This window comes from Neofelis nebulosa, chromosome 4 (assembly GCF_028018385.1).
Source record: "Neofelis nebulosa isolate mNeoNeb1 chromosome 4, mNeoNeb1.pri, whole genome shotgun sequence".
NCBI classification, from domain to species: domain Eukaryota; kingdom Metazoa; phylum Chordata; class Mammalia; order Carnivora; family Felidae; genus Neofelis; species Neofelis nebulosa.
Window position 1 is genome coordinate 88,550,227 of NC_080785.1, and position 144,179 is coordinate 88,694,405.

General features: G+C 40.4%; 4 protein-coding genes across 8 annotated transcripts; 2 read left to right on the top strand and 2 right to left on the bottom strand.

The window, feature by feature from the left end:
• The first annotated feature begins 16,435 nt into the window (after positions 1-16,435).
• On the top strand, positions 16,436-31,318 carry PMPCB (peptidase, mitochondrial processing subunit beta). The gene is made up of 13 exons (XM_058725340.1): positions 16,436-16,566; positions 17,523-17,663; positions 18,564-18,650; positions 18,984-19,113; positions 23,301-23,499; positions 23,872-23,951; positions 26,543-26,655; positions 27,886-28,029; positions 28,836-28,996; positions 30,410-30,495; positions 30,577-30,665; positions 30,826-30,901; positions 30,996-31,318. The coding sequence occupies exons 1-13, from the start codon at positions 16,468-16,470 to the stop codon at positions 31,058-31,060; spliced, it is 1,470 nt and encodes a 489-aa protein (XP_058581323.1). The 5' UTR covers positions 16,436-16,467; the 3' UTR covers positions 31,061-31,318.
• DNAJC2 (DnaJ heat shock protein family (Hsp40) member C2) lies at positions 31,271-69,081 on the bottom strand. Of its 4 annotated transcripts, none has more exons than XM_058725337.1 (17): positions 68,794-69,079; positions 66,338-66,528; positions 61,981-62,056; positions 45,282-45,380; positions 43,912-44,053; positions 41,598-41,678; positions 40,667-40,732; positions 40,135-40,226; positions 39,728-39,849; positions 39,159-39,308; positions 36,571-36,659; positions 36,428-36,497; positions 34,795-34,979; positions 33,922-34,022; positions 33,700-33,807; positions 31,652-31,806; positions 31,271-31,398 (listed from the first exon to the last, which is right to left on the bottom strand). In XM_058725337.1, exons 1-17 carry the CDS (start codon positions 68,855-68,857, stop codon positions 31,324-31,326), a joined length of 1,866 nt encoding a protein of 621 aa, XP_058581320.1. In that variant the 5' UTR covers positions 68,858-69,079; the 3' UTR covers positions 31,271-31,323. The 4 variants fall into 4 exon arrangements, 3 of the variants coding, with proteins under 3 accessions (XP_058581320.1, XP_058581321.1, XP_058581322.1); XM_058725338.1 differs by having other exon boundaries at positions 66,338-66,439; positions 68,794-69,077; XR_009260547.1 differs by lacking the exon at positions 31,271-31,398 and adding an exon at positions 32,476-32,568 and having other exon boundaries at positions 31,685-31,806; positions 68,794-69,081.
• A 2,264-nt stretch (positions 69,082-71,345) lies between these two features.
• PSMC2 (proteasome 26S subunit, ATPase 2) lies at positions 71,346-84,495 on the top strand. Its single transcript, XM_058725341.1, has 12 exons — positions 71,346-71,505; positions 73,525-73,562; positions 74,132-74,213; positions 74,934-75,033; positions 78,715-78,846; positions 79,250-79,322; positions 79,710-79,805; positions 80,382-80,546; positions 82,071-82,158; positions 83,755-83,957; positions 84,047-84,143; positions 84,232-84,495. Exons 1-12 carry the CDS (start codon positions 71,436-71,438, stop codon positions 84,387-84,389), a joined length of 1,302 nt encoding a protein of 433 aa, XP_058581324.1. The 5' UTR covers positions 71,346-71,435; the 3' UTR covers positions 84,390-84,495.
• A 2,144-nt stretch (positions 84,496-86,639) lies between these two features.
• SLC26A5 (solute carrier family 26 member 5) lies at positions 86,640-118,608 on the bottom strand. Of its 2 annotated transcripts, XM_058725334.1 has the most exons (19): positions 118,393-118,608; positions 116,010-116,149; positions 109,607-109,717; positions 108,359-108,525; positions 107,632-107,796; positions 105,522-105,674; positions 104,201-104,283; positions 99,420-99,567; positions 98,276-98,389; positions 96,903-96,980; positions 96,116-96,211; positions 95,801-95,907; positions 94,654-94,723; positions 94,042-94,134; positions 93,254-93,361; positions 92,392-92,592; positions 91,736-91,790; positions 89,666-90,417; positions 86,640-89,423 (listed from the first exon to the last, which is right to left on the bottom strand). In XM_058725334.1, the coding sequence occupies exons 1-18, from the start codon at positions 118,542-118,544 to the stop codon at positions 90,233-90,235; spliced, it is 2,226 nt and encodes a 741-aa protein (XP_058581317.1). In that variant the 5' UTR covers positions 118,545-118,608; the 3' UTR covers positions 86,640-89,423; positions 89,666-90,232. The 2 variants fall into 2 exon arrangements, with proteins under 2 accessions (XP_058581317.1, XP_058581319.1); XM_058725336.1 differs by lacking the exons at positions 86,640-89,423; positions 91,736-91,790 and having other exon boundaries at positions 90,298-90,417.
• Positions 118,609-144,179: the final 25,571 nt, after the last annotated feature.

Below are 144,179 nucleotides of genomic sequence, written 5' to 3' on the forward strand. Positions count from 1 at the left end.
GAGGGAAAGGAAATAAGTAGGAGGAAAGAAACACAGGTGTTAGAGCCTTCGATTCAGTTCATAATTAAGACTTTCACTTGTTTTGTGCCCTGAGCGAGTGGCTCTTGCCCCAAACCTCAGTGTCTCAATACTCCAAGGTGAATAAAGAAACACCACCCCCCACTTGACCAAACTATTTTCTCCTTTTTTTCCTCCTCCTACTCATTCTTCACATGAGGAAGAATTTAAGTTAATGGAGATTGGTTTTCCAAACGCTTCCACTTAACAACATGTAAAGGAGCCCCACACAACTTGCAAGTCACGGTCCAAGACACAATGTAAGCATTACATCCACTGCCAGCTGTGCTGATCTTGAGAGAAGGACGCCAAAGTCACACATTCGTCCATCCATTCAACAACTTACTAGCACCACCCCCCCCCCCCCCCAACCATGGTACAGAGCAAAGTACTACTGCTGGGGATACAGGGTGGATGAAACAGGCATGGTCCCCACCCTCACAGAGCTCATGGCTAATAGGGAAACAAAATAAATAAACCCACAAATATAAAATTGCTATCGTGCAATGAAGGCAAAGAGGGTCTATGTGCAGCAGTAATGGGGAAGGTCATTTCTATTGTGGGCGTCCTGGTGCAGGTTCTCTGGAAGCAGAGCCTACTGAAAGGATGCTTGCACAAATCCTTCATTGAGGGAGTGCGCTCAGGACAAACCTGTAAGGGACTGAAACAGGGAGAGGGGGAAATCTGGGAAGTTTGGGGTTTCAGGAGAACTCTAGCCGTAGTCTGGTCTCGCCGAGAGCTCTGGAGCATTAACTGCAGGGCCAAATTTGTCCCACTCACAGGCAAGGGGGCTGAATGGTCTTACCCCACATCAGCTGATGGTTAGTGAAGGTTGCTCTCTGGGGACAGAATAACCGCCCAGGCATCTTTCAGCAGGGCAGTGTTCATGGGCTGAATGCAGTGCTCTGGAACGGGGGCAGGTGTGAGCAGTTAGCAGCAGCCACACCTGCAGAGGCTAAGGGATGGGTGCACTACTTGGGTGCAGGTGATGTAAACAGAGCATCAATAGCCTTTGCTACAGAGTGTCTGGGGAGGCTTCTCTGAAGTCCCTTCTAAGCTAAGAATTAATAGAGGCGTACGAGTTAGCCAAATAAGGGATTCCAGGTTCCACCGACCATGTGTGCATGAAGGAAAAGAAGATCAACAGGGCTAAGAGAATTGTGAGGAAAAGTCGATCAATATTACTTGGGGGAGAGTCTAGATCCTTTTGGATTTTGTCCTAAAGACAACAGGAAACTACTAAAGCGTTTTAAGAAACGAAGGGACACAATCCTCGCCCATATTTTATTATCACTTGGGCCTGGCAGAGAGTGTGTAGAAGAAGGAAAGGGAAGATGCTGGAACCCACATGGAGGCCAGATGGTAGCTGTCTGGGCTGCAGTGATGGTGGCGTAGAGGAGGGTGGAATGGGGACTGAAAGAAAAAGATGGGCTCCGGATAGATTTTGGAGGTAGAATCAACAGAATTTGGTAATGAATGGCCTGTGATGGGCAAAGTTTTACATCTTTTGTTTTTAATGTGTTTTAATGTTTATCTTTGAGAGAGAAAGAGACGGAGTGCAAACGAGGGAGGTCAGAGAAAGAGGAAGACAGAATCTGAAGTAGGCTCTAGGCTCTGAGTTGTCAGCACAGACCCCAATGCAGGGATCGAACCCACAAACTGTGAGATCATGACCGGAGCTGAAGTTGGATGCTTAATCCACCCAGGTGTCCCTAAAGTTTTATATCTTGACTGGAGATAGAGGTAAGAATTTTTAGTTATGCTATTTCCCCTCTTTTTGTTTGTAATGTGCAAAATATAGACTTAGGGCCTGGTGTTAAGGGTACTTTTTTTTTTCCTATTTGTGTTAGTTGGCAAGTCATACCGAAAAAAAACTGACAGTGATGGAAGAGAACAAAACAGCCACTCTGAGCAGCCAGCCCAACCTCTGGAGATTAAATGGCATGTTCATTTAATACTGCTGCAAAACACACAAGCTCAGTGCTTACATCATGCATATGTTATCTCGGCTTCCGTGGGTGAGGAACCTGAGCTGGCTTACCTGAGCTCTCTACTCCAGGGTCTCACAAGGCTGTCTCCACAGTCAAGGCTGGGGTTTCATCGTGAGGTTCAGGGGCTTCTTCCAAGACCCCACAGTTGTTGGAAGACTTCATTTCCTCGAGACTATAGACCTTCTGGCGGCTTGCTGCTTCAGAGCCTGCCAGAGAATCTCTTACTTCTAGACCCTTTTAAAGGGCTCACCTGACTAAGTAAAGTCCTCTCAGGACTATTTGATGAACTTAAGCTCAACTGACCAGGTACTTAATTCCACATGAAAGATCCCTTCACTGAGGCCATTTGAGAAAACCTAATCACAGGAATGAGATTCCATGGGGAAGGGATTATACCGGGGCCCGGGTCGTTAGGGGGTCATCTTAGAATTCCACCTACCACAAACTGAAACTAAAAAGAGATCTATTACAGAAGATCAGTTAAGTTTAACTGCAGTTTATGGATTTGTAGGAATTTTTAAAACTACCTTTATCATTAAATTTCTACTTCAGTATCTCTACCCAAATTTGGGGAAATCAGCCAGGGGTAAGAAGGGAGGGGTGCATACAGGAGATTCAGGTAGATAGGTCATCAAACTGACATGACTATATTCTCTTCCTGGAAATCTAAGTTAACTGGGAAATCATCATCCCTAAACTTCTGAATCTGTGCTTTTCTCAGATACCAGAAAACCGAGTAAATGTAAATAGGGTCAGTCTACTTTTGTAAGAATCTTATACCAATATCTGAAGAAGAGCATCTTGGGACCAAGGTGATTTTGATATTTGGTATTCTTGCAAATTTGTTTTGAGATCATTATTGAATCTCTTCCCACATTAAATTCGAATCTAGACTCTATCTTTCTCTTCCCCTCTTTACCAAACCCCTTGGACTCTTCTCTTAAAGATTTAATGAGTGTAAGTCTATCCTAAGGGTACCACTGGAGACATCTAGAGAAAACATTTGTCTAGAAGTTACCATTGGTCTCCACTAAGGGGAACACAGAGTCTTCAGGAAGGTTTGTGGAATGAATAGAAACCAGGGGCAGAAATGTTCAGTATACATCAATCTGGTATGAATCAAGGAGCACAGGAGGGGGGACAAAGAGAAGAACAAAATGCAGAGGCAAATTAATGATTTTAAGGATCCTAGAAATACCCATGGGTGTGGAAAAATCCTCACAATTTGAGGTCCTCTAGGTCAAGAGGAAATTAAGGAGAAGAAGACAGAAAATCAGATCTTGCTAGTGTCAAAACTGCTGGACTTGGAGATATGGTGGGCTGCATGGGAGTAAGTGGGAGTTCAGATTTTTCAGAAACTACTTTTCTTCTCCTTTACTTGATTATCATTGATTCCTAGCTAATAAGCACTAACCAGAAGTTTGAAGGATGTAAAGTTGCTTGTGTACAGTGCCCTACATTTTCTTCTGCTTCTGCCCTCAAGGACAAATCAGCTAACCTATAAGCATTACATGCACAGGCACACATACACATGCTCACTCAAACTCAGAAACATTCAGAACATAGAAAAGGACTTTGACAATAGACATGTGGGGGCTATGAGCTACATTCCCAGGGACTGATTGTGGCCTCAATTCCCATGGCAATTATATATTCAACTCAGGGCCTACTTCTCACTCACTATAGCCTCATTAAGAGGCAAGAGACAAAAAGAAATAAAACTGAAACACTTCAATGAGTCCAGACTGGGCACAAAGGCTGCCAGCCCCACAGCCAGATGCAGGGAGCCACTCAAATTGTCACATTACACATCTCATAGCACACTAATCGCTCCCTCATCACCAGGGGGCCATTGTAGAAAAGGCCAGATCAGGAAAGCTTCGTGAAACATGCCAAGATTTTTTTTTTTGCTCCAATTCATTTGCAGTTCCTTTTATTACTTTATTAGTTATGGCCAAATGAACAATTCTGAATTTCTCTTCCCATTTCAATTTGTATAAGAATCTGTGACCGGTGTGTGTGCATGTGTGTGCGCACACGTGTGTGTGACTGTGATACATGATGGTCAATAAACAGAAAGCAGTACTCTTCCCACTCATAATAAAAAAAAATTCTTTTGGAAATATAATTTCACTTTTTTTTTTTAATTCACACTTTTATTTTGAGATGATTGTAGATTCACATTTAGTTGTAAGAAATCAGGAGCGTCTGGGTGGTTCAGTCATTTGAGCGTCTGACTCTTGATTTTGGCTCAGGTCATGATCTCATGGTTTGTGAGATTGAACCCTGAGTCTGCCCTCAGCACTGAGCCTGATTTAGATACTCTCTCCGCCGACTGAGAGTCTCTCTTCTCTCTCTCTCTGCCCCTCCCCCATCTCACGCTTGCTGTCTCTCAAAATAAATAAGCATTAAAAAAAAAGAACGTATATAAATGGAATAAAATAGTATGGAACTTTTAAGACTGGCATAATTCTTTTGACGTCTGTGCATGTCATTACATTTATTAAGAGTTCATTTCTTTTTAGTACTGAGTAATATTCCATAGTATGGATGTACTTCCGTTTAACCATTTAATTGTTTAACCATTTATCTGTTGAAGGAAATCTAGGTTGTTTCCAGTTTGGGGCTATCACGAATAAAGCTGCTATTAATAACCATGTGGTTGTTTTCATCTCCCTGGGATAAATGCCCAAGATTGCAATTGCTGGGTTGTAGGGTAAGCATATATTTAATTTTATTTGAAAAAAAACAACCTGCCGAGCTATTTTCCATAGTGACTGTACCACTCTTGAATTTTACATTTCCATCCACAATGTATAAGAAATCTTGTTTCTCTGCATCCTCACCAACATATAGTGTTATGCTAGTTTTTACTTCAGCCTTTCTGCTACATGTGTAGTGATATGTCATGATTTTAATTTACGTTTCTCCCATGGCTAATGATGTTGATCTTTTCATGTGCTTTTTTGCCATTTGTATTTCATCTTCATTGAAGTCTCTTGCCCATTTTTGTTTTTGTTTGTTTTTACTATTTTGAGAGTCATTTATATATTGTAGACACCAGTTATTTGTTGCATGTATAGCTTGTAAATGTTTGCTCTAAATCTTGTCTTTCCATCCTCTAGCAGTGTCTTTTGCAGAGCAAAAGTTTTTATTTTGATGAAGTTCAGTTTATGCCTTTTTTCTTGTATGGATTATGCTTCTGGTGTCAAGGCTATAATCTCTTTCTCTAGCCTTCCATCCCAAAGATTTTATCCTATGCGTTTTTCTAAAAAATATATAGTTTTACATTTAAGTCTATGACTCATTTTGAATTAATTTTTACAGAGGGTGTGAGGCGTAGGCCTAGGAATATCCAGTTGCTCCAGAACCATTTGTGGAGAAGGCTATCTTTTGACCATTGAATTCCTTATGTGTCTATGCAAAAAATTAGTTGGGCAGATGGATGTGGGTGTTTCTGGTGTGAGATAATCACAAAAGATAAAGAAAAAATGACAAAGCTTCAGGAAATTAGAGAGATGCCAACAAATATGGAAGACGGTTGAAGTAATTCAGCATAGGGATAACTTCTACCCCTGAATAAAGAACCCACTGAATGGAATGCCAGGTATATTGAAAGAGAATTTTCCTAAAATGAGGGAAGAACTAAATCCACAGATTGAAAGAACATATTGTGTTTCTTGAAATTTTGATAAAAATCACTCAACACAAAAATTACTCAACATTAAGACATACTCTAGTTCAGTTGTTAAGCTTCAAGAATAAAATGATTTTTTAGGTATTAAAACAGAAAAAGCAAGCCATATTTAAGGGTGGTAAAAAATCTGGTTAGCCTCAGACTTCTCCGAGGCAATATTCAACTCAAGAAAATAATGGAGCTATGTATATAAATTCTGAGAAAATGAAAATGTTACCCAAGAATATTAGGCCCAGATAAATTATTCAAGTGTAAAGGCAAAAGTGGACATTTTCACACATAAAAGAATGAAAGGAACAGGACATCCACAATGCAAGTTTCAAAACAACCAAAATAGCAACAACTGGGGCACCTGGGTGGCTCATGTGGTTAAGCCTCCGACTCTTGATTTCAGCTCAGATCATGATCCCAGAGTCACGAGATTGAGCCCTGCAATGGACCGTGGGCTGTCAGTGAAGAGATTGCTGCTTGGGCTTGAGATTCTCTCTTCTTCTCTCTCTGTCCCTTCCCTGTTCATGCGTATGCATGGGCACATACTCTCTCAAAAATAAAATTAAATACTGACAATAATACTATGAAATCATCTGCCATCCTAATACAATGTAATAAATACCAATTGTCTGCTCATTTATCCTAATACTGATTAACACACATTTAAAACTTGCTATCAGTCTACTTTCTGACTTATTCAAATGGGGTGATTTGAAGAGAGTTTAATAAGGGGTCTATTTACAAATGTAGGGGCAGGGTATAGAGAAATCAACAAGGGGAAATGCAGCATTCCAGAACTAGCAACTGCAGACATCTGTCCCCACTTAGCCTCGAAGGTAGAAGAGGAAGGAGAGGCCACTAGAACCCAGAGGATAGCTGTATAAGGGGCCATGCCCTTGGCAGAGAGATGCATCAAGTCCCAGGGAAGAAGCTGAGAGATGAAGGCACCTCCCTCGCTTCTCTAGGCTTGTGTATCCTGCTGTGACTCTCATTGGCTAAACCCAGCTAAAAACCGGAGGAATCAAGCTATCTGCAGGGCAGCTCCCTAAAGCACAGAATAGAGTGGGAAAGGATGGGGAGTGGGGACAAAGGGAAGATATCCAGACACTGTTAATAAATATAGCATTTGTTGTATTATCCCATTCTCTTAAAGATTAAGTATTCGGTCACCGTAGCTATGTGCTGATCCATTCTTCCATCTATCCATCCATCCTACCTTTCTAGGTACATATACACATTAAAAAGGTATCTGAAATGTTATCCTAATGTTAATGGTGATAATTTTTGGATAGTGGGATTTGGGGTATTTAAAAAAATTGAGATCTAATTTATATACAATAGAATTTATCTTTTTAAAATGTAACATTAAATGGATTTTAGTATACTGTCATACAACCATCGCCACTGTTTCCAGAAAATGTTTATCACCCCTAATGAAACCCGTAACTATTAGCAGTCATTCCCTATTCCTCCCTGCCCTCAGCCCCTAGTAAACACTAATCTACTTTCTGTTTCTTTGGATTTCCTGTTCTGGATGTTTCATATAAATGGAACATATAATATGTGGCCTTTTGTGGCTAGCTTCTCTCATAGCGTAAAGTTTTCTTTTTTTTTTTTCTTTTTTTTTTTCTAGAAGGAATGTTTTTTTTTTCAACTTTTTTTTTTTTTTTAATTTATTTTTGAGACAGAGAGAGACAGAGCATGAACGGGGGAGGGGCAGAGAGAGAGGGAGACACAGAATCGGAAGCAGGCTCCAGGCTCCGAGCCATCAGCCCAGAGCCTGACGCGGGGCTCGAACTCACGGACCGCGAGATCGTGACCTGGCTGAAGTCGGACGCTTAACCGACTGCGCCACCCAGGCGCCCCTAGCATAAAGTTTTCAAACATCCCCATTGTAACATGTATCAGCACTTCATTTTTTTTTAAATTTTTTTTTAACGTTTATTTATTTTTGAGACAGAGAGAGACACAGCATGAACGGGGGAGGGGCAGAGAGAGAGGGAGACACAGAATCGGAAGCAAGCTCCAGGCTCTGAGCCATCAGCCCAGAGCCCGACGCGGGGCTCGAACTTGCGGACCGCAAGATCGTGACCTGAGCTGAAGTCGGAGGCTCAACCGACTGAGCCACCCAGGCGCCCCTGCACTTCATTTTTTTAAAGTAAGCTCTGTGCTCAACATGGGGCTTGAACTCACAGCCCTGAGATAAAGAGTCACATGCTCTACTGACTGACCCAGCCAGGCACCCCAATACTTAATTCCTTTTTGTCACTGAACAATATTCCATTGTACAGGGATGCCACATTTTGTTGATCCATTCATCAGTTAGTGGACATTTGGATCATTTTCACTTTTAGGCTACTATGAATAATGCCATTATGAACATTTCTGTATAATTTTTTGTGTGGACCTATTCTTTCATTTCTGGGGTATATATAGCTAATATATACCTAGTAGTGGAATTGCTGGGTCAAGTGGTAATTCTATGTTTTACCTTTTGAAGAACTGATCAACTGTTTTCCTCAATGGTTGTACCATTTTACATTCCCATCAGCAATGTTGAGGGGTGCAATTTTTCCATAACTTCATCAACACTTGTTACTGTCTTTTTCATTGTAGCCATTTTGGCATGTGTGAAATAGTACCTTATTATAGCTTTGACTTACATTTTCCTGATGGCTCATAATATTGAGCATCTTCATGTGCTTATTGGCTGTTTGTATATCTGCTTTTGGGAAAAATATCTGTTCAAATCCGTTGTCCAACTTTTGGTAATGGATTTATTGAGATAGAATTTCACATGCCATAGAATTCATCCACTTAAAGTATACAGTTGAATGGTTTTCAGTATATTCATAAAGTTGTGCCACAGTCACCACTAGTCCCAGAATATTTTAATCACCTCAAAAAATAAACCCCCTACCCATTAGTTGCCAACCTCCAATCCTCCCATTAACCCCAAGCCTAGACAGCCACTAATGTACTTTGTTTCTCTATAGGCATTTCATGTAAATGGAATGGCTGCTTTCACTTAACATAGTGTTTTCAAGGTTCATCCATGTGGTAGCCTGGATCAGTCCTTCATTCATTTTACTGCTGAATAATATTCTGTTGTATGGATATACCAAGTTTTATTTAATATTTCATTAATGGAAGAACATGTGGGTTGTTTCCACTGTTTGGCTATGATGACTCATTCTGCTATGGGTATTAGTATACAAGTGGACATGCTTTCATTTCTCTTGGGTATATATCTTGGAGTAGAATCGCTGGGTTAAATGGTAGCTCTATGTTTAACTTTTTGAGGAACTACCAGACTGCATCCTAGTGGAGGTAAAGTGGTCCTTAGGGTTTTGACTTTGACTTTGATTTTTGAGGGAGAATAGGGGTAGTAAAGAAAATACATGCAGCAGAAGTGGCCATTGGAGAGCTTAAGAGTATTGCAAACACCAAGCTCCCAGTGGTGGCAGGTGCCCTTGACATCCTGGTCCTTCTTTGGATCCTGCTCACTTTCAGAGCTTGAATCTCCACTCACTCCATTGATTCTGTGAAGCACAAAAGTTTTTAACTTGATGAAGTCCAATTTATGTTTATTCCTTGGTTGCTTATACTGTAGGTGTCATATCTAAAAAATTCAATGCCGGGGCACCCGGGTGGCTCAGTCGGTCGAGTGCCCAACTTCGGCTCAGGTCATGATCTCATGACTCGTGGGTTTGAGCCCCCCATCAGGCTCTGTACTGACCAACTGCTCAGAGCCTGGAGGCTGCTTCAGATTCTGTGTCTCTTTCTCTCTCTGGCCCTCCCCTGCTTGTGCTCTGTCTCTCAAAAATAAATAAATGTAAAAAAAAATTAAAAATTAAAAAAATTAAAAAAATTAAATGCCAAATCTAAGGTCATGAAGATTTATACCTGTGTTTTCTTCTAAGAGTTTTATAGTTTTGTCTTTTTGACTTACATCTTTGATCCATTTTGAGTTAATTTTTATATATGGTATGAGATAGGAGGTCCAACTTCATTCTGCATGTGGGTGTCTAATTGACTCATCACTATTTGTTGAAAGGACTATTGTTTTTCTTTTGAGTTGTTTGGGCACCCTTGTCAAAAATAAATTGCCCGTAAACATGAGGGTTTATTTCTAGATTCCTAATTCTATTCCACTGTCTGTTCTTATGCTAATACCACACTACTTGATTATTGTTGCTTTGTAGTATGTTTTAAAACTTGGATGTGTGTGAATCCTTTAACTTCATTCCTCTTTTTTCAAGGTTGTTTTGGCTATCCAGGGTCCTTTGAATTTTCATATGAATTTGAGGACCAGCTTGTAAAGTTACACAGAGAATCTAGCTGAGATTCTGATTTGGATCTCACTGAATCTATAGATCCACTTGGGGGAATACTGCCATCTTCACAATATTAAGTCTTCTGATACATGAACATAAGATGTCTTTTCATTTATGTAGATTCTCTTTAGTTTCTTTCAATAATGTTCTATAGTTTTCAGAGTATAAGTTTATATTCCTTTGCTAACTTTTCCCTTAAGTATTATATTCCTTGTTTTGCTTAAAAAATGGAATTATTGGGGCACTTGGGTAGCTCATTTGGACTATCTGACTCTTGATTTCAGCTCAGATCATGGTTGCAGGGTCGTGGGATCAAATGGAGTCCTGTATTGGACTCTATTCTGGGCATGGACCCTGCTTGGGATTCTCTCTCTCTCCTCCTGCCCCTCTCCCCAGCTTTTGTGTGGTCACTCTCTCTCTCTCTCTTAAATAAATAATTATTTTCTTAATTTCATTTTCACATTACTTTCCTTTATTTTTGAAAGATCATTTCACTGGATATAGAATTCTTGGCCCAATCTTTTCCTTTCAGCACTTTGAGTATGTTATATCACTGTCTTCTGGCCTCTGTGGTTTCTGATGGGAAATCAGCTACTAATCTTACTGAAGATCAAGTGTATGTGATAAATTGCTTTTCTTTTGCTGCTTTTGAGGTTTCCTTTGTCTTTCTAGGTATGGGTCTCTTTGAGCTTATCTTACTTGGATTTTGTTGAGCTCTTTGGACACATAGATCACTGTTTTTCATCAAACAGTATCAAACCTTTGATTTCTTCAAAGGTTCTTTCTGCCCCTTTCTCTCTGTCCTCTGTCTCTGGGACTCGCAGAAATGTGTACATTGGTATGGTTGAGGGTATCCACAGGATTTTGAGGCTGTGTTCATTTTACTTTATTCTTTTTTAATTCTTCAGACTGATCATCTCAGGTGACCTATCCTCAGTCCTCTGATTCTTTCTTCCTACCAGTTCGTGTCTGCTTTTGAACCCCTCTAGTGAATTTTTTCATTTCAGTTATTGCATTTTTCAATTCCAGATTTGTGATTTTTTAAAAAAAATAATGATTTCTGTCTTTTTATTGATATTCTATATTTGGTGGGTGAAGGGCAGAGAGAGAAGGAGACACAGAATCTGAAGCAACCTCCAGCTTCTGAGCTGTCAGCACAGAGACTGATAGGGGCTTGAACCCATGAACCATGAGATCATGACCTGATGCTCAACCAATGGAGCCACCCAGGTCCCCCACTGCCCCCCGCTGTGGGGACACTGTCTATTGATTTTTTCCCTCTGAGTATGACCATATTTTCTTATCTTATAATTTTTGGTTGATAACTCAACTTTTTTTTTGTATTAAAAAATTTTTTTTTAACATTTATTTATTGTTGAGAGACAGAGTGAGACAGAGCATGAGCATGGGAGGGTCAGAGAGAGGAGGAGACACAGAATTTAAAGCAGGCTCCAGGCTCTGAGCTGTCAGCACAGAGCCTGATGCAGGCTCGAACCCACCAACTGGGAGATCATGACCTGAGCTGAATTTGGACGCCCAACCAACTGAGCCACCCAGGCACCCCTGATAACTGGACTTTTAAAATAATACAGTGTCAATTGTGAATCTCTGATTCTACTCCCGTCCCAGGCTTTGTTGTTGCTGTTTGCTTTTGTTTGTTTTCTGAATGAATTACTTAAAGTCATGTGTGACGGCTGAAGTCTGCCTGGTTAGCTTAAAGGTCAGGTAATGACTAGACAGATACTTCATTAAAAGCCTAGAAACAATGACTTTCCCAGTTTTTGTGTTTGTTTGTTTATATTTTTATTTATTTGTAAAGGTTACTTATTTTAGTAATCTCTGCATCCAACCTGGGCTCAAACTCACGAGCCAGGCATCCCCTCTGACTTTGTTGAGGAGCTCTGTGTGGGGTTGACATCTATGCCTTAGTCTTCACTTCCTGCTCATACAGAGCCTCAAGGTCAGAGAGGAGGGTTTAAGTCCTTTTCAGGTCTTTCCTGGGCAGGTGTACATCTCCAGGTATGTACACAGTTGTACACATGTGTATGGCCTTGGAAAGGTCCCGGGGATATGTCTGAGCTTTTCAAAGCGTCTATAGACATCTCAGGCCTTAGCTTTTCCTTTTAAGCTTTTTGTTTTAGCTATTGTTTGCCCCTGTTGTTATCTACCACCTCCAGGCAGCCACAAAGTGAAACAACCACCTCTAGATATTTTTGACAATACCCCCAGAAAAAGACCTTTTGCTCTGAGTCAAGTCAAACAAAGACAAACTTGCAAGTGAGATCTTCCAAGGAACCACAGGATAGGTCAAATAATTCCAATTCTCTGGGTTCGGGGCCTGGAAGGAGCTTGAATCCAATTCTGCCATGCCAGGCTGCTGATTTTCATCGTGGTTGTGGGATGTGGCTTTCCAAGATTACCGTGAAGATATGGGGAAGCGGTTCGGGATAAAACAAGTTAAAATACTATAAAGCTCACTCTCCTTGAAGTTTAGCTGTTTTCATGAAATAAAAGCTCCCCAGATTACGTCAAGCCTTTGTTTACTTTCTAGAGTTCTGAAAATGTTGTTTCCGACAATTTTTTAAATGACTTTTCTCATTTCTTTTATAAGAAAAAGAGGAAAACTTTGGAGGCCTTTATTCTGTCATTTTCCCTGACATTCCAAATTAATTTTAAGTTAAAATGTGCTAACATTTCCCAGGTGTTTCCTGTGATTATACCTAAATATTTTTGTATATATACATGCATGTTTGTATTTCTTTATTAACGTTACCACATGTTTGTTTTGGAAATATGAAGAAATAACCTTGGTTGTCCTTATTATGTAATAGAGCCTGTAGGTTGAAGCTGTGAATCCTAGCAGAGAGGATAGATGGCAGAAATGAGTCTAGAAAGGTAAGTGGGAGTCAGATCCTGAAGGGTCCTATCTGCCATGCTAAGGAGCCTTCACTTTATCCTGACCATGGAGTTACTGGAGGATTTTTCATAATGGGATAGTCATGCTAACAGTTGCATTTTAAGAAGATCCATTGGACAACAATGTGAAAAACTGTGACAATGGGGCTAGAACAAATTCAAGACGCAGGATCGGAGTATATCAGTTGGATATAGAGGGTGGAAAAAAGAGAGGACCTGATGATGAAATTCAGGTTTCTGGTTTGGATGTCTAGGTGATTGGCTGTTTTGCTTTGGATATACAGGAAAAGACTTAGGGCAAGACAGTGAATTGTATTTTGGACAAGTTGATATTGAAATGTCAATAGAATATTCAATTATAGTTTTCTAGTCATTGAATGGTTAAGAGGGCCTGGAGCTCAAGAGAAAGTCGCGGGGTGGTTAGACAGGAAAGTCCTTATGAAGAAGTAAAACCATTAGGGAGAGTGTGCAGAAGAGGTCCACGTCCACAACCATGGGGAATACCAACTTTTCGGACAAAATATTGTGGTATTTAAGAACACCAGCTTTGCGGGGGTGGGGGGCACTTGGGTGGCTCAGTTGGTTAAGTATCTGACTTCAGCTCAGGTCATGATCTCCTGGTTCATGGGTTTGAGCACCATGTCAGGCTCTGTACTGACAGCAGCCTGGAGCCTGCTTTGGATTCTCTCTCTCTCTCTCTCTCTCTCTCTCTCTCTCTCTCTCTCTCTGTGTGTGTGTGTGTGTGTGTGTGTGTGTGTACACCCACCCCTGCCACCACCGCTCATGCTCTGTCTTTATGTCTCTCTCTGGAATAAATAAACACTAAAACTTTTTTCTAAAGAACACAGGCTTTGGAGCCAGACAGCCTCTTGTTAGCATGGTGACCTCAGGCAAGTTATTTTACCACAATTTCTACATTTTACAGATGTAAAATGAGCATAAGAATAGCACAGTTAGAACAGTGCTTATTACCTTTAGTCTCATTAAGAGATCTGTGAATAAAGAGTTGTCCAAGAAAGTAAAGAGGAAACTAGCAGGAAAAGGAGGAAGGCCTCTAAGATACAATAAGAAAATTTCAAAGAGATCTACCATGTCAAATTCTGCAAGATTCTGTAAGATAAGGTCTGAGACGCACCTGTCTTTAAGCAATTAGTGGCTTCACCAAGAACAATCTTTATGGAATGAAATGAACCAGACAGTGAAGTGTTTAAGAACAATGAAGTGACAGAAAGAAAAATCAAGGAATCGATCCCATTTACAGTTGCATCAAAACCCATAAAATACCTAGTAATAAATCTGACCAAAGAGATGAAAAATCTATACACTGAAAACTATAGAAAGCTTATGAAAGAAATCGAAGAAGACACAAAAAAATGGAAAAAGATTCCATGCTCCTGGATAGGAAGAACAAATATTGTTAAAATGTTGATACTACCCAAAGCAATCTACATATTCAATGCAATCCCTATCAAAGTAACACCAGCATTCTTCACAGAGCTAGAACAAATAATCCTAAAATTTGTATGGAACTAGAAAAGACCCCGAATAGCCAAAGCAATCTTGAAAAAGAAAGCCAAAGCAGGAAGCATCACAATCCCAGACTTCAAGCTATACCACAAAGCTGAAATCATCAAGACAGTATGGTACTGGCACAAGAACAGACACTCAGATCAATGGAACAGAATAGAGGACCCAGAAATGGACCCACAATGTATGGCCAACTAATCTTTGACAAAGCAGGAAAGAATATCCAATGGAATAAAGACAGTCTTTCAGCAAGTGGTGCTGGGAAAACTGGACAGCAACATGCAGAAGAATGAACCTGGACCACTTTCTTACACCAGACACAAAAATAAACTCAAAATGGATGAAAGACCTAAATGTAAGACAGGAAGCCATCAAAATCCTCGAGGAGAAAGCAGGCAAAAACCTCTGTGATCTTGGCCACAGCAACTTCTTACTCAACATGTCTCCAGAGGCAAGGGAAACAAAAGCAAAAATGAACTACTGGTACCGCATCAAAAATAAAAAGCTTCTGCACAGAGAAGGAAACAATTAGCAAAACTAAAAGGCAACCGACAGAATGGGAGAAGATATTTGCAAATGACATATCAGATAAAGGGTTAGTATCCAAAATCTATAAAGAACTTATCAAACTCAACACCCAAAAAACAAACAATCCAGTGAAGAAATGGGGAAAAGACATGAATAGACACTTCTCCAAAAAAGACATCCAGATGGCCAACCGACACATGAAAAAATGCTCAACATCACTCATCATCAGGGAAATACAAATCAAAACCACAATGAGATACCACCTTACACCTGTCAGAATGGCTATCATTAACAACTCAGGCAACAACAGATGTTGACAAGGATGAGGAGAAAGAGCATCTCTTTTGCATTGTTGGTGGGAATGCAAGCTGGTGCAGCCACTCTGGAAAACAGTATGGAGGTTCCTCAAAAAACTAAAAATAGAACTACCCTATGACCCAGCAATTGCACTACTAGGCATTTATCCATGGGATACAGGTGTGCTGTTTTGAAGGGACACATGCACCCCCATGTTTATAGCAGCACTATCAACAATAGCCAAAGTATGGAAAGAGACCAAATGTCCCTCGATGGATGAATGGACAAAGAAGATGTGGTATATATATGCAATGGAGTATTACTCGGCCATGAAAAAGAATGAAATCTTGCCATTTGCAGCTATGTGGATGGAACTGGAGGGTATTATGCTAAGTGAAATGAGTCAGTCAGAGAAAGACAAAAATCATATGACTTCACTCATATGAGGACTTTAAGAGGCAAAACAGATGAACATAAGGGAAGGGAAACAAAAACAATATAAAAACAGGGAGGGGGACAAAACAGAAGAGACTCATAAATATGGAGAACAAACAGAGGGTTACTGGAGGGGTTGTGGGAGGAGGGATGGGCTAAATGGGCAAGGGCACTAAGGAATCTACTCCTGAAATCAGTATTGCACTATATGCTAAGTAATTTAGATGTAAGTAAAAAAAATAAAAAATAAAATTTAAAAAAAAGCATAGACAGAGAGAAAAAAAAAAGAGGGACTAAGGGTCAACAATGGCATATCCTTCCCTCCTCTCAGTACGCTGGTCTCTCCCAATAGATGCTTCCTTAAGGACAGTGAGTTCTGGATCCTATTCCACTTTATCCAATCAACTGCAGCCATCAATGGGATAATAGGTCTCACCAGGTTACCTTTAACGCCTCCACATTTGTGTCTCGCACTCCGTAGGCGATCTAAGTAACTGATAATACAGGAAACTCATACAGACTCCCTAATTCGTGTTATTAGGGGCTTACAGCTCAGCACAAAGCCCAGCTCTGTTTCTTCCTTGACCGCTTCGAAGAGTGTCATTTCCATCTTGGCCACAAGGTGGAGCCCACCTACTTTGGGACATCAGGTCACGACCCCGGAAGCATATCCTCCCCGTCCCCAACCGAGATGGCGGCAGCGGCGGCCAGGTGGGTGCTGTTGCCTGCGGCCCAGCGGCGGCTTTGGGGTTTCACGGAGAGGCTTCTGGTTGGAGGCGCTGCCAGGAGGGTGAGCTTCTTTCCACTTGTCTGGGTGTCGCTTGAGACACGGCCTTTGCCGCCGGACCCCGCGCGGCGGAGCTGAGTCACGGGCCCCCGGCCCAGCGGCGGAGTCGGCGCCCCACACCCCCACGGCGCGTGGGGAACCAGGGGGCAGGGGATGCTGAATGCCCGCTGGGGATGAGCTGGCCTTGGTCACCCGCCGCGCGTGATCTGCTAGTGAAGCGTGGGATGACACCGGTTGCTGGCGCCTTTCCCGGCAGTTGCCCAGGAGTCGTAAAGAGTGCGTGTTGGTTACTAAAAGCACAGTGGTTGCAAATGGGGAGAAATTAAAAAGTGAGACGAGAGTTCTTTTTGTCTAAGGCCGAGTTTCATCCTCAGCTGTGCTTCCTGCGAACCCCGGAGTAGCCAAAGGAAAGTTTTGTCTGTGTATATATTTTTCTCATGATAACCTCTAGCTTTCTCCAGGGTATGTGGGAGGGACTTTAACTGTGTTTAAAGGAAAAGAAAAATTGCCGACAGGCGAATGGTCCGTAGTCAACAAATCTTTCAACCACGGTAGATCTGGAGCATCTGCCCTTCTTCCTATCTTGTTTTTCTACCTTTTCCAAAACTTATTGCTTTTCTTGAACAGTGAAAACCTAAATCTCATTTCTTTATAGTGTATACATATTTTTACAGTTTTCTCTCCCTTCATTGTCTCCCCCGTCCCGTTTCCTCTACAATGAATATTAAGCTTTTCTAGGAGAGGTACTGAAGTAAAAACAGTTTCTCTCTGTGTAATGATAATAACTGCTTGTTTTCCCTAAGGTGAAGGCATGTTTGCAGGCTTGTTGCTGGCTTTAGGAGAGTGGTTAAGGAAAGTTCCTAAGCCAAGCAAAGGGGTGGGTCTCATTGGAACAAAAGTTAAAATCAGAATAGTGATGTGTTTTGCTTCCTCTCTCCCACTCCTTCACCCCCAACCAGTCATTATATTTTGGAGGGAACAGATGGAGAAATACACAGGCTGCTACACAGGTTGTTCTGAATGTTCCTGAAACGCGAGTAACACGTTTGGACAACGGACTCAGAGTGGCCTCTGAAGACTCTGGGCTCTCAACATGCACAGTAAGTGATTCCAGCAACCACTGTTTAATTGTTAGGCACTTAGGAAAGGGCAGATGTTTATTTTAATCTAAGCTTTTTGTTGGATGGTGGTTGAAAAATAGGGGCAGTTCTTTGGCCTTGACAGGTGACTCTCATTTGTGAATTTTTCTTCCAGTGATACTTCCATACTGGATGCATATGTACTTTGTTTAAGGGTCTGCATCTGGTTCCTGCAGCCAGTTGTGTTGTTTGTTGTTAGTAGTGTTGATAATGAAAGAAGTACCTTCTCTAGGCTACTCTGTGCCAACTGTTTTTGCATATATTGTCTTATGTGATCTTTAATTTTTAAACTTTTTTTTTTTAAAGTAATTGCTACATCCAACGTGGGGCTCAAACTTACAACCCCAAGATCAGTAGTCAGATGCTCCACTGACTGAGCCAGCCAGGTGTCCTCTATTTGATTTTTAAAACAGTTCTTTGTAGTAGGCACCAACACACCCTTTTTACAATTAAGGGTCAAGTTCAGAGAAGTTAAATGGTTTTGTTCAAGTTACACAGCTAATACATGACAGAGCCAGGATTTGAACGTAGATTTTTCTGACAGTCTCTGATGTTCTTCTATATATTATAATTGTTAATTGGCTGTAGTAACAAGGGGCTAAAAATCTGGGTCCTCCATGAAACTGGCAAGTAGTATTTTAGCACTCACCGGTAGACTGATCATCAACATTTTTAAATCTCCTAGTTCTTAGGAATGTGTTGTCAATCCACTCAAGTCAAGAAAACTTTAGTGCTAAGACTGGAAAGCATTTGTTTAAAAAAAAAAAAAAAAAAAGGGAAGGAGACTGCTCCCTCTATACCTCTGTCCCCCCAGAAGAAAGAAAGTGATGTTTTACTTAATTTTTTCTTGATTGTATTCAGGTTGGGCTCTGGATTGATGCCGGAAGTCGGTATGAAAATGAGAAGAATAATGGCACAGCTCACTTTTTGGAGCATATGGCTTTCAAGGTAAGTTGTAAGACTTTATAAAAAAGCATTTTCTTTAAGAGCCATTAAGCACAATATCTCATTCTAAGGGAAGGAGAACTACTTCAGTAGTATAGTATAATTTATTTATTTTAATCTTTTCTTCTTTCCAGAATAATTACCTGAAATACTGACCGTTGTTCTGTAGAGTTGATGTCAGGGTCATCTGAAAGTATACACCACTGATGCACTTTAGGAATCAGATTTGGTCCTTGCATGAAACTGACATGGCTTATGTCCTCATATTCATTGCCTGAAGTCCTTAGAATAGATGAGAGATAAAGGAAGGTATCATAATTTTCTTTTCTGTTTCAGGGCACCAAAAAGAGATCCCAGTTAGATCTGGAACTTGAGATTGAAAACATGGGTGCTCATCTCAACGCCTATACCTCCAGAGAGCAGACTGTATATTATGCCAAAGCATTCTCTAAAGATTTGCCAAGAGGTATTGTTATTATGTACACTGCAGATAGGTAATTTTCACAAGAGTTCAAAAATAACCTAGTACTGGTTTTATTATGTCTGTTGTGAAACCCCCAGAAATGTGAAAAAATGAATCAAACTCTATGTGGGGGAGGGGGGTACCTATTTTTTCCTCCAAATATGACAAATGATATCAAACAGTTGTAGGCTGCAAGACTTGTGCCAACCTGGCTTAGTCAGTTGAGTGTCTGACTTTTGCTTTTGGCTCAGGTCATGATCTCAGGGTTATGGGATTGAATCTCATATTGGGCTTCATGCTTGGTATGGAGCCCGCTTAGGATATTCATTCCCTCCCTCCCTCCCCTCCCCCTCCCTCTCTCTCCCCCCCTCCCTCTCTCTCCCCCCCTCCCTCTCTCTCCCCCCTCCCTCTCTCTCCCCCCTCCCTCTCTCTCCCCCCCTCCCTCTCTCTCCCCCCCCTCCTTCCCCCTCCTCCTTCCCCCTCCTCCTTCCTCCCCCCCTCCTCCCTCCCTCCCTCTAACAGTCTCTGATGTTCTGTATATTATAGTTGTTAATTGGCTGTAGTAACAAGGGGCTAAAAGTCCCTCTCCCTTTACCTCACTCTATATCTTTCCCTCTTTTTTCCCCACTCCCCCTCTGTCCTTTCTTCTTGTGCTTTTTCTCTCAAAAAAAAAAAAAAAAAGTTTTTCTCCAGAGCCATTCCTGTGTGGGGAAATATTTTTAGTTGTATCCAGTTTACTGCCTACTTTTTTCCCCTCTCACTTTATCACTGTGGACTACTGGGCCTTTTAAAATTTTTATTTATTTTTTTAAATGTTTATTTTTGAAGGGGAGAGAGAGTGAGAGTGGGGGAGGGGTAGAGGGAGAGGGAGACACAGAATCTGAAGCAGGCTCCAGGCTCTGAGCTGTCAGCACAGAGTCCAACATGGGGCTTGAACTCCTGAACCCTGAGATCATGACCTGAGCCAAGGCTGGACGCTTAACCGACTGAGCCTCCCAGGCGTTCCTACTGGGCCTTTTTTTTTTTTTTTTTTTTTTTTTTTTAAACAAAACTCTCTTATCTTTACTGCGTTTGCACATTTTAGTTCTTCATCTTGGAGTACACTTCTTTGTTATTTTCCTTTCTATTAATTTTTTAAAAATTCAACTTAGAATTACAAAACGCCTAAGAAAACAGTTCGCACATTTCTCCTGGTTGCATCTGGCACCCACTGATGTGTTCTCTGTATCTGAACTTGTTCTGTTTTGTTTGGATTCCACATGCAGAAGATTTGTCTTTTTTTCTGAGGTATTTGTCTTTTTCTGTCTCACTTCATTTTGCATGATGCCCTGTAAGTCCATCCTTGTAGCAGCTGACAAGATTTCATTCTTTTTTTGTGGTTGAATAATAGTCCATTATAGAATATTCCATTCCACAGTTTCTTTATCCATTCTTCCACTGATGGACACAGAGGTTGTTTCCATTCTTGGCTATTATAAATAATATGCTGCAGTAAACATGGGGGTGCAGATATCTTTCTGAGTTAGTGTTTTCATTTTCTTTGGATAAATACCTAGAAGTGGAATTGCTGGGTCTTCTAGTATCTTTTATTTTTAGTTTTTTTTTAAGGAACCTCCATACTTCTACAAAGTAATTGCACCAATTTACAGTCCCACCAACAGTACACAAAGGTTTCCCTTTATTCATATCCTTGTCAGTACTTGTTACTTTGTCTTTTTTGTTAATAGTGATTCTGATAGGTGTCAGGTGTTATCTCATTGTGGTTTTGATTGGCGTTTCCCTGATGATGAATGATGTTGAGCATCTTTTCTTGTGCTTTTTGGCCATCTGTCATCTTTGGAAAAATGTTTATTGATACCTTCTCATTTTGTTTTAAGTGTTTTTTTTTTTTTTCCTTAAGTTTATTTTGAGAGCAAGAATGTGTGATTATGAGTAGGGGAGGTCTGGGCAGAGAGAGAGAATCCCAAGCTCAGGGCTCCAACTCATGAACCGTGGGATCATGACCTGAGCCGAAATCAAGAGTTGGACATTTAACCAACTGAACTACCCAGGTGCCCCTTGATTATACATCAATATAGGTGTATTACAGATTTTTTTTAAGTTTATTTATTTTGAGAGAGAGAATTGGAGCATGGCTAGGGGAGGGGGAGGGAGGGAAAGAGGGAGAGAGAGAGAGAGAGAGAGAGAGAGAGAGAGAGAATGAGAATGAGAATCCCAAGCAGTCTCTGTACCAGCAGCATGGAGCCTGACTCAGAGTTTGAACTCATGAACCATGAAATCATAACCTGGGCCAAAACCAAGAGTCAGGTGATTTACGAACTGAGCCATCCAGGTGTCCCACTGTATTACAAATTGAGTACATGTATTGCAATACTAATACACATAATATATTAACAAAATTTTTTTTTAAATGTCTATTTTTGAGAGAGAGTGCGAATGAGTGTGAGTGGGGGAGGGGCAGAGAGAGAGAGAGGGAGACACAGAATCTGAAGCAGCTCCAGGCTCTGAGCTGTCAGCACAGACGCTAATGCAGGTCTTGAACTAATGAACCGGGAGATTATGACCTGAGCCGAAGTCGGATGCTTAACTGACTGAGCCACCCAGGCGCCCGTTAATACACATAATATTAAATATACATTAAAAAGAAAGATTCTAATTAAACATAAACTCCAGGAAATACGAACTTCCACTTGAGCAAATACTGTCTAGACTACCAATCCCGTATTACAAGAGAGTCTTCACACGGGATTCCTTATCCTTCTATCTGTCTTTGGCCTTTTCATCACCCGTCATGGCTTTTGGTTCTTATGTGGACAGAGTTTTTTATTTGGTTTTATATTTTTTCCCTTTGGTCATGATCTCTGCAACCGGCTTGCTTTGGTCTAGCAATTTGTTTCAGCATGTTGGGCAGTCTACTGGTACTTCATTATAGGAGGTCATTGATACTCGAACATAATTGCTTTGGAGACAAGGCCCCTTAAAGCGAATCTAAACAAGGAACAAAAGTTTGCAGTAGAGTAAAAAAAAGAAACTAAAGATTATTCATGTTTTATATTTGTTAAAATTTAGATTGTGATTGCAACTATGTACTAGTTCTTTTTTTTTTTTTTTTTTTTTAAGTTTATTTGATATTGAGAGCACGTGAGAAGGGGAGGGTCGGAGACAGGGAAAGAGAGATTCCCAAGTAGGCTCCCCACTGATACCACTGAACCAGATGTGGGGCTTGAACCTATAAACTTTGAGATCATGACCTGAGCTGAAACCAAGAATTGGACACTTGACCAACTGAACCACCCAGGTGCCCCTGTATGAATTCTTTTTTTTTTTTTAATTATTGCTATTTTTTTTAATGTTTATTTTTGAAAGAGAGCGTGAGCAGGGGAGGGGCAGAAAGAAAGGGAGACAAGAATATGAGGCAGGCTCCAGGTTGTGAGCTGTCAGCACAGAACCCGACAAGGGGCTCGAACTTATGAACCGCGAGATCATGACCTGAGCCGAAGTCGGACACTTAACCGACTGAGCCACCCAGGCACCCTGCCCCTGTACAAATAGGTTAGGTTTTTCCTTTTTGGAGAAGTGTGTAATTTTATAGCATCATATAGCATCCTTGAGTTCACTTTGGGCTTTTTGCAAATTAGGGTCATTCTTATATAAATAATTTGAGGGCTTAATCACTTTTTCCCAAGGGTCACTTTTAATCCTTTGATAGCAATAGGTATCTTTTTTGGGATACCTATCCTTTTCTTCACATGTTAACTTTCCATCTCTGTTAGATTATGGCATGTACTGGCTTGTTTGTATAGCAGCATCATTGCTGTGGGGACTGGAGTAGCAAATATTTGGGTGCTGTGGATCCTCTGTACCTACCTAGATGTTTTTATACAGAAAATTTTCTACTTTTTAATATTTTCATACAGAACACTATACACTTGGGTCATGTTTGAAGTGGTAGTCATTACAAGTGTTGTGGAGACCTCGGATAAATTTAGGAATTTTCCCCAAGTTCTTTACCACAGGGGTTTATATTTTATATTTTTAATTTTAATGGGAGTAAATTTGTTTCTTCCTGGCTTAATCATTTAGTCAAAATTGAATGACGGTCAGTATCATGGTTTCTGATGCTAGTTTAATAGATCTTAATATTGAAAATTAAGACTCTTCGTGTTTCTTCTTGTTTTATTTTTAATTAGCTGTAGAAATTCTTGCTGATATAATACAAAACAGTACATTGGGAGAAGCAGAGATTGAACGTGAACGTGGAGTCATCCTTAGGGAGATGCAGGAAGTTGAAACCAATTTACAGGAAGTTGTTTTTGATTATCTTCATGCCACAGCTTATCAAAATACTGCACTTGGACGGACTATTTTGGGTCCAACTGAAAACATCAAGTAGGTATAATTCTCAAGATTTTTTTGGAGAAAAAATGATGAGTTTTGAAAATTCAGAAATATTTCAAAACGTAATGTTTCCTCCCTGATAATCTGAATGAACTTGTAGTTAGCTACATTTTGGCCCCATCTAACTCCCAGGTGTCTGGGCTCTTGGATAGTACTGAAATAACAAGTGACGGTATCGGCTCTTTGTTCTTGATACAGGAAAGTTGAAATTCTTCATCTTTTGTTGATACTTGTTGTCTGTATTCTATTTCTGACTGCATTTAACTTAGAGTATTTTTAAGGTCCAACTTAATTTCAGGTATATTATATAAAGATCTGTGCTTTTTAGTTTCCTTTTATATTGCTTTTCTTTCTCCATTACAGATCTATAAATCGTAAGGACTTGGTGGATTACATAACCACACATTATAAGGGGCCAAGAATAGTACTTGCTGCTGCTGGAGGTTAGTCGATTTACATTTCTGTAACTGAATGATGAATCACAAAATTCTACTCCTGAAACCAATACTACACTATATATATATATATATGTGTGTATATATATATATATACACACACACACATACACACACACATATGTTAACTAACTTGAATCTAAATAAAAAATAAGTAAATAAATTTCTGTAACTGCTTTAAACACAGTCATAGATTGATGCACTTACTAGTTTGATCCTGTTGGGAGAGCTCCTGGGGTTTTTTATTTAAAGAGCAAATTGTTGAGTATGCTATTTAAAGGGAATGTGGAGCACTGGAAATAGACTTTCTTCTCTTCAGTAGAAGAGGAGGTTAAAAAAACCTATTAAAAAAACAGAAAAACTTACAGATATGAGTGTACACACATAACTTGCAAGGAAAGGGCACATGAGCGAACTGGGAGATAATGACATTTGAAAGATAGTGTACTAGAATATGGAAATCTCTTGAGATTTTAAATTATTTCTTGAGAACCAACTTCATCCTCGGTCAGGCATGAATTGGATATGTTATGTTGTTCATTCTTTGATTTGTTCATTCAGTAGCTCTACTAATTACTGAGAAGGGGAACTGTGCAGGGAGCTGAGAGTGTTTAAAGGGAATCCAACTATGTGAGTGGCTTCAGGGCAAGGCTTCCTTGGGGATGTTTGAAGCCAGTGAATGAAAGAAAATTTACGTTAGATTCTGCTGGATTTCGTGGCAGTCTGAATTTAGGCAAACAGTACATTTTATTGGTTTCCAGTTTTGTTTTCACTTTGTCTTTTTAGGGCAAAACAAAGATAGATGGAGTTTTCTTTTGTGTAAATTTAATTTTTGTCTTGAGAAATGACAATAAATTAAAATTCTAGTTGCCCTAGTTAGACTTGTGAACTAATTACTTGGGAATGATGGAGAAAATGAAAATGAGGGTTAAATACCTTTAACAGTTTATTCATTAGGCTCTGAAGCTAAATCGTATTACCTTTGTAATAGCCGTCAGTGCACTCTGAAATTCTCTTGTGTAACTGTTTCTAAAATGGATGGTGCCGACTGGGGGTCCACATTTGAAACTGCCTCGGAACAGGAAGACTTAGGCCTCAATGACCACACTGGGAGGTCTCTGCCATGGTTGTTGGCACATGGACACAACGGGGTTTTTTGGGGGTTTTTTTGTAATTCATAGGCTCATTTCAACCTTGCTGAAGTAGAGTTAATGGCTTGTCCTGTATTAATTAGTATTTTGTCTTTTTAGTACATAAGTTATGATGAGCGTTACAAACAATGGCATCTTAAAATCAATGAAAAAGACCAGACCTAGCTTCATTAAAAAATTTACTGGCTCCCCTGCCTTCTGTATGAGGAGAAGTAAAGGTGTGGGAGCAGGAGCTATCTGGAATGTCTAATCAGGAGGGCAGTAGGTGAAGTTAATAAAGCAGTGGAAGTTGGTGTTACCAGGTGCTGAGAACTGTGTGCGTGTTCATGGTTTTTCACTCTCTGGTTGTCATTCTTGGACCACCAGGGTTTCCCGTTGTTTTGTTACTGTCTGGATTGGTATCCGAGGTGGCTCTCCTAGACAGTGCTTCTGAAAACACATGGTCTTGTTTTATACCACAGATTTGTTTGGAAAATAATGGGTGCAAGTTGTGCTTTTACATTCTAAAGGAATGTTTCATATAAATAACATGACAGTATTTGTAAAAGCACTTGCACATGTCTAAGTTTGTTTCCTAAGTTTATCCTTGTGTTTAAGAATCCTTCATTGACTGAATCTGTTTGGGTCATGAGTTTGGATTAGTAACGTGTTTTTTTTGTTTTTTTTGTTTTTTTTTTTTTTTTGAGCGAGGTAGAGGATCCAGGTGAGTGAGGGGCGGAGAGAGAAGAGGGAAAGAGAGAATCCCATGATGGGGAGGGGGGACAGAGAGAGAGAGAGAAGCAGCGTTCATCTGAGGTGGGGCTCAAACCCACCACCTCTGAGATTATGATCTGAGCCGAAGTCAGATGCTTAACCAACTGAGCCACCCAGGTGCCCCTAGAATCTAAGTAATCCTTAAGTTTTGGATGGCCAGCAGTGAATATTTGGATAGCTCTGGATTTATTCAGAAATTTAGATGAAATTCTTTTGAATTTTGACTGCTGTATTCTGATAGCAGAGCTCAGAGAACAAAGCATATTTATGTACCCAGCCTTCTTTAAATTAGAGCTCATATTTATATTCTTTTCTACTTTACAAAAATTATTGAAAAGGGACTTTTTGCTAGTTTGCATTTTAGGACCTTGAGTAACTTAATGTAACAGGATTTTATATAGAATGTATTTTCTAGCTGTTTTCTTATCCTCAGCTGTGAATTTGTTGGTATGTTAATTGTTCTACAGACTGAGAAAGCTGTGCAACCCCAAGCCTGTAACAGCAGGGCGAGTGTGCTGTCAGCTCACTCTGAAGTGGCTTTCAGTGAGTGCGAGTAGATCTTGTGTAACTTTGATCACATGATACCACCTTGAGCTTATTGTAAAGTTTGGCAGTTATTGGTCTGCTGTAGATTGTACTGCTACTAGATCTATGAAATATTTTCCTTCAATTTAGGAGTTTCCCATGATGAACTGCTTGAGTTAGCCAAGTTTCATTTTGGTGACTCTTTGTCCACACACAAAGGAGAAATACCAGCTCTGCCTCCCTGCAAATTCACAGGAAGTGAGGTAGGGCAAGCCTCCTTAGCTAGTATTTAGCCCTTTGGGTTTCTTGGGTTGTATTTATGAATGAGTGTACAAAATGTGCTTATTTTTAACAGGAGTAAAATGGAAGAAACCAGAGGCTTAATTTGAAACATAGAAAAAGGGAAAGGGATGGATTCATTTGCTTATATTCCATATTATTTAACCACTTACTTTCCTAATAAGGAAACAAGGTTTTGAGGGGAATGTGATAATTTGGTCTTTTTGTGCTTTTTCTTTGACACTGTGCCCAGTTATGTATTGTGAGCTATAAAAGTGTTTCTATTTTTAAAACTCCCCAAATTTTGATTTTCACATCAGGTTTATTCTTCATTAAGTTCTGCCCACAGTACACTTCTGGGAGTAGCTGTTAGAGCCAGAACTTGCAGAGAATCAGCTACTTGTCAGCTGTAGCCATAAATCTCGTTCGGAGGCCTAGTTTGCCACATTAGGGATGGTGCTCGAAGGAAATCTATCAAAAGTGGTCTGATGTTGGCAAATGCATAGAACTATAGCATTGGTAGGACAAAAATAAGCTTTGTGTCCCTGTTAGAAAATAGACTGTTGTGTCATGATTAGAAATTAGAATGTTCCTGATTTCTGCCAGTGAAATAATGCAGTCCTTTTTGACCAGGTAACCATCTGGTGGCTATGTATGTGGGGTTTTTTTGTTTGTTTTGTTTTTAAGTGTTTGAGAGCAAACATGCACATGTGGGGTGGGGGGTGGGCAGAGAGGAGAGAGAGAATGCAGAATGCACAAACTGAGATCATCACCTGAGTCAAAGTCAAGAGTCAGACACTCAACTGACTAAGCCACCCAGGTGCCCCTGTAGTATTTCAATTGCAGATCTTTTGGTGAAGTTTTCTTTCCAGAACTCAAGAAATTTTTCTGGATTAGACTGTTCAATGTAATGAGGCATGTTGTGTTTCTTTCCTGTTAAGCCTGTTACACAGTGGCAGTCTTTTTTTTTCCCCCCAAGTTTATTTTGAGAAAGAGAGGGTGTAATTATAATTAGGGCAGGGGCAGAGAGGGGGAGGGAATCCCAAGCAGGCTCTGCACTGTCAGCACAGAGCCTGACGTGGGGCTCAATCTCCCAAACTGAGATCATGACCTGGGCTGAAACCAAGAGTCGAACGCTTAAATGACTGAGGCATCCAGGCGCCCCTATACACAGGCAGTCTTCACTAGAGTTGTGCTTTCTTTGTTTTAACTAGATTCGAGTGAGGGATGACAAGATGCCTTTGGCACATCTTGCAATAGCTGTTGAGGCTGTTGGTTGGGCACATCCAGATACAATATGTCTCATGGTTGCAAACACACTGATTGGCAACTGGGATCGCTCTTTTGGAGGAGGAATGGTAAGTGATTTTATGAATAATTTTCCATAATAAATGTCAAGGCAGAACTCTGTCTTGTGAATGGACTTTTAAAATACAGACTGATCCTGGAGTGCATCCTGGGCTGGGAAAGATTTTTGTGTGTGCCCTAAGTATGTAAGTTGGATAATTAGCAAAAATTTGAAGGAGGATAGAATTCACTAATAGTACCATTATTAGTGCTAATATTCTAGTTTTAATAATTGTTTTGATGTTAATCTCCTTGGGTTTTAGAAGTGTACACAAAACATCACATCTCTCAAACAGTTGAAAAAATATGTTGAAGAGAAGGATAAAGCAAACATGGTAAAATAACAGTTGTTAGAGAATTTGGATAAAGGAATTCCTCATACTGTTTTTGTACCTTTTCTGTCTGAAATTACTTCAAAATATAAAGTATGTTTGTACTCAAAGATTTCAACAAAATATACTTCATATAAACATCGTAGGCTTCACATGCAATAGAATTTGAAATCTTTAAGCATACACAGCGAGGAGCCCTACAAATTGGGTTGGTAACGGGAATGAATTATTTTAGAATTGGTGCAGCTGCTATGTTAATTACAAGGATTCATTGCTTTTACATTGTGAATTTCTCTGGGGGTACACTGGGCTGGTGAGAGAAGTATTGTTCTTAGTCTCATTGAATTTTAACTTCATATTGAGATGCCGCTAGATAAAACGGAGACACAGCCTCTCAGGGCATTCACTATTTGCCACAGAACTCATTTTGCTTTCTGGTAATTTGGGCACGTGTACGTTCTCTTGGACAATTTTTTTCGTTACAGAATCTATCTAGTAAGCTGGCCCAGCTCACCTGTCACGGCAACCTCTGTCACAGCTTCCAGTCTTTCAACACGTCATACACAGATACAGGATTATGGGGCATCTATATGGTTTGTGAACCGGCCACCATTGCAGATATGCTACATGTTGTTCAGAAAGAATGGTGAGAAAATAAATCTTGTTTAGAATTCACACTGTTTTTAAGTTTACGTATTTATTTTGAGAGAGTGAGAGCGAGCAGGGGAGAGGCAGAAAGAGGGAAAGAATCAAAGCAGGCTCCGCATCAGTATCAGCACAGAGCCCAACACAGGGCTGTCTCACAAACCATGAGATCATGACCTGTGCTGAAACCAAGAGTTGGACACGTGACCAACTAGGGCACCCAGGCATCCCTAGAATTCATGTTTTTACACTGTTGACTAGTTTTGATGGTGATACTAGCATTTAGTCAAGACTAAATAGGGGCGCCTGGGTGGCTCAGTTGGTTAAGCGTCCGACTCTGTGAGTTCGAGCCCCGCGTTGGGCTCTGCGCTGATGGCTCAGAGCCTGGAGCCTGCTTCGGATTCTGTGTCTCCCTCCCTCTCTCTCTGACCCTCCCCCATTCATGCTCTGCCTCTCTCTGTCTCAAAGATAAGTAAACATTAAAAAAAAAAAAATTTAAAAAAGACTAAATAGCTGGTTGCCATGTTTTTAAAGATCACAGATGTTTAAGTCTCATGTGAAGTTGACTTATAGAAAATTCTTAATCTTTAAGAAGGTTACTTCAGAAAGAAGTTCCTAAAGTTTTGCAAGTTACCTGGTTTGAATGGTGGTGTTATGCAAATCTGAAGTTGCCATTGCTAAAGAAAAATGTATTGTTTTACTCAGAACCACTGCCTTGAAGCAAAGGCAGAAAGGCTCATGCTTCGTGGAAAACTTGTACTTCGCTCTGGTTCCTCTCCTCCACCATTCTTAAATGGCTTGTATGTCTCTAAAGCTCCTCAGTAGGGTGTAATTGTTAATCAGTAGGTATAAGTCAGCTGGATAGTGGTCCACTAACCTCTCTTCTAGCAGATCAGATCCTAGTATGAGGATTAGTGAAGTCTCAAACTGATGGTAGCATGTCTCAAAATGTGGTCAGCCTACCTTCGTGTTGTATCGAACCTCTATCTGCAATCATACTATGGTTAAGAAAAATTAATACCAGGATAATCAGTATTATTTCAGGGGTGCTGGGTGGCTCAGTCAGTTAAGCCTCCAATTTCGACTCTGGTCATGATCTCGCAGTTCGTGAGTTCAAGCCCCACGTGGGGCTCTGTGCTGAAAGCTCAGAGCCTGGAGCCTGCTTCGGATTCTGTGTCTCCCTCTCTCTACCCATCCCCTGCTCATGCGGTCTCAAAAATAAACATTAAAAAAAAAAAAGTTAAAAAAAAGCATCAGTATTATTTTAGGTTTTGTGTAGCTATTGGGATCATTAATAACTTTTCACTAAGTTGAAATCCTAATTATGTGTATGTTGTGGAATAATACATATAGTGTCTTTAAGTCATTAACTCAAGTCATTTTCAAACTACTTGACATTTTGATTTGGTTTTAGGATGCGACTCTGCACAAGTGTAACAGAAAGCGAAGTTGCACGAGCCAAAAATCTTCTGAAAACAAACATGTTGTTGCAACTTGATGGTAAGAATAAAGACCTAAGTTCTATTTTCATATGGTTGATCAATATTCCAGTACCTAAGTGTTTCCTCCTCTTGTAAACAGGTTCCACTCCAATCTGTGAAGATATTGGCAGGCAAATGTTATGCTATAACAGAAGAATTCCCATCCCTGAGCTTGAAGCAAGAATTGATGTAAGTAGTGTTTAGACACTGTGAGGCTTGTAGAAAAGTTCCTTGTGACAAAGCTGAAAATAGGTGTCCTAAATTCCTGCTTTAGTTCTAAAAAGTTCCAGGTACAGAATGTGTCTTTACTATGAAAAGCTCCGAATGCTAGTTATCTTCTCTATTTCAGGCTGTAAATGCAGAGATAATCCAAGAAGTATGCACCAAATATATTTATGATAAGAGTCCAGCTCTTGCTGCTGTTGGTAAGCCTGGCTCCTTTTCTTTGAAGTACAGGGTGCCTAATGGCTAAGTACTTGTCTTTTACTCAGTTTTAACTGTTTGTCTTCTAATCCTTAGGTCCCATTGAGCAACTGCCAGAGTTTAACCAGATTTGCAGTAACATGTGCTGGCTTCATGATTAAAATGCTCCTAATCAACATATTTCGACCATATATATTTATAAAGCTAAAAGATCTGCAAGTTTTGAGCTACCAGTCCCTCGAGAAAAAAAATATACTTGAAAATTTGAATGAAATACTGCATCAGACTTTGAAAGGCTGTAAGACCACCACAGCGAATGGCAGATAGCACACTTTGAAACTATCACTTGAAATAGAATTTTAAGAATGAAAATTTGTACAATATTTTCAGTTTTATTATAAAAATGCACACACAACAAAGATTGTCATTTCTTGGCTCTACTTGCATTCAGCACTTGCTCTTGGGCAGCTTTCTTTGCTTTTACCATCTCGACGAGTTCCTAGGAAGGGAGAAAGGTGTTAGAAATTGTCAGAATTTGCATACTTTTCTGGTGTTTAGTTTGGCAGAAGTATGTAAAACATTGAAATTGGGTAAATCTGTATATTATGATTACCACTGAAAAGGCTGATTTTACCAACCGCCAGAGGTGGAAAGCTTTCTTGTAATACTGACCCTCACAACTACTGTGGTGGTGACATCACACACACACAAATAAATGGTAACGGAATTTATAAACTCTAAATATCTACTACCTTATATCGCTTCATGCAGTCCTTCTTTGTCCTGCCAGGCACTGCTTCTGCTATTTTCTCCCATCTTTCAGGTGTATTTACTGGGTATGTTTTCAAAGCCTGCTCCAGAAGTTTCTGTTCTTCTGTTGTCCAAGGGGTAAAATCTGTGCATGGACCTGTTTAAGAAAAATTTTTATTTGATAAATCTCATCCTGATAGAAAATTCTGTTGCAACACCTTTTCAGATAAATCTTTTGGTGCACAGGTATCTTGGTAAGTGGCCATTCAGATCTGTGGTAATTTTGAACAGATTTTTAGAGATGACACACATAAAAGCCTCTCAAGTATTAAATAAGAGAAAAAAACTTGGAGATATAGCTCACATCCCCAAAAATCTCTCAAGAGGCTTTTTTTTTTTTTTTTTTTTAAGTAAATCAGAAATACCTATTATAATGCTGATCTCTTCCAACCTAATAATCTTACCAGACTGGTTCAAAAACACAAGTGTAAATGATAAATCATAAGGAAGCTGCCTGACAGTTAAACTTTTAGGCCGATGAGACCCTGAAAAACATTTTCAGTTTACACTGGAAGAAAGAGCCTAGGAAAATTAAGCCAAGTGCCCAAAGTTTCAGTGTAGAGGCAAGGTGACATTAGATTCTGTGTTCCAGTGTGGCATTTTCAACACATTTCTTGCAGAACCAATGCTAATAAGAACCTCTACTAAACTAACCCCTTTATGCTGGACAAGACCTCTCAACATGTATCAGAAACAAATATAGGTCTATCTAAGATTGTAAGTATTACACATCCCATTTGTAGGAAAATGTTAAATAGTTAAAAACCTGGATGTAGTCCGCTTTCAAATTCCAGGGAAGCCCTCAGTGGAATTTCCTTTCATTGGTCTGAAGCCCACATTTAACACCATGGATTTCTCTCTTGGAAAAAAGATGGAGGGCATAAAAGGAGGAGAATAAACCCCTTTAGAAGTGCCTTCCAAGTGTTTTGTAACTTGTTTTTGTTACTTAAAAGAGCCTAAATAATGCCCGGCCTAGACCCCCCCCCCCCAAAAAAAATCACCTCTGATTTTTATAACACAGTGTGATAAGCCTCTTCTAGTATTTTCAAACTGAAATTTTGGGATAATATACCAGATTAGTAAAAGCGGGACTCTAAGAGGACAGAGGTAGGTTATCACATTGAGTTATTAGTTAATCCCAAAACATGCATTTGGAACTGATCCGGAAAGCATATTCAAGATTAGTGGCTCAAAAATGCACGAAGTGAAATAGAACTTTTTCCAACTTTGTCAGCCACTCACCGTAAGAAAACAAGTCACATCCCAAATGTATATACATGAACAAAAGTTTCACAACTTTGTTTACACTTATGTAAGAGGTGTAATGCTCTCTGATATATTTTCTATTCATGACCCACTTAGGGGGTCACAATTTGGAGTCTGAAACACTGGTCCAGGTTAATCAAATTAGGTAGAACACCTAAGACAATGTCAGCACCCTAATATGTTTTAATACTTTGAAATAATTTCAGAAGAACAAAGAATCCCTGTATATGCCACCCAGATTCCCCAAAGGTAAACATTTTTACCATGCCTGCATTTTCTCTGTATATCTCAGACATAATTTATTCTGAACCACGTAAGTTGCAGACATGATGCCCCTTTACTTCTTAGCTTTTTCCTTACAAACAAGGACATTTTCTGTCATAATTACAGTGTATTTTCCCAAATCAGGAAATTAACCTTGATAAAATACTATTACCTAGTCCATAGAGCGTATTCAAATTTCAGCTGTCCCCACATCCTTTAATACTGCTTTGTAAAATCTGGTAAACAAAAGAAACCCAGCTCCTTCCCTAATGGCCTCTGAAATGGAAGAACTGTAATTTTCAGTTATATGAATGTCCTGAAAATGCTTGCTGTCCATCTTCTAGTCTGCTAAACATTTTATTTTCTAATTATTCTGAACACAGACCCCTACATTTTGTCTGTCTTCACATAGTGTGGGTACAGGGCTAGCAGTTTCTACTTAAAGAAAAACAAAATTTACCTTCAAACCGTTCCGAAGGTGTTGCGTTGTCTGCTTGAGGCACCACTCCATGTTCTTTTCTAAATTTATCAAATGCCTTTTTGTTTATGTCATCTTTTTGATGAGGGTCTGAGAAATGAAAAAAACTTATTGCAGGTCATCTCATTCAGTCATTAAATTGCACAGATTTTTGAAAAATGCATTTGAGGTAGCAAACGTATTGATTTTGCAAAACTAACTCACCAAGTTTCTGAAGACTCTTTGCTTTGCCAATAACATCTTTGGCGGTTCTCTTGACTCCAGAAGAAGAATGGATGTTCATGTAATTAGCAATAACCTCCCATCTAGAGACACCAATGTAATAAATTTAAGAGGGAAAAACCCCCAAATAAAAGCCAGAATGATCCCTATGTTTGTAATGTATACAAGTTAGCTATAATATCTACAGAATTCACTCTAAATTGGTAGTCTCCTTACTATTACCTGGATTACACCTTTTGCTTTTTGTATGTTTAAGCCAACTGTATATAATCTTGGCTTCAGGTCTGTATAAAACCTTACAGATTCTGTGTATAAACCAAGAGAAAATCACACATTTGTGTATACTGCCATTTGGACGCGTAAAGAGAGAAATCATTCTCTGCCAACAGCTTTAGTTTCCTCAACTATAGAAAGGAGGCTGGATCTATAAGTCTTCTTGTGAGTTCTAAACTCAGACTCTGCAGTAAGTTCTGGTTTGAGGTGGGAAGCCAGAAAGAAGGATTAAGGCTGTAAGAGAAAACTTCAGAATGCAAAAACCTAGTCCCTAGTACTAGCCACAATGGAATAAGCCAACATGAGCGTCACGGTTTATGTCTCACGATCTTTAAGTTCTTGAAAAATTGGTGAAGCGTCCACTGTATGGCATCCATACATGTATGTGAGTTGGTGTGAACTGAAAAAAAAACGGCAGGTTCAAAATACACCCTGCTTTTCACACTTTCTACTGTGGCACAAAATTTAGACTCCAGCATTCCCTGGAAGTTTCTGCTCTAACCAGTGCTCTCTGGGTGCTTGTCTGCATTCTCCCCAGGCCCTAGTATACATGCTCAAGACAAGTTTCATTAAAACCAGTACCTTGAATTTGTTCCAGCAGGGAAGAGGTTCACAGCTTTAATTAGTAATTGCAGATCATCTTCTGACCAGTTTTTACTGCCATTTCCACTCCCACCAGTTGATTTCTCTGCATTCTTAGACGCTTGTCGCATTCGAGCCTCAGCTTCCTCTTTCTCTTTTCTGATTTGCTCATTTATTTCTTCTATCTACACAAATATCATAGGTAAGTCAAAGACTTAAAGCATCTAGCTACTCTCCCTGCCAATTCTCACATCTCACTATCCTGACAATGACCGACAACACCTCCCGAGCCAACCCCAAAACCAGCCATCAGCTTTTCATTCTGGCTTTGCCTCACTCCGGCTTCTGGGCTGCAGAGCTCTGCTTGAGGAGTCAAGAACCAAGCACAGCCTGCCCTGCCCTGTATTTATACTGTGTGACTTCTGTTTGCTTTGGACACTACTTGTCGAGTCTATGGACACTGGGTTATTTCACCCACAAGCCATTTCACACCTCTCTTCAAGCTCATCCCCACTCTTTTCAGAAGAGAATATCCTTTATTTTCTACAAGAAGGTAAAGGCATAGAAAGTGGCCTGTGTTATCTTCAAGTTCCACCCTTAACAACGTTCCTTCCAGTCTACCTTTAGACATGCACAGACAAAAAAGAAAACCTTTACGTGGCCTTCTTGCTCTGTTAACAGCTCTCTTGGGGTCGGTCATCTGTAACTCATTTCCCTCCTTCCACCCCTTAGAACCATTCACCCCAGTGCCAGCGATTCCAGTGACTCCCATCATCCCTCACAGTCCCAAGTCCTTCTGGCACCAGTCCTGTAACTAGTCACACTTACGTGGCACATCCTGCCTACAAACGCCAGACTAATAGTATGTTAACTCTTTGCTACTCAGACCTCTGCAGTAATGGAAATCAGGCATCATGGTATTACAAACCTGCTTAATTTGGCTCTACTTTTTCTAACCATCTCCCATGTCTCCCCCATGTGATATGGTTTTTCATGCATTCCTCTGACCTTCATCTTCACCCTGTCCATCTTCCAAGGCTGGCTCAAACCCTTCACTGAACCTTCCCTGACCACTCTGCCCTATACTGGGCACTTCCTATTTAACCTACAGCACCTACTGCAGATCCTTTGGATCTTTTGGTCCTCAGGCCTTTTTTCCTCAGTGTAGTTTCCTGAACTCCTTTGTGGCAGCAACAGCATTAAGCATTTCTCCAAACTACTTAGGCATAATGCTGTATATTGTAGGTACTAATACTTACTGCATTAAATTGGATTTCTGGGCCTGTTTCCTCATCTGTACCATAAAAGGTATACACTAGACAGAACAAACATCTCTTTTGGTTCTAAATGTTAATGTCCTACAAAAATGCTCAAGGAATAGTCAAACAATTATTAACGTGCTAGATACACAACTCAGGCACTATACATGGTAACAACTATACAGACAAAGTCCAATTGAAAATAACAAAAGCGCTTACTAGAAGTAACACATACTGAGGGACACAAAGAGAAATGAGATTCTTTGCCTTTATTAGTAACTTCTATGTAAGGTGGGGAAATCCTGAGGTGAAAGCAATATTGTAAGCAGAACTAAACGCTAAATACAAGTAGAAGGGACGCGTTCTTCTATTACCTGTTTTTCCAGAGCAGCCTTTCCTACTTCTTTTGTAGATGATGTGAGTGTTTCATTCAAGCACTGTAAGCTAAAGGAAAAAAAGGGATGAAACTTTATCCAAAGCCCAAGAAAAGACTGCAACAGCCCTCCTATGGTTATACCTTGCTAGTTCAAGCCGATCACAAAGTTTTTCCACTTCTTCCATCATTTTAACCCGCTCTGCCTCATTGTCAGAGAAGTGATTCCAGGTCTAGAAGCACAAACACAAACATTTTCATCTTTTATCTACTGACACTGAACGATATGTCCATAAACACAATAAGCAGAGCATTAAGTTCTCAAGAGATACCTCAAGTGAACGTATGGCCTTCTGAACATTAACAACCACACTCCCAGGGCTCTCCCCTGACCAGCTAGCAGTAAAAATGCTTTTACCAAGACGATGGAGAAGCAAAACAGAAAAAAGGTGATGGTGTGGAAGATCTCTGGATGTTATAAAAGAAGGATTCCTCAGAACCACCTACGAATCAAATTCTGTATGAGTACTCAATGTTCTCTTTGTTAGGCTGCCTATTCTATCTTCTGTGTGCTTAGCTGTAACGTTTGCTAGAAATTTTAAATGTGAAATTAAAAAGATAATGTAATGTGTTAAGGAACAGGAGATATTAGAAAAATTATGATTAAGGATTATGCCCAATGTCTCCCATTCCTTACTTCTCCTTGCTTCCTTAATGCACGCAGTCTGGCTCTCACTAAGGTCCCAATGCTTTTACTGCTGACCCTTCCCTAGCATCCAAAAAGCACTACTGATTTTCTTCCTACCTGTCTGCATCACTCCTCGGGCTCTTCTTCCTCTTTCAGTACCTAAATTTGGGTGTTTGCATCCCCCACCCTCCTCCCTCTCAGCCCTCTCTCTGGGTGATCTACTCACACAGCTCCTAGTGCCACTGAGATAGAGAAGACCGTGATCCCAGAACTCCAGACTTGTACACCCAACCACCCACTCAGAATTTCCATTTGAGCATCTCAGTGCGCTCAACATGCCCTAAACTGAAGTCAACTGGCAGAGGTGGAAAGGGCTATAAACTGAACTCTTCATTTCCTTTCAGCTTTTCCTCCTTTATTTTCTGTTTCATTGAATTATACCAGCATCCACCCAGGGTTCCATGCAAGACACCGGAACACATGTAAATACTCCTGTACTAACACTACCTCCCTCCAGCACACAATCAGTATCACCTAGGCAGCAGCCTGTCCTGCCTCCCAAATACCGGCTCGTTTCATTCACCTTATTCTATTCCCACCCTCTCTGAAAGGCACAATATTCTCACCTGGATTATAGCAAAAGACTCCCAACTGTTTCTGCCTCAAGCCTTCCCTCAGCATCCTGACCGAAACCAACTCAGGAGCAGATACGAACTAGCAAGACAGAACATCCTTCAAGACCTGGCTCCTTACCTCTTCGGTGGCCTTTGCTTCATTAAACCGCACTTCATGGATCTCTGCTTTCTGTCAATGCTCCCTGACCTCTCTCATCTCTGACCCCATACACATACTACTTCACCTGGATGAATCCTACTAGATCCAGAAAACCTCCCTTGACTACCTGTTTTTTGGTCCTTCCTCATCCTAGTAAGATAAAGTGTTTGAAATGCCTGTTCCCTTGTCATTCTCCACCATTAACCAGATTTCTGGAAGGCGAGGACTGTATGATCATTAGATCTACATCAATTATGACTGCTTACACATAGTAAGCACTCACCAGATATATGATGAATGAATACATGAACTCCTGCAAAGGAGCAATAAAAACAAAGTCATGTAACGCCAGAACTTTTACCCTCGTTTATGCATCATCTCAAAGAACTATTCAAGCTTTCTATTTTCTAATTGGCCTCTTTAAATTTTTTACTGATTTCTCATTATATGCCAAATATGCTACATACTGCATGGGAATGTTCTCATTTAAACATCATAACACTATTACTAGGTACCAATTCAGCTAATGTGTAGGTGAGGAAACTAAGGCACAAAGGGGCTGACGTAACCTCCTGAGGGCCCATAGATAGTAAGTGTTAAGTGAAGAATGACTTCAAAGCTAGGCAGCTTGCTCTCAGCCCATACCCTTTACTACCATGATACACTGCATCTTTCTCAAAACATTTTTCTTGGTGAAATCCGAGGAAAACATTTCATTTTTTTCTATTTAGACTTTCCTGTCACCAACCAGAAGCCTGAAAAGACCACCTGTGTTTGTATTCTGGTTAAACCTCTTTCACAGCCTGCTGACAGGGCAGAGTAATTTCAATTATGTTATCAACTGAAGATTCAGAATGGCATATATTAAAATATATGGGGACCTGTTACAGACACAATAGGAGACATACACTAAAGCCTTTGAAATGGTCTTATTTGGATCCTAATTTGAATAAACCAACTATACAAAGACATTTTTGGGATAATCAAAAAGATATGAATATGGACTATTAGAATATCAAACAAGTCTTTTGGGGGTTTGAAAATAGCATGATGGCTATGTTAAAAAAAAAAGCCTTGATCACAGTTGCACGTGAAATTAAAAAACATGAATTTAAAAGCATTTTAAGGATTTAAGAGATGTTTAAATGAGATAAAATGTGTACACCAGTTTAATTATATTTACAGAATATAAAAAAGAAATATTCTTAAGTTTAATTAGCAATTGGATTTACTTGTTACCTAGTGTTGGTTCAATCACAGTCTGACGCACCTTGCATGAGTTTCGAAGTTTTTGCCTTTCCTTCTTAATGGCTTTTTTCTGGATATCTTTTTCCTTCTTTGCCAATAATGCTTGTTGTCTAACTTCTTCCTCTTCTTTCTCTTTAGCTAACCGAGCAGCTTCCAATTCAGCTTGTCTTTGCTTTAATGGAAAATAAAATTATTTTAATAAGAAAATTAGGATTTCTAAATGTCTGTAACCTTGTTTTACAAATTCAATCTTTTAATAAATTAGGAAAAAATGTGACATGTCAACTTATTGAAGATGGAAGATTAAACTGAGAAAAGCAGCTGGTAAAGTTCTTTCTACATTTATTAAAAATATAAAATAGAAACATTAGAAATAAGCATAGTATTAAAGGAATGTATACGACATGTTTTTGCTTAGTAAGAATTTGCTGGTAAAGAATATCCCTGTAATTATCAATGGTACCAACTTACCAAGATTTATGCACAGTCGCACCTAATTCTCTACGTCAAGATTATAGTTTTTAAAAGAGATCTGAAGATTAAAGATTTTATGAACAATTTGAAATCTAGCTTCATCAAATGTCACCTTACTTTTTCTTTAGCTTCTTGCTCCTTCCGTTTTGCTTCTGCTTTTGCTTTCTTTTCTGCTTCTTTCTTGGCTTTTTCTTCTTCCTTAAATTTTTTTATCCTTGGATCACAGCTATATGCATTGTCTACCAGAAAAAAAAGTTAATTTTTTCAATTTCTAATTCAATTTCTAACATTTAACTAAAGATCCTTTTAAATTAACTGACTGATTTTGGGACAGTGCACACCTATGAGCAGGGAACAGGGTCAGAGGGAAAGAGAGACTCTTAAGCAGGCTTCTTGCTCAGCACGGAGTGTGACACAGGACTTGATCCACGACCCTGGATCATGACCTGACCCAGAATCAACTGACTGAACCACCCAGGCAGGCACCCCCAAAGAACCTTTTTAAAAATACTAATTATACTTACCAACTAATGTTCTTATCCTATTCATTTCTTCTTTTTTTCTTTGTGCTCTTGTTGCTCTGTTCTGCTTTTCAATCCATCTCCTCTCATCACGACTTAAAATATTGGAAACAAAGTATTGGTTATAGATGGTATGACTGGAAAATGTAGTATTTTATAAATTTATGTGTAAATAATGTCTGATATTAACATTAAAGGGTGATTCTACTTAGTATTAATTTTTGTTGGCTTTTTTAGAATATTCATGTCGAAGGTATTTCCCTACACACACAAAGAAAACTAAAATTAAACCAGTTATGCAAACAGAAGAAAAATAATTTGCTGAACTGAGCTTTTGTGACAATTATATCTGTTGGTCATTTGTTAACATACCCTAACCATGTGGCCCCATCTAGTTTAACTTGTGAGATGGGATCTCAAAACACTCAACTCAAAAAATGATACACAAAGAGAAATTTATACAAAAAAAATATGTAGTATATTTTTACGTCATCACAAATAACCATCTTCCTTTATTAGTGACTTACATACATACCATTCTGCTTTTTCTTTTTCTTCTTCATCTAAATAAGAAAATTCTCTCCAAGAATCAAAATTATACCTAAAATAGAAATTAAAAAAAAAAAAATCAAGCTAACAAATAAAAATCTTCCTTGTAAGATTAAGTTAGGTGAATATAGTGCTAAGAAACATTAAAGGCAAGGTTGTCTTGCAGACAGCGCCCCTCACATGGTGGACCTAACACTATGCTCAAGTCGTCTTCTTCCTCTTTGTTAAATGACACTGATTTGGTATGAAAATCTAAAAGTATACTCCTCACCCCTAAACTAAAATCACGCCTCCCTGCCATCTCTCCATTAGCTTTTTCTCTTGCCTGGAACTTGTTTAAGTTCTCCCTACTTTCTCCTTTCCTAGTCTGTCACGCCTTAAGGCAGCTCTCATAGTGGCTATTGTATCTCTGATTTGTATCCTCTGAAGGGAAAAGCAACTACAACTGGTAGAGCTAAATTTGGTTATTTTTGTTTCACAATAATTTCATGTTTTCATTTACCAGATACTTAATCAGAAAATATAGCAAATGTAATACAAATTGGCCATGAGTATTTATTGTGTTCATTAAACATTAGTGAATCAGAGACAAAAAAGCACTGCCTTCCTTGTGTATTCAAGTATTTTTAATAGCAAGACAAATGAAAATATTTTCATTTTTACTGAAATCAAATGGCTCCTTAATAGTATGCTTGATATCTAGAAATGTGATGATTAGAAAACAGATTTTAAAAATCATAGAAGCCTAAATATCACGTAGATTACAGCAGTATGTGAAAACTATTATGATTACTTCTGAATAGAGTGCTTTTGTTCTGTGATTCTATTTTTCAATAAATTTATGAAAAATCAAGTATTTATTGCATACTTATCCTTTTAAAAAATGACAGCGTCATAGCAACAGTGTATTCACTTACCAGAAAGAATAAAATGCATCTACATCTTCAAATGATGAATTCATATCACCAAGTTTAGGAACATTTTTTTTATTTGACCATCTGAAATAATAAAAGACAAAAATTCAATTCAAAATCTGTACAAAGGTCAACAGAAAACTAATTTATTAAAAAACATTTTTTTATAAATCCTCTACATCCCCTGTGACTAAGAAATGGGGCTGGAAGATCAGCAGTGAGGTGTCGAACAATACAGGAGCAGGGAGAGAGGACAAGGGTAGATGGGGTTGGGGAAAACAATGGAACGATGTTCTCACCATCAGGTTGTCTTCAGTTCTACAAATTACAGGCTTGTGGCAGCTGCCATACTAGCTAGGAAAAACAGGCAGTGCCCCCTTTCCCAAGCTCACGTACTCCTGCCTCTAAACAGGCAGCACAGAAGCAACCTGCAGGCTCACATTTTTTTTTCTTAGAGAGTAAGAGTGTGAGCGGGGGAGAGGGGCAGAGGGAGAGAGAATCTTAAGCAGGCTCCACACTCAATAGGGAGCCCAACTCAGGACTGTGGCATCATGACCTGAGCCAAAATCAAGAGTCAAGCACTCAACCAAACGAGCCACCTGTGCGCCCCCCAGATTTTTAAAAATGTTAATATAGAGGGAAGATTCCCACCCTCTCATTGCCATGACCATCCCCACTAAGAGTCAGGACTTCTAAAGCAGCTCATCCATCATCTCGGAAAGGATTCTGTGGGCTGTTACTGACCCATGTTTTCTACTCTATGAAACCATTCCACAACAAAATGTATTACACCATTTTGTTTTTACCACCTTCAACACTATTATAAAAAAATGAGGAGCGGGGCGCCTGGGTGGCTTAGTCGGTTAAGCGCCCAACTTCAGCTCAGGTCGTGATCTCACGGTCCGTGAGTTCGAGCCCCGCGTCAGGCTCTGTGCTGACAGCTCAGAACCTGGAGCCTGCTTCTGATTCTGTGTCTCCCTCTCTCTCTGACCCTCCCCCCATTCACGCTCTGTCTCTCTCTGCCTCAAAAATAAATAAACGTTAAAAAAAAAAGTTTAAAAAAAAAAAATGAGGAGAGGGGATGGAGAAAATATTTAAGTTGCACTAAGCCAATGAAGTGGGTCTTAAGCCTGGCTGCACATTAGAATCACTGGGGAGTATTTAAATACCCTACAGGCATTCCAAACTAATTAAACTGAAATCACAATTAAATTAAAATTTCTCCAAGTGGAACACAGCCATCAGGAGTTTTTTAGCCTCTCCAGGTGATTCCAACATGCAGCCACACTGTGCTCTAAGGAAACCCTCCGGTGCAGATGAAACCAAAAAACACAGAATATTGATATACACCATTTAAAAACGGACTTCGATGAAATAAATTACATATACAGTAACATTAAAGATATCTCATCTTTGGGGCACCTGGGTGGCTCAGTGTCTGACTTCAGCTCAGGTCATGACCTCACAGCTTGTGAGTTCGAGCCCTGCATTGGGCTCTGTGCTGACAGCTCAGAGCCTGGAGCCTGTTTCGGATTCTGTGTCTCCCTCTCTCTCTGCCCCTCCCCTGCTTGTGCTCTGTCTCTCTCTCAAAAATAAATAAACATTAAAAAAAAAAAAAAATCACCAAAAGAGAGAAAAAAAAAAGATATCTCATCCTTTGTCAGAGAACTTTATGATAATGAAATGCTCCAAGAAAACAGTTCCAAAAGAACAAAAGCTTTATCAGATGATAAGGGGCCAGAAAGAGTATGTACCCATTAGTAAAAGGGAAGCAAAAGAATGGGAAATTACTATCACTTAAGTAAAATATCACACTACATAAAGTCAGCTACTGTTCTTTCCCACAAAGGAAATCAAAAAGAAAAATATCCTATGAGGTGTAAAGGAATTTCACCATCAAAAGGCAGAACTTCTGGGGTGCCTGGGTGGCTCAGTTGGTTGAGTGTCTGACTTTAGCCCAGGTCATGATCTCACAGCTTGTGAGTTTGAGGCCCACATCAGGCTCTGTACTAAATGCTCAGAACCTGGAGCCTGCTTCTAACTCTGTGTCTCCCTCTCTCTCTGCCCCTCCTCCCCCGCTCATGCTCTGTCACTCCTGTCTCAAAAATAAATAAACATTAAAAAAAAAAAAAAAAAGGCAGAACTTCTGTTCAGAGAGCAAAATAAATGAGAGCAGTACATTCACCAGAGGGGCTCAATACTGTAGAGAAGGACAAAGAGAACAAAACTTTTATCAGGGGAAAAATGCAGAAACCTGGAAGATTACATGAAGCGGGCCAATATAGCATTCTGATCACAAGGGGATCCCTTAACTCACCTAGAATTCCGTTCAAACACTGGGGAAAACACTTCGAAGAAATTGTCCTTTGCTTCACTTTTAGAAGGAACTGAGTTATCAAAAGTAGGATCTACACTGTTGAATGCCCGCCTTTTCACTGGATCAGATAACATTTCATAAGCTGAGGAAAAAATGGTAAGGTCACATTACTATGATGCTACATTTTTTCTCTGTGAGAAAAAAATCCCCTTCCTTTAAAAAAAAAGTTATTTTTCGGGGTGCCTGGGTGGCTCAGTCGGTTAGCTGACCAACTTTGGCTCAGGTCACGATCTCACAGTTCGTGAGTTCGAGCCCCTCGGGCTCTGTGCTGACCGCTCAGAGCCTGGAGCCTGCTTTGGATTCTGTGTCTCCCCCTCTCTCTACCCCTCCCCTGCTCACACTCTGTGTCTCTCTGTCTCTCAATAATAAACATTTTTTTAAAAAGGTTATTTTTCATATTTAAAAATTTTGTGTGTTTGTGGGAAGGAAAAGATTGAATGTAGGTAATGATACCACTAGTGCTACTGGATAGAATCTGACTTCATAACTTCTTTCAGTACCTCTTCTGGAAGGCAAGTGACAAAACAGTGGTTAAATACTCATCCCTTAAGAATGCATGACTCCAAGGAAATAGAAATAGCTAGAAAATTAACTGTTAGAGTCCAAGGTTGTAAAAAAAAAAAAAAAAAAAAACAACCAAAAAAAACACAAAGAACCTTTAGCATCTAGCATCTTGAGCACTACGTAAGAGTAGGCCCAAAAGAGTAAGTCTGAAAGGGGTGTACACGATTTTAAAAAGTTATCATCAAAATGTAAAATCACACCTAACAACACACACTTAGATATGGTAACAATCTATATTAATTTGCTTAACGAACATATGGCTATGTAAAGAGCAATGAACGTCATCTTGAGTCCCACAGCAGGATACAATCAACTTTTGGATTTAAATTAGCAAAACATCTGAGGACAATTTAGTCCTACAAAGTATCGGAAACGGAGAAATAACTTAGCATTCTTGTTAGAGAACACTTAGGATGAAATGACTGCAGGAGGAGTTTCTCATATAAGAATCCCCAGAAGATCTCGTTAATACACGGACTGTCAGCGGACCTGGGGTGGGGACCTGGTTTCTGCATTCCTGATAAGCTGCCAGGTGCTGCTGATGCTGCTGATGCTGCTGGTTGAGAGAACCTCGCTTTGGGAGTAAGGCTCTGGGGTGGGTTATCAGAAACAACCAGATATAACCGAAAGTGTTTTTAAATGTCATGGTTTACTTAAATTAACTACAGTATATACACTAGAAATCCAATCTTAGCACTTAATGATCACCACCATTACAAATTCCTGACTCTAAGGTATTTTCTTACCTTTAGTTATGCAAGTGAAGTAGTCATTATCTCCTTCTTTGATTGGTTCACCAGCTGCTTTCCGTTTGTCTGGGTGATGTTTTAAAACCATTGCTTTATCTACAAAACAAGCCAGATTTAGACAGTTTGTCACTTTATGCATAAAAACTAAAAATAAAGATGAGGAGCTTGGGAAGATGGCGGCGTAGGAGGATCCTGAGCTCATCTTCTCCCACGATCCCATCAAGGCTGCAACTGCACACAGTGGAACTCACTCTGAAAAGGACCTGAAGACTAACAGAACAGCTTTTCCATAGCTAAAGACGTAAAGAGAAAGCCATGTTGATAAGGGGGGGAAGAGGTGCGGCTGGGAACCAAATCCCTGGGGTGGCAACCCTTAAGCAGGAAGGAATTCACAGGTGCAGAGGTCCTCCCTGGGGAGTAAAGGGATCTAGTCCCCACTGGGCACCCTTGCCCTGAGGTTCTCTACACAGGGAAGAGAAGCCCCCATTAACATCTGGCTTTGAAAGTCAGCAGGGCTTACTTCACTCCAGGAGCTGGAAGGCTATCCTGAGACTCTGCTTTTAAAGGGCAAACACGCCATATCACTTGCTCTAAGACCCAGCACAGAGGCAGCAGTTTGAAAGTGCCTGGGTTATTTATATGTGACAGAGATTTACTAATTATACAGTATGTGCCAGAGGAGCAGAAAATTCCGTAGGAATTTTCTCCAGAACGAAAAGTGCTGGCAGGTGCCATTTCCCTTCCCTCCTTCAGCCTAGCGGTCCCGATGCTGGTGGGAGCCAGTTGTGACACTCTCCATCAGCCTTGCTAACACACTCTTGTCCCACCTCATGTTCCCTGCAGAAACACCCCACCCAAAGGCGCCCATCCAATGTGGCGGCCATCCCACCATACTTGGTGGGCAGCCCTGGTTAGAACTAGTGCCTCTCAAAAGCAACTATGGACAGAAGAGGGGGGCAGCCCTATTCATCAACACACCTGCCACAGTTTGTAGCCTGACCCTTAAGCCAGCTATGTTGGAGGAAGCCTTGCCTGTCAATGCACCACACCCACAGTAGTGCTGGACCAGTCACAACGGGAGAGTGCACACAACCCCCACAGAAATCATTCCTGGAGGGACTGGTTCTGGTGACCAGGTGGGAATCGCACTACTGGGCACCACAGGACACCTTTTATATAAAGCCACTACTCTCAAGAGCAGGAGAAGGAGCTGACCTAACACACAGACACAAACACAGAGTCAGACAAAATGAGGAGACAGGAATACGATCCAAATGAAAGATCAAGACAAAATCCAAGAAAAAGAGCTAAACAAAATGGAAATGAGCATTCAACCTGATTAAAGGCTCCAAGTAATAGCCATAAAGATTGGAGGGAAGAGTGAATGATACTGTGAGTACTTCAACAAAGAGACAGAAAATATGAAAAACAAGCTCGAGGGAATCAATGCCTGATTAGAGGATGCAGAACAGATCAGTGATCGAGAAGACAGGGTAATGGAAAGCAACCAAGCTCAACAGCAAAAAGAAAGAAAGAACTTAAAAAATGAGGATATGTTAAGGGACTTCTGCAACAACATCAAGTATAAGAACATCTATATTATAGGGGTCACAGGAAAGGGGAGATGGGGCAGAAAACTTATTTGAAGAAATAATGGCTGCAAACTTCCCCAACCTGTAAGGAAATAGAGACCAGCTCCAGGACATAAAGGGAGCCCCAAACAAGATGAAACCCAGGAGGTCCATCCCAACACACAGTAATTAAAATGGTAAAAATTAAAGATGAACAGAGAATCTTAAAAGCAGTAAGAGAAGAAGCAAACAGCTACATACAAGGGGAACCCTATAAGGCTGACTTTTCAGCAGAAATTTTGCAGACCAGAAGCTAGTGGTGACACATTGCTGTGGGGGAAAACAACAACAACAAAACCTATAACCAAGAGAACTGTACCCAGCAAGGTTATCATTCAGAATGGAAGGAGAGAGAAAGAGTTTGCAAGACAAACAAAAGTTGAAGGACTTGATGACCACTCAAGCAGCTGTACAAGAAATGTTAAAGGGAATTCTTTAAGTGAAAAGAATAAGAGAAGAACATGGTGAGAGGAACACTTCACTGGTAAAAGCAAACATACAGTGAAGATAGTAGTTCAATCACTTATAATGCTAGTAAGGAGGTAAAAAGACAAAAGTAGGAAAATCAACTATCTACAAAAATCAGTCAACAGATACACAAAACAAAAAAAATGTAAAAAGTACTTGAACTTAAGCAACTATCAACTTAATATAGACTGATGTTATATATGAACTTCATGGTAACCACACACCATAATACTTTAATAGGCACAAAAAAAAATAAAGGAATCCAAGCATAGCTCTAAAGAAAGTCATCACATCATGAGGGTAGAGAGCATGAGAAGAATAAAAAAAAGACAAGAGCTACAAAAAACCCCCCAAACAAAACAAAACCCAGCAAGCAATTGGCAAAATGGCAATAAGTACATACCTATTAATAATTGCTTAAAATGGGGGTGCCTCAGTCAGTTAAGCATCTGACTCCTGATTTTGGCTCAGGTCATGATCTCACTTTTCGTGGGATCGAGCCCTGCATCAGGTTCCATGCTAATAGCACAGAGCCTGCTTGGGGTTCTCTCTCTCGCTCTCTCTGCCCTGACCCACCCATGCACTCTCTCTCTCTCTCTCTCTCTCTCTCAAAATAAATAAATAAACATTAAAAAAAAATAATTGCTTAAAATGTAAATGGTCTAAATATGCCAAAAAAGACAGAGTGGCTGAATGGATAAAACAAGACCCCTCTATGTAAGAACATGATGTCTACAAGAGACTCACTTCAGACATAAAGACATATACAGACTAAAAGTGAAGTGATGGAAAAAGATAGTCCATGCAAATGGAAGCAGGAAAAAAAAGTTGGACTAGCAATACTCTACCAGATGAAACAGACTTTAAAATAGGCTGTAACTAGAAACAAAACAAAGCATTACTTAATGATAAAGAGATCAATCCATGAGAGGCTATACGAATTGTAATTATCTATACACCTAACAGAGAAGCACCTAAATATATAGAAAAATTAATGGTTATAAAAAAAGAAATGGACCGTAATACACAATAATCAGAGTAGCCTTTAACACCCCACTTACATCAAAGGATAGAATATCCAATAGAAAATTAGTAAGGAAACAGTGGCTTTGACAACACACTAGACCAGATGTACTTAACAGATACAAACAGAACACTGCATCCAACAGCAGAATACACATTCTTCTCAAGTGCACATGAAACATTCTCTAGGATAGATTTCATGTTAGGCCATAAAACAAGTCTCAATAAATTTAAGAACATAGTAATCATACAAGCATCTATTACAACCACAACATTATGAAACTAGAATCACAGGGGAAAAAAACAGGAAAAAGCAAACATATGGAAGCTAAACAACATGCTACTGAATCAGCGGGTCAAAACATTACCTTGAGACAAATAAAAATGAAAATGCAATGGTCTAAAAACTCTGGGACATGGCAAAAGCAGTTCTAAGAGGGAAGTTTACAGCAATACAGGCGTACCTCAAGAAAGAAAAAAAAAAAAAAAACAAAACAACTCAAACAATCTAACCTTATACCTGAAAGAAAAAGCACTAGCAAAAGAACAAACAAAACCTGAAGTTACTAGAAGGAAGGAAATAATAAAGATCATAGTGAAAATACTGAAATAGCGAGACTGAAAAAAAAAAAAAGAAAAAAAAAATCAATGAAACTAGGAGATGGTTCTTTGATAAAACTGATGAACCTTTACTACAGTCATTAAGACAAAGAATATTCCAATGAATAAAACTTGAAATGAAAACGGATAAGGGGCGCCTGGGTGGCGCAGTCGGTTAAGCGTCCGACTTCAGCCAGGTCACGATCTCGCGGTCCGTGAGTTCGAGCCCCGCGTCAGGCTCTGGGCTGATGGCTCGGAGCCTGGAGCCTGTTTCCGATTCTGTGTCTCCCTCTCTCTCTGCCCCTCCCCTGTTCATGCTCTGTCTCTCTCTGTCCCAAAAATAAATAAATAAAAAAACGTTGAAAAAAAAAAAAAAAAAAAAAAAAAAAAGAAAACGGATAAGCTACAACTGACATCACAAAAATACAAAGGAATGAAAAATTATACACCAACAAACTGGATAACCTGGAAGAAATGGATAAATCCCTAGAAACATACAATCTTCCAAGACTCAATCAGAAAAAAGAAAAAAGTCTGAACAGACTGATTACTAGTAATGAAATTGAATCAGTAACCAAAAAACCCCTAACAAACAAAAGTTGAGGATCAGATGGCTTCATAGGAGAATTCTATCAAACACTTGAAAAAGAGTTAATACCTATCTTTGTCAAAAACAGAAGAGGAAGGAATGGTTCCAAATTCATCCTATGAGGCCAGCATTACCCCAATACCAAAACCAAAGACACTACAAAAAAACCAAAATTACAAACCAATATTCCTAATGAATACAGACGCCAAAAATCTTCGATAAATATTAAGAAACCAAATTCAACAATATATTCAAAGGATCATACACCATGATCAAGTGAGATTTAGTCAAGGAATGTAACAACTGTTCAATAACTGCAAATCAATCAACATGATACACCATATTAACAATGAAGGATAAAAATCATATGATCACCTCAATACATGTGGAAAAAACAATTGACAAAATTCAACATCTATTAATGATAAGAACTCTCAATAAAGTAGGTACAGAAAGAACATACCTCAACTTAATAAAGGCCATATATGACAAACCCACACCTAACATCATACTCAATGGTGAAAAGCTAAAAGCGTTTTCTCTAAGATCAGGACAAGGTGAGGATGCCTATTTCTTGCCTCTTTTACTCTCAACATTGTACTAGAAGTCCTAGTCACAGCAATTGGGCAAGAAAAAGAAAAGCCATTCAAATTAGAAAGTAGTAAAACTGTCACTATTTGCAGATGACACGATATTATACATAGAAAACCCTAAAGACACCACCCCCAAGAAATTAGAATGAATGAATTCAGTGAAGTTGCAGGATACAAAAATCAATACACAGAAATCGACTGCATGTCTATATAATAACTAGCAGAAAGAAAAATTAATAAAACAATCTCATTTACAACTGTAGGTGAAACACCTAGGAACAAATTTAACCAAGGAGTTGCAAGACCTGTACTCTTAAAAATGTAAGACACTGACGAAAGAAACTTAAGATGACACAAATAAATGTAAAAATATAGCATACTCAAAGATTGGGAGAACAATTGTTAAAAATGTGCATAACTACCCAAAGAAATCTGCAGATTCAATGCAATCCCTATCAATCCCTATCATCCCTATCAATAGTGTTTTTCACAGAACTAGAATAATCCTAAAATTTGTATGCAACCAAAAAAGATTCTGAAGAACCAAAGCAAATCTTTGGTTCTTTTGATACCTGGAGGTATCACAATCCCAGATTTCAAACTATACTACAAAGCTATAGTACTGAAAACAGTATGGTACTGGCACATAAACAGACACATAGATCAATGGAACAGACAGCCCAGAGATAAATCCACATATATATGGTCAATTAACATATAACAAAGGAGGCAAGCATACACAATAGGAAAAGACAGCCTCTTCAATAAATGGTGTTACAAGTGAACAGCTACATGTTAAAGAATACTCCATACACAAAAATAAATTCAAAATGGATTAAAAACTGAAGTATGAGATGTGAAACCATAAAATACCTAAGAGTAATGTCTTGGACTTTGGCCTTAGCAATATTTTTCTGGATGTGCCTCCCTAGGCAAGGATAATAAAAGCAAAAATAAACACTTGTAACCTACACCAAAATAAAATCCTTCTGCTCAGTGAAGGAAACAACCAAGAAAACAAACAGGCAACCTGCTGAACAGAAGACATTTGCAAATGACATGTCTGATAAGGGGTTAATATTCAAAACACAAAGCACTCATACAACTCAATAGCAAAAAATCCAAATAATTTGATTAAAAAATGGGCAGAGGACCTGAATAGACATCTTTCTAAAAAGGATATACAGATGGCCAACAGACACTTGAAATGATGCTCAGCATCACTAATCATCAGGGAAATGCAAATCAAAACCACAATGAGACACCAGCTCACACCAGTCAGAATGGCTACTATCAAAAAGACAAGAACTAAGCTTTGGCGAGAATACGGAGAAAAGGGAATCTTCATGCACTGTTGGTAGGGTTATAAATTGGGCTTATAAATATAATAGGGTATTGGGGTTATAAATATAATAGGGTATTAGCAACTACAAAAAATAGTATGGAGGTTCTTAAAAAAATTAAAACAGAAATATCACATGACCCAGCAATTCCATTTCTGGATATTTATTTGAAAAAACAAACCAAAACAACCCAAACCAAAACAAACACATTCATTCAAAAAGATATATGTGCCCCTATGTTTACTGCAGCATTATTTATAATAGCAAGATATGGAAGCAACCTAAGTGTCCATCTATAGATGATTGAATAAAGAAGATGTGGAGCATATATATAATGGAATATCACTCAGCCATAACAAAGAATGAGATCTTGCCATTTGCAACAACATAGACAGACCTCCAGGTATCATGCTAAGTGACACTAAGCGAGACAAAAATAAATACTATGTGGTTTCACTTATATGTGGACTCTAAAAAAGAAAACAGAGGGACAAACAAACCTTCCCCCACCCAAAGACTCATAAATATAGTGAACTGGTGATTGTTAAAAGGGAGGGTCAGAGGGTTGGGTAATTGGTGAAATAGGTAAAGAGAATTAAGAGGTACAAATTTCCAGTTATAAAATAAATAAGTCATTGAGATGAAATGTACAGCACAGGGGACAGAGTCAAAATATTGCATTAAGTTTGTATGGTAACAGAGTGTAAGTACACTTATGGCAAGCATTTTGTAATGTATATAAATGCTGAACCACTCAGGTGTATGCTGTACACCTGAAACTAATATAATGCTGTACGTCAACTATACTTCAATAAAAAAATAAAAAAACATGGGGCGCCTGGGTGGCGCAGTCGGTTGAGCGTCCGACTTCAGCCAGGTCACGATCTCGCGGTCCATGAGTTCGAGCCCCGCGTCAGGCTCTGGGCTGATGGCTCGGAGCCTGGAGCCTGTTTCCGATTCTGTGTCTCCCTCTCTCTCTGCCCCTCCCCCGTTCATGCTCTGTCTCTCTCTGTCCCAAAAATAAATAAAAAACGTTGAAAAAAAAAATTAAAAAAAAAAATAAAAATAAAAAAAAATAAAAAAACATGAGCTACACAGAGCCATTTGTAAAATCATAATATCAATTTTAAAATATTTTATGCTATGGTAAAATATAAACTTGTTACATGTGGAAATCATAGAAAAAGAAGGAATTATTTTAAGGACTGGCCAAAATGCCAACACCCAAAGACAATTACTGCTAACATTTTTGACATATTTTCACGCAGATCTTTTTCCTTAAACATGTTTAAAAAAAACTAGGTATAATTGTAACATATATATACCAATTTACAGTCTGATTTTTTCAAGCTAACATTACACATTTGCATTTTCTGTTGTTACAAACTTCAAAAAAACAATTTTTTTTTTTTTTAAACTTTTTAACGTTTATTTATTTTTTGAGAGACAGAGAGAGACAGAGCATGAGCAGGGGAGGGGCAGAGAGAGAAAGGGAGTCACAGAATCTGAAGCAGGCTCCAGGCTCCGAGCTGTCAGCACAGAACCCGATGCGGAGCTCGAACCCGTGAACTGTGAGATCATGACCTGAGCTGAAGTTGGATACCTAACCGACTGAGCCACCCAGGCGCCCCAATTTTCGTTTTTTAAAGTGGGCTCCATGTCCAACATGGGGCTTGACCTCACGACCCTGAGATCAAGAGTCAGATGTTCTACCAACTTAGCCAGCCAGGTGCCCCTTTGAAAAATTTTTAATGATTGCTCAGTAAAGTCTTTCAAATAGATTTATCATAATTTATTTCTCTATTGCTGGATATTTAAATTGCTTCCAATTTTTCACTATTATCAGTAATGCCAATTTTAATCATTTTGTAGAGATGTATTTGTACATATTCAGGATTCTTTCTTCTGAGGATGTATTTACAGAGATGACATTAGTGAGTGAAAATGTAGGAACAAGTTCCTTTCTAAATGTTAGGCCACTTCATACTCTTATGTGAACATGTATTTCACCACAGCCTCACCAGCAATGGGTATTAATTATTTAAACCTACAATTATTGCTGGGCTCAACAATATTTTTGGTTCTATCTTTCATCCTTCATCTATAGAGGAAGGAGAGGTTGTTCTGGTTTCTCTTCTTTGTTTGATTCACTTTACTAGGTTATGGCTAGCTGTTAACATCTGTTGAACACTTAACATATACTAGCACTATTCATCAGTTAATCTTCCTAATAACCCAATGAAGAAAGTGCTATTATTTTCTCCATTTTATGGAAGAGGAAATTGAGGCAAAGAGAGGTTAAGTAACCATGACTCTTTCAACCCATCCAAAAGTCCCCAGCAAATCAGGCTTCTGTCCAATGCTTGATGCAAATGCTTTTCCAACTGCTGTTATTACACTTGTTTTTTTACTTTTTATTTTTTTAATGTTTCTTTATTTCTGAGAGACAGCAAGCAAGCGAGCATGAGCAGGGGCGGAGCAGAGGGAGACACAGAATCCGAAGCAGGCTCCAGGCTCTGAGCTGTCAGCACAGAGCCCAACGCGGGGCTCAAACTCACAAACCGTGAGATCAAGTACCTGAGCCGAAGTCGGACGCTTAACCAACTGAGCCACCCAAGTGCCCCTACACTTATGTTTTAAAAAGTCTTTTTGGGGGGGAAAGTTTCCTCTCTGTACATCCCCCATGAGCATCACAAGCTACCTATTACTTAGTGTTACATCAGATAAAGGTTTAAAAAAATATAGGATTTGAAACAAAAGAGTGTTTTAAAACAAGTTTTCATTTCCCTTAAACTCATAACTTCTGTTTATAATGGAAAGTGCTCAGTTATTAATAGAGAAGAATGCTTTAAGAGTGATCAATAAAATTCTTTAAAAATAATTTTGTCTTAAGTGTTTTCTACATTTTAAATTTTACAATGAAAACCTGAGACCCCGCCCCGCCCAAATTCCCTCCTGTTCTATTCCTGTTCAGCAAAGCTCAATTTTCTTAATGTAATACCTCAGCTTTAAATTCAAAAGTGATTGCCTACTATATTTGCTTCTAAAATGCTTTTCTATAAATACTGTTGTCATTGTGTCTGTGATATACATTTTTTATATTCCATTTATATTTATTTTTTAATATAACTTGTTTCTGTGATATATATAATACATATAAATCACACCTATGTATACATGTGTATGTTTATGACACACACACACACACACACACACACACGATTTATGTATATGTACAACTTCTACTTGAGATGGAAGACTTTCACTGCCAACTAACCTAACGAGAACCTATGGGGGGGGGGTGGAATCCTCAAAATAGAAGTTTTACATAAATAAAAAGAACATGTATACATGTTATATATATGTATACTTACATATAATTTATATATGTACAATATACAGATCAGTCATTTTCATTTATATTTACTGATCATTTCTTTTATAATTTTTTCTGAGTACTTATAAACTTAGAAGGCACTTCATTCTCAACAATTTTAATGTATTTTCTAGTTTCATTAATATTTTCTACAGTTAGAACATTTTTAAATTCTTTTTTTAATTATAATTTTAACATATTCAAGTTAATATCTAAACCATTCATGTTTTTGAAGTCCTAATTACACTGAATAATCCTTCCCTTCTCCCGTGATGTATGCTATCTCCTTTACCATGGTAAATTTTACCAGGGTTTGTTTCTGGTTACCTATTCTTGCCCTGGGATCATCTTTAAAATGACTATACCCTTCTATATATTTGATGGTAACGTCCAAAAAATTATATTATTTCTGCGTATTTCTCCTACATCTAGCCACCTGACGCAACCCTCTTTTGGTTTTCTAGGTAGATCCTGTATTATCTATAATTATTTCTTTTCTTCTAATAGCCCTCTTATTTAATCTTAACTCATTAACCATACTCCTAATAGCATAAAAAAATAATAGGCAGGTTAGCTTCTCCCAGGGATTTTACTGGTAATATCACCAAAACCACATGGTTAAGTTTGTTAGCTGTGGGTGTGAAATATTTACCAAAATAGAAAATTAGCTGTATTTCTTTGCAAAGTTCTATTTATCAAAAAGGAATGGTTATTGTGTTTTATACATTTTCCCTAGAGGAAATCACATATTATCTAAACCATAAATAGATTTAACTATATTAATATATTTCCTAAGTTGGATTCCTAAGGGAAATCCTACCTCTACCTGGGTATTATTCTTTTAATGCGCTGTTGAGTTCAATTAGCTATTATTTTAACTGGCATTTTTTGGTTTTAATTTTTTTTTTTTTTAATTTTTTTATTTTTGGGACAGAGAGAGGCAGAGCATGAACGGGAGAGGGGCAGAGAGAGAGGGAGACACAGAATCGGAAACAGGCTCCAGGCTCCGAGCCATCAGCCCAGAGCCTGACGCGGGGCTCGAACTCACGGACCGCGAGATCGTGACCTGGCTGAAGTCGGACGCTTAACCGACTGCGCCACCCAGGCGCCCCATTTTTTGGTTTTATATTACATTCATGGATGAGGTCTGTCTGTAGTTTTATTAAGTCTCTCCTTGTCAGGTATTAACATTTTATTTATTATTTTTAAGGCAATTTTTTAGAGCAGTTTTAGCTTTACAGTACAAGTGAGAGAATGGCACAGAGACTTCTTACATGCCCTGTCTCTCTACATGCATAGCCTCCCCCTCCTCTGTTGCCACCATCAGGCATCAGAGGTGACGAACTGTTACAACTGATGAACCTACAATGATACATCATAATCACCCAAAGTTCATAGTTTACATTGCTGTTCACTCTTGGTGGTGTACATTCTATGGGTTTGGACAAATGTATCATAACATGTATCCATCACTGCAATATTTTATAGAATTTCCACTGCCCTAAAAATCCTGTGCTTGCCCTATTCATCCCTCCCTACTCTCCCAACCCCAGGCAACCACGATTTTTTTTACTGTCTACATAATTGTCTTTTTATGCCAGGTTTTCATACCAGGATTACGTTAACTTCACAAAATAACTGTTCCAAAACAGTTTTTATTTATTTATTTTTCAATATATGAAATTTATTGTCAAATTGGTTTCCATACAACACCCAGTGCTCATCCCAAAAGGTGCCCTCCTCAATACCCATCACCCACCCTCCCCTCCCTCCCACCCCCCATCAACCCTCAGTTTGTTCTGTTTTTTGTTTTTTTTTTTTAATTTTTTTTTCAACGTTTTTTATTTATTTTTGGGACAGAGAGAGACAGAGCATGAATGGGGGAGGGGCAGAGAGAGAGAGGGAGACACAGAATCGGAAACAGGCTCCAGGCTCCGAGCCATCAGCCCAGAGCCTGACGCAGGGCTCGAACTCACGGACCGCGAGATCGTGACCTGGCTGAAGTCGGACGCTTAACCGACTGCGCCATCCAGGCGCCCCTGTTCTCAGTTTTTAGGAGTCTCTTATGCTTTGGCTCTCTCCCACTCTAACCTCTTTTTTTTTTTTTTTTCCCTTCCCCTCCCCCATGGGTTTCCCAAAACAGTTTTTAATTCATCGTGACAGTTTTTAATTCCTTAAACATTTGGAATAATTCATCTGAAAAATTACCTGCGTCTAAAAACGTGTTTTTATTTTTTCAGTAATCTCTACAACATAATATGGGGCCTCAAACTCAAGGCCCTGAGATCGAGTTGTATGCTCTTCTAACTGAGCCAGCCAGATACTCCTAAAAACATTTTTTAGGCGTCTCCCTTCCTTCCTCTTTTTTTTTTTTTTAGAGAGAGAAAGAGCAAGCAGGGGATAAGGGCAGAAGGAGAGAGAGAATCTTAAGCAGACTCCACACTCAGCACGGAGCCTGACGCAGGGCTTGATCCCACGACTCTGCGATCATCACCTAAGCCTAAATCAAGAAAGAGTTGGAGGCTCAACTGACTGAGCCACCCTAGTGTCCAAGAGGTATTTCTTTCATACTTTTTAAAATTTTTTTCCTCAATTTCAGAAAAGTTCATTTTATCAAAATTTTTGAATCTATTTAATAGTGGTCTCAATTAAAAATATCTTCTGTAATGGTTTTATTTTTCTTTTTTCTTCTTATAAATCCATTTTTTCCTCCATGTTCCTTAGTGCTAGTCTTTTAAACCCTTGAATTGAATGCCTATTTTATTTTTCCCTCTTTAGGCCCCAAAGAGTATATCTGATTTCCCAAGTGACTGACCTTGTTTTGTTAAATCACATCTTTTATGGAATTAAAATAAAATTTACATAGAATAAAATGCTCAGATTTTAAGTATTCAATGAGTTTTGACAATTGTATCTACCTTGTAACTACCACCAAAGAAAATACAGACCATTTCTATCACCCAGAGTTCCCTTTACCCTTTTCCAGCCAACTCTCATGCCCTGCTACCTAATTTCCTTCACCATAGACTACTTTTGCATGCTCTTGAACTTCATGTAAGTGGAATCACAGAGTAGATCTTTGTATCTGACTTCTGCTCAACCAATGTTTTGAGATTCATCACCATTCTTGCATATCTTAGTAATCTGTTCTTTTTTTTTTTAACTACTAAGTACTAATTTACTGTATGAATATACAGCAGTTTGCTTATCCGCGATCCTGCTTGGTGAACATTTGAGTGGTTTCCAGTTTTTGGATATTGTGAGCAAGGTTGCTATAAACACTTTAATACAAATCTTTCTTTGGGCACAATAAACTTAGTGATTTCTACGTATACAGCAGGGCTTCAAAAACTGACAAATACATTTTTGTTTTTTTGAACTCCAACTTTTTTTTTATAGTCAAGTATATTATCAATTTCTCCACTAAATACTCCAGAAGAGGCATTTTTGTCTTCTAGCCGGTTTAAGCAGAAAAGGAATTTATTAAAAGTTATTAGACAGCTCACAAAATCTGTTAAGAGTCAGACTCGGGCTTGGAAGTTATGTAGCTAGGAATTATGATCAAATCATAACGGACAGTTCAGAGGTGTGATGATCCACAACTGTGGGGCACTAGGGAAACAGCACAGGCTACTTCCACAGCCAGGGTGTAGGGCAAAAGCCACAAGCTTTGCAGTGCTCTTCCACGTTTGCTGGCAAAATGGATTCTGTGCAGGACAGCCTAACTCATACTTGAATTTCAAAGGAAATGTGCTGAACAGTGAAACCTAAGTCACATGCCTGCAAACACTCTCAACCCCAAGATGTATCTTTTTATAAAAAGGGTAAGTTTCCTTCTTTATTTGCAATTACGGTTTCTGTTACATTTATTCTGACTTTAGAAATCAGGCATCTCTTTATTCTTCCCCTCTGAATTTGGGAACATTCCTCAAGGTTGTCCTTTGCTTTACTGTTTGTCTAATTGTATGTCAGTCTTTCTAATTCTGAATTCTGCTTTCATGTTTTCAGTTTCCAGGCAATTCTGCTTATCTTCCCCTAGTCTCTTTCTTCAATGCCTACACCCCACCCCCCCACACAAAAGCAGTGTCTTCATATCTTACTGACAACATGTAGTAGACACTTGTTTCCTTTTGAATCTTATGATACAGTCTAAGAGAGGTGATATCTCAATTTTCTGTTGGACAGTCTCCTCTTATGTTGCGCTAGTTTTTTTCTTCATGGAGCTTTCTGCCTAATCCATGTGCAGTAGGGAGTCCCAAGATTGTCCTATACTGTCTTGTGGAGGGAGCAAAAGATGTTACTCAATTTTAAAACTAGGAGGCCAAATAACATGGTCTAAAATACAAACAAGGGTAATTTGGAAGCAGCAGTTGTTTACTGAAATTTCAAAGATACACCCCCCCCCCTTCTCCCACTGAAGAAGACAGTTTCTAGGATGTTTTGAGGGTACACTGCAAAAAGGTTTTTCATTATACACTCATACTGCTATCACTATAAATGTCTCCGAATAGGATTTTTAATCTTTAAGAAGCATAACCTAGAACAGCTTCAGTTTAAAATATCAGAAATATTTTGAACCAGAAGTATTAGAGTTGGAAAATTCAAATCACCAAAGACCATTTCCATGCAAAGAATATCAAACCTACAGGCCAGTATGGCAATTTTACTTCAAAATGATGCAAGCAATTGAAACACCACTTTTAGTATTCAAATACTTCCTCTTAACCCATCGTTCAACTTTTGAAGTGATTTATTCTTTTCAGATAATGCACAGAAGGAAAAAAAGACTCACTTTATTGACGCTTAACTTAATTTTCATTTTAGCAATTCAAAATACATTAAACAAAAATAAAACTTTTATGTGTATGTAATAGGATGTAAGAACTCTAAGGACCCCAAATGCATTAAAACTTATATTTTTATGAGGTTTGTCTGTCCTAATAATTATATATTTGTAACCACTAACTCTGCATTTTTACCTTTGGACTAGATTTCAGAAAGCAGTAAAGCAGTCGCTGTCTATTTTATAATGACAGAGGTAAGAGAATGAGTTTCCTTTTGAATAAATACTGAGAATATTCAACACAGTGGCAGAGAGTGAATTATAATTATACTTAATGTTAACAATCTGTTCACCGGGGTTGAAAAATTTCAGGCTACAGAGTATTCAAAAATTCATTTCTATTATGCCAATAAAAAGAATGGGCTTAGAAACAAAGGAATGTTTCTTTTACAGTTTATTGTACATCAAAAAACTTTTTTTTAGGGGCGCCTGGGTGGCGCAGTCGGTTAAGCGTCCGACTTCAGCCAGGTCACGATCTCACGGTCTGTGAGTTCGAGCGCCGCGTCAGGCTCTGGGCTGATGGCTCAGAGCCTGGAGCCTGTTTCCGATTCTGTGTCTCCCTCTCTCTCTGTCCCTCCCCCGTTCATGCTCTGTCTCTCTCTGTCCCAAAAAATAAAATAAACGTTGAAAAAAAAAAAAAAATTTAAAAAACTTTTTTTTAATGTTTATTTATTTTTGGGATAGAGTATGAGCAGGGGAGGGACAGAGAGAGAGGGAAACACAGAATCCAAAGCAAGGTACAGGCTCTGAGCTTTCAGCACAGAGCCCAACGTGGGGCTCGAAATCATGAACCATGAGATCATGACATGAGCCAAAGTCGGACGCTTAACCAACTGAGCCACCCACACAGCCCATAGTTACTTGTACATTTTTTATCTTTACAGAAAAAAAACAATTCCTTCACCTTACAATATCAATTATTTTCACAGTTCTAAATCACTTCTAATTCTTTCACATATTTATATGTATCAAGACCCATTTGGTATTTGTATGCTGTTCTTTCATATAGCAAGACTTTGCAAATATTTTTCCATGGCAAATGAACTTCCCTGGCATTTATGTATACTGCAATGACTATTCATATGCATTAACATATGCTTAGTCTAAAACCATGCCAGTTCTTTAAGAAACTGAATAACAGATCTGAAATAATCTCATAAATTCCTTCACCTGGTTAAAAATGTTTCTTGTGATTTTCCTAACCATAACAATTAGTGGGGAAAATTTTAAGTTTATCAACTATACCTAGTCTCAACTAGTATTTTTCAAATTGAGATGGGTCTCATTCAGCGACCTTCCTCCAAGTGTAATACTTTCTCCTCTTGACTGGCCTTGACTCCCTAACTCCTTTCCCATATGGCCGCATCTTACCTCCTCTGACCTTAATATCCATTCTCTAGAGTGGAGGGCAGAACATTCTCCTAAGATAGAACACAGAAAACTAATCACCTTCACCTCTTTCATCAAACTTTACTAGCCAAGAGAACCGAATGGTGTGTAGGGCACTATGGGATGGTGTTTAAAAAAAATTTTTTTTTTAACGTTATTATTGAGAGACAGAGAGACAGAGCGTGAGCAGGGGAGGGGCAGGGAGAGGGGGAGACACAGAATCTGAATCAGGCTCCAGGCTCTGAGTGGTCAGCACAGAGCACAACACGGGGCTCGAACCCACAAACCATGAGATCATGACCTGCGCGGAAGTCGGTCGCCTAACCAACTGAGCCACCCAGGCGCCCCGGGATGGTGTTTTATAAGGCACATGAAGACTAGGCTCCTACAATTCCCTGAAATTTTTCATCTTGTCAATGAAAAAAAACAGTGAAACATCAGATAATTCTTTTTTGGACAGAAAAGACAGGTGGGATCAACAAAAATGTAACCCAAAACCACAAAATAATATCAGAAAACCTAACAAGGCAGCTTCCACTAAATACAGCTGGCTGTATTACTGAAAGGAAGTGAAATATTAATTTTTAAAAGGTTGCTTTTAGAAGAATGTTCTTTATCTTGGTCACAAACACACCCACCCACCTTCTGTCCATGCATGAGATTGATTGCTTTCTGGTTCTGAAGGTAAAGCAGACTATGGGTTATACATTGTTATGACCATATGACAAATGCTGTTGAATCTAGATTTATGGCTACAGAATATGATCATGCAGATCTTTTCAAAAGGATTAACATTTCCTATACCAGATACTGGATTATTTCAAAAGAACTAGGTACTTACGAGCTGCTTTGATCTGTCTCTGTGTAGCTTTGTATCTTACATGGCCAAGTCCAAGTACTGCATAATGATCTTGGTTCTGATAAAGACACAAAAGGAAGTCAAGTGTGAAATGGAGCTGATATCCCTTGTGCTGGCACCCATTTTAGTGCTTCCCAAAGTGAGAATCCCATAATAAGAGACATTCTATATATAATGGATTCTGTGGTATGTAAGTCTGGGAAATGTGTATTGTGATACAGCCTTCTTGATGATTTGTATGCATATAAATCAAAGGCTCTGAGAAGTCTTGCAATTAAAAAAAAAACAACCAAACAGAAACCTGCAAAACCCAGCATTTTCTTAACTCACTTGACCACTGAGCCCATTTTTCTCCTAACACCTAGTAATATCCTATGGCCATCCTTAACTCAAGAGATTTCAGAACTGAGGGAAGCACTATCACAGCCCCACAGCGTTGGGCCAGGACAATGAAAGGATAGGACCAGGAGCTGTGCAGAGCAAAGGTAGGCTGGATGGAAATTTTGAGAAACTGAGAGATGAGGCTTCTCTGGAGAGGAAGTACCTGCTGTCGTTAACATCCTTGCAAACTGACAAGTTGAAGCAGCAACTGGAGTGAAGGTTCCCTACAGAACTCAAAGGGTGAGTCTAGTACTGGAGAACTGAGAGGGGGGAAAAGGGAGTTGGGGGCATGAAACACGGGAGAAAAAGTTAAATAGAGCTGACTGGTTTCCCTTCAAATTCAGGACTACAAAGTTCATGTGGATGGGCTTTTTCATTACGCCTGGCCATCATTCCAACTGGTTTACCTTTCCACTCCCTAAGGTTACTATTTCTCTAGTCTCTCCTCCAACCCTCACAGATCCTTCTCCACCCTCTTATCAACAGCCCTGCCTCCCAGTTAAATATAAGATGTAAATTATCCTACTCAAATTCCTACTCAATCTTTGTACTACCCTACCTGCAACCATACATCTTTCCCCTTTTCCTCCATTCACAACTGAAGAAGTCTGTCCTTCTGAGACAAACTACTCCACCCCTCCTCTTGGTTCTGAGCACTGTCTTCTCTACGTCTCCTCAAATACTAGCATCTTTCAGGGATCTCCCAAGCTTCAAGTGGATTATCTTCATCTGTATAAAAAGATGCTGTTAGTTCTCATCCTTAAAAACACATCCATGACCCCCTTTCCAGTTACCACTCTCTCCATCTCTCTGCTGTCCGTCAACATTAAACTTCTTGAAAAAGGTGTCCACACATTTTACCTCCTTTCGCATTCATTTTCAAACCACTCCAGTTTGGTTCTGTTCCACCCACTCCCACCCCCGGCACAATGAGGCTGCTCTCTTCAGTATCAATTTCCAGGTACCAAATCCAAGACCACTCATCTGCCCTCACTTAACTTCAGCTCCCAGTGGCAGCACAGCTGACTCATTCCTTAAAATATTATCTTTCTTTAGTGTTTCTGTGCATTCACTCTGTTTTCTTCCCACCTTCCAGTAACTTTTTTCAGCCACTTTTACTGGCTTCTCTATGACCTGCAAAGCTCAGTTCTGGGGTTTCTTTTGTCTCTCTCTACATTTCAGTTCAAAGTGATTCGATTCAGTGCCAGGGCTAGAATACACTTATGACTCCCCAGTTCACTGGAGCACAGACGTCTCTTCTGAGCTCCAGATGCACTAAGCACCTCCATTTCTCACTATTCCTGGCTTGTCTCTCTCTACCTCGATCACTCACTTCCAAATACAAGACTGGTGCTTCAGTTCACTGCAGATACCGAGCTCTTCCTCCCCCCAGCCTGGCACATTCCCCCTTCTTCATGTGGCTGCCGTCTTCTCATCCTTCAGCCTCAGCTTAAATGTTATCACCTTATTTAAAACAGACAACCTTCTCTGCCCATCTCTGCTCCTTCTTGTTCCCCCTGAAGTATTTAAAAATTGTCATTGCTTCAAACTCTCCACTGGCTTTCCAGTGACTATTGCTCCTTACCTCCTCACACCCCCTATCCACTCTGTACCACCTATTTGCCTCCTTCAGTTCCTGGCACTTCGAACTTCTTTCTGCCCCCACACAAGATCTCTGCCTGGAATGGCATTCTTGTGGATCTTTATGTGTCATTCAGGTTTTATCTTAAATGTCAACTGCACAGGCCTTCCCCACCTACTCACTCTAAAGCAGTCATATGGACACTCTATCACATCATCCTGTTCTACTTCTTTGCCCAGCATTTGGTGGCCACATCTTTGGTTGTTTACTTATTGCCTGTCTCATTAGAATACAAGCTATGTGGGAGCAGTGATACTGTCTTGTTCAGTTGACTTCTCAGCACCCAGAACAGGGTCTGACACATAGAAGATGCTTGATCCTGTTTGTTGAAAAGAAACAACCAACTGAACAAAATGTATGAACCCTGCTACCTGTTCTCATATCATCTATTCTTTTCTATACCAAAGACTTCCTTCATTCTTTCTTTTCTCTCTTGTAGACCTCAACGGTCCCCAGTTCTATCTTCTCCTGACCCTGCTTTTCCCTCAAGTTACTATTTTCTCTTATTTTCTTTACAACTCAGCTATGAAAAAGAGTATTTTGCACTGTGGTCTCCTACAACCCAACTATAATCGCTCGCCATCCCAACCTTTTTATTGGAATGGCTTTCAGTGTGGTCTCCTAAGCTTCATTTGCCAAACCCAGTAGGTTTTTATCATTATTCGTGTTATGTGATGACTTCCAAAGCAGTGACACTGGTGACTGTGTTTTTCTTCTTGAGACTTCTTCCTCTCTTAGTTTCTGGAAGTCTAGTGCCTGATGTTTAATAAACCTTTGTGGAAATAACAAATGTCTTTTTGTTTTCTTTCTACTTCTTTCACCCTTCTTAGTATCCTTTGCTGCTTCTCCTCTGCCCACACCTTAAATATTCATGCTCCACAATGTTCAGTCCTTTTTTTTTTTTTAAATCAATAATGACAATATGTGGATCAGCTAACATTCTCAGCACTTACTTTTCTAAGTGCTTTACACATACTCTTTATCTTATTTAATCCTACAATCGAGGAGAGAGAAATTATCCACTATTATTTATCCTATGTCAAGCGATAAGTTAAGTGTTTTACACGCATCATTGCGTTAATCCTCACTAAACTCCTTTGAGGTGTTAGCAATCTCACTGTAGGAAACAGACTTCTCAAGTAACTTTCCCAAGGTCCCACCACATTAAATGGGCAGAGCCAGATTTGAATTCTGGCACTCTAATTCCATAGTGTATATATATATTTAAATATTATACTAGTTCTCTACTTAATAGGGCTTTATGATACCTATTTGTCTATATTCTTCTCTTTGGCTGATGTCATTCAATTCCCCACAGCTTCAACTACCACCTAAGACTTGCCAACAACTTGCAAAAGTTGTTGGCTCTATTCTCTTTCAGAGTCACAGACCAATTTCTAACCATCTACTAGAAAACTTCACCAGTATATTAGTAGAACCTCAATTATGACATAGCCAAACTTGAACACAAACACCACATTCCCTCAAAAACTTCCTTTTTCCTGCATCCCAGTGTTAGTGACTGATATCAGACACTGGCAGGTCATTCAACCTGGAATGCTCAGAGGTCTTCTGAGTACATCTCCGTCTCTTATACGGCACAGCCAAGGTCACCAAACTCTACCAAGTCTACCTCCAAAAAAAAAAGCCAGTGGCGCCTCTTCCTCAAAGCTCGGCCACAAATTTAGCTCAAGTATGCATCTGCAGGCTTGGATTATTGCACTTGACCTACAATAGCAAACCATTCACTTCCCCTCCAGCCCTGTCCTCCCTCTTCAAATAATTTTCTGTACTGCCAAGAGAATTACTTTGCTAAAATTAGCTCAGAAACTTTTGATGATTTCCTACTGCCCTGAAAATAAAATCTGAGTTCCTTCCTTAGCATGGCATAAAAAGGACGCTACAAAAGAATCTGGTCTAGACTGTTTCAGGACTAAATTCTCACCACCAATCCTTCAAGCATCCTACTCTACTCTCACTAATCCCTGAAGAGGCAGTATACTTCTTTACTCCTTTGTGTCTTTGCAGATCTATTTCTTCTGCCCAGATCACCTTTTGTTCCCTTCTCTGCTTCACAAACTGCTACTCATTCTTTTAAGGCCAGTTCAAACATGTTTTCTGTGAAAACTTCCTGGATTTTTCCAGCAGAGACAGTATCCTATGGCCATCTCACTCAGAGCTTAACAATAGACAGGTGCTCAATTATGGTTCTCTTGCTGAAGCATCTTAAAACGGTTTACTGACAGAAAACTTGTGGGAAAACTGCCTATGCCTAACAAAGCATCTGACTGAACAAAAGATTCAGATATTAAGTACCTTCCAGTCTTTGGGATCAAGTGTTTTCAACATGGGAAACTCTTCTAACTGCAATTCTTCATCTTCCGATTCCTCTGATAACTCTTTCTTATCCTCCAGTTCCTGAAAAGAGGCAGAAGCATTCCTGTTTCTCCTCTTAACAAAAGCTTCAAACCATCTTCCCACAGGTTCAACTTGACAGAGTGTTGAGGCTGTGATTGAAAGTGTTAAGAGAGGCTTCAATGTATTGCATGGAATAAATCTATTTCAAGGCAATAAATAAGATCAAAACAGTGATAGCATCAGAATGTAATTTTAAAACCATCAACTAAGGAAATAATTGCAGTACAGGGATACTTGGGAGATAGTGCAGGTTTGGTTCCAGACCACCACAATAAAGCAAAAATACTGCAAAAAAGTGAATCAAATATGTTTTTTGGTTCCTCAATGCATATAAAAGTTCTGTTTACGCTATGCTATAGTCTATTAAGAGTATAGTAATATAACGTCTAAGAAACAATGGACATACCTTAATTGAAAAATACTTTATTGCCCAAAAATGGTAACCATCATCCAGGCTGTCAGCTAGTCATAATCACTGATCACAGATCACCATGACAAACAACAATGAAAAAGTCTGAAATACTGTATTACCAAAATGTGACAGAGACCCAAAGTAAGCAAATACTGCTGGAGAAATTGTGCTGATGGATTTGCTCAACACAGGGTTACCATAAACCTTCAATTTGTAAAAAATGCAGTATCACTGAAGCACAATCAAGTAAAATGCCATAAAACAAGGTATGCCTGCAATCCAGTTAACATGAGGGTTGGCAATAATCATTTCCTAGTATTCAGATTATTCAATCCACCTCTTTCAGTTATCTGACAAAGCATTCAGCAACGTCAACAATAAATCAATACGTTTCTGAAGGTATGAGAGCAACGTCAACAATAAATCAATACGTTCCTGAAGGCGAGGAACAGGGAGAACTGCTGCCAACTGCTTTACTGTTAGATCAATAACTGTAATAAAACAATAAATGATAAACTGTCTCCAAAATACTAACCTCATCAAAAAATTTTTCTAAAAACAACTCAAAATATTTTAACTAAAACCTTGAATTCAGCTTTTAAAAATTTTAAGAACTCACTAGCAATGATTCTGGAAGACAATTCTCCAAGCAGCTAAAGAGGTTTAACTAACACAGCTATGCTATAGGGTAAAAGCTCTGGATCTGATATCAAAAGCTCTGGATTTAGTCTAAGTCTGACAATTAGCGACTACGTGCGATGAGTCAGAGATGTCTTCAACCGTAATATGGGAACAATATTTATCTTCTATGGCTCCTTGGAAGACTGAATGAAAAACCATATTTGAAACCACTTTGAAAATCACAACCTCTTGAATCAAAGTAAGGTTTTACGAAGATAAATCACTGCACATTTGTACATTAACGACTCAAAAAAGGTCATCTGAGTCAGGGGAAAAAACCCCTGAACACTTTAACTTCATAGTCCACGCAAAAGCAAAAGACTTTGCCCTGTCCAGCAATAAGTAACTCAAATGTTGTTTCCCATTGTACCTAATGGCCACAATTTTCTAAAAATAACATTTTTCATGCTTTAGTTGGTTTGGGAAATTACGATTTCCTGTACCATACACAGGAGAGGATTCAAACACTACGTTCAAGATGTACTAGCTGTCTGGTATGGGTGTGGCTTTTAAGGACATCACCTTTCAAGCCTTTCCTTTTAAGATCACAGAGACTTCCGCAAGCAGAACACAACACGTGCCATGAGATAGGATCAAAATCCAACAACTGTCTCTATAAGTGGCTATGGTAATTAACGTGGATGGCTGAAACTAGAGACTAAGTTTACCATACCCACGACTGTCCTGGGCTATAAATTTAAGAAACTACAGAAGCAGTCAACTCTCAATGACTCTTTCAAAGTCTGTCTACACAAATCTTAGCAGCATCACCGGCAAAGGTCTTTTCATACTGAGGTTTTGAGTATGAGGAGCAGTCTCTAAGCTTTGACATTTAAAAATCAAAGAAGGTACTAACACAGAGAGGGAGAAAGATGTTTAACAGAGCACCAGCAGCAAGGCTTTGTACGACGCGAGGCACGTGGGAGCTCGCTGCGGGCAATCTCTTGACCTAGGCAAGGAGATGCTTACAAGAACCTTTTTAGGCTACTAGACGGTTCGGCCCCGAACTGCTCCGCCCGATCCATGAGTCAGCAGCGGCGAAAGGAGGAAGAACTGTCGGGGCAGAAAGAAGACGCCCCCTCCCTTCTTCCAGTCTGGAGAAGGATTTCTTTTGCCTGGAGCAAAAAGTCACTCGTCATGGCCCACGCGTCCGGGTGCCAGGCACCAGGGACAAGAAGGGAGAGATTTCGGGGTCGCGCAGGTGGAGGGCAGAGGCAGGGGCGGCTAAGAGGGGACGAGCCGGGGTTGAGTGGGCACGTACCAGAGGTCAGAGCGTGGGTGATGGCGGTGCCCTGGCCGTCCGCAGCGCTCGGCAGGAGCAGCATGATGGCGCCGGGGCCGGCCCCGCAGGCGTAGCGGTTAGCGTCCTGGGCCGGGGGCGCTTAGCGTCCCCTCCGGCTCTACCTCTGGGTCCGAGCCTCGCGCCTTGGCTCTACGACGCCCAGGAACCGGCGCATGGAGACGACCAATAACTACTTCCGGGATGGATCTTTCGCGGTGCGGAGGCCAATTCCACCCGCACACACCGCGCCAACGTGTGCGGCAGCCTAGTTACTCTAATGACACGGATCCGGCTGGGGACCAAGACTCACAAAAGAAAGGTTCCTAGACTCCTCAGTTCCGCGGCGAAATGGATTACTTTATTCCCCTAGGTGCGATACGTGGAGCATAATTTTCTGAAGCAGTTCCTACTATGCTATTTTTATTTTTAAATCACTATTTGCCCGAGACTAACCACTAACTTCTCAAGTAGCTCTACTTATATAAATAAAAAATGAAAAGATATCTATGCATTAATATTGGGAACAATTATTGTAGTCTATATACATCTATAGAGAATTTTGTACATATACCTATAATATACTTGCACTTATGTAAATAATAATGGCAGCCTGTATTTGTTGCGATATTACTCAGTAATTTACCTGCGTTGTCTCGTTTAATCCTTGTAACGTTTGGCAAAGAACACCTCCTCAGTGTTAGCTTCTACTGGAAGGCCGGCAATCTTTTTACCCTGTTCTAAAAGCATGAGGTTTTTTGGGTTTTTTTTTTTTCTTCTAAGATATTACCAATTACAGAACTCTGGAACTTAATTGTTTAATGTATAATAAAATCCACTGTACGCTTATTATGATTCCTTCTTACGGTCAAAAGCAAGAACTAGCAAAAGAAAACCAGTCGATGAAGATTCACACACATCCCCTCCACACTAAGCTTCCCCCCCACCCTGCCCTCCCCCTCCCCGTCCCCCCCCCTCCCCGTCCCCAGTATCTGGAATAGGTTGCACAAAATAAAAGACTTGATGTGCTACCCTTTGGGAAAGAGCGCCGGAAGTTAGAGAATTATTCTCTATGAATTACATTTTCAGTTAAATCCATTGATTTGTCCCGTTATCTACCCCATGACAAAATTGTCACTTCACAATTGACATTTCAAAAACTAAGATAATCAACTCCCCCTAAAGCTATCCCTGACCCCTTGCTTAAAAAAATATATATATATTTTTTTTTTGAGAGAGAGCAGGGGAGGGGTAGAGAGAGAGAGGGACGCAAAGGATCCAAAGCAGACTCTGGGCTAGAGCCCTGACAGGAGAGAGCCCACCTGATACAGGGCTCAAAATCACAAACTGTGAGATGATGACTTCAGCCCAGGTGGGTTGCTTCACCAACTAAGCCACCCAGGTTTCCCAACCCCTTTCTTTATTAATGCAACCACTTGTTAAAACAGGCTCTAAGACTCAAAGTAACCTGACTCCACTTTCTTAATTTTATTCTCACACCTGCCTCATCCATTCTCCGCCCCGCCCCCCCACCCCATCTGGTCTTACAATGACCTATTTTTAAAATGGGGCTGTTTTCTGGGGCACCTGGGTGGCTCAACCGGTTAAGCCTCGGACTTCGAGCTCGGGTAATGATTTCATGGTTTGTGAGTTTGAGCCACTTATCAGACTCTGTGTTGACAGCTCAGAGCCTGGAGCCTGCTTCAGATTCTCTCTCTCTCTCTCTCTCTCTCTCTCTCTCTCTCTCTCTCTCTGCCCCTCACCCGCTCACACTCTCTCTCTTGAAAATAAAGGTTGAAAAAATAAAATGGGGTTGTTTTCTTGTTGATTGGTAGTTCTTCATATACTCAGGATATTAATCCCTTACCAGATATATGACGTGCAAATACTTTCCCCATCCAGTAGGTTGTCTCTCCACTATGCACTGAGTCCTTTAACGCAAAGACGGGTCCGACTTTTCATTTCCAAATTCTACAGTTATTTATCAATTCCTGTTTACCTCCTAAACGAATTTATTTCAAAACCTGCTCTTTTCCCGGACTTTCCTGTATCTGAGGCACCACTCTTCTTTGGCAGGAGGCTCAAAAATTGAAACTCTTCATCTCCTCATCCCACGCTAACATCAAATTAAGGAACAACTTCCATATCTCTTCACTGTATTCGTAGATCTAGCCACTACTTAATGCGTATCTAATATGCCAGATACTTTGAAAACACTAGTTGTTTAAAGCCTCCACAATGCTGCGAGGCAAAGGAAAAATTAAAGCAGAGAGAGTAACGAAGTTACCCAAGAGTGAACAGTAAATGAATGACTAAATCAGGATTTAAAGTCAGGACTGAGCCACGGTTGGTCTTAAAAGGCCGTCGCTCAGGGAATCTCTCCATGGTGAGGGGCCAGGGACCACCCGTGTTCCCCTCCCACAGGGAATTCTTCCTAGACTACGGAACCGGGAGCAGGACACGAGCCCGCCTCCCCCAAGGCTCCCTTCCGGTTCTCGTGCGCAGAGTAAAAGGATCCGTAGAGCTCAGCTTACTTCCGGTGAGGAAAGGAAAGAGCGGCACCACCGGAAGCGAGAGAGGTGCTGTGTAATCACCTAAGAGCTGAGGCCTTTGGAGCTCCTAAAATGCCGGATTACCTCGGTGCCGATCAGCGGAAAACCAAAGAGGATGAGAAGGACGACAAGCCCATCCGAGGTCAGTTGACATAGGCAGGAGCTCCGGGCCGGAGCAGGGCCAGGCTTGGCCCCGGAGGAGAGGCTGGAGTCCCGCTCGCCACTCGGCCCTGTGTCCCTTTTGTGCCCCCGATGATTTCGTCGGGGGCGGCAGCCGGCTTACCCTGGCTGCCTCTTCTGTGTCCCTCATGCTACTCCAAGTTCTGTATTCATCTCTCGCTGATCGACATTTTTATTCATGTTCAGCTCAGGTCCTGATGAAGTTACTCACCCTGCTTGGTCTTGCAGGCCTTGAAAAGTTTCCCTGCCTGGTGGTGCTTGGTCACCTGTATCCTCTTTCTGCCCCTCCTCCCCCTCAAGTGGGATGGCTTGGTGCTGTCACTGTGTAGTCAGGATCCTGAGAAGTAATTTTCCTTAAAAAAAAAAAAACACATTCCTTTGACTACGTAATTTATTCATATGATTCAAAACACTAAATGCATAAAAAAAAGACACATTGAGGGGCGCCTGGGTGGCTCGGTCGGTTGGGCGTCCGACTTCGGCTCAGGTCATGATCTCACAGTCGGTGAGTTCAAGCCCCGCGTCGGGCTCTGTGCTGACAGCTCAGAGCCTGGAGCCTGTTTCAGATTCTGTGTCTCCCTCTCTCTCTGCCCCTCCCCTGTTCATGCTCTGTCTCTCTCTGTCTCAAAAAAAAAAAAAAAAAAGACACATTGAAAAAGTGGTCCTTGGCCCCAGGCGTGCATGCATGATCCACCGAGGCAACTAGTGTTGCCATTTTGCGTTATCTTTCTAGACATTTTCTGAGCATATCAAGGGTTTGTTCTTTACATAAAATGTAGCGAATTGTATATATACATTTTCGGATTTTAATGTGTCTTAGGGATAAGTTCATATCGTTATATGTAAGGAGTCAGTGCTGTCTGCATCTGCATAGTATCCCACTTTTTTGGGTGAGTAGTAATACATATAATTAATCCTTAGTGATGCACATGTAGGTGTCTTTCAATCTGGTGGCCATTCTAGAGCAGTGAATAACCTTGTTCGTGTACCTTATCACAGACACAAACACAAGCGGGAGGGTGAATGTTGGAAGTGGAGTTGTAATTTTGAAAATGTGAAATTACTCTCTGTAGAGAACACCGCCACTTGGCACTTCTCACAGTGCAGGTGATACGCACACGGAGCTCACAGGAATTCTTCCCCTTTTAGTTCCATCTTTATGCTGTTTTCTTCTTTTGTTCCTGACAGGCTACTTAAAAAATCTTCTTGCAGTGTTTTTGTTGTTGTTGTTTTTCCCTTTTTCTCTCTTCCCTTCGTAAACAACTTCAACCTCTCCTAGCACTTTTTTTTCTTCTTTTCCACCTCCCCCCCACCAAAGAGATTTTCTCTTTACTTTCATCCCACACTCTACTGTTTGCCTTGAAAGTGTTTTAGGATACTGCAGACCTCAGAGCTACTCAGGCACCTGGTGGAAAACTGAGTCACAGAGGTTTAATATCTCATCTGTGCATTTCTCTGGGTATGCCACCATTCTGTAAATGTATTACTAGATTTATTTCTTGCATATAATTATGATTAACATGTATAGAGTTTTAGGTGCTTCTTCATCCATATCTTATCTGACCTTTAAAGCAACATTGTGAGAGTAAAATTATGGTTATCTCTGTTTCTCAAAGATGACAAAACTGATGCTTAAAGTGGGTTTTCCAACATTACCTGGCAATTGCATGACGTTGCAATTGCACCCAGGTTGCTAGCACCCAGGTCGTTTTGATTCTCAAACTCTGTTCTTTGGGCTTCCTGTTTTTGTGTCACATCCCTTTGAGACTCTTCAGCAGCTGTGTTATATACTTTGTAAAATTCTGCCTTCACCCAATTAGTTAAAAGTTCCTGGAGTCCAGGAACTTGTTGTTGGTTGTATTTATATCATTACAACTTTGCATAGTTTTTCTCACTCAGTTACTGAATGTAAATTGAACAGAAGAGAATTGTTAGCTCTACTTTCCTCTTTTTGAATCTCATGTATTCTCTCTTATTTTAGCTCTGGATGAGGGGGATATTGCCTTGCTGAAAACTTACGTAAGTCGTTTTCAATGTCTACCAAGTATAGATGTTTTATGTTGAAAGAACTATTGTTGGTAGTAGCCTCCCAAAATATTTAGAAGAGAATGTCTGGCAGTGTATAGTAATCCTCACTGAAAAAAGTTACATACCACAGTTTCTCTCCAGATTAGATCAGAGAGCAAATATTTAGCATGTCAAAGCGCATACATTTTTTATACTATTTGTAATTAAGTGTGGTGCTATATTGAAAGATATTTGAAATAACTTAGACAAATGTTTACTATATTTAAAATGTATGTACCTGAATTAGATCTGAAATAGAAAGTTTCAATGTTTAGGGCTTGTAGTTGGGTTAATTTCAAGCATGATTTTCATTTGTTACCTTGCATAATAGTGCATTGTGTCTTTGGGCAAAAATATTAGTTTGGGAATACTTCTGAAAATGATATACTCTCTCTATTTCCACGTCACAAGCATTGGGACAATAATAGCTATTGAGATTGTAACTGTTAAAAGTTTCTGTCTGCAGTTTCATAAATTGTTGATGTCTTGATATTCTAATTACAGTGATTTTTATCTCCTAGGGTCAGAGCACTTACTCTAGGCAGATAAAGCAGGTTGAAGATGACATTCAACAACTTCTCAAGAAGATCAATGAGCTTACTGGTGTGTATTTCATTATTCTTGTCTCTTATCTTTAAATGTAATGTGTTAATTACATCTAAGGAGTTTAAATACAGATGTTATTCCTTCATGAATTATAGACAAAAAAAATTACTATCCTTCCTGTCTGTTAAGAAATTGGATCTCCTTTAGTAATCTTTCACTACCTTTTACAACCAAATATAATGCTTAAGCAGTTAAGCAACAACATCATCCTTTAAGCAAGTAATGTTTCTATTGGTCAGAGACAAGTTCAGTAAACTCTAATAAACAAGTAAAAATTTTTTAGCGAATAAAAATGTGGTCTCACATGGTATTGCTTAAGTAAGTGGGCTATTGCCCAGTAGTTGGAAACTTTTCTGCTCATGAGTTGGAAACTTGAGTGGTGAAGTTTCATAGTATTTGTCAAATATGGTGTTGGATTTTGGCTTGTGACTACTTTAGGGCAGTGTTTTTCAACTGGGGTGATTTTGCCCCAGCATCCCCTTCCCCCAGGACATTTGGCAGTGACTGGAGATACTCTTGATTCTCGTGACTTGAAGGGGAGGTGGTGCTGGTGGCATCCAGTGGCTAGAGGCCAGGGATGCTGCCGACTGTAACACACAGGACACTCCCCACTGCCACGTATTCAGTCCAAAACGTCATTGGTGCTGAGGCTGCGGAAGCTTGCTTCAAGGTGATGCATAACATTTCAGTGAACCTTTGTTATCCTTCTTTATGTAGGTATCAAAGAATCCGATACTGGCCTGGCCCCACCAGCACTCTGGGATTTGGCTGCAGATAAGCAAACACTGCAGAGTGAACAGCCTTTGCAGGTTGCGAGGTATGCATAGCACTCCTTGAAAATTTATTCTTATCTGTACGCTCAAGCACTTTTTAGAATCCGGGGTATAATGCAATAGTTCATAAAAGTTTTTTATTCCACATTCTGCATAAATAAAGCTTTCTCCAGAAGTATTTGGGATTAAATTTTATGCCTTCAATAATTATTCAAGAAGTAGGTAAAGACATAATCATATAAAAATTCAAATGATACAGAAAGATCAGATGAAGACATGAGAACCTTCCTTCCCATCTTCACTGTCCCACTGCCCCTTCTTCAGCTACAACTGAAAATAGTTTGGTCCTCTTAGTCATCCTATGTCTTCATGTATATATTTTATTTGCATGCAAAGAAACATATCCTGATTTTTTTTTTTTTTTTTTAGTACCTCTATTTCTGGTTTCTCTTGGTTTCTAAAAATTATGTAATATTCTGTAGATGTTGGTCTGTTTACAATTTCTGTGATTCTTCATGGTGCTACATTGAATGTTCATGTTAAATATTTCTCTGTGTGTGCATTTATTTCTTAGTATAGCTTATTAGCAGTGGAATTATGAGGTCAAAGGGATTTACAGTTTTGAAAATCTGGAAAAAGGTGATTTGACCAGTTCATACTCCTTAACATGAGGTTTTGAGGCAAATGCCTGTTTGCCTGATCAATATAAGATATGTGATCATCAATTTTTACACTTTTGCCATGTGGGGGAAAAAATCTCATCTTAATTTGCATTGTGCTGATTACTGGTGTGATAGCTGCTTCTTATACTTATTAGACATTTGTATTTTTCTGTCCATTCATATTTTGTTCTATTGGTTTGTTTCTTGTGAATTTTTAGGAGCACTTTACGTATTTATTGTACGTATTTATCTTTTCTTTAATATGCTACAAATATTTTTTTCCCATTCTGTCGCTTGACTTTTAACTTGTTGCTACCTTTTGTTGTACTAATGTTTAAAGTTTTTAGGAGGCAAATAAAATATGTAAACATTTTCATTATACCTTTTGGGTTTGAATGTTGCTTAAGAAGCCTTAGCCCAATTCAAGATTGTATTCTTTTGTGTTTTATTCTAATCATTGGAAATTTTATTTTCATTTTATCTCTTTACTATGGTAAAGGTTATTTTTCCTTTCCTCTTTTCCTTTATCCCTTACTCCCTTTTTCTGTCTTTCCCATTTATTTTGGTTTATTTTTCAGTTCTATCATGGTTTTAAGGAGTTAAATAATTCTGTAACAATAGTTGTCTTTCCCAATTCCTCTTCCCTAGAGACACCTATTTTCAAAATTTTTAGCTGGTTATTTTGATTTCTACCTTCATGATTCTTATGGACAATGCAAAATCTTGTGTATTGTAGATTACATCTTGATTCTTTTTTTTAGCTTTAGATATCATCTCTTGGCCTGAGGATTTCATTTTGTTTCCTCTGTCATCATCCCAATAGGATAGGATACTTTTCCTATCCTACATCCTTAATTACATTAAAAATTTGGTTAGATCAGTATTCATTGATTTCACAACTGTGGCTAGGTAGTGCTATTTATAAAGAGGCAAGTAGTAAATAAACTGATCGCTTTTTCTTTCTTGTACCAGTTTTTATTTTTCTTGTCATAACCATCTCGTTTTCTTATTTGCCTGGTTTTCTATGTATATAAATACTCAACTAAATTGGTCTTCAGATTTGTTAAGTCCATCAGGTTTTTTCTCACATATGCCTCGGGTGTGTCCTCTGCACCAGGATTCTCTCTGGTCCGTTTTCCTGAAGAAGTCTTTCCCAGCACTTGCCAACCTGCTTCAGTGCACTACTGGTGGCCCTTTCCACCTACGAAATCACAACCATCCTGTGACCTCTTTCCCTGCAGGTTCCCTTTGCCTCTCTCCTGTTGTTTATGTACCATGAGTTTGTCTTTTTGGTTTACTTACACCCGCATTAGGTGGGCTCTGTTCTCTGGTAGCTTCCTGAAAGAGGTCAGTTGGGATGTCATATTTGGAGACTACGTATGTCTGAAAAGGTCTTGGCTGATATAAAGTTCCTTCTTCAGAATTTTGAAGGCAGCATTCCATTGTCCTCCAGCTCCTGGTATTGTTGGTCTGAAGCTGTTCTGATTCCCAGTCCCGTACATGTGACCTGTTTTTCATCTGAAAGTCATAGGGTCTCCTTGTTCTCGTGGTTCTGAATTTTCATGACTACGTGCCTCAGTACTGATCCATTTCATCCATGGTGCTGGGCTCTCCTGCCCTTCACGGTGGTGGTTTTTCTTGAAATTATTGCTTACTGATTTCCCATGTTCTTGGTCCTCTGTTCCAGACTTCAGACTTCTATTCTTTGGAAATTGGGCCTCCTGGATATCTCCACTAATATGCTAATCTTTCTCTCCTGCGTTTTTTTTGTTTTTTTTTTTTATTTGTTTGTTTTTGGTCTTTTTGGTCTACTTTTGTGAGATTTTCTTAACTTTATCTTTGAGTCTTTTGTGAGATTTTCTTAACTTTATCTTTGAGTCTTTTTTTTTTTTTTTCTTTTGAGAAAGAGGGAGAGAGAGAGCACCTGCCTGTGTAAGGGAAAAGGGAGAGAGAATCTCAAGCAGGCTTCATGTACAGTGCAGAGCCTGATACCGGTCTCGATCTCACAACTCTGAGATCATGACCTGAGCTGAAATCAAGAGTCAGACTCTCAACCAACTGAGCCACCCAGGCACCCTAGACTACTTGCTATTATTATGTACATGGTATTACAGATTTGCCTTCACCATGTCACACAGAAAAAGAAATTAAAATACATTTAAGTTAAAAATAGTAACAATGATAAAAATGGATTTGAAGTATAAACTCAGGAAAGAATGAAAACACATTACTTAACTTGATGTAAAATGACTGTCTTTCCAATGGGAAAGTAAAATGGAGAGTAATTTAAGATATAGAAGAGTATTACAAATAAACAAACATAGTTAAGAAAATCAAATTAGTGAACTTATTGGGGCACCTGGGTGGCTCAGTGGGTTAAGCGTCCGACTTCGGCTCAGGTCATGATCAGGTGATTTGTGAGTTCGGGCCCCGCAGTGGGCTCTGCACTGGTGGTGCAGAGCCTGCTTGAGATTCTCTCTTTCTTTCTATTCCTTCCCCACTTGCTCTCTCTCTCTTTCTTTCTCTCTCTCTCTCTCTCACAAAATAAATAAATAGACTTTAAAAAAAATTAGAGAACTTAAAAAAAAAAAACTGTTATAATTAAATTTTATTTTTGAGAGAGAAAGATAGAGCGTGAGCAGGGGCGGGGCAGAGAGAGAAAGGAAGACACAGAATCTGAAGCAGGCTCCAGGCTCCGAGCTGTCAGCACAGAGCCCGATGCAGGGCCCGAACTCACAAACTGAGATCATGACCTGAGCCGAAGTTGGATGCTTAATCGACTGATCCATCTAGGCACCCAATAGAGAACTTCTAAATGTTGAAATATTTGGGTTTACTTTTCTAGGGCAGTGTATCTTTTGAAAATTTTCCAGTTTAGCTAAAGTGGAGTGGACCCTTGGGGTTGCGCATACTCCATAGAAAAAGATCTTTAATAGTGGCCTAATTTCTGCAGTTCTCATTTACACCTGCTTATCAGTTTACTGCTTGCCCAGGACAGAATCCAGTTACTTGAATTCATTATTAGTGGTTTAGGTTCTTTAATCAAGCCTTTTGCTCTGTTAGGTGTACAAAGATCATCAATGCTGATTCGGAGGACCCAAAGTACATTATCAACGTGAAGCAGTTTGCCAAGTTTGTGGTGGACCTTAGTGATCAGGTGGCACCTACTGACATTGAAGAAGGGATGAGAGTTGGGTAAGATTCTACTTATACTCTGCTTTCGTTAAAGATACCATGTCACATTCACATCCTTGGCTTTCTTTTGAATGAATGGGCTGGGTGCCACGGAATACAGGGATACTGTGCAGTAGAGTACTACAGTTGGACATCCTTTCTTCTGCATCAGCTTCCTGACCTCCCACCCACCTCCTTTCTCCCACCCCCACTGGGGCTTTTTGTGAATGGCTTTAAATGTCATACTCAAAGAAGTGTAGGATTTTAGAGTTGAGTTTACCAGTCTGTTGAAAGTAACATGGTGTAAGGAGAGGAAGAACTTGCTCTAGGATAGTTAGGATTAAGGAAGTTATATACGATACATGTAATTAACTTAGTAAATTTTTTGAATGTATTGAGTGAGGATATTTTTTTATCTCTTTAGTGTGGACAGAAATAAGTATCAAATTCACATTCCGCTGCCTCCCAAGATTGACCCAACAGTTACCATGATGCAGGTAAGAAAATGCGGGAGGGAAGAGGAATCACATGACTTTGAATACAGTTGCATCCATCTCAAAGGCTGACTAGAAATATTGACTAGAAACCTGTCAATATGTGGGCATATACTGAAGAGCTGCGAAAATGTTTTAAGCAGTTTTTCAGATGAGAAAGTCTTTATCAGTCTTTCTTTTTCTGGTTTGTCTCTTTTACTGGTTATCATAGCAAGTAATAACAGCAAGTGGTTCTAGGACACTGGACAACGTATTCCATTTTTGTTAAAATTCTTACTTGTTAGGAGTCTGATTTTCCTTTTAGGGTATTGGGTCTGCTCTACTGGATAGAACATTTGAACTAGTATTCAAAAGCCTGTGGCTTTTTACGTTCTACATTTTCATCCTTAGGTGGAGGAAAAACCTGATGTCACATACAGTGACGTGGGTGGCTGTAAAGAACAGATTGAGAAACTTCGAGAAGTAGTTGAAACCCCATTACTTCATGTAAGTGGCTGAGTCTGTGCACTTAAATTGCCTGTCATTAGATAGCTTTAAAATTTTTATATTTTCCTTAGTGAGGGGGTAGAAAATAGAGGAGTGGTGAATTAGTATGTCCCAGGAGAGAAAGCAAATCAAGTGGTCAGGCCTACTCTAAGCAGAAAGATCTGCTATTTTGAGTGACAGGAGTTTGAGGTGTAACCTTTAGCAAGATGTTAAATATAAGTTATTGTAGAAGGAACCATGTGTTTTAATGATACCAAGAGGAAATTGAATCAAATTAAGCTGAGGAGGATAATGGAAAACTAGAATATTAAATACCATAATTCTTTTGTTTTTTAAAACAGTACTTTTTTTTAAATTAGAGGGAAAAATGTATTGTTAAGGAGAAATACCTTTAAAAGCTGTTCAGCATTATGTATTGATATGAGTCTAGTTTAGATCTTATGTCTTAGAATAAGTAAAATTCTTATTAAGTATATTGATTATGGAGTCAATAATTTTGATTTAAATATGATATAGAAGTAGTTTTGTTTTTATCATACCTAAGTAATAAATGTAAAAATCCTGTCTCCCTCACAGCCGGAGAGGTTTGTTAACCTTGGCATTGAGCCTCCCAAGGGTGTGCTGCTCTTTGGCCCACCGGGTACAGGCAAGACACTCTGTGCTCGGGCAGTTGCTAACAGGACAGATGCTTGCTTCATTCGAGTTATTGGATCTGAACTTGTACAGAAGTACGTTGGTGAGGTAAAGTAAATTGATCAAAACATATGTAGCCCCATGAAAGATTTATATTGTGGAATAGCAGTTCTGATGAAGTTTTGGGGTGATGGGGTTCGTGGGGTCCAGAGCTGACGACCAAGAAAGAATTCTTGAAGACATCTTTGGTGCAGAAAGGTGGGGACAAGACCTGTGGGCAGGAAGAGCTGCACTGGGGTTGTGATGGGTAACTCATTATATACCCTCAGGTTGGGGGTGGTCAGGGATAGAGTAAGTCTCTGGCATTTTGGAAATAAGGTTTCAAAGACCATGAGAGGTTAGCTGTTGTTAGGGAAACACCATTTATTACTGTTTAATAAAACCTCAGTCATGAGACCCTTCAAATGTATATCGGGGGCCATAAGCTTGAAGTATGATTGCCATTATTTATCTTGGGGCAGTTGAGATAAAGGAAGTAGACTTACAGGATCCTTGAGGTTGGGATATTGTTAAGCCAAGATTCACTTTTGCTCCTAGCAAAGTACATCTAGGCAGCTGAGCTCCTAGAGGGAGGTCACTCTGCTGGTTTCAAGGACTTGTCTATGGGCTGTAGGCAGTAAGGGAATTTAATTTTTCATTTGCTTTCGTTTCCCACATTACCATGGCAAGCACTTAAACCCTTTCCTTTGTTCTTGGGTAGCGAGGAGTGTCCGAGGGTTACTACACATAGTCCACCGGGAGGTGGGGGTTGCTGTTAGCCTATACTTTGCCCTCAGCTTGCCCCGCACTCCCTCATCAATTCCACATTGAAGGACTGAGACTTGAAATTTTTTTGATTGATGGTTTGTAATTAGTAGTTCAGAAGCCACCAGCCTTTTCTTGTGGTCACTGGAACTAAACTGCTTAAAATTTTTAATCAGTATGCTGGGACCTTTTCTACAGACTTGGTGTGTAAGACCCCAGAAATGTGGTGAATTGTGCATTTAAAAGTGTACTTTTATTTCAGAGGCAACGTTTCATATTCTACTGAGAAAGAACATAGTTGTCTGTATATGTGTGACACACACATACGTATACATGTGTATATATGTTCTCATTAGAGAGGAAGTCTAGGGCTGTATATATTGCATCTGAAGCATTAACCACTCATATACTTAGAATAAGAATTAGTAAAGGAGCTGTATTAGTTAAGGTATAATTTTATTCCTTGATCAAAACTTACAAATTAAAATTGGTGATCAGAAATGCCAAGTGATAAATCAGGTGCCATTTTTTATTTCCTCAAGTTTAACTGATTGAAATGGTGCATTTAACTGTTAATTTGATCTCTTCAAGTCTGGAAGTTATTGGCTATTTAATAGGTAAAGAATCATGAAATTAATACTGTTTTGAAGCTAATGAGATTAATATGATGGAATAGGTAACAAATTTCATTTTTTTTTTTTTGAAAAAGCTTTTGGTAATAATAGTTGAGAACACTGTTAGGAATATTGAAAGGTTTGAAGCATAATTTCTTACTGTACTTAAAAGTTTTTTTAAACCAACTCTGAATTAAATTATTTTTCTCATTAGGGGGCTCGAATGGTTCGGGAGCTCTTTGAAATGGCCAGAACAAAAAAAGCCTGCCTTATCTTCTTTGATGAAATTGATGCTATTGGAGGTATGGGCAGTATATTAGAGTACTACTTTAGGATTGGGTTTCGTGAGTGTTTTAAAGTAATATGTGTAGAGTTCTCTTGATACGTTAATCTTTTACAAAATTTTAATTCCAGCTCTTGTATGAGCTCTGGCGTGTCGGAGCTACAGATCTAATAACCAGTAGAGATACATTATTAGGAAAAAAGAAACAGAGCATTGCTATTTCTCCAAGTCTTTATCTTTGTACTTTTCCTAATTTCATTCACATGACCCTTGTTTTCACACTTTAACAACTCTTAACTTAGGATACAGCTTCACTTAATGTGATCAGAAAGCTTTGGGGCATAATTTAATTGGTGGTGGTTTTTCATGAAGTATACCTAAAAGAATGTTCTTGTTGGCTTCGTCGATTTGATGAAATAAAATATTAGCTGTGGGATCTGGACAGGTTATTCTAACTCTGAGACTCTGTTCACTTGCCTTATAAAGGGAATGATAATTCATACCTTGTTAATTTTATGGGTGTTTGGTTTGAAGTAAGTCATAAATGAGATAGACCTTGAAAGCTACTCTTCTGGAGGCCTGAACTGTTACAATAGTCTTTGAGAGTAATCATTCTTAATAGCTGGAGGAATTGGCATATGTTTCAGTTAATGAACTTAGTGACAAAAATGACTTGAAAATATAGTTGCACCCTGTAATGCTGTTTGGGGACTGCAGTTAGGTTACCCCGAGTCTTGTTTTTAGACAGATGAGTGTTGTTGAGTTTGGATGCTTCTGTGGTTAATGTCTTCAAGGGCCAGCCATAATGTGACCACAGTGTATCGATTTAGTGTTGTGACTCTGAAGTTTCCTTTATAGAATTTTTGGAATAAGGCTTATGATGATGTCAGGATGCTCTGAAGAGGTAGTGTCCAAAGTAGACTGTGTATCAAATAGTATTAGTGTGCAGGAAGAAAATCTAGAATTTTTCTTCATACTTTTAATCTCATTTAAAAGTTTTCCAATTTTTTTGTTTTATATAGTGTACATAATACCTTAATACAACAATATGTATTTATACAACTTAAAAAGGAAAATATATATTTGGAGGCTTTTTTTTTTTTTTTTTTTTTGCTATGTTGGTTGAAATGAGAGATTGACAATCTAGAGTACTCTAACACATCTAAATCAGCGTGATGTAAGCTGTACAGTTCTACTGTATTATGGATGTAGCTGTATTTTTAAGGACTGTTTGGAGAAACTTAGAGTATGACAGTTTCTTACATACAGTCAGACACCATTGGAGTGCTAAAGTTTGCATGGATTCTGTTGCCTTATCCAGATGTATATGGTGTTAGAAATGGAAGTGTTCTTGAGTGATTTAAAAAACAAAATTCCTCAAAGAGGACTTAAAAAATACTTGAAAGGAGCCCCTTTTAAATATCTATGAGGAGTCCTTTTCAAAGATTCACCTTCTAATTTAGTTTTCCTGTAAAGTAGGCTGTTCTTACAGAATATGCTTAAAAGTGAGACGTTCACTTGAGCTGGAGTACCTGACTTGAGATCTGTAATACTTCTGGGTTACACATAGTGCTGTCCTGAGTGGACACGAAGAGCTTATTTTTCATCTTCCCAGGGGCTCGTTTTGATGATGGTGCTGGAGGAGACAACGAAGTGCAGAGAACGATGCTGGAACTGATCAATCAACTGGACGGTTTTGATCCTCGAGGTAACATTAAAGTGCTGATGGCCACTAACAGACCTGACACTTTGGATCCAGCACTGATGAGGCCAGGGAGATTGGACAGAAAGATTGAATTTAGCTTACCTGATCTAGAGGTAAGAAAATCATTTCGTTTTAGAGAAGGGATTCTTGAAATTTCGTGATGTCTTTCCATTTTAATATTTATTAATTCCCCTATTTTTAGGGTCGGACTCATATTTTTAAGATCCACGCTCGCTCAATGAGCGTGGAAAGAGATATCAGATTTGAACTGTTAGCACGACTGTGTCCAAATAGCACTGGTAGGTGAAAAGGTCTTGCTTACTGTACTTGCCGGTCTGTGTGTTCAGGCTGCTTTAATAAGCCTGTTGTTTTCTTTTTGTTCGAAAGGTGCTGAGATTAGAAGTGTATGCACAGAAGCTGGTATGTTTGCTATCAGAGCACGGCGAAAAATTGCTACTGAGAAGGATTTCCTGGAGGCTGTAAATAAGGTCATTAAGTCTTATGCCAAATTCAGTGCTACTCCCCGCTATATGACATACAACTGACCCCTGAAGACTTTCACGAAAACACTTTTCATTGGAATCCTAACCTTATTAAATAGACTTGTTAATAACCATTAAACACGTAAAAATAAAGCATTTCAAAATTGTATGCTTTTTTCAGATGTCTTTTTTCTGTAGTACAGTGAAAGGTGATATCTGATGTCATTTGGCAGAAATGCTTATTACAGTGTCTGTTGACTGTTTTTGAAGTGCTACCATTTAAGGGTCCCATCTCCTCAAGTGCTTGCTTAGACCACGTATGTTCTTGGCATATGCTGGCCTGTGGGCTGTATGGGTGCCGATTGTATCCTCCCACGCGGTGAGGCGGGTCTCATGCATGTTGATGTAATGCCTGCAAAGCTTTCCTACCTGATTGACTTGGAGCTGGGATTGAACGTCCAGGTGTGTCGGCTCTGTCGCCTGTGTTCCTCACCTTCCTGCTCTTCTGCCCCTCATCACAATAGCCCATCTAGGCACAGGACCACATGTGTTTACATGTTGTTTTTTTCCTACCACATCGAATAAATAATACCACTTTGGCCAAACTTTTTTTAAAGTGGAAGAAGCATCTGATGTCTTAGGTTTTGCTTTGCCATTTGAGTTGATTTCAATTTCAAGTTAATCAAGAATTAGTGATTTTAATGGCCAGTGAAGCAGTAAAGCAGAAAGAAAAATATATACACCATTGGTTTCATAAAGAGAAATACTTCATCTTGTAAATTAATGGTTTAAAATTTCAGTAAAATTCCTGTTAGACTTCTGGTGAAGTGAGGTATTTCTAAAAATAAAATCGAATTAGGATCCTCAGCACATCCCTTTAAAATTCTTTCTTGTTCAGCCGCCACCAAATCCCCTCTTGTCTTGCACCACAGTTATCCTCCCCGCCCAAATACTGAGACCCAGGCACCATAAAGACTGTTTTTATTGCAGTTCAATGTTCATAAGTAATGCAAAATAGCAAGAGCTGGATACATTTTAATTCAAAGAAAAAGTGGACAATGTAATGCTTTGAGTATTGAGTTGAAGTATTTAAAATATGAACATTTTCAAAGAGAAAAATGAAAGCTCTTCATTCATAAAATCCAACCAGCATTCTTTTCTGTCTTCCATTTTTCTTTTTTGCGAAATTGGTAAGAAAAATTTTTCCAAGCCTGCCCTGGTCTCTCGTGAGGTATGAAATAGGATGAACCCTTTCTAGGTGTTATGCATATAATAAAATACTCAGGTAAATAACTGAAGATGTATGTTTTTGTAATATTTTGAGAAACAAGCATTTAGATCACGCTGTTTGAAGTCTTACCATGTTTTCACATAGCCACATACTTCTATGCACCAATTTGAGATGACTCACACTGGAGGATGTCTTGAGCTCACTCAGGACTAACATATTCTAGACTCTGGAGAATCTTGACATCTCAGTTACATGCTGAAAATCTAACTGACCACACATCAAACCGACAATTATTTGAAAAATTTGGGTGTTTCTGCCCAACTGTATCTAGATTAGCATCTTTGTATCCCAGTTTAAAAGATAAAATACACACTCGTTGGTAACCCCCTCCACCTAAAATACGTGTGTGTACGTATACATGTGTATATGCGTGTGTATGGGCACACCTGTATGTCATAAATAAATCAGTGCTGATAAAACACAGAGTTGATGACTCTAGAAAAATGCTGTAGTGCTCTTTAGAAAATACTTTTAAAAAACACTGTAAAAATGTGATGGATTTGTAAAAATGTAATTTCCACAAAGCTCAGGTCATCTGTTAACATAAAGTGAAATGAAGAGCCTGGTATGCCTTTTTTCTCAAAGGCAGATAAATTTTTGAGATGCTCAGGCTTCATTAAACCCAAGTCCATAAGCAGGCAGGTTACCTGCTACAATGCTAAGTTCTTGAACATTCTGTTGTTGGGATTTGAGCGGTTTCAAAACCCTCCCATGCATTTTGGTTGGCTATTTGGAGAATTAAGGTAGGTACTTCTGTCACTTCTCAACCCAACTTTTATCTACACTCAAACCATATTATCACAAATCTAAATATATGGACTCCTAAAAGCATTCCTGAAAGGTACACTAAAAAGGACCAACAGCAGTTTTTACACTCAAAGCGCACAGGCTCACACCAAGGAAGTTTTGTGTGATCTGATAATTTTAAGTTGATTAATATCTTTAAAGGGGCAGACGTAACAGATCAAGCCTTCCCTACCACATTACATACTCCCTTCCCTCTCCCTCAGCCTCCGCAAGGGCATACGCCACCCCATCCCCACATCCCCCAAAACAGAAAAACACACCTACCCATTCCAGGGCAGATTCTTTGGGTTTGTTACCCACTCCATGCACACACGAGGGAAGACTCATTTTCTCAAAATGTACCTTTGGAGGCAGGTACCTCCTTTCTCTGTTAAGTAGGTAAGAATACAGGATCAAACCACACGGAGTTACCTGAAAACTATAAGGGTTTTAGGGGTTACCTGAAAACTATAAAGTGAACTCCCAGGGCTTGCAGAGGATTCATATCCTTGTTTCTCTGAGTCCCACTGCAGATGGGACTGGCAAATGGGATCCCACTATAAGCTGCCATTATACAGAGTCCATATCTATGACATGAATTAATTTTCTGGGCCCTGGTTCACAATTGTTTACATATTCCATCCATCCATGAGGCAGAAATCAACCACTATCCTATCATGTAGGATTTTAGAAAGACAACTTCTCTATATGGGACCTTCCTGAAGACAGGGCTGTCCCATATTGCCATAAAATAAGACCAACCAAGTCCCTAGATCTATCATTGTGGATTATGCTCATTTTGACAGGGCAGTGAGACTGAATTTGAACCAGGGTTTGAGACACATAGGAAGCACACGCTACTGGCTATTGAGCTCCAGAAAGAAGAACAAAGAGGCAAACTTAAAGTAAAAAAGGTCAGGAAATTTTCTACTATATTAAATAATTTTAAGTAAAACATTCCAACATATTTACATATAGATAAAACATTTTGAAATGCATTCTTACATCCTCAGAGGCTCGCTGAAACAAACAAACAAAAAACTTTCCTTAAGACTTCAGTGCTTTTTATGTACATGGTAAAAATCTATTCAAAATAGGTTGAAAATTAAGGAACAGAAAAGTTAAATACAAATCTGTAAATACAGATAAATACTATTTTTTGTACCCTACTTTCAATCTATCAACAGCTAGGATGTGAATTTCTGTATGTAAAGCATTTGATGAAGACGGGTGCTAAAGTCAATGCAATGAAGTATTTTATAACATTGTTTAGAATCTTTAAGTTCTGCATTAGTGGCGGAAATGGTGCAGGCCCTCGTACAAAAGCTTCCACTAAAGCTGAGGTGCTACAACTACATGCTCCTTCAGAAGGCAGTCTGTATCAGAATGCAGATGTATCTGATCTTGCGTGTGATGATTGCAAAGGAAGTAGCTGGGTGAAAATCTCATTTCTTTCTAGATCTCCATTAAGTACTGATTAGAAAGGAGGTGGTCCACTTTAAATTAGTAAAGTCACTGCAAAATCTGAGAGTTAAAGCAAACAAACCATAGGGTTTGGTTGGAGTTAGACCCATGCTAACACGACTCTTTCCTGGGATCTGCCCACTTTTCTCCTGGCAGTGTTTTCTTTATGAAAACTAAAAAGAAGTCAGTAAGAAAACATACTTGAAAAACGGACTGTTAGCAGGAAATCTCAGCAGAGGAGGCTTTAGGCAGGTTGGCTAATACTTGTGCTTTGATTTGGAGTGAGGTAGTACTTAGAACTACAAGAGCAAGACCTTTTTGATGACGAATTGGCTTAAAGTTCTCCCCCCACTTGAACAACTATGAAGACTGCCTGAAATAGGCATTTTACTCATTCATAGGCTTACCCCCCCCTAGGTCTGATAAGAATTAACTGATAACTATTATGGACTTCCAAGGAAGATACTAAGTTATATCAAGAAATTAGCTTTCTTAAATACATGGTCTTTAAGGTTATTTTACTATTAGCAGCAACAGAAGTTCTAGGGGCGCCTACTGGTCACAGTAGTGACAAATGAGCACCAAAAAGAATTATTATAATGGACTGAGGAACATTAAAACTGTAAAAATACACGAGCCTATGATTACACTGAAAAAAAGAGAAATGTAAAAGAGCCTACTATGTCATTGCCCGTTAAACCAGCTCCTTACTTTGAAGTTGATAGTTAAATGGAAAAAATAAAGCATTTAACCTGCCTTTCCAGTAAGAAAGGATTGTATTTAAGGATGACCAAATAGCTCAGGTTGAGGAGGGATAGCTGTAGTTTACAAAGAAACACCAACTAATAAATGCTGAAGAAATGAGAGAAATGGAAAAAAAAATCTCAAGCCTTAATAAAATTATTGATTTAAGCAAGGATTATCACTGTTAAAACCTCTGGGTGAATGGCTAATGGGAACTGGGCATTCATTCGATGCCAAAGGAAAACCAGATAGAAAACTCACAAGTCACAATGGAGAAAACGTAAGTGGGGGATGAGGCTATCAGCATCATTTAGTGGTAGGTCAACTAGATATTATGTGTTTTCTGATGTGATGAGATTTAAAGCATGTGTCTCATCTAGGATATATTCCAGCAAAAAAAAAAATGTTTTATTCAAATCCATGAAGCTTTTGGATAAAACTTTTAGATTATAAGTAATTCAGGAAATAAAGGGACAAGCGATATAACACCTTGAAAGAACAAAATGGGGGTTCTACAGGACAACTGCCCCAGTCTCTCTTCAACAACTCAATGTCATAAAAGGGACTGTACTGGATTAAGATAGACTTAAGGGACTTGAAGGGACATGACCAGTTGTAGTGGTAGGTCACAGAATGGATACTAGTCTGGACAGACCAAGTATAAATTTGAGGACAACTGGGGAAACCTGAATATGATCTGAGGTAAAAGTATTCCAGATGAGGAAACAAGGATTGTTGACTGAAAAATGACTTACAGAGCACTATGTAGAATATGATCTTACTCTGGTTAAAAAATGTAAGTATAGGGGCGCCTGGGTGGCGCAGTCGGTTAAGCGTCCGACTTCAGCCAGGTCACGATCTCGCGGTCCGTGAGTTTGAGCCCCGCGTCGGGCTCTGGGCTGATGGCTCAGAGCCTGGAGCCTGTTTCCGATTCTGTGTCTCCCTCTCTCTCTGCCCCTCCCCCGTTCATGCTCTGTCTGTCTCTCTCTGTCCCAAAAATAAATAAAAAACGTTGGAAAAAAAAATTAAAAAAAAAATGTAAGTATATATGCACAGAAAAAGATCTGGAAGGATATGCCTTAAGGTGTTAGTGATAATCTTTGAATGGTAGCAATATAATGTTTTTAGTTTATTTTTTCTATTCTTTTTATTGCACTCATAATGCTTCTTTAGTAATAAAAGGTTATTTTTAAAGAACTTCTAGAAAACTGAGGGTGTGCCCCTTCTGTGTTAGTTAGCTCTGATTAGAGAAAGTCTGTACACCAGCAAGTACCAAAGTAAGGATGCTACCCATCTGGTGAAAGCATATATGATTGGTACGTAAAGCAATTAAAGGAAATAACTTCTGGAACGCTCGGCTTATAAAGGTAACACTAAAGGGTAACAGGAATGTCACTGCACAGTAAATGCAGGCAAGAGGGACAATTTATCTTTGAAATAATTCAATTAAAAAAAAAACACAAGTAAGATACATCTTGCTATGTGCGTCATTCACCCTCCAAATCAAACCTTGACTACTAGCATTTACCCTTAGCGGGGGGATGTCTAGTGTCTAGTACTTAAAATGTGTAAGTGAGTAATTTCCCAGAGGCTCGTACCCTATCCCAGCTGGGTTCCTCCTCTAAGCTTCTGGAGTGGCGTTGGGTTCTGAGTCCTCCTGCGGAGGGGCGGCGGTGGCTTCTTGCTCGGCAAGCGCCTCCCGAAGCTGGCTGCCTAAAACTGCATCATGAATGCTGTAGAACAGCAGCTCCTTCAAGGCAGGATTTTCAAAGAATCGATTTTGAGTGAGGTCATTCACAACTTGTGCTATAAAAGAAGAAAGGAAAATTAGCCCACACTTTGGGTATCGGTGTCTAACATTAAAAAAATTAACACTCTTAGGTAGTTTAAATACTACAGTGATAGAGTAAAAAGTGTCACTCCAATCCCTGTCCCCGTGATATCACACCCCAGTTGCAGGAAACTACTTTCTCGCATTTTCTTTCAGTATTTCTTTATGCAGATATAAGTAAATACAAATATATATATTCTTATTTTCCCCTTTTTCTTACCCCAAAGTATCTTTTTAACATTATATATAGATTATTCTGGATATTTTTTACTTTTTTTTTTTTTTTTTTTTTTTTTTTTTACCACTACATGATACTCTATCATGTGGATATACCCGAGTTTATTGAACTGGTCCTTTTCTTTGATGCTTAAGGTTTTTCCAGTCCTTTATTCTGTAGACAGTAACCAGTTTCTACAACTGCTTACAGTTGATCAACCACGTACATGTGTCATTTTGAATACATGCAGCACATTGCTGGAAGTGCTGGGTTAAAGGTTAAGTGCATTTGTAGTTGGGAAAGATCATGCCGCCCTGCCCTCCACAGAGGCTGTTCCATTTTGCACTCCCGGCAGTAGTGTCTATGAGCACTTGCTGTCCCACAGGGTGCCTACAGAGCATGTTTGCAGACATCTTTCCTTTTTGCCCATCTGGCAGGTGAAAAGCGATGTCTATGTAGATTTCATTTTCAAGCACTTTTTGGTTTCAACCAAAATTTAATATAAAGCAAAAATAGCAGGCATTGTATGGAAAAACCTAAATGATTTTATAGAACTATGTTTAAGGCAGCCTTTAAATAATCATTAAATGTACCAGCCCAGAACAGTGGTTTATACGCTCCTTCATTCCACATCCAGGTCAGGAGACCTGCCACAATGGCCCAGTGAAAGGGGTGCCTGGAAGTGGCTAATTTCAAAGCTAGCTTTAGAGTGATTTTCAGAATAATATTCATTTTTGCCAAAAACAAAAATTAAGAGAAAATCTTCCCCAACTTTTTTTTTATTGTTTATTTTTGAGAGAGAGAGAGAGCAAGCAAGGGAGGCAGAGAGAGAGAGAGAAAGAGAGAAAGGGAGACACAGACTCTGAAGCAGGCTCCAGGCTCTGAGCTGTTAGCACAGAGCCCGACACGGGGCTTGAACTCACAAGCCGTGAGATCATGACCTGAGCTAAAGTTTGTCGCTTAACCAACTGAGCCACCCAGGTGCCCCAATCTTTCCAAACTTTTAAAATGCTATTAAAAAAAGAGAAACAAAACTGAAGTGTTAAAGCTTCTCCCCATTCTAGAAATGTACTCACCGCTGCATCCTGCTAAATACACATAAATACCGACATCTCCATATTCTTTTACAATCTGTAATAATGTTGAAATAAAGTTTAGTTTCTCTTGACTCCGTGCCAGATGCAAGTCTCTTTCTACCAATATGTATCTCCTGATACAAGACACTAGTTCATTCGCTTGAGCTACTGGGCCTCGTAATTATGCATTTTAAAAAATTATGCATTTTTGAGCTAATCATTTAAAACTAATTTTGTATATAATTTTTACATGGACAGTGATCATGAGGGCTCTCAAGGAACTCTTGTTAAATTTTATGTAGGTGGAATAAAGGTACTGATTTTTAGAAGAATCCTCTGTAGAGCCATATCCTGAAATATTCACCAAGAGGTGACTGATGACTGGGATGTGCTTTAAAGTAAAAGCAGTGGAAAGCGGGTGTGGGCTGAATGAAACACGACTGACCATTAACTGATGAACTGTCGAAGCTGAGTGATAGTTACATGGGGCTTCGTTACACAATGCTCCATACTTTTGTATAGTTCTGAAATTTTCCACCATCAAAAGTGGAAAAAAGCAACAACAAAGAATTTTAAGAGTTGAAAAGGGACCCTAGTTCAACTCTCATTTTACTGATGGCAACAGAGATACGAAAACCATTTAAGATGATGCTTACCCCGGCCAGAGTTTTTACGCCAACAGAGTCAATAAAATTGACTTGTGTAAAATCCAGAATGATGGTGTGGATGTTATCTCCTGGGGGCATAAATCTTTGCATTTCTTCAGGAAATGTGCTCTTGATGACTATTGGGGGGTATTTTACTTCGTCATCCTCTTCTTCAGGCTTCGTGGCATCTTCTCCATCTACTTCTGCATCCTGTGAACAGTTACACCAAACCAGAAGTCTATGAACAGCTCACGTTCATTTATAGGGGAAAATGAGTCCCTATATTGTCAAGCTACTGACTCTACCAAACCTTGTCTAAAATGACTGCCACATCCTAGCCTTGCAATGTGACAGAAAAAGGATGTGTACATAACATTCAGTGTTAGTTCAGCTTCTTTTCGTCTCTTCCTCCTCTTGTTTCTGTCCAATGAAATCCACTCTCCTTTGTCATCATAGCCATTTTCTCCCCACTTCTAAAATAGTTCCATGAACTTCAGCATGACCATGAGTTACCATAAGGCTTGAACAGCAAAATCCAGCCTTTGAGGTGTGTGGGTTTTGTTTGTTTGTTTGTTTTTTTACTGTCAGCTGAATAAATCTATATGAAGCACCCATGGTAAAAATTTATTAAGGTACTGTGTGATCTTAATTTAAACAAATGTTTTCCAGGGCTCATATCCTTACTTTTTTCAGAAGTGTTCACACATGGCTGACTTTATTACATATCTTTAATAATATAGAGGATACTTAGATTGTTTCTAAGCTTTCCTATTTTAGGGGGTTCCTGCTGTGTTAAGGGTTCCATCGTGAATAAAGGTGGGGGGTGGTGCAGATTAAGAGGAGGGAGAATTACAATGAAGAGACCACTCACCACTTTGACTGCAGTTGCATTGGTCATATTTGCATTTCCAACTTCCTTAGCATACTTCTTCATGGCCTTTCTTCTTGCTCCCATTATGAGCGCTGGGTTCACTCCAGTCTTTACGGAAGAACAATATATGCGAAATCATGTCTTGGCTCCCAGGAACCCACCAAATGCAATTAATCTTCAGATCTCCCCATCTGACTGTTTTCTATGCCAAGTAATCCCCCCACTTCTACCTTTCCCTCAGACATTGTGAACTGAGTCACTCTCATTAAAGGAGCATGAGTAACTTTCCTTATTCCTGTGTATATTTAGCAGGATGCAGCAGTGAGTATGCCAAAGTATTGAAGAGAATGTTTAAAGTAACATTTTTCAAACTTACTCTCAGATTCTTATATTTAAGAGACTATGTGGGTTGACGGGGAGATATTCTGTATATTGGGCAGTGTGAAGTTCTAACCATGACCAGAGGAACCCACATGATCTGAAGAGTAGGAAACCTAAAAATATTTTTTCACTCTTTTTCTTAAATTTTTTTTGAGAAGGTAGTATATATATATGATAAACAAGAATGACTGGTGGTGTTGGGTACACAACAGTGTGAATGTACTCAATTCCATGTGCTGAATGGTAAATTTACCAAAAATGGTAAATTTTCTGGGTATTCTACCACAATAAAGAGAGAAAGGGAGAGAATGATATAGTGTAAAAGGCATATGAAGACATTTGAGTGTCCCTCACACCCCTGTCAATCCACAGGTCCCCTCAAAAATAATCCATTTCTCATGACTCACCTTTCTTTTTAAAGCATTGCTATATAAGTCGCTATTTGCATAATAAATTGGGGCATTGATTTGGAATATTTTTATTCCGGGAATTTCTTTCACCTGAGAAAGAAAATGTGAGCAAATTTAACACATGGAAATATTTCAGAGTCAAACTGCACCTACTCCCTCCTCCAACCTGAAAATCAACACAAAAGTCACAAAAGGCCCTCTTACGGTGTTCAGATAAAATTCTGTCACTACCCCACGTAGAGGAAGGAGTTCTGAGAAGAAAGCCTTGAAAATACACATTGTCATATTTCTTTGATAACATTAAAAATATTTATTTATTTTGAGAGAGAGAGGGAGGGAGAGAGAGAATCGCCGGTAGGCTCTGTGCTGTCAGTGCAGAACCTGACGGGGGCTCGGTCCCATGAACTGTGAGATCATCACCTGAGCCAAAACCAAGAGTCGGATGCCAAAGTGACTGAGTCAAACAGGTGCCCTGAAGTGCAAGCTTTTCACTCTGACCACTACACTTCCTTCTTTTCCAGCCCCCCCTTTTCTCCCTACATAAAAATAATAGTCAGCTGATCACATGACATACTTACAACCATTTAAAATGACAGAAAAATGTCCTACCTCCTCATATGCATCTATATCAATATACACGTCAGTGTCAGGAAGCTGTCCAAGCACTTTGTAGCTGGGACTGAAGAGAGAGAAAGTGTATTAAAATACCAGTGTGTTGAAGCCCCCGTATGTGGTTCAACCATGAGGTCTGGCATGTTTACATGTCACATAGGGACTTGCTAGTGAACTCAGGGGCACTTGATCCTTGTATGGTACCTTTGCAGAGGGTTCATACGTATCACAATCCCAGTGCCATCCAGGCCCTCACACCCTGCCCCGAACGTACACGACACACACATACACAGCACATATACCTCACACTACACAGACCGTACACCCCCCCACACACCCCCCTCCCCTCCATCGGGTTAGGACAAAAGACTCGGGCATTTAAAGATGGGGGCAAAAGTGAACTGTGCAAAGTTCAAGCTATGCCAGGGAATGTGCAACTCAAATTCTCATCCACCGAGTAGACACAACTATCTTCCTACTCTTATTCTTAAGTAGGGGAGGAGTTTTTCTTTTTGTCTCCCGTAAGAGGCTCTGACCCATGGGGGTGGTAGTCAGCTGAAGGTGTGGGGAGAAAATGAAAAATCTCAAATTAGCCTAGAACTTTTCTTCAGTTTGGTTTGAATAGATTTTAAACATTATTTTTGGAGAGTCCTCCTCTTTTTATAGGACAAGGTGGCTCAAATTGGGTACTGTGATGATGACAGATACTATTTGAGTACCTCATATTACCTTATTATATCCAATGTACGAGGCTTATTTCCACTGTCATGTGGATGAGAAATTGAGGCCTAGTGGAGTGAGTTGTTCAATGTCAGAGGGATTGGTAAAGCCAGAATATGGCTCAAGGTCTTTGATTTGACACTCCATGGTGTTGCTACAATACTCTGGTGTTCTTAGCAGGTATGTGCAAATACTGTGTGAGTCAGAATACATAATACAAATGTTAGCTGTTTTTCTGGGTGGATTCCCTCAACAAGCTTGCAGAGAATACACCCTATACGCCTGATACTGGACTCCGGGAACATCACCTCCACAATCAAGTTACGTACAGTCTAATGGTGTCTGTCGACAAACAGGATATATTCAAAGTCAACACCACAATTTCAGGCAGGACAACCACATCCATCCCAATTTGTACACTCACCTCTGGGTTCTGTAAATCACAGTCAGCAGAGCGATGATCACAGCTGTAATCAAACCATAGTCCAATCCCAGGAACAAGGAGGAAACAAAAGTGGTCAGCCAAATGGTCTAAACAAAAGACAGAAAGATTTATGTAGAATCATGGTAAAAATTTCCTAAGTGTCTCTCTCTCCCCTCACACATACACATAGTACCTAACCTTGCCTAACTTGATACTACATACAATAACTTCACTAACGTAGCTTTCTCACATTTTTATCAGCATCATCCACATGTTGTATGACATATTAACCGAACAATCACCTGTGTTACTTACCAGTTCTATTTTGCTCGTTCTCCAGAAAAAGGGGAGATCTGAGAATTGCATGAACATTCCTTTCAGGTTGACAATCACAATGGCCGACAGCACCGCCTGAAACAGAGCACATGATGCATGCCTCTCTTCTTGTGTCCACAGAGCCCCCTTTGCTGGCTCCTCACTGTCCTCCTGCTGCCCTCCCCACATCCTCTCCCCACTCACTTCCCACGCAGCAGTGATGGTACGTTTGGAGCCATGAACACCTGGATTTTCAGGACTTGGTTAGCTAAAATGGGCCTTGGAAAACCAGGCATATATCCTAGTAGCAAACCTGCATGGTGGTCAAGAGGTTCAGAATTAAACTTGGTACTCAAGGAATTAGTTCACTCCTGGTCTTCCTAGGTTATGATTTTCTCCACTCTGTATCATTCCTCATCTCTACTAGATTAAATAGATCAGCAAACAAATGTCTTAGGAGTGAAGGCCATCTCAGATTTTTAATGGAAGTATAAGGTCACAGAAGATCAAAGAGAGAAGGGACCTTGGAGATTAATCAGTCCAAACCCCCACTTTGCAGATAAGGAAATGAACACCCAGAGATGTTGAGATGGCTTTTCCAAGATCCCAGATTGTGGGGCAGAACTGTAGACTGTGGAGCAGGATCCTGGCTCCAGCCTTGGCCTTTCTCACACCACCCTGCTAGGGTTACAGTAAAAACCCACGAGACAGTCACAGAAATGCAAACAAATAAAATAGAAAAATCCCTACACATGGAAAAAGATCACCCCACATCTAAGCTACACACCTGGGGCAATGATTCGAAGAGGAACCCGGTGGCTAATATGACCAGCAGAATCATTAGTGAGGCCAAACAACCTGCAAGCTGAACGAGAGAAGACACACAGAAGGGGCTTTTAGGAGACATGAGTAAGAGGTGGGGCAGAGGTGATCTTAGTGTTTTGATAATCACTGCAGGAAGATCAAGAAAATATGGGTTCAAACAAGTCATCAAAACCATTACATACACCAATATTCCTTCCCATTCCCTTTCTGAAGTTCAGTTTCTCTTATAGCTTTTATTTTTTATTTACTTTTTTTTTTAAGAGAGAGAGCACGAGCAGGAAAGAGGGGCAGAGGGAGGGAGGGAGGGAGGGAGAGAGAATATCCCAAGCTCCACACTTAGTGGATCCCATGACCATGAAATCATGACCTGAGCCGAAATAAAGAGTCAAAACACTCAACCAACTGAGCCACCCAGGTGCCCCTCTCTTAGAGCTTCTATACAGAGGCTGAAATGATTAAATACCCTGGTAAAAATGCCCTTGCCAGGGGCGAGGGAAAGGAGATAATGGTGCTGACTCGAGACCCACAACAGTCAAATGAGACTCTCCTGCCCAATGTAGTAGCCACCAACCACATGTAGCCATTACGTTTTTAAAATAAAAATTAAGTACAATTAAAAAATTCAGGTCTTGGTTGCATTTCTCACGTATCAAGTGCTCAAGGGCCACAGATGGTTTGTGGCTGTCATATTGGATGGTGCAAAACAGTGGACACTTCTGTCACTACAGAAGGTTCTATTGGATGCACTAATGGCATCCTGACCATACCCAGTCCCAGGCTTTCATGACAACATCCTATGCGTGAACTTTGAGGTTTACTGGTAGCAGCTAGTGGTGTTGTAGAATTTTCAACTTAACCGGAGAATATACCTCTTTCCTACAGATTCATTTCTTGGGATTTGCTTCAATCATTCATGCCTTTCTCTGATTCACTACACAGCTCACTGGAGCATCAATCTTCAGACAGAAAAGCTTTGCTGGGGTTCAGATAGGATCAAGGGATTAAAGTTTATCATCCCAGGGGCGCCTAGGTGGCTTAGTGGGTTAAGTGTCCAACTCTGGATTTTGGCTAAGGTCATGATCTCATGGTTCCTGGGATTGGGGCCCGTGGTGGCATGCTGGCAGTGTGGAGTCTGCTTGGAATTCATTCATTCTCTCTCTCTCTCTCTCTCTCTCTCTCTTTCTCTCTCCCCCTCCCTCCCTCCCTCCCTCCCTCCCTCCCTCCCTCCACCCTTGCTGAGCTCTCTCACTCTCTTTCAAAGTATATAAACTTAAAAAAAATTTTAAAGTTTACCACCCCAAATCACCAGTCCTCAGAGGCCAGTTGCATACACACCTGTGTCTTCCCTCCAGTCCCCTCTTGAACAAGGCTTCGAGATAAGGAGCATGAAATTGAGAAAGTCTGGAAGAGTGAGCCAATGGAATTGCACAGTCCCAGGGCAATGAGCTCCTTTTCCAGGGGGAAACAAAGCACACACGAGGTCAGTCATTCTTCAGGAAAAAAGGCATGATGGCCCATTTAATACACATTTTCAACAGTAGAAGCTGTCTCTTCATTCTTTTTCTAGATACAAGAGTTTGTTGGGCATGAGTTTAAAATAGGGATTATTGAATAAGGTGGGAGAAAAACAGAGTTCTTGTTCTGTCAGAGATAAAAGCTGCAGTCACTACCTAGTCCCCTCTTTGCCAAACACACTCTCCTACACTAAAAATGGTTTGTTTGTTTGTTTTTAAGAAAACTGCAGCAAGGGACAAAATATTTTTGTTACGAGTAATTTACTGGTGTATAGAACCATTGGCATCTTTTAAATGCTCGATCTCTTGCTCTTTGACACGTGCCACAGTGTCCTCCTAGGACCAGTGAGTGAGTCCTGCTCTCAGGGATACGTCCTGTCTTCCTAGTTGGATCACTGTGTCTTGTGTGAACGCGGAGCATATAATCTTCTCTTAGAAATGTATGGTGTGTTAAAATAGTCATTGTCATGCCAAAATTATGGCTTATGGTATTCAGATTAAATACCTTATCTGTAGATAGTGAGTCAGTAGATAGTTATAAAAGGAGGTGGCAAAGAATATAATGTGGAGTTTGAGTGATGAATCATATGTTCCAAGTTTAATGAACAAAGAGAAGTCTTCCTGTAGAGTAGAATGGTTCTAGAACAACATTTGCTTCTCAGGCTGTGAGCTTTAAAAACAGGGCCAACGTCTGTCAGAGTGTGGCAAACTGAGAGCCTCCGATCAGAGATTTCATCTTCCTAACAAGACCCCTAGCTGTAACATGAGGTAGGACTCTGTACCTCAGTGTTCTGATGATCTAATGCACATAAATAATGGGAAAAAAAAATGTAGTGTTGAATAAATACATCATCAAACTAGAAGTTTTTCTATCAAGATAGAGAAATCCAATTCATTTGCCTTATGTAGCATAGCAGGATGATTATACCACAATGAAGTATCTGCAGGGAATTAATGATCTTTACCTGATTGCCATCCACCTGGTAGCCATGTTTATTTGCCAAGGTCTTGGCCATTGAGATGGTCACTGAAAATCCAACAATGGCTATGGCGATGGCGTCCACGTACACGAGGTGGAAGAGGCTGGTGTCCGGGTTGGCTGGAGGTAGTAGCCTGAAAGGTCAAGGTGACTTTAACCTGAGCGTTGTGACCACTGGGAAAAAACATGCAACTAGAGGGGAGCATTTCAAAAGGGCATCATCTGCAAATGAGGCGATCAATGCTTGGATACTTGTTTGCTCTGCTTTGGCAAAAAGGAGCGCCCTCTTTGACACACACAGGCTCTTTTTAGGCCCCAACCCTAGAGTACCAGCTTTCCACCTGAATGGGTTATCAGGAGACATCAGATGCCGTTTTATTTAGAAAAGGAGTAACCTCATACCTCATGACACCCTGTATGGCAGGTGTAAGTAAGACATGGAACAGGAAGAGAGGGTCAGCGAAGTGCTCAGATGGCACAAGACATTTGAACCCAAGTCTGAGCTCAGGGAGGGTGCTCAACAAGGGCCATCAGAGAGGAGAACGACTATCCAGACTGTTCCCCCTTGTTATTTCAAGTAAGGACTCTGCTTTCTAGGCCCCCTTCAGGTGAGTCTCTAACATGAAAAAAGAGCAATGAAAGATTATACTCCTTGGGACTCACCTGGGAGTCCTGGGTAATTGGAGGGGGCAGTGGAGAACCCAGTTTTTGTGGTCCATTCTTACAGTTTGGAACCCTTGTCGTAAAGGAACAGAATAGGGATTCCCCAGAATGGAATGGGGTGAGGGGGCGACAGAGGTTTTTAGAGGCACCTGATCCAATTCAAGGCATTGGTGTAAATAACAATTAATTCATGTACTATATTCTTTTTTTTTTTTTTTTTTAACAATAGCCATGATTTATTTAGGTGCTGCCTCTCTGCCAAGTTCTGTGCTTATTTATCTCTGCTAGCCCTGTGAGCTAGGCACCACTATATTCCCCATTTACAGATGAAGAAAATGAGGCATAGTGAAACTAAGCAACTTGTCCAAGGTCAAATGGCTCATCCACCAAGTACCACAAAAAACATGGGAACCTGCCTCCCTGCAACTATTTCTCTTATTGTGTCATATCCTAGTGATGAAGGGGGTGGTGTCTCAGGTTCTGGGAGGGAAAGGAAGGGAGAGAAGGAAAAAAAAAACTGAATGTATACTAAGCCTATGTTACGTGCCATATACTTGACCTATGTTATCTGTCCTTACAACAATCCTGTTAGATAGATGCCATTATTATCCTAATTTATAGGTGGAAAGAAATGGATCCTTGCAGATGTTAAATAATTTGCCCAAGATGGAGGAGGGAGTCAAACCCAGGAGCTCTGACTATAAAACTTACTGTCTTTCCCTTACACTTTGCTATAGAAGCATTAGCCAAGAGGGAAGACCTTGTAGCAGATTTGGGATTGCAGAATAAGAATATGAGAAAAGAACATATTCTGGAATGAGTTAAGGAAAGTAAACCAAGAAACAGGATACATTGCCATGGCTGGGATCTTTAAGAGTCAACTGTCGGGGTGCCTGGGTGGTTCAGTCGGTTAAGCGTCCAACTTCAGCTCAGGTCATGATCTCATGGTTTGTGAATTCTAGCCCCGCGTCGGGCTCTCTGTTGTCAGCATGGAGCCTGCTTTGGATCCTTTGTCCCCTTCTCTTTCTGTCCCTCCCCTGCTCATTCTCTCTCTCAAAAATAAACATTTAAAAAGCAAAAAGAGTCAACTGTCACTTTCTGGACACTGTACTGTGCGTGTATAGATAAATGTGGTAGTTTGCTTTCAAATATGGCCACCAACCATTCCTCCCATACTTGTGGGAGCTGCTCCCCCCATGTAGAGGAGGAATCTGTTTCTCTTCTGGTCAATCTGGGCTGGATTTGTGATTGGTTTCGACCAGCTGGATGTGGTTCCAGTGACGCTATATGAGTGCGTTTAGCAGCTCGGCACCTCCTGCTTTTCTGTCTTGTTTCCCTGAGCCACCATGTGAAAGACTCTGGCTACCCTGCCGGAGTCACCACGTGGGGAGAAGAGGGCAGCCAGCTGTCCGCCACTGCAGCCCTCCACCTGAGGTATCAGAACGTGAGTGAAGCCCTCGTGGAGCCTCTGGCACCAGGCACACCTTCAGACATCTGCAGCTGCATGACAGGCCCCGAGCAGAGCCACCCAGCTGCCCTACCTAGGTTGTGAATTGTGAGCAAATAACCAGATGTTGTTTTAAGACTTCGTTTCGGAGTATTATCCAGCAGTTAAGACTCACAGATAACTGAAACAGTACTGGGATATGTAGATACATAGTTAGAGAAGCATTCTTTGTTTTCTGCTTGGTTTTGGGCGAAGTTCCAGAAAGGGTGGCCAAGTTTTAGAAAAGGTAAAACCTGTTCTTCCTTTAAAATATGGCTCTCACACATGGAGGAAAAGCAGCATATTTGGGTGCAATGCAATAGGGAAAGGAATGTCTTGGGTAGAATTCACATGTAATCAAATTATTTGATTAGTTACTGAATAGAATTATGTATTGGATCTAGTCGAAGACTAATGTTTATCACATGACTAATTATGTTAGAGACCCAGGTGTGAGGTAACAGAAACGGCCAACAACTGAGTACTGGATGACGGCATTCTGGGTCCAGGCTAGGACTCACCGGTGTCTCTCAAATGTTGCCTTCTCTGATAGCCTACCTCACACAGTCACCTGAGCCCCTCCCATCCCTTACCTGGCCTCTCTTGTCTTCACAGCACTTCTCACTGTTTATTCTCTGTATCCCTTTCCCCTGTTCCCCTGGATAATATAAGCTCCATGAGGACAGACACTTTTTTGCTTGTGTGGCTACTTTTGTTTTTAATGGCTGTGTCCCTGGCACATACTAGGCACTCAATAAACAGATGCTAAATCAGTGAACTTTCTTACCTTATAAAATGGGGAGGGGACATATGTCAATAGTGTTATTGTGGGCACCAGCGGATGTGGTGGGTATGAAAGTATTTTATAAGTTATAAGTCCAAATGGAAAACCAAGTGTTACTACTGGGTTATACCTTTACAGGGAATCGTAAGTGACATGTTCATGACCGCAATCCATTGTTCTGAAGTGCACTGCGTGCTACCTCCTTCAACACTTGCTCTGGGTGTTGGGGGTGAACTCTGGCTTGAAGAGCAGCCTCTACCTCTGTGCCTCCCAGGAGATTCTTAGATGGTTCCAGAGGCAAGGCCAGGTTCATCAATGCCCAGCACCTGGGCATCTGACTCTGCTCATCTGGAAACGAGGTGGCAAGGGAAAGAGACAGTACAAGAGACAGACAGAGACACACAGAGAGATGCAGAGATAGCCAGAGCATGTCAGAGAGGAACCGAGTGAGGTGAGGAGAAGCTCATAGTTACTCCGGTGTCTTCAAATATAAAGAGAATAGTAAAAAAATTTTGAGTGTTTATTTATTTCTTTAGAGGGACAGAGAGAGAGAACAAGCGAGCAGCAGAGGAATAGAGAGAGGGAGACAGAATCCCGAGCAGGATTAGCACAGTTAGCACAGAGCCCGATATGGGACTTGATCTCACGAACCGCGAGATCATGACCTGAGCCGAAGCAAAGAATCGGACGCTCAACCTACTGAGCCACCCAGGCGCCCCAAGAATAGTACACATTTTTAAATATAGAGTTAGACAAAAGAATATTAATGACAAAGCATATATCATTTGAAACTAGAAAATTTGTTGAAATAAAGAGCCACAGAACTTCCAGTTAACATGTCTTAAATACTTTCCAGGTGCGCTCCAGGTGTTTTATGTGCACTAGCTCCTGTAGCTTCACAGTTACCCTCAAGACAGGCATTGATTGGGGCGCCTGGGTGGCGCAGTCGGTTAAGCGTCCGACTTCAGCCAGGTCACGATCTCGCGGTCCGTGAGTTCGAGCCCCGCGTCGGGCTCTGGGCTGATGGCTCGGAGCCTGGAGCCTGTTTCCGATTCTGTGTCTCCCTTTCTCTCTGCCCCTCCCCCGTTCATGCTCTGTCTCTCTCTGTCCCAAAAATAAATAAAAAATGTTGAAAAAAAAAAAAAAAAAAAAAGACAGGCATTGATTGCTGTGCTAACCTGGAGGAGACTGGGGCTATGAGAGGAGACGCAACTTGCCCAAGGTCACACGGCTAGTAAGTGTCAGGCTAGATATAGGTCTTTTTGCTCTTAGTTCCTATGCCGCCTAAGGAGAGATTTTAAAAACCAGGAAGTGCTAAACAATAGGAAACAAAAGAAAACACTGCATCCCATTGTTGTGGGATTGTAAAATGGTGTAACCACTATGGAAAATAGCACGGAAGTTCCTCAAAAAGTTAAAAACAGAACTATCATACGATCCAGCAATCCCATCTCTGGGTATTTATACAAAAGAACTGCAAGCAGGGTCTTGAAGACATATTTGCACACCCATGTCCATTGTTGGATGAAGGAATAAACAAAATGGGATATAGATAGAGATGTCTGTTTCACAACAATGTGAATATACTTAACATACTAAACTATATACTTCAAAATGACAAAAATGATAAATTTTCTGGTGTGTGTGTGTTTACCATGATTAGAAAAAACCCCCACATACACACTACAAAGGAAAACACTCCAAAATTTCAGATATTTGGTATGTAGAAAAAAAGAGATATTTTTGATTGTAAGAATACTATAGCAAGAGTTAGAAACAGTAACAGATCTGTCGATAACTCAAGCCACACTGTTACTTAAAACTGTTCTCCTACCCCAGAGGAAGTGTCCCGACGACATCCACATTGTACGATTCTTGCAAGTTAAACCCAGCTGAAATGCCAGTTCCCATCACCACCTAAAACAGACATAAATCCAAAGGTGCCTTTTATAGATGAAAATTCAACCACTGCCAAAGTGAGTTTCAGTTTGTTAGCCAAGCCAAAATCTATTCCCCCTTTCAGCTTTCAGTTTAAAAAGAATTATAGCTAGCTTCCAGCATTTCTAACTTCTCCTAATGGCTCTTCTCCACAAAATTAAAATGGACTCTACAGTTTCCTTGTGGTCTGGAGTTCTTTTCTATTTTGCTTCGGCTAGTTGACTGCAAACAGAAAGAGCCATAAAACGTTTCAGGAGCTGGCTTTGCCTTTTGTAGTTGAAAGGAGTTTCTGGCTAACATGGCATGAACTAGAGATGCTGAAAAGTGTATATGAGGGTAGTATACTGACAGGGTGTCATTACAAAATGGAGTAGTCTTCTCCCATCTCAGTTACAGCCAGGGTCACAGTGCCTCTGCATGAGCCCTTCCTGGATGGTCAGGACATAGATTTAATCGGTGTGTAAAATACAACCCTTACTGAAGTGCAACAGAAAAATAAAAGAAGGACAGAAAGCAATTTTCTTCATCTTGAAGAACTGTTGCTATAGAACCTTCTGGGTGGGCCATTCAGTTGAGAATTAGGGCTGGCCAGGGCGGGCAGCCATCCCTCACAGTGGTGGCTGCTGCAGGGAACCAACAGTAAGGTAACATTATTAATAAACAACTGTGGTCATTTAAGAATGTAATAGAATATATAGTATTTCAATACATGTGCATTATTTTTACTATAGTTCCCAAGTTGTTAGATGTAAATATGTATTTAGTTGTTTGGACCTAACTACTTAATAAATGGAACTGCTAGGTATTTCTTTTGGCCTAGGAGTGCCAGGAACCAAAAAGTATGGGAACCTTGGTCTCTTGCTCTTTTCAAAATAGAAACAGCTTAATTTTTTCAGGTGATTAAAGTTATGTGTGTTCATTATAAAATAAGCAGACAATAAAAATTTTGAGGAAGAAAAATCTCCCATCATCTCATCACTCCGAGGTAATTCATATTAAAATTTTTAGGGATGGCTTTCATCTGTATTTTAAAAATCATCCCTGTCTATACTCTAATAGATTTTCTTTGTTGTCCATATATTTGTAAAAGTTCCCCTTGACAAATTCTAACCTTCTCTTGGCAGAACTGGGATAAAAAAAGGTAGAATTTCCTTGCTCCTCCCCTGTCCCAATCCCTCACCCAAATGGCTAGGCATCTGTGGCCAAAGTTGACTTACCGCAAAGAACTCTAAAGGAATAGGTGCCGGTAATTTCTCCTTAAATCTCTCATTAAACTCCTTGCCACCCAACAGCAAACCAAAAACCATCAGCCCGACGCCTAGGGAACACACGTTGAGGTTTTTAACATTCTGCAACACAGCAACTGTACTCTGTAACACAGCGAACACTGGATGTTTACATCAGGTAATGGCCCCTGAATAGACAGAGACACTAGTGCACGAATTCACACCAGCCATCCCCTTATTGCACATTTCTAGTTAAAAGTTCTCAGACTGAAATGTCTCTCTCTCACCAATTTGGAGGCATTTTTACCCAGTCATACAGCTTTATGGTTGTAATTCTTATCCAACAATCTTATTTAGCTTTTATTTTTTAGAGAGAGAGAGAGAGAGAGAGAGAGAGAGCACGAGTGGGGAAGAGGGGCAGAGAAAGAGAGAATCTTAAGCAGGCTCCATGCTCAGTGTGGAGCCTGACACAGGGCTCGATCCCCTGACCTTGGGATCACAACCCAGGCCAAAATCAAGAGTCGGATGCTCAACTGCCTGAACCACTCAGGTGCCCTTCCAACAATCTTATAGTTGGTGTTTTTTGGTTTTTGTTTTTTTGTGATTTGGTTCTGGCTTAATGTAGTATTATCATACTTAGTAAAGTACCCCTTAAGCTGAGTCCTGAGCATTCAGAAGGGATTAGGGGTTGATATCAGCAAAATAATGCAAAGGTAAATACATAGAAAGGACTTTTGGAGGTGAAAGAGGGAGAAAGAAGTCACGTTAGCAGATGAAAGAGGGATCAGGTGCACTTCGAAAGCAAGAGAGTGCTGAAGTTTGGAAGAAGGCCAGAGACTTAGAAAAGTCCCTTAATTTTCTCCGAGGGTTGCAGCCTCAGCACCCCAATATGCTCAGACTCTGGGAGAGTAGGTTACACTGAGTCCAGGCTCCACACCTTGCCTGTCAATGTCTAGGGCACACTCAGTGCTTATCTGCTCTATTTCTTTTGTGATGAGGCATTGAGAGAAATCTCAGAGTAGGAAGCATGTTATCAGCTACTGTGGGAAACGAAGATTTTAGTTATTCAGGGAATGTTCTTACAGCTTGATTCCATTCCTAATCAATCAAGGAATCAATTTAAACATCACTTTCTCAAAATGACTTTCTTGGACTCCCTATTCAACTTTTGTAACATTTAACACAATTTGTAATTAATTACATATTGATGCAATTAATGGTTTACTATCCGTCTTCTCTTTGGACTGTGGGCTTTAAGAGGGCAAGGGCCATCTCTGTTCACCCACTGCCGTGCTCAGCATGTTGACAGGCACAGAAATACCTACACAAAGGCCATTGGTCCTTCTGGGCAAGACTAGCTTTAGCAGCATCTCAGAACTTCTGATATGTAGTATCTTAACTGTCATTTGGTTTTAAATATTTCATAATTTCTTCCTATTCAGGGAATATTTAGAAGCAGGATTTTTGGTTCCCAAATGTATGGGGGTTTTAAAGCTGTATTTAGTTATTGGTTGCTAATTATATTGCACTGTGTGAAAAAAATAATTGAATTTTTAGAGTTTGTGATCAGTTTCAACATGATCAGTTCTCACCATTGTTCCCTATGTGCTTGCAAATAATTTATATTTTCTCTGAGTTGGGTACAAGGGTCTACATATATTTTATTAGATTAAATGGGTAATTGTGTTAGTTAAATCTTTTATAGATTTACTTATTTTTTTTTGCCTGCTAGAGTAAGCAGTTTCAGAGAGATGTGTTCTTGCATAATGCCTTTAAATCATGTTAGTTCCCAAAGAGAACACAATTTGGTTCTAGGAAAAAGCGGTCTCTTCAGCTAATTAAGGTGAAGGGGCAGTCACCAAGTAAAGATCTAATAAAAAATTCCTTGTGAGGTATCACATATTAATAAAATGGGACTTTAAGATTTAATTCCCCTTTTAGGGTTCTCAGAAAAGTCTTAGAATAATGACATCTTTTCCATTTTATTTTAATTCTTGGAAAAAAGAAAAGTGAGCCTTGAAAGGAAAAGAGATACAAAAGAGAAGGGGCAAATACAGAGGGGAAAAAGAAGTAGCAGTAAGTCAGGAAGTAGCTTACTTACATACACCACTGAAAAGATCCCACTGTACCGCTTTGTTTTAACTCCAAACAGGTATTTTAACATGGAGGTGAAGACGTGCACAGCAGCCGCGGTGGTAAACCCACGGACCAGGGGCTCCGTAAGATATATGGCCACAAATCCAAACCTACAGACACCTAGGCAAAACTTTTTTTTTTTTTTTTTTTTTTTTTAATGACAAAGAAACAAATAAATCATGTGATAGATCAGGGAGTTAAAACCAACAGAAAACATACACAAGTTCTTTCTGGACCATTTTCTAACACTGCAACCTTGCATCTGTAGCAGTTAAGTGGTTCGCAAATCAGTGGTTATGCAGAAAACAAGGGAAGGTTTGCAGTGGCTTGCAGCCCCACAGAGCAGAGGGCACACTCATATTTTCCCTGCTCTTCAGAACTGGGGGCATGTTTGGTCAAGGTCACCTCCTGCTCCTTTCAAGCATACAAGAGATTACTAATTACTAATCAGTCCTGCTTTAAACTTTTCTTGCTTTTTGGAATCTTTAAAGTATGCAACTGAAGCTTGCTAGTTCCTAATATATACCACCTTAAGGAAGGCATGCAGGGGAGTGGTGTTCCTGAACGCTTGGAACCCTGATCTCAGGACTTGGCTGGCTGACCTTGCCCACCACGTAGACCAGCCACAAGGGCTCAAAAGGTATCTATCAAATGAACAAATGACAGCCCATTTCTCTATCAGTGAATACTACCTGGATGATTCCTGAAAGTAAGGTCACGGACATGGCGACTTTCACTCTCAAGGCATCTCTTGCTTCCGTACCATTGGTTGCATTTACCCCTCCTGGTATAACTATATCATCTGGTACTAATCGAACAGCCACACCACCAATCATCAGGCTAATAACAGCGAATGGACCTGAAAATGATGAAGCATTAGGGAAATCATGCTGAGCATATCTCACATGGCTGTGGCCGGTACGCAAGGAGACACAGGTGAGGTCACTAACTCATCACTGACATAAAACTGCCCTGCTCTCCTTAAGCCTCTGCTCCTGGTTTATGTGTAAGCTGTGTATGTACAGATCGTATTCTCTAAACATGACCACGATGATATCTTCCATCCCATGGACTCTTCTAGAACCTGGACATTTGCCCATTAAGAGGTAGGCTAATTCCTCTCTCCTTGAATCTGGATGGACTTGTGACATGCTAGTTGCGAAAAGAATGCGGCCAGGTGATACTGTGTGGCTTCTGAGGCCAGGGAACATGCGGTGATGCAGTGATGCAGCTGATGGCTATAATAGTTGCGCATGCTGGGGCCCTGAGTGTGCGAGAGCTCAATTAGGAAACCACGTGGAGAGAAGCTTCCCCTCTGAATCTGCACCACAGACCCTGAGCCAGAACTGCCCAGATGAGCACTTCCCAAGTCTTGACCTATGGGAACCGTGCAAGATAATGAAACAAGTATTTTAAGCTGCTAAATTCGGGGTGGTGTGGGGGCTATTTTTTACCCGGCACCAGCCACTGGAAATACCGTGTATGTGTTGCTGGTGGCAGCCTCATGCAGCAACAACACTTAACAAAATCTGTATAAATCTTATCCTAAATACACTGGGAAAAATCATGTACAATCCAGAGCCTAAAATAGGATGAAAATGCAATATGTGCATAGAAATTGGGAACATGCAATGCCACTAATAAACAAAAAGAAAAATCAGATACAAGCAAATTGTATTATGAGCTAAAGATCTCACAAATTTCAACAATTTGCTCTTTTTACACAAGAAAATTATCTTTTTCCTTTACGCCAAGATTATAAGAAAGCTATTAGTTCTAGAAATCTGGAGGGGGGGGGCAGTGTATTCTTCTAAGGCAGTATGCAGTAACAAAAGTTATTAAGCAGAGGTTCTGGTAACAAACACACTATTTCTTTGGCACACTGCAGAGCTCAGAGATCCAAACAGAACAGTACTAAAATAGCAACGCTAAGCTCTTACCTATGGATACATGTCTGGAGGTTCCAAAAAAACAATACATTATAACAGGATAAAATGAAGAGTACAGGCCAAACACCGGAGGCACAGCAGCCAGCATTGCAAAGGCTAACCCTGTGGGATTAAAACCAAACAGAAATGGGGAGATTAGAAACCAGAGGGCTATAGGCACTTTTCTCTCAGTTGTGTATGATGAAGAGGTGAGAGCCATGTTAACTTAAGCAGATGTGTCTTCACCTGTCCATCATTCCATCCCAATCCTCCTCCTGGGCTGAGACAATTTTCCTCGTCATCTCTTTGCCAGGGGGTGGATCTTTTCTGTTTTGTTCTTTCCCAATCCAGATGAGGGCAGATAGTCTTACTTGACCGGTGTAGCTATAATCTGTGTTGATGGCCAAATGCTGGCTGCTTCTCTAATGGGGTGTTTTTGTGTTTTCTGGGGGGGGGGGGGATAATCCCTTTTCAATAAGGAACTCCCAGCTTCCAGTTCTTACACCTTTTCCAGGTTCTCTCTGCTGCCATATGCTCCTCTGTAGGCAGTCGTCTCGGGCAGGTATCTTCCAAATGAGCCAAGCCAGGTGACCTTCCGGGGCACCCACTTATCCAATGGGAAAGCCTGACACCTGTACCCCAAGAAACTTTGGAAGTGCAGGCCATGACCACCGGCTCTCCATTCTGCCTACATGGGAGGTTTATACCCTTTTACCTGTAGATTTTGTTTTCTTGCAATAATTAGCAACAACCCCCCAAAACTCGAGGGGACATGTGTCCCGTGCTCTGAGTGGTTTTCTTGCAGTCCCTCCTTCCTCGACTTTCAGTGGAGGAGAAACAGTGCTTTCACCTCTCCCTAGAAAATTCTCATTCCAAATTGATTATCATAATACCTGGTCCCCTCATATATCCTATTGAAGTGATGCACTAAAGAGACAGTTTGGTGTCATTCACTTACAGTTTGGCATAGATGGTCTGGTATTCAGAATATGGAGACAATAAACACCCTTTGTTCTCAGCTCAGGGACCTTACCCAAACATCCTGGACAACTAGAAAATTCACATCATGCATTGTCATGTTGTGGAGAAAAAGTTTTGGCAAGAGAAGAGTTGGGGAAGCATCCCTCCTCCACATGTAACAATATAGTCATTTTAATGTTGTCTTCTTTAAAAAACCAAATTTCTATGTTCTAATTTTTATTTCAAAAGCATACATGTCCATAGTTTAAAAACCCAAGCAGTACTAAATGGCTCTGAAGAAAAGTCGAGTCTCTTCTGCCTTGCCTACAGGTTCTGCTACCCAGAGGCACTGGCTTCCAAGTTGCCTAGCTGTTTTTCTTTTTGCCTTTCTTTTTTTTTTAAACATTTATTTTTGAAAGAGAGAGACAGAGTGTGAGTGGTGGAGGGGCAGAGAGAGACACACACAGAATCTAAAGTAGGTTCCAGGCTCTGAGCTGTCAGCATAGAGCCAACGTGGGGCTTGAACTCACGAGCCGCGAGATGATGACCTGAGCCAAAGTCGGACGCTTAACTGCCTGAGGCACCCAGGTGCCCCAAGCTGTTTTTCTACCATTTATCTCATCTCTCTAAATCAGCAGGTCTTAACTGAGAGGATTTTTCCCCCCAAGGGACATCTGGCAATGTCAGGAGACATTTTTTTTTTTTTATTATCATGACTGACTGAGGGTGGGGGGCTGCTACCAGTATGGTGCGGGGTTGAGAAACCTTACTGTAAATCATGTGTTGGCATTGTTGTGGTTTGTTTTAATTTTAGAAAGAGCAACAGTGAGAGAGGGAGAGGGGTGGAGGGAGACAGAAACAGAGTCCCAAGCAGGCTCTACGTTCAGCATGAAGCCCAATGTGGGGCTTGATCCCACAACTCTGGGATCATGACCTGAGCCGAAACCAAGAGTTGGATGCTCAACTGACTGAGCCACCCAGGCACCCCATGTTATTCTTAATTTATCAGTTTCAGATGTAAACTATAGGCTTTCTGTTCTGTTTTTTCAGCCTCTTTGTTATATCACTATTATGTGACTTTTTTTCCTTTTTAAAAAGTTTTGAGATCTTCTATTTATTCCAGTCTTCTGATATTTTATTATGGTGTGTCTAATTTTATTTTTTATTTATTCTGCTGGGTACTGGGTGGTTTCTTTCAGTCAGAAAACTCATGTACTTCAACTATGAAAATACTCTTCGATAGTCTCTTATGTTTAACCTCTTCTTTCTGGAACTGCCAGTAGATGATGGAATACCAGGCCTGATCCCCTGGTGTTCTTGTCTTTCTTACTGCTCACGTATTCATAGTTTACTTCTATTTCCAGGAGATTTCCTCTATCTTCCAGCTCTTGACTATTTTATTCTAGTTATGTTGTTAATTTCTATGAGCTCTTTGTTGTTCTCTGAAGGCCCTTTCTAAAATCACATCCTGTTCTTATGGATTCGATCTGTTTTTACACCTTGCTGAGGATATTACAGAACAAATAGTTTGCCTTCTCCACTAATTATGTACCCAATGGTCTTCTTTCTGTTTGTTTTCTTCCTTGAAGCCTCATGTGCATTGGCCAGTTCATTTATTGATGGGCTTTACTGTGCCATTGGATGAACTGTAGGCATCTTGGTTGGGGAACCCCCAATTGTCACTATCTCTGGGGGCAACTCATCATTTACTTTGGGCTGCAAGATCTTGGAGGCTCTTCTGAGGTGCACAGGGCAAGCAAGAACCCTCACTAGCGCACAGCTCAGTGTGTAGACTTAATGCCCCCTGACCATCTTTCATGGTTTTCACCCTTCCATCCACAGCATGGTGCCGGTGTGGGCACCTGGGTCTCTATGTGTGTGCTAATTATTATACAGACTTTCAACCCATCCTCTTGCTTCTAGCCATCTGCCTCTGACCTTAGACAATACTCAGCGCTGCCAATTTCCCAACGTTCCCAAGGCACACACCGAAATACCAGCTTCTTCCACTGATAATTCCGTTGTCCCTTGTCCATCACTAGCCATCTTTTTTTTTCCTGCTCCACAGTGTCTCCTCTCCCATTTTCTTTGTCCTTTCTAGTTTACACCATTTCCCTCTCCTTTACCATCGTTTTAGAGGGACTTTATTTATTTAATGTTTATTCATTTTGAGAGAGAGGGAGAGAGGGAGAGAGGGAGAGAGGGAGGGAGGGAGGGAGGGAGAGAGGGAGGGAGGGAGAGAGCGAGGGAGGGAGGGAGGGAGGGAGGGAGGGAGAGAGAGAGGGAGAGGGAGGGAGGGGGAGGGAGAGACAAAATTCCAATCTGTCAGCACAGAGTCCATCATGGGGCTCGATCTCAGGAACCCGAAATCATGACCTGAGTCCAGCTCTACAGTCAGATGCTTAACTGACTGAGCCATCTGGGTGCTCCCAGAGGGACTTTAAATAAATTAGAGATAAATTAATGAATCAATTAATTCAATGCTTAACAAAATCCTTTTACTAATAATGTATCAACCACAAGCAATTAACTTAGTATCTCTTGGATTTCTATCTGTGCTACATTTTGTTTTTCATATTTATCCATCTTCATTGACTAGTGATGGGCAGAAAAATATCTTTTCCATACAAAGTTGATTGTGGGATGACTTACACCTCTTAGTGTTTGACCTACTGGATAATTCCTTGTTTTGAAATTATTTCTTCCTTTCTGCAATACCACAGTCTCCTGGTTCTCCTTTCTCCTTTCCAGATGCTTTTTCAGTCTCTTTTGCTCGTTCCTCCTTCTTTATTTGTTTTTCAATATTGGATAAAGCTTGATCTTGGCCCCCTCCTCTTTTGTTCCACATTCTCTTCTTGGGTGGCCTTGTCTACTGCCATGGTTTAAATGTTCCCCATATGTCAAAGATCCCCAGAGTGACATCTGAGCCCACACCTCTCTTTTGAGCCCATATTTTAAATATTAACATGCACTGTCCATGTCTCTATCTCCCAAGTGTTTCAAATTTAACATGTTCAAACTTACCCTTCAAATCCATTCCTCCTGAAGCCTTTATTATGTCTGCAATTGGCACCTCCAGCCCTCAGATGCTGGAACCAGAAATCTCAGACATTCTTGACCATCCTTCTTCCTCACTGTCCTCACATCCAATCTAACTCTTCAGCCCAGAAACCTTAAAGTAATTCTTGACATGCCTTGTTTCCCTATTCTCCCCCAAATCAATCCAACAGCCCATCTGGCTGAATTTTACCACAAAACATAGCACATATATTTATAATTCTTTCCATTTTTATAGCCACCACCCTAGATCAAAATGGAAGAAGGGTAAGAGGTCAAAGATAAATTTCTGGCACAATCCTGAGGATTTCTCCAAAGCGTTAGTTTACATGGGTTCATTGCATCACTTCCTGTGGCCTTATCTGTCCAAATTGACCAAAGGTCAGTTTCACTTGTTTCAAATGCTGCTGAGCCCCTGGATGTTCCCCTCCCTGCTCCCACCTCTGCCTTTGAACCCGTCCCCTTCTCTGTCTTTGGGGTGCTGGTGCCAAAACGGATGAGAAAAAATGTCCTAAAACTGGTTTAAGGCTTTTGCTTAAAAGATTTGGTAAATCAATCACTTGGAAAATTAAAAATTCAGCTGAATGATCATTAGGGGATGTGATTTTTTTTTCTTTTGACCAATTGATCATTTGCTAATTCATTTTTGTGAAACTGAAGAAGGGAATAGATTCTTGGCAACTGACCTAGAAGCTGTTCAAGCCTTTATCACCTTTCGCCTACAATGAGTCACTATCACCTCTATTGGTCTCCCTACTTTCCTTCTGATGCTCCTCTCACCAACCAAATCCACCCCCCCAAAGCAGTCTCAGTGATCTCTTAGAAAGAAACCCCAAGTGAAAGCATGGTGATAGCTTTCAGTGCCCTCAGAGTGAAATCCAAAAAGTGGCCAAAAAGGATCTGTAGACCTGCCGCTGCTCACCTCGCTGGCCACCGTCCCCTAGCCCCCCACACCCCTAGCAAGCTGCTTTTCAGTTGCTTCTTCAAATACTCCATTCTTCTCCTAAGTGTCTTCACACATACTATCCCTGCTGCCTCAAATGCACTTCCTCTCATTCTTTTTTTTTTTTTTTTAATTTTTCTTTTAACGTTTTATTTATTTTTGAGACAGAGAGAGACAGAGCATGAACGGGGGAGGGGCAGAGAGAGAGGGAGACACAGAATCCGAAGCAGGCTCCAGGCTCTGAGCCATCAGCCCAGAGCCCGACGTGGGGCTCGAACTCACGGACCGTGAGATCGTGACCTGAGCTGAAGTCGGACGCTTAACCGACTGAGCCACCCAGGCGCCCCTCCTCTCATTCTTTACCTGCCTCCCAAGTATCTTTCAGGACCCAGCTCAACTCTCTCTCTCTTAAAGAACTTTTTGTGACTTAGCTACTCAAGTTAGGTTCCCCTATTATTATCTTCCAGCACTCTGTATTTTCCTTCAGAGTGTTTAACATCATTTGTAATTAAAAAATTATATGCGCTTTTAATTTTTTTTTAATTTTAATTTTAGAGACAGAAAGAACACGAGCAGGGAGAGGGGCAAAGGGAGAGAGAGAAAATCCTAAGCAGGCTCCATGCTGATGCAGGGCTCGATCCCATGACCCTGGGATCATGACCTGAGCCAAAATTAAAAGTTGGACACTCAAATGACTGAGCCACTCAGGCACCCCCCAAATTTTTATGTGCTTTTATTTGTTTGATGTCTTTCTGTCTGATCAAATGGTTAGTTCATAAGGAAAAGGAGGGTCAGGCAGATGCTTGATAAACATGTGAATAGATGAATAAATGAGCATTTTCTGAAATTCTTATATAACATATAAAATCACACAAACATAGAGGAACTCAGTCTATCCCAGTCCCTTGTAATTAGAATATGGATTTATAGGTCAAGACCCTTAAAAAGGAAAACCCCAACAACGTGTTCAATGAATAACTGATTAACCTAGCAAGAAGTAGGCCATGTGCAGTCAGTTCCGAAAGGTCCTGATCTACAAAGTAGTATCACTACATTCTACAACTACTATCTCTGGGATTTTAAAGGGTTAATTATTTCTGAAAAAATCCTTTATTTTATTATTATTTTTAATGTTTATTCCTTTTTGAGAGAGAGAGAGACCATGAGCGGTGGGGAGGGACAGCGAGAAAGGAGTACAGAGGATCCAAAGCAGGTTTTGCACTGACAGTGGTGACAGCGATACGCGGGGCCTAACTCACACTGTGAGACCATGACCTGAGGTGAAGCTGGACACTCAACTGACTGAGCCATCCAGGCGCCCCCGAGAAATTCCTTTAGAATGATATGATAAAAGTATGAATTTGCAATCATAATGAAATTAAACAGAAAACGGGTCAACAATTGTTTGAAGAGATAACAGCAAGGGAAACAACAAAAAGAAATATACCTACTGACCTTGAGGAAGCTGAAGTACCCCTGTGCTTATGCCCGAGACCAAGTCACCCAACACATACTCTTTGAATTTGTACGCGGGCAACCACTTAGTTATGGGCAGGAACATATAAATGATATTTCGTATCTTCTTAGGAGTACATCTGGGAGGACCAAAAAAAAAAAAAAAAAAAAAAGACGAACATTTCCACCAAATTCACACCACGGTGTCTTCCCTTCCTCATATTGTGGCGCAATAGGGACAAATTCACATTTGGTGCTAAGAACGACCTTGCCACTTGGGGGAGATCAGAAACAACAAGAGCTTCTTGCAACCTTTTCTTTTTTTTTTTTTTTTTTAATGGAAACATCTGAATTGGCTCCATGATAATGCTCTACAACTTACCATGAGAAATAAGAAAAACTTAGTTTTGAAATAATGGGGATACCCTGGAAGCTATTATTTTAATAGATGACATCCTAAATGTACTTTCTGTGTTGGTGTAAATCAAAGTAGGGGAATTACTTACTGCTTCGGTCAATTTTTGAAGGTGGAGCCATTGACCAGCAGGCCCACCCATTTAGTTTCCCCCTTCCTTATAAAATGAAGGACATGTATGTGTTATGAGCTTTATGAATATGTATTTGAAGTGCTTTAGTATCTTTGATTAGGAAAACTCAAAACACCATTTGTCACTGGAGTATAGTAGTGGATTCTGTGTCTGGTTGTCTTGATTAGGTGGATAAAACCAAGGCTTTGCATTTAGTCCCTACGTAGTTCAATTAATTTTGATACATGAATATGCTCTGGGCCACGGTCAGTCCTTTTCCCACTCTATGTCCATCATCAAAGACATCACTGAATAAGAGCATGGACAGATGAGTTCCCTCACTCTGGCAGCCCCAAGTCCTCCTGGTGACAAGGAAGCAATTTATTCCATTCAAAGGACAATGTACTCTGGGGCGCCTGGGTGGCGCAGTCGGTTAAGCGTCCGACTTCAGCCAGGTCACGATCTCGCGGTCCGTGAGTTCGAGCCCCGCGTCAGGCTCTGGGCTGATGGCTCGGAGCCTGGAGCCTGTTTCCGATTCTGTGTCTCCCTCTCTCTCTGCCCCTCCCCCATTCATGCTCTGTCTCTCTCTGTCCCAAAAATAAATAAAAAACGTTGAAAAAAAAATTTTAAAAAACAAAGGACAATGTACTCTTACAGCACGCACGGTACTTTATATAATAATGTCTTTAGTGGCCAAAGCATCTGATTATCAGGTTTAGGAAGATACTGGAAGCAAATGTGGGGCAACTGTGGCAACAGTCATGAGTTTGAGCGAAACAAATTAGATTAGATGCCACACTCTTTTTTTTTTTATTTTTAATTTTTTTTTTCAACGTTTTTTATTTATTTTTGGGACAGCAGAGAGAGACAGAGCATGAACGGGGGAGGGGCAGAGAGAGAGGGAGACACAGAATCGGAAACAGGCTCCAGGCTCCGAGCCATCAGCCCGGAGCCTGACGCGGGGCTCGAACTCACGGACCGCAAGATCGTGACCTGGCTGAAGTCGGACGCTTAACCGACTGCGCCACCCAGGCGCCCCAGATGCCACACTCTTTTTTTAGAACATTAAGGTATTAACAACAGCTATGCTTATATACCGTTTGCCACGTGCCTTGCACTTCGCATATCTTAATGGATTTTAATCCCCAGTAACTCTATGATGTAAGTCCTATTATTATCCCCATTTTACACAGCAGGAAACTGAAGCACACAGCTAGTAGGTGGTTGGGACTAGGATTAAAACTCGGAGAGTCTGACTCCAGGGTATACATTTTAAAACTCTCCTGATGGTCATACTTAGAGCGGAGGGTCTCTGTGAAGCTTACATGAACACAGAGCACAGAGGTGTGGTCCCAAGGGTCTAGAATGGTTTGGTTTTGAAGCTTGGGAGCTATTGAGAGGCACACATGTATTACTGTTCCCAGGCCTGCAACATGGCTGTGAAAGCGTCTCCAAAACAAAGAGTCACAGGATGCTGTCCTTGACAGCCTAGGTTGGGATTTAGATTCAGGATGTTGCCAAATGGAGAAATCAGAGTGGAAAAAAAGTTTGGAACATTCCTGAGAGACGAAGGCAAAAGGTGGATGTGTGGAAGGTGCTGGAGTATGGGAAAGCCGGGTGTTTAAATAAACCATTAAACAGATGCAAGCATAATCAGAATTTAACAAATAGGGTGAAATACATAATGAAGCCTGGGTTCAATCAAATACTATCCCTGAATGAACCATGTGGACAGTTCTGCAAATCCTGAGTGCTCACTTTTTGTTTTTTCTCCACTGCACCAGATTTTCTTTATACATTTGACCTTGCTTCTCTCATAATGACAGAATAAAGGAAAAAGTTAAAACACAACATACGTGAATGCCTGTTTCAGCTTATCCCCGATGGAATCTGAAATCTTGTCCTTCTTGTGAAGTCTTTCCTGGAGGACCAGATGGCTGAAGATAGGCCTTTCCACATAGTACCTCTGGCTTGCTGCAAGGATTTCATTTTCTTCAGCATGATCCATAGTACTCCGAAATTATTCATCAACAGCAGGAGACAAGCATTTCCTGAGTGTCACTAAGGGAGAAAATAGTCTATTTCAGATGCCACAATCCTACTGATTGTGTTCCTAAGCATCTCTTCCTCGTGGGATTGTAAATTCTTCTGACGACTTCATCTTTCGACAACCCAGAGCACCTAACACATGGATGAGTACCTAGCAACAGCAAATAAATGAAGTTAAAATCACTATGAAAACATGAGACTTATTTCCTCCCAAGGCAATAACTGGTAATGTGTGTACTTCTAACAAAAGCTCGCATTAAATTCAGTGGCTAAATACTTCAGTTGGCTCTCAGTCCATATAAGGGGGATAGTGACCCATTTACATGTCAAGGAAACAGAAAAAGGGGCAAGATCAGTCCTTAAATTGAACCCAAGTTTCTTGAAGGCATATTATCCTCCTCTCCAATTCTGTACTCACATTTGATTACTCCTTAAATTATCCTATGGTTCAGAACTGAAGCTTATACATCTCCATGAGGAAAATTCCTGTGAAAAGTTACAAGTTGAAAACATCAGTGCAATGGTAGAATACTCACACATGATTATGCTGTCATGTGTGAGACAATTACGATGGTTGATGTATGTGTGTGTGTGTATATATATATATATATATATATATATATATATATATAAAACCCAATATATTTGTGTGCATGGAAACGTGTGCAAGGATGTCTACTGCAGCTTTATGATATTGAAAAATTAGAAAAAAATGCAAATGTCTACTGGTATGCAATAAAAAATAAATTTTGGTATAGTCATATACTGAATGCTATAAAGTAGTTTTAAAAAGTGAAATCTATTTGTGTCATCATCAATAAATCTCAAAAACTTAATTTTCGATAAAAATGCAAGGCCCGGATAGATACCTCAGGGGTACAATAATATAAACAAAATTTTAAGAAGTATAAAGCGAGGTGCCTGGGTGGCTCAGTCAGTTAAGGGTCATAGGATCAGCTTAGGTCATGATCTCACAGTCCATGGCTCGAGCCCCACGTCGGGCTCTGTGCTGACAGCTCAGAGCCTGGAGCCTGTTTCGGATTCTATGTCTCCCTCTCTCTCTGACCCTCCCCCATTCATGCTCTCTCTCTGTCTAAAAAATAAATAAAAACGTTAAAGAAAATTAAAAAAATAAAAAGTATAAAGCAATAGTACATGTTGTTTATGGACACATGTATGTAGAAAATGTATAAAACCATGAATGGCAATGATAAACACTAAGATCAGGATGGTGTTTCCTTTGGAGAGAAGGGGAGTCAGACTCAGAAGAGACAGAACTTTAACTGTATCTATAATGTTTTAGTTTGTAAAAAGAATTGGTGCAAATAGAGCAAAACATTTAGATTTGATTAAGTCTTGCAATATGTAAATGGGTGTTTGTTACATGACTCTTTGTATTTGTCTATATATTTCAATTGTACACCTTATAATGGAAAATTAAGTGAACAACAAAACAACAAAGCCAATGTTCCCAACTGAAGGAAGTTAACAGCAGAGGAGACGGGAGTTGGCATGAGTTAACAGTCAGGTGTCTATGTGATAACAACAGGAGAGTGGGGCAATTCCTGATGTGGGTCAATACAATTCCTGCATGATGCAAAGTTTTTCACCAAACTGAAATTACAATTCACACTGAACTCAGGTTCATGTGATCACCCACAAAACATCATCCAAAAACAAATGCCTGTGTCCAAGGAGGTTAAAAATTCCACAGTCTAGAATAAAAAGGAAATCTAGCAGCAAATGCAACCAAGTACCAATAAGGATGACATGAACAGATTAGTCTGGAGAAAGAGGATTTTGCAGCAGAATCTGACAAAGATCATATGTTTTTTGCTTTAGGCTAGCAAGGCTGGTTGGCCATCTAATTTTTTATGGCGACTCTAGGAACTCATAATATCCCAGAACGACTGGGCCGATGTGTATGAGTGGAGTCTGACCTAGATCAGTACAACCATTCTGCCTTCCACCTGCCCCAACTCCTCCAGAACATGACAGGACAGTTTGTAGAACCATCTGGAATTCACACAACGCACCGCACTGCTTTAAGCCTTTGTGTCACTGCAGAGTTCCATTCACTCTGGAAAATGCTGTTTTCTCCCCCTCACTCTCTTCCCATTTTCCCTAAACCCTAATCATTGTAGCTTTCAAAAGCCTCATTTTGTCCTCTGCTTGTCTGAAGTTTCCCCTAAGACTGGGTCAATACTCACTACTTTGTGTAATTTTCCACTTTTCTCCCACTGATTATAATTATTGGTCTCCTCTAAATTGTAATTCCCGAGACCATACCTTGAAAGTCAAGGGTCTAGCTCAGTCCCTGTCTTAGCAGGTACTCAGTATTTGATGAATGAGGAAGATCTTTGGATTGGTGTTCATGACTGTTGATAATATAGGTCATGCTTCCTGTTATTTCGTATTATAGAAGATGAAGCCTGCTTTAAAATGTATCATTATTATTAATTTTTCTGTACACCTCCTCCTTAGTCATCTTCTCTTCTATTTCAGAAAGGTTATATCTTCCTTCATAGAGCCACTCAAAGAGAAAAAGACCAGGTAGATCTGAGGGAGGTCTAATAAGAATCAGGCTTTTTCTCCCTATTGCAAAAACCCAGTTTTATCATTGATTTTACTGTTCCCCAAAATCAATTTGCCCAGATGTCAATGGGATGAACTGTGATGATCGTGTCTAAGGCTGTTGCATCATGTACACTTAGTGGGACCAAATGTAGCCACTCACCACAAGGGTCTGGGGAAGGCTGAAAGTACTGATGTCAGGGCCTCCCTCTGAATCTCCTGAGTTAGGATTTCCAGGGGTGGGGCCTGGACGATGGGCATTCAGTATGTGTGAGTGTGGTCATGCCTTGCTGTACCCATATGTGATGGCCTTCTCTGAGACTTCAGAGAAACAGAATAGGCTTACACTGAAACACAGAAGATGAAATAAAATATTTCTAAAATATTAGATCTTCTTATCCTTATTCTCCAAAGTCCTTTGGCTATCCCTGACAGGATTCTTCATTTACACCCATTACTCTGAAGGCCATTTGTTAATGCCTCATTTCTCCTGGTCCTGGAATCTCAAAATTCCTTCTACTTTATCAATCAGGGCAATTACGTGTGTGTTTTAAAAGCTCCCCAGGAGACTCAGATGATTGGGTAGGTGGGTATTTGACATATAAAAAAATATTGGCTTTCAACTTTGCCTAAACTCAAAATCTCCTCAGGTGCTTTTAAAACAGACAAGAAATCCTGGGCTCTATACAAGACCAATTAGAGCAGAGCCTCTAGGAAGGGGGCTGAGGCATTAAAAAAAAAAAAAAGCATCCTAAGATTATTTTAATGAGTAAAGAACCACTGGTTTAAAATCTGAGAGGGACAGAGAAATACATATGAAAAAGACATAAGAAAACCACAAAGAAATATTTGGACACAAAAGCCAATTATACACTTTAAGGATTATGAATTAATAATTAATAATGAATCAGTGATACAATTACAGCCAGATGAAATGTTTTCAGAAGTAATCTTTATAATACAATGTATGCTATGCCTTAATATCCAACATAACATAATGAATATAACATGGTATAATATACTTACTCAAAAGTGTACCAAATAATTTTGGAGATGAATTTGAAATATTAGGACATGATGTAGCAGGAAAAATACTTCCTTGAATTTGCCATTTTCAGTTAGGGAATTGGTTCTCAGCCCTGACTGCTCACTGGAATCACCTGGGCGGCTATTGATGTCTGATCTGACTCTACCACCAGGCATTCTGATTTAATTGGTCTGGGAGGCAGGCAGGGACTGAGGATTTAAAAAGCTCTCCAGGTGACTCCAATGCACAGCTGAAGTTCAAAACCACCAACTTATGGCATGGCAATAGACATACACACACCCAAACAAACAAACAAAACTGAACAAGGTGTACATAAATTGTGTGCAAGACATTCTATTACTGTCTTTGCTCATGGGTGTCTTTGAAATATTCAATAAAAAATTACAAAACAGAAAAATATCTTGCTTAGGTTTTTCTATTCTTCTGTTCTCAAAACAAGAGGGAGTTTTGTGTAGGCAGGCCATGAAACACCTGCTAAACTTCATGCAAATGCAGTCTTATTTGTTATAAGCATTTCATTCAGGGTTTAAATTAGGAGCAAATCTCCAAGGAAGTTAGATCTCAAAACATTAGACGGATTTAGGAAAGCATTAGGGTATGACTCTCTATAGGTTTACCAAATAAAATATAAGATATCTAAATTTCAATGTCAAGCAAGCAACAAATTTTTTTAGTGTATGTTCCAAATATTGCATAGAACATACTTACATTACATTTTTATTCTTTATCTCAGCTTTGGGTATCTTTTATTTTCTTTGCTAAATATGGCAACTGTAACACTCTGTAGGTTAGGAAGAGACACAGACAAGAGGGGATTCTCAAGTATTTTTGAGGTGTTAGGACCCTGGCTAGAGTACAGGTCTCCTAGCTATATCTGTTTGGCAGTTTTTTCTTACCTGGGAAAGGAAAGGAGTGCCGGGAAGGGTAAGGACAAGAGAAGAGGGTATTATAAAGAGAGGCTGTCCTTTTGGGGAACTTTTAATGCTCATCAATAACGATTAAATAATTAAAGCCATGAAGGCTATCGATAGCCCCCTTATCAGAAGAGTGGCAAAGAAACCAAGGAACCAGCATGAGCAGATCAAATGACCAGACCCTTATCTGACAGATAATGAGCTTCCAGTGTGCTGATTGCAATATAAATCACCAAGCTGTAAAACTACCCAAACCCTTACATGAGAAAAGTCACTTCTAAGACAGTCTAAAGGGACAAACCTTCTGGCAGGTCCTCCAACAAAAATACTCATTGCAGAAAAGCAAAATGACCTAGGGGTTCAAATCCCGTTTTCCACAACTGTGAAAGAAGGGATTTAAAAACAGTTTCGAACATCTTTCATCATAGATTTCTAGATCTGAAAGTAATCTTGAAGATGATCCAATTTAACTCCTTCCTTTTGTAGGTGAGAAAACAGACCCATCCATACTCACGTTGGGGTAACCTCTCCAAAACCTCTCTCAAAACACAAACCTTGTTTCCTGTTCAAAGTCGTCACCAAATTTAAAAGGCACAGATGTTTATAATACAAACTATAACAAGGCAGCAGCAACATTTTTCACTTCAAACTAAAAGCAAGAATTAGTTGCTTGCCGGTAACGGAGATTCACTATGGTTTTGTGGAAGATGCTCCAAAATGGAGGTCAGGGTCAGTTCCAGCCCTAGTTCTGCATTTCGAGCGTCTGAGCCATTCAATACTGTTATGACAGGACCAACTAAATCAGGAGTTTCCACACTTGGAAGTATGTCTGAGTCACCTAGGGAGCTTGAAACCACAGACTTCTAGGTCCTTTAGAGACTGTGTTTCAGTAATTCTGGAATGTGTATTGTTTTGAGCTCATGGAGGGAGATTGGTGAACCTGGTGGGAAACTAGACTGTAAGCAGAAACCCAACACTGTTGATTTCTGTTCAGTGATGGCTACTTAGGGCTCAAAAATGCTTGTTAAATGAATATAGAAAAACAATTTGCCTCTCTGAGTCTTAGTGTCCTCATCCTTAAATAATATTTCCAGCGACAACATTCTGAGAACTGTATTTGGCAAGTTTGTTCAAAATGCCAATCAAATCTCTGGATTTAGCTAGAATGGATTCAGTTGTCTGAAACTAAGATAACCCCTCACTCCACACCTCCCCCACACCAGCTCAATAGTGCTTTTCTTTAAGTGTGAAAGTGAATGAGTATTCTTCACTGTGGATTGGAGGCATCAGAAGAGAGACAGTCTCAGGGTATCCATCTATTCAAAGTAATCAACTTACATAACTCTAACTATATAATTAATGACATAATCTAATTAGTTCTAATGCTTATAGTTGTCCTTTTCATTCCAAGGGTGCAACCACATACCCAAACTCACCATATCTTTCAACATAATTTCTCTATGGGCATCAGCATGAATAACCAACAAAAATAAATGTTACTTACTATGAAAAATTTCTATACTTCCCAGGGCTTATATAAACTTTTCTATAATGGACATAGCATATAAAAAAGACTTTGTGACTTACAGTCCAGAAGAAAAATGTTCACTTATGACTTTATCAGACTTTTCCTGAAAGCGATTTGAAAAAGTTGCTTCCTTTTCTCTATACTTCTGGGACCAGTATATAGTATCTGCTTTTCCTCCTTAACAATCATTGACTAACTGCAGTGGCCAGCATGTAAGGAGAGCCAAAGACCCTAAAATCTATGCAAGCTGGTCCTGAATGTAGACTGTGAGCTCTGTGAGGCCAGGACCACTGTCTCTGAAACATGTAGCATATACCCCAGGATGCAGCAGGCTCCCAGACGTTTGTTGACTGCTCTCCGGTGTACTTGAGTGGTGGGGGCCAAAGTCGCCAGGGTACTTAGCTTGGGGCTCTGCCCCTCCTTTTCCTCTTCTTTTATTTTTACCTACTCCTCTTAAATTCCTCTGTCAAAAGATTATTAGATTTCTATCCCGAGACACAGCATCTGGTAGGCTTTGGATTCAGAAGGACTGTCTGGAGGCTGGAAGTGGCACTTAGCTGTGTGTTTTTTTGGGAGGGAGGTACATAAGTTTTCTGTGCCTTCATTTGCTTATCTGTAAATGGCAGGTAGGAGGACAAGCTGTGGAGTCACACAGACCACTGTTCCAGTTCTGATTCTGCCATCATGATAGAACATCTGGCACGTTATCTGACTTCTCTAAGTCGAGTGACCATATGTCCTGGCTTATGCTTATTGTCCCAGAGTAATTATTACTTCCAAAAGTGTCCTGGGTTGGAAAATAAATTCTGTTTCCTTCAGATTCTTCAGCTATAATATTGAAAGAATAAAACTTCAATAGAGATCTGAGAGGAATAAATTAGAAAATGTTTCTAAAGCACTTATCATGGTGCCTGGTGTATAGTAAGTGTTCAATAAGTATGACTACTATTATTTTATCTTATTTGAGAGACACTGAGAGAGAGCATGCGCGCATGCATGGGGGAGGATCAGAGGGGCAAAGACAGAATCTTAAGCAGGCTCCATGCTCAGCATAGCATCCAACGCAATGCCACAACCCCAGGGATCACGACCTGAGCCAAAATCAAGAGTCAGTTGCTCAACCAAACGAGCCACCCAGGTGCCCCAAGTACGACTGTTATGATGACTACTGTGGACAGGATACCTAATTTCCTTCAATTTTAGGTTATTTGTAAATGGGGATAATGATTTTCCTCTATTTTTACTTGTTGAATCACTAATCTAGTCACATGGCTCAAAAAGTCATGTATTAAAAAAATTGAAGTGCTGTCTCACTTCCATTGCTCAGAAGCAACCACAGTGTCTAGTTTCCTGTGTCTTTCCAGAAATATCTTACACAGGCAGACATGAAAAACAGTCTTCTCATGATCGGTAGCATGCTTAACGCTGTTTCACACCTAGCTTTTTCCACTAACAACATCTCTTAGTGATCTTTCTATATCAGTATATAATAGCTTCCTCACTGTTTTGTTTTAGGGAGAACACAAGCGCACGTGTGGGTGAGGGGGCAGAGGGAGAGGGAGGGGGAGAGGGAGGGGGAGAGGGAGGGAGAGAGAGAAAGAGGGGGAGAGAGGGAGGGAGAGAAAGAGGGAGGGAGGGAGGGTGGAAGGGAGGAAGAGAATGAATCTTGAGGGTGGAGTCTGACGCAGAACTCAATCCCACAACCCTGGGATCATGACCTTAGCAGAAACGAAGAAAATCAAGAGTTTGATGCTCAACCAACTAAGCCACCCAGGTGTCCCTTTATTTTGTTATTTGAACAGCTGCATAACATGCCATTATATGGATATTGTATCATTTGTCCAGCCAATCCTAACAGTGATGCACTAAGGATTAATGTAAGAATTATAAAGCGCTTAGAATAAGGTATTCAGAAGATACTTATTACCTTTTTAATCAATGTTACACTTATTTCCTTTTACCGGCTCCATTTCTCAATGCCTTGAGCCTCCATCTATTCATTCATTATGATTCTACAGTCTACCTCCATGTTTGGCTGTCATATCCAAGTTGGCTACTCTTAGAGATCAATAAGCTATGGTACATGCCCTCAGGAACCTTGTCATCTAATGTCTCTGCAGCATTTTATATCCTTTTAAGGATTTCCTACAGGTGGGTAGAAGCATATGAAATGATAGAGCATATAGGGGAACACAGAAAGTTCTGGGAATGGGAGCAAGAGACTGTCGGCAAGGAAATATCAACATTTAGGAAATGAGAACAATATAAATCTTGTGGTTTTTTTCCTCATTATAAAATGTAGGAGCACAGTGGAAATTGGGAAATTTTCCATTTTTCTCATGAATAGTACATATTAAATGTATACCATAAATGCATATATTTGTACATGTATAATGTATATTTACATGGCTGGATATGGTCTTAATAGTTTTGCATTAAAATTTTTATACTTAACATGATGATCATAAAGGTTTTGCCAGGTCAATAAACTTCAGAAGCATAATTTCTTTTTTTTTTTTAAATTTTTTTTTTCAACGTTTTTTATTTATTTTTGAGACAGAGAGAGACAGAGCATGAACGGGGGAGGGGCAGAGAGAGAGGGAGACACAGAATCGGAAACAGGCTCCAGGCTCCGAGCCATCAGCCCAGAGCCTGACGCGGGGCTCGAACTCACGGACCGCGAGATCGTGACCTGGCTGAAGTCGGACGCTTAACCGACTGCGCCACCCAGGCGCCCCCAGAAGCATAATTTCTAACGGCTACATATTATTTTCTAATATATGCAATGATTTAGTTAACAGTCTTCCTTATTATTAGACGCTTTGGCTACTCCCAAATTTTGGCTATTACAAGTGAGATTTTGTCTTTGATCTGTGTGAGTTTGTGTGTGATGGTAATAAAAAAAAAAGTTCACCTTTAAAGAACGTTAATACTCATTTTAAGTACTGGGTAACTTACAAAGTGAGTATATAAAAACTACTAGTTGACTTAAAATAACACAAATGGTAGACATTTATGTCAGCCTCTTATTTATACACAAAAATAGCTGGGCATGACTACAGCACTTAACACTGAGACTGTGAGGTTAAAAAATTACAGCATCCACATGAGGTAAGAATTATCCACCTTTTTCAGATGATGTATTTGGGATTCTGATGAAGTAAGAAGAGCCAGGATGGGCTTCATTCAGGTCTCCTGATTTCAGAAACCATGCACTTATGCCATGCTGCCTCATTGACTGTTAGATTAATCATGCCAAAATGTTTATCTAATTTTATCTTTTTTTTTTTTAATTTTTTTTTCAACGTTTTTTATTTATTTTTGGGACAGAGAGAGACAGAGCATGAACGGGGGAGGGGCAGAGAGAGAGGGAGACACAGAATCCGAAACAGGCTCCAGGCTCTGAGCCATCAGCCCAGAGCCCGACGCGGGGCTCGAACTCACGGACCGCAAGATCATGACCTGGCTGAAGTCGGACGCTTAACCGACTGCGCCACCCAGGCGCCCCTATCTAATTTTATCTAAAATATACTAACTATAGGCATGTATTCCCACTTGTGATTTGCTGCATATGAAGCCTGGGGGTTTTAACCACATAAAAAGCAAGAGTAGGGTCAAGGAAGGCTTCAGAGAGGAGACTGGATTTGAAGCAGCTCTTGAATAATGGGTAGAAGGCAAAAGTGAGGGCAGGTGATTCTGCACAGAGAAGTGAAAGGTAAAAATTTAACAGAATGTTCACAGAAATTGTATTCTGAGTGGTTACGGAAGATGAAACTGGAGAGGTTAATAAGAACCAGGTGTTACAGAACCGCAAAGGGCAGGCTCTAGGCTCCATTAGGAGTCCATATCCTCTGGTTATTGAACTCTATTCCCATCCTACTTTATTCGATATAGAAATACTGATCAAAACCACTCTGCCATGGAAAAATTATTTAATTCCATTAAACAACCAAATCCTCTCTAGCACTAAACTGCTGTGACTCCATAAATTGATAAACTGTAAGATTTATTTTCCAACTGAGACACTTGAAAGATCCTTAATGCTCACAAGAATCTTCTTTGGAGTAAAAAAGCTCAGTAATTCCAACTGGTGCTTAGGTTTGAGCCACAGGTATTTTAATTTAAAAGAAGTTCTGAACTTTAAGTAAAAATGGAAGAAGAATCTACTGGTTTACCAGGCAGATTCTTCCATTTGTTTGGTGATACTCCCTTAGGGTTGTTAGGAGGTTTTTAAAATAGTGAGCTCATATTAAATGGGAGAAGGGGTGGTTCCCTACTTCTTTAGGCCTGAGGCCATGTCTTCTTTCCAGGTTTGAATGTACAACCCCATGCCTACACCTGGGGGTCTATATCCCACAGAGACTCTCTAATGGGTAGTGCTGAGTATGAGCCTGCACTTACTGCTGTTTTAAAACATTTTTCTATGGGGGCGCCTGGGTGGCGCAGTCGGTTAAGCGTCCGACTTCAGCCAGGTCACGATCTCACGGTCCGTGAGTTCGAGCCCCGCGTCAGGCTCTGGGCTGATGGCTCAGAGCCTGGAGCCTGTTTCCGATTCTGTGTCTCCCTCTCTCTCTGTCCCTCCCCCGTTCATGCTCTGTCTCTCTCTGTCCCAAAAAATAAAATAAACGTTGAAAAAAAAAAAAAATTAAAAAAAAAAAAAAAAAAACAAAACATTTTTCTATGGAGCACCTGGCGGCTCAGTCAGTTAAATGTCTGATTCTTGGTTTTGGCTCAGGTCATGATCTCACAGTTTGTGAGTTCGAGCCCTGCGTCGGGCTCCGTGTGGAGCCTCCTTGGGATTCTCTCTCTCCCCCTCCCCTGCATGCTCTCGCACTCTTGTGCTCTCTCAAAAATAAATAAGTAAACTTAAAACAATTTTTAAAAATTAAAACATTTTTATGCATTCTTCTGGTAGTCTTTAAGTTTACTGTTTAAACATTTAATTGTGTTTTACCCTTTATTTTTGTGTGTTTGTACTGAAGGGAGGTCTGTATGAGTCAGCTTAGTCCTTCATGTTGCTAGAAGTCCATTATAACTATGCGAAAATTGTTCATTACTGGTTCTATCTATTAAATGGAATTACTTAGTTCTTCTTAAAGTTATTCTTATTGGAGCTCACTACTTGACCTAATCTGTATTAATTTCTTTCTAAGACTGATACACATCGGCCAGCCTAGTATTTATTTTAATTGCACTTAGGGAGTTACACTCTTTCCTATTCCACATTTTCCTTCTTCTCACTTTTTACCCTCATTTTGATGGAGCACATCCTTAGGTAATTGATTCATATAGTGTACTTGGAAGTAAAAAGCCTGAGTCTTTGAATGTCTGAAAATGTCTTCATATCATCCTCATACTTAATTGATAATTTCATTGGCAAGAGAACTTTAAGTCCAAAATCATTTTCCCTCATTTTAAAGGCATTGCTTCATTACATTTTAGTATCCCGTTCACTGATGAGAAGCTTTATGTCAGTCTTAAGTGACTTCATGTTTCTTTTTAGAAAGTTTTAGGAGCCTCTCTATATCCTTGACTCTGAAATTTTATGATTGTATGTTTGTATAGATATTTTTTTCCATTCACTTGATGGATCCTTTTTATCTCATACTTTTCCTCAACTCAGGAATTTTTTCCTGGTATTTCTTTGTCAATTTATTTCCCTCCATTTTTGTTTTGTTTTTTTCTTTCTAGAGCTCCAATAGACTGATATTGCACTTACTGGACTGTTCCTCTATGTTTTTTCATCTTTTCTAGCATTTGTATTCTCTATTTCTTTGACACTTGGTTGTGCATTTTTTGCACTGTTTCTTACACTTTTTAATTTTTAATGTTTTTTATTTATTTTTGAGAAAGAGAGAGAGCATGAGCGCTGAAGGGTCAGAGAGAGAGAGAAAGACACAGAATCCTAAGCAGGTTCCAGGCTCTGAGCTGTCCGCACAGAGTCTGACATGCAGCTCGAACTCACAGACCACAAGATCATGACCTGAGCCAAAGTCGGACGCTCAACCAACTGAGCAACCCAGGCGCCTCTTAAACATTTTTTTTTTTTTAATTCCAGTATAGTTAACATACAGTGTTATATTAGGTTTCTTAAGCTTTATCTATTAGTCCTTCTAATAAGTTTTTTTTTATAATCATTTAAAAAAATTTTTGAGATCTTTGTCTGTTTTCTGATTGCTCCCTCTTAAAAGAATTCTGTTTTTGTTACATGGAAACAATATCTTTTTAATCACTCTGAGGGTACTCAGATTTTTAAAAAGCTATTTTAAATTAATGATCTCACCTCTGGCATTAATAACTTTTTTTTTTTTAATGCTCATTCGTATATGAGGTTATTCTTAGTTTTACATTTACGTTTATATTTGTAAATTAAAGACTTGATTGACTTTCCTGGGTTTGATCCACCATCACGTATCCAGTGCTTCCAGCACAGGACCATCCCCTGAACGAAATGGTGATTAGGAGCCTCTGTGTACCACAGGCGGCTTCACTCACTGCTCACCTGACTTTAGGGTGAGGAGGAAAGAGCTGGCCTGCAGGCTAAGGCCCATCTTTCCAAGTGCTAGGAAGAGAAAGGATTTATCTATAACACTAAACTCATATTAGAAGCACAGGCTCATTTTAACGAATGCATAAGAATTTCCATTCATCTCCTGCAAGAAGGCCCCCTGCTGCTGCCTGCTGTGTCCTTATTGAACCCATGCCCTGAGCTCTTTCCCAAAAGGTCACTCTTGTTCCCATGGTGGTTCTAGCAGTGATCCTTAGTTCTGTTTCATCGATCACCTGCCTCCAAACATCTATCTCATTCTCTTCAGAGTTCTTCCTATTCTTTGTACAATTTTACAGCCTTTTTTTTTTTCATTTTGCAAAATGAGCAGATGTGTGTTAAATTTTATCAATCAGACACTTTTTTTTTTTTTTTTGAGAGACAGAGGGAGAGAGAATCTTAAGCAGGCTCCATTCTCAGACCAGTGCGAGGCACGATCCCACGACCCTGGGATCGTGACCTAAGCTAAAATCAAGAGTTGGACGCGTAACTGACTGAGCCACCCAGGCACCTCCAATCAAACACATTTTTTAATATAAAATGCATAGACATATGGAGAAGGATTTAAAAGTATTTACCACAAAACTGTAAATAGAGATTATGTTTAAATGGTGAAATTGTGGGTAATTTTATTTTTATCTGTACCTTCTAGGAAAAATACTACACACTATTATATTTTAACATAAAATGCATAGATACATGGTACACACATATGTACACAGTACACACTATTATTTTTGTAGCAAATGTCATAAAAGCTAGTTCTAAGTGCTCTTAATGGGAGTAAAGGGGACTTTCTGTTATCTCCTCAGAGAAGGCATCTTGCAAACACAGGAGACCTTTGGCATTTAAAGGAAAAGTGACAGTCATGTTCAGAGACCGCTAAGAACCCTAGGTTTGAAAATTGAGAGATGGATGTGGATACGTTGCTTGACTGATACAAGCTATCAGGTTTGTTTTTATTACATGCTTCACATTTTCTCCACTGTCAATTAAACATACCAGGCCCCCTACAGATGTGCTCCCCATTGACAGCCGAAACCAAAACTGCCAGGAGTCTGCTGTGGGAATCACACACGAGGGGTCAGGTAGGTCACGGCAATGACTGAAATGAACCAGGTGAGGCTGTGCCGATCTAGAGAGCATGTGCCGACCCAAAGTGGTCAGCCCTTACTCAGCTCTTGCTGAAGACTGGCTTCCAGTAAAAAATTTCTTTATATTTAGGTTCAATCACATACAGTTTGAGCTTATGGCTTAATGAGCTCTACCATGCACTTCAGACTAATATGAATAGAACCTTTTTATTTGACAACATATATATATATATATATATATATATATATATATATATATAATTATTTATTTTGAGAGAGAGAGCGAGTGAGCAAGCTCACGAGCAGGGGAGGGGCAGAGAGAGAGAGGGAGAGAGAGAATCCCAATCAGCCTCCGCACTATCAGCACAGAGTCCAATGTGGAGCCCAAACGCATGAACTGTGAGACCATACCTGAGCCGAAACCAAGAGTCAGATGCTCAACCGATTGAGCCACCCAGGCGCCCCAGTAATATATATGCATTTTTAGTTTTATTTATTTATTTTGAGAGACAGAAAGTGCACAAGCAAGGAAAGGCAGAGAGAGAAGGAGAGAGAGAGGGAGAAAAAAAAAAAACCCAAGCAGGCTCTGTACTCGCAGTGAGGAGCCGATGCAGGGCTTGAACTCATGACCTGAGCTGAAACCAAGTATCAGACACTTAACTGACTGAGCCACCCATACTCCCCATGAATAGAACCTTTTCGTCACCCAGAAATTTTCCTCACACTCCTACCTAGTCAATCCCTGCGATACCTGTGAAATCACCACAGATTAGTTTGGCCTATTTTCCAACTCCATATAAATAGAACATCCAATTTTTAAGAGAACTTGAAACTACATCTTAACAAAGCTTTATCAAGATTTAAATGTTAGAAAGCCAACACAAATATTTATAGAACAATGTGCATGCCCAACAAAACACGCAGGCTAAATTCAGCCTCCCAGCTGTGCAACCACTTCCTGCCTGGTCTACAGTCTAAACCACAATATATTTTGTATGAATTCATTGATTACTCTCATGATTGTTGGTTTTGGTATTACCTGGCAGTTTTTATTCACCAGCAACTAGTAGGTCGTTCTTTAAAAAGGAAGGAAAAGCCTTACCTGCAGGGTACCGAGCAAGAAGCAAGGAGAACGGGAGGCTGAATTCCACTCCACAGCCAGCCTTGGGGAGAAAGGGATCATGAAGGAAGGAATGGGTAGGGGCTGATTTGGTGAGGAAAGGAAAGCTGGAGAATACCCAGCGGGTGTAATATAGAAGAAACAGATCACAGGGCTGCTGTGAGTTTCACTAAAGAGTAAAACACCTCACCTTCAGATCACCCCGTAAGTATCCCATATGATCTTCAGCATTCTCCCACGCTCCTGCCCCACTACCGCTGCTTTCTGTGATTTCATTTCCTTCTACTCCCCACCTCGTCACTCTGCTCTGGCCACTCGGACCTCCCTGCTATCTTGTGTGCCAGGCACATCCCTGCTTCAAGGCCTTGATGCTGGCTAGGACGGTCCTGTCCTGGGGAGCTCAGAACTTTCTCCTTCGCCACCTTCCGGTCTGTAAGCAACATCATTTCCTCAGGTGAAGCTTTTTCGCCTAACTACCCTATCTTTAAAGCTGCCCCACCAACTTCTCCACTACCTTCTTCCCAGCTTTATTTTTACCCACAGCATTCATCACCATCTGACCGACACTGTACCTTACTTCATTGTCTGTCTTCCCTTTTTCCTTCATGAGAATGAAAGCCACATGAGGACAGGTATGTAACAGGAATTCATTGGACATTTGTTGAATGAATGACTCAAAGAAGGAAGGAAGAAATAAAAATCCCTTCTAGTTTTGGAGACTGTTGTTAAAAGTGTTCAAGCAGGGACTAGTTAAGAAAATTTTATCATTTCTAATTATCTTGTGACATTTAATTGTTTTGAGGGAGTACGGATTTAAAGAGCAAGCTAAAGATAATCCTAAAGACCAGAACAACCCTAACAGTGCTAACTTCAAAAATTAGGTTTGTGTAGGGCACCTGGGTGGCTCAGTCGGTTAAACATCCGATTTGTGATTTCGGCTCAGGTCATGATCTCATGGTTCATGAGTCTGAGTCCTGCGTCAGGCTCTGAGCTGACTGTGCAGAGCCTGCTTGGGATTCTCTCTCTCCCTCTCTCTCTCTCTGCCTCTTCCCCACTTATGTTCACTCTCTTTCCCTGTCAAAACCAATAAATAAAATTTAAAAATATAGGTTTGTGGGAGGAAAAATGCTTAAACATATAACTGGGCATTTGAGTTTAGTAATAATTTTTTACTTAAAGTTTTAAGTTATGAGGACAAAACCCATCTTTCTCTAGTACATTTACTCCAATCTTTTTAAAGATTTTATTTTATTTATTTTTAAATGTTTATTTATTTTGAGAGAGAGGGAGAGAGCGAGAGAGAGAGAATCCCAAGCAGACCCTGTGCCATCAGCTCGGAGCCCCACATGGGGCTCAATCTCACAAACCCTGAGATCACGGCCTGAGCCAAAATCAAGAGTCAGATGCATAACCGACTGAGCCACCCAGGCACCCCTTAAGATTTTATTTTTAAGTAATCTCTACACCCAACATGGGGCGTGCACTCATAAACCTCGAGATCAAGAAGTCACATGCTGGGGCGCCTGGGTGGCTCAGTCGGTTAAGCGTCCGACTTCGGCTCACGTCATGATCTCACGGTCTGTGGGTTCGAGCCCCGTGTCGGGCTCTGTGCTGACAGCTCGGAGCCTGGAGCCTGTTTCCGATTCTGTGTCTCCCTCTTTCTCTGACCCTCCCCTGTTCGTGCTCTCTGTCTCAAAAATAAATAAAGGTTAAAAAAATTAAAAAAAAAAAAAAAAGAAGTCACATGCTCCACTAACTGAGCCAGTCAGGTGGCCCACATATACTCCTATCTTAAGTTATTTAAGAAGTAGGTAAAGAATAAGTTATGAAATAATGAAATAGCACGTGCCCATTATTAAATATTTGAGAATAACGATCAGCAATAAACATGTAAAAATGACTCTAATACTAGAAGTTTTTGTTTTTTTTTTTCTTTTTAATGGCAGTGATGCAACCAGCTGTAGGTAGATGGAGAGGTGGGGGCCGGGCTGGTTCTGGAGGTCTGCATTCGATTTTTGACACCTGGTAAGGGCAGTTCTTCTACAGCACAAAGGTAAAGAACTCTGGTGCTGGTAGCTTTCCACTCCAGAAAAAAAAAATGTATTCCCCAACTAAGACATTAGTTTGAATTAACTCAGGCCTTGGGATTGGCCACTGATGGATTAGACCAAGTATGTCCAAGCTGCCAATTCACCTATGGAGGCACCCTTCTATCTGCTGTGTTTGGAAGACGGCAGGGATCGTTCTGGAATCATGTGCCACAAGCTCATATTTTCCAACATATAGCAGCTGAAATACAATGATTTGCCTAAGTTTTAGGAAGCTTGAGAATAAACTTGGAGCCACTAGAAGTCCAATAGCAGAGAGAAAAGAAAGAAATTAAGTGTTGCTCCTTGCAATCTGTGGGCCTTCTTACCCTGTTCTATATTTCCTCCTTAATGCCTTTCCATCTTTTGCCAACTCATGTCCATTTCTCTTTCACTGATCTGACAGTCACACGTACACACTGTATTTTTCTTCTTCTAGGTGTTTTGGGATGTGAAGCGCAGGAGGAGGAAACAAAGAGTAGGATAAATAGAAATAAATTTCATGGATTACAATTTAATGAGTTGCTCCTTTAACTCTAAGAATAATTTGCAAAGTGTGAACACCTACAGAACTGCCAATGTAATGGCAACAAGACTGGGTCCCACAAATGCTTAAGGTAAACAATATGCTCTTTTTTTCCTACCCCAGTTCTGGTAACTTGATAGTCTACAACTACCTGAGAAGGTGTGAGGATCACTTTTTTATCTCAGTTTGGACACAGAAAGCTCATATTTCAGCAACGATCAAGGTCATCATCTTTATCCCTTGCTGACACTTTTCTCCCATACCCCTACAGTCACAGTCACCTCTAGGAAAAAATTACAATAGGCTATTGAACACTGGCATGGATATCCAGAGAAGAGAGATAATCGTCTCTGGGGACCTGTAGGCACAGCTAATCATCTTGGATAGGCAGAGTTACACCTCATTCAGTCCATCAAAATGTACCGGGTGCTAAGGACTCACAAAGCATTGTGGGAACACTGACCTAGTGCCTAGGCACAGCACCTTCCCTCAATAGACTGAAATCGCCTGATGTGGACTGCTTCTTAGGAAGGCATGTTTAGGCTTGTTTACCACTGAGAGTATGTAATACCGGGCCAGGCCCTGGATAAAGGGGATTTTGAGGGCCTGCTTTCTATCTTAAGGCAACCCAATCTTAGAATCAATTCTTGGCGATTATTTAATCCAGTGATTCTCAATCTTGACTGGACATTAGTGTTCCCTGGTAGGGGGTTGGGGGGACTTTTAAGAAAGAGAGGTATCTGGACCTGACCCAGTCCAAACTGGCCTCTGGAACTGTCTTTCAAAAAGAAAATTGAAGGATTTCATGAAACTGGATCTATTCTCCAAAAGGTCACGTGAACTTAAGTGAAATACAGTTTGGGAAGCACTGGAGAACTACATTTATCCATATTCAACTGAATCTCTGATCCAGTATTTGTGTGTATGTGTATGTATAAACTCTCCCTGTGATTCAAATGCATAGAATTATACCCTAGTAGTTGAGAATCACTGATCCTATATGACACAGAAAAAAAATAATGTCCGAAGAATTTCATTTACTTGTTAACTTGCCCAAGATCACACACCTAGTTAAGAGCAGAGCCTGGATTAAAACCATGATCTCCACCAATTTACTCAGCCAATTAAGGTCTATCGATGGCATTCCAGGGTTGTGACCAACCACCCAGCTGTCACTCAAGAATAAGGGACGTCAAGGCTGCTGAATTCCTATCTAAGGATCAGTTAGGCCAGTCCTGATCCAAGTTAAAAGGACAGAGTAAGCAGTGCTGGTCCTGGCATTATCTCTCTTACTTACCCTTTCTTCCAAATAGTGGTGTACAATTCAGGCCTCTGGAAATGTTACAAAGTCCTGTGCTCCACGTAAAATCCAACACTACCTATGACCCACTTTCCCATTATACTAGTTCCAGGTGGCCCTCTACCTACCCAAATCCAACGTGCAGCGGGAAGGGCAGGGGCAGGGTCCCCAGATGAGAGGTCTGGTGCAGTTCAATGAAACCTTGGTTAGTAGCGCTGCGAGCTGGAGAAGGCAGAGCTCGCTCCTCGGCCCTAGGACAGAAGAAAGGAAAGTTAATCCAGCAGTTGCTGGTTTGTTCTTTGAAAGAAATTATATCCAAAATGTTTCTTAATGCTGTCCATTACATTCCTGATACCAGCCAACTCTCTCTCAAGATACAACTCCTGCTATCACAGTGGTTTATACTAAATATGGTAATTATGCAATGTAAACACACACACACACACACACACACACACACACACACACACACACACACCCCTCCTTCCCAAAGGCGAACACTAGTATGTGTGTGTGAGAAAGCAAGTTCAAACTTTGAACTCAACCATTCCCATCCTCATCAATTCATGTTTACAAAAGTTGGTACGTGAGAATCTTCCCTGAATGGGGGCATCAGTACCGGGAGAAAAATTTCAGAAGTACTTTCCTTGAGACGAATGAGAAAAAAACTTTAAAAAATGAGATTCATAACGTTCAAGATAAAAGCTGATGTTGATCAACTAAAAAATTAAGAGGACTACTCTGTCTTTAGTCTTTTATAAATAATACAATTATTACTTCCTACTTTCAGAACACTTAAAAAGGCTGGGTATTTATTCCATTCCAAAGTAAATTAAATTATACCCACTCAGTTTGTGGACTGACCCTTCATTTCCATCCCCCTCTGCCTACCCTCTAATTCAGTGTCCCTATTCTAAAATGAGGGCTTACTCCTCTGAAATAAATGCAACATTTTGAATGGCGTGTGTTTTTTCTGGGATACAGTCCTTAGTTTTGGCCAGATTTTTAAAAAGACCTGTCACCCCCCCAAAGTCCTCCTGAGAACACAGTTGTTTACCAGGGTGAAGATGAAGAAAAGATGATGCAGTTGATGACTTCTGGTCTCTACAATGAAAAATTTTATGAAACTGGCCTCTGGAACGGTCTTTCAAAAAGAAGAATTGAAGGATTTCATGAAATTGGATCTATTCTCCAAAAGTATGAACTTAAGTGAAATACAGTTTGGGAAGCACCAGAGAACTATATTTGTCCATACTGACTTTGTCTTCTTTGGTACACAATTTCACTAGTTTGAAACCCAAGGAAAGGGAAATCATCATCTCCTCATTTCTGTTGTTGGTTGTAAGTTTATTAACTCAATGATAATGCAAACACTAGGGGAAAATGGACATATCTTCTTAGTTATATTTCCTGGAAAATCTTTTATTTGAAATTGATACATTAATTTATTTTCTTCCTGCATTTATTCAATAAATTAATTAATTTTTATTTTCTTCCTGCATTGGTAGAAAAACTACAAAATCATTGGGCTACCGGGGGACAAATATGGCATTTAGAATAAGATGAAGGGCACCTGGGTGGCTCAGTTGGTTAAGGGTCCCACTTTGGCTCAGGTCACGGTCAGAGCCTGGAGCCTGTTCTGCATTGTGTCTCCGTCTCTCTCTGCCCCTCCCTCTCTCTCAAAAATAAACATTAAAAAAAAAAATCAAAAAAAGAGAATAAGATGAAAACTCAACCGATTTTCCTAGGTTTCAAGATATACTATAAAGCTGTAGGGATCAAAACAGTGTGGTACTGGCACAAAAACAGACACCTAGATCAATGGAACACAGTCGAGAGCCCAGAAATAAACCTACGCTTATGTGGCCAACCTACAACAGAGAAGGCAAGAATGTACAAAGGGGAAAAGACAGTCTCTTCAACAAATGGTGTTGGGAAAACTACATGCAAAAGAATGAAACTGGAGCATGCGTGACACCACACACAATACACTCAAAATCGGTCAAAGACCTCAATGTGAGACCTGAAACTATAAAACTCCTAGAAGAAAACACAGGCAGTCATCTCTCTGACATCAGCCTTAGAAAACTCAGCTGGTTTTGATTTAAATTGAATAGGCACCGCAAACCTGCATCTACACCTGCCAAGTCAGCCCACTGTTGTTGCTGGGGCTTTCACTGGAAAATTCCTCTATCTTCCATTCTTCTGCAGCTCTTAGCAAAGTGCCTCCTACAGGGAAGAAGTCACTTGCTGGATTGAGTCAATTCTTTGGTATCGCTCATAAATTAATGAGGAACTTGTAACTCTGTATAGTTTCAGAGTAGTTAAAGTGAGAAAAAAAAGAAATGCTACGTAACAGGACTGGGGCTTCAGGTGTTACCTAACAGACCAGAATGCTTTCCAGCAGGGCACTTAAGGTATCAGCCACAGCAACCTTACCTACGAATTCCTCACGCTAAGCTTTTTTTCTCGTGCAAATTAGTTTGAAGGTCTCTCTCCAGCCTCTGGTCCCCCACCTGAAAGTCTTCGGATACAAAGAAATACTACAGTCATTAGAAGGATTGCCTAGCAAAACCTTATTCCAAATTTCATTTCAAAGAGGCTTGCTCTTCCTATTTCGTACTCCAACTTGCCCTTTTATTTCCAAGTTTACCTTAGACTACGCATTTTATAGCTAATACATTCAGTTCTCAGATAAGAAAAAGCTGAATCCCCATGTCCCCCCTACACCAAACTGCCATTTTTGTTAAGTTTTCATTCGTGATTTAACAACTCTAGACCCCAGGCTGATAACAAAGTTGTCACGGTGGGGAAAAGAATCTTTGCCAGCTCCGTTCAGAGCGGGCAGACCCTGGCGAGCTCTACCTCCACCGACAAGGTCCTGCACGCTTCCCCCGCCCGCCTGGCCCGGACAGCTCATTCCGTGAGGCAGTCACTTGCAGTAAACCGATTTCCTGATCGACGGTCTTTCCTAAATAGAAGGCAGGAGCCTGAAGGGACCGAAATATCAGGCCCACTATTATGGCAGTGCGCCCACCACGGCAGGTGTTCAGGAGCGAGTTTTAGACAGGAGGCCACCGCTACCAAATTTTAGAGCAGTAAGGCTCATTCCTTCAACGGAGCTGCGGAGAGGGGCCAGGCTTTGCCGGGTGCTGAAGGGAGGCCCGGCCCCCCGAAACCCCAGCTCCGCTCGCAGGGCACCCGGGCGGCCGAACGGGGCAGCCCCCACCGCGCCTCACCGCAGGCGGCGCCGGGTCTCCGGCGAGAAGGCGAAAGGAAACACTGAGATTTAAAAACCGACGGGGACACAAACAGACTAGACCCGAGAAGGCGTCTTGACGCTGGCCTCGGCGGGGCTGAGAGTGTCTGGGGAGCAAAGGGAGCGCGCTCGGGAAGGTGTGAAGAGCCAAGGGTTGGGCTACAACCAAAGGGACGCAAATGTCTAGGAAGAAGCCTGTGCTGCCGAGGCAGCGCGGGAAGATTCAGGGAGACGTTTGCAGAGGAAAGCGCGTCTTCACATTTTATGCTGTCAGGGCTTGGAGACCGCCAAGGTGTGGGCAAGTCTCATTTGATGTCTGCTAGTTTCAGGAAGCAGTGAGAGCCAAAAAGACACAGAGAGGCAAGCCGGAGAGACAGCGGAGACCACGGCCAGCGGGGCGGCGACACCGAGAGCCCCAGCGGGGGTCGGCCTGTGGCTCTGCCGTCAGCGCTCTGTGCGCGCCCGCGCCACTCCTCCCGGCCCTGCGTCCGCCCTTGCCCACCCCGCGCCTCTCCTCCACGCCCCGCGGCCGAGCGCCCGGACCCTGCGCCCTCCCTTCCTGGTCCCGCACCGGAGCGCCCGGACCTCCGCGTCCGCTTTTCCCGGCCCCGCACCGCAGCGCCCGGACCCCGCGCCCGCCGCCTCTCCTTCCGGCCCCGCGCCCGCTCGCGCGCACTCACCGGCCGGCGCTGCCCCGCGCTGCCCAGGGCCGAGCCGCCGCCCCGCCGCGTCCGGAGCCGCTGCCGCCTGGACGCCGCGCAGCTGCTTCCCCGCGCGGCTCTCGGAGGGAGGTGCCGCCCCGCTGTGGGGCCGCGGCGCCCGGCGCGCCACCCGCAACCCGAGCCCGCCCCGCCCCGCCCCGTGCGGTCCTCCGCCGGGGGGACCCCGCGAGTCCGGGGGCTCCTCTCAAACGTCTAGAACTTTTGGGGCGCGCTTGGCGATGAATGCCCTGCTCAACCGGCCCACAAAAGTTACAGAACTGACACCCCACTTTCCCTTCCCACTGCCCACGAACTCCTCAAGAGGGGATCATGTAGCTTAGAGTTAGGATGAGAGACAAAATCCGAGGGTCGAGGCTGATGTAAGCACGCTAAACAAACTATATAGTATTCAAACATTGCTTATTTTTTAAATGAAAACATCCTAACATATAGCCTCAAATACAACGATTATGGAGACTCAGGCTGACACGGAACATTGAAATGCAGAATGACCATCTTTTTTAAAAAAACTGCTTTGGTGAGCTGCCTTCGATTAACACTTTATTTGCAAATACTGACTGGTGCAACAAGGCCCTGCGTGACAGATTCTTAGGAATTCGAGTTAGAATTTACAAAACACCTTTTACTTTATTTTTTTAAAAACATTTATTCATTTATGAGAGACAGAGAGCACGAACAGGGTAGGGGCAGAGAGAGAAGGAGACACACAATCGAAGCAGGCTCCAGACTCCGAGCTGTCAGCACAGAGCCCGATGCGGGGCTCGAACTCACAATCTGTGAGATCATGACCTGAGCTTAACCGACTGAGCCACCCAGGCACCCCAACAAAACACCGACTAAAAAATAAAGCAAAACAAAACAAAACAAAACAAAACAAAAAAACCAAACCATGCTATTTAGTTTTTTTTAATGTTTTATTTTTGAGAAAAAGAGAGTGCCAGCAGGGGAGGGGCAGAGAGAGAGAGGGGGACACAGAATCCGAAGCAGCTCCAGGCTCCAACCTGGCAGCACAGAGCCTGATATGGGGCTCAAACCCACTACCCACTAATCGTGAGATCATGACCTGGGCAGAAGCCCGACACTTAACCGACTGTCACCCAGCTGCCCCAAAAACATGCTATTTAGATGAAAGGAATATACGTGGGTGGAAAACGTAGAATGGATACAAAGAAGGAAGGGAGTGAAAGAGGAATAAAAGAAGAAGGAAGGAACAGAGGGAGGGGGGAAGAAAGGAGGGAAAGTGTTTAGTTTCTAACAACTAAGATGCCAGAGAGCGCCACAGCCCCAGTGCCTAATCCTAGAAGGGGAGAGATAGACATGATTTCCATATAAAAAGATTTCTCTGGTTTTATGTCATAGCAAGGGTTACAGTTGGTTCACCAGGGTCATTTCTGCAGGTGCACGGTGTGGTGACACAAGTGATGGGCTAGCTATCTGGCAGTCAGTCTTAAAAGATGAAAAGTGTGCCTGGGGACACCACTGGTGTCTGACAGCCAGAAGCCACCTCCAGAGCAGAGGCCAGGCATCCCCTTTAGAGGACTGATGCTGTCCTTCAGGCATCTGGGGAAGAACTGGAAATGTCCTCTCTACTCCACGTGAGGGCGCTGTCTTCAAGGGCACCAGAGTCCTGTGCTGAGGAATCACTGATATCTGGGCATATGTGGAAAACCAATTTTGCTTTTCTTCAGGCTTTGAATATCTCTGAATAAATCCTGACAGAATGACATACTAAGGAGGAACTGGGTTCCTGTGACATGCATTTCTGGCGTTACACATTTGACACTTGGCCATTGCCATTGTATGAGATTACCTGGTCACATGCGTGTCTGCAAGCCCAGTACTTCAACTAGAAGGCAGATATGAATCACCTGGGGATCTTGTTAAAAAGGCAGGTTTTTTTCAACTTTTAAAAGTATTTATTTTCTACTTTAAGAATTTTGGCAAATTTCATTTATAGTAGTCTTACCAATTAGCTTTTTTTAAAAAAATTTATTCTCAAGTTACAAGTTAACATACAGTGTAGTCTTGGTTTCAGGAGTAGAACCTAGTGACTCATCTCTTGATGTGACACCCAGTGCTCATCTCATTTACCTCACCTCCCCATACTCCCACCCTCCACCCCCATCAACCCTCAGTTTGTTCTCTGTATTTGAGAGTCTCTTAGGGTTTGCCTCCCTGTTTTTATCTTCTTTTTCCTTCCTTTCCCCTATGATCCTCTGTTAAGCTTCTCAAATTCCACTTATGAGTGAAATCACGTGATATCCGTCTTCTCTGATTGACTTAAGAATGCAGATTCTAATTCAGTGGGTCTGGAATGGGGTGAGATACACCTTACTAGGGGCTGACATAAGCCCCTAGGTGGTGCTGATGTACTTTTGGGAATAGCACTGGGTGTCTGCTGTAACAATTGTATCAGAACACTGATTAACACTTGTCCAGGGTTTATAAAGGCTAGGCGCTGTTCTAAGCACTTTCTAGATATTAACTCCTGTCATAACAACTTTGCCAGTTAGATGCTGCTCATTTCTGGTTTAGAGATTAGTTTACTTTCAGTTTTATCTCCCCCACCCCCCCTTTTCCATCCTTGGTGGTGATTTAAGTTTTTGAACTTGCAGATCATTAACATGACCCCTAAGGAGAGAGCCACACAATCGGTAAACTCAGAGAAGTGTCTTCCCTCCTTTGTGCCACCCGTTCCCTCCAATCTCCTGGGAGTAATCAACTTCATGTTTTCCTGGCTTATCCTTTCCGTGTTTCTCGTGTAAAACTGACCCATATATATGTGTGTGTTCCTGCCTTCACTTCTTTCTTACACAAATGGCAGTTGTATATGCTCTTTTGTATTTAGCTTTGTTCACTTCGCAATATCTTATGG

What these genes read in the sequence shown, in the direction of transcription:
- PMPCB (XM_058725340.1), top strand. Translation starts at nt 16,468, where the DNA reads ATGGCGGCAGCGGCGGCCAGGTGGGTGCTGTTGCCTGCGGCCCAGCGG. An exon ending in TTGGAGGCGCTGCCAGGAGG is followed by an intron (nt 16,567 to 17,522) that starts GTGAGCTTCTTT and finishes ACCCCCAACCAG; the next exon opens with TCATTATATTTTGGAGGGAA. An exon ending in CATGTTGTTCAGAAAGAATG is followed by an intron (nt 28,997 to 30,409) that starts GTGAGAAAATAA and finishes ATTTGGTTTTAG; the next exon opens with GATGCGACTCTGCACAAGTG.
- DNAJC2 (XM_058725337.1), bottom strand. Translation starts at nt 68,857, where the DNA reads ATGCTGCTCCTGCCGAGCGCTGCGGACGGCCAGGGCACCGCCATCACC. An exon ending in GAGACAGATCAAAGCAGCTC is followed by an intron (nt 45,381 to 61,980) that starts GTAAGTACCTAG and finishes CTTGTTTTGTAG; the next exon opens with ATAAAGCAATGGTTTTAAAA. An exon ending in GATCGGCTTGAACTAGCAAG is followed by an intron (nt 36,498 to 36,570) that starts GTATAACCATAG and finishes TTTTTCCTTTAG; the next exon opens with CTTACAGTGCTTGAATGAAA.
- PSMC2 (XM_058725341.1), top strand. Translation starts at nt 71,436, where the DNA reads ATGCCGGATTACCTCGGTGCCGATCAGCGGAAAACCAAAGAGGATGAG. An exon ending in TTGCCTTGCTGAAAACTTAC is followed by an intron (nt 73,563 to 74,131) that starts GTAAGTCGTTTT and finishes TTTATCTCCTAG; the next exon opens with GGTCAGAGCACTTACTCTAG. An exon ending in GAAGATCAATGAGCTTACTG is followed by an intron (nt 74,214 to 74,933) that starts GTGTGTATTTCA and finishes TTCTTTATGTAG; the next exon opens with GTATCAAAGAATCCGATACT.
- SLC26A5 (XM_058725334.1), bottom strand. Translation starts at nt 118,544, where the DNA reads ATGGATCATGCTGAAGAAAATGAAATCCTTGCAGCAAGCCAGAGGTAC. An exon ending in CTCCAGACATGTATCCATAG is followed by an intron (nt 108,526 to 109,606) that starts GTAAGAGCTTAG and finishes CATCATTTTCAG; the next exon opens with GTCCATTCGCTGTTATTAGC. An exon ending in GGATCTTTTCAGTGGTGTAT is followed by an intron (nt 105,675 to 107,631) that starts GTAAGTAAGCTA and finishes GCTGTGTTACAG; the next exon opens with AGTACAGTTGCTGTGTTGCA.